Source organism: Gorilla gorilla, chromosome 8, assembly GCF_029281585.2.
Source record: "Gorilla gorilla gorilla isolate KB3781 chromosome 8, NHGRI_mGorGor1-v2.1_pri, whole genome shotgun sequence".
Lineage (NCBI taxonomy): Eukaryota > Metazoa > Chordata > Mammalia > Primates > Hominidae > Gorilla > Gorilla gorilla.
In genome coordinates, this window is record NC_073232.2 from 68,429,430 (window position 1) to 68,572,629 (window position 143,200).

Genomic DNA, 143,200 nt, shown 5'->3' on the forward strand with positions numbered 1-143,200 from the left:
CCAAACAGCCACACCACCTCTCCAGCAAGGGGTCTGAACCAGTCTGAGATGACTGAAATGACAGAAATAGAATTCAGAATATGGATAGGAATGAAGATCATCAAGATGCAGGAGTATGTTGAAGGCCAATCTAAGGAAGCTGAGAATCATGATAAAACAATGCAGGAGCCAACAGACAAAATAGCCAGTGCAAAAAAGAATGTAGCCAACTTGATAGAGCTAAAAAACACACTACAAGAATTTCATTAATAGCAGAATAGACCAAGTGGAAGAAAGTATCTCAGGGGTTGAAGACTGGCTTTCTGAAAGAAGACAGGCAGACAAGAATGAAGAGAAAAAAAACAAGGAACAAAACCTCTGAGAAATAAAGGATTATGTAAAGAGACCAGACCTATGACTTATTGGTGTCCCTGAAAGAGATGAAGAGAGTATAAGCAACTTGGGAAATATATTCCAGGATATCATTTATGAGAACTTCCCTGACCTAGCTAGAGAGACCGACATTCAAGTTCAGGAAATGCAGAGAACCCTAGTAAGATATTTCACAAGAAGATCATCCCCAAGACACACACTCATTAGATTCTCCAAGGTCAAAATGAAAAAAAAAATGTTAAAAGCAGCTAGAGAGAAAGGTCAGGTCACTTACAAAAGGAACCCCATCAGGCTAACAGTAGACCTCTCAGTAGAACCCCTACAAGCCAGGAGAGATTGGCGGCCTATCTTCAACATTCTTAATAAAAAGAAATTCCAACTGAGAATTTCACTTCCGGCCAAATTAAGCTCCATAAGTGAAAGAGGAATAAGATCCTTTTCAGAGAAGCAAATGCTGGGAGAAGTTGTTACAACAAGACCTGCCTTACAAAAGCTCTGAAGGAAGCACTAAATGTGAAAGGGAAAGACCATACCAGCCACTACAAAAACATCCTGAAGTATGCAGAGCAGTGATAGCATAAAGCAACCACACAAACAAGACTGCATAATAACCAGCTAACATCAGGATGACAAGATCAAATCCACACATATCAATACTAATCTTGAATGTGCCACACAAACAAGACTGTGTAATAACCAGCTAACATCAGGATGACAAGATCAAATCCACACATATCAATACTAACCTTGAATGTAAATGGGCTAAATGCCCCAATTAAAAGGCACACCATGGCAATCTGGATAAAGAATTAAGACTCATTGGCCGGGTGTGGTGGCTCACGCCTGTAATCCCAGCACTTTGGGAGGCCGAGGTGGGTGGATCATGAGGTCAGGAGATCAAGACCATGTTGAAACCCCGTCTCTAATAAAAATACAAAAAAAAAATTAGCTGGGCGCGGTGGTGGGCACCTGTAGTCCCAGCTACTCAGGAGGCTGAGGCAGGAGAATGGCGTGAACCCGGGAGGCGGAGCTTGCAGTGAGCCGAGATCATGCCACTGCACTCCAGCCTGGGCGACAGAGCAAGACTCCATCTCAAAAAAAAAAAAAAAAAAAAAAGACTCATTGGTATGCTATCTTTAAGAGACTCTTCTCACATGTAATGACACCCATTGGATCAAAATAAAGGGATGGAGAAAAATCTGCCAAGCAAATGGAAAATGGAAAAAAATCAGGGGTTGCAATCCTAATTTCAGACAAACCAAACTTTATAAACCAACAAAGATCAAAGAACACAAAGAAGGGCATTACGTAATGGTAAAGTGTTGAATTGAACAAGAAAACTGAACTGTTCTAAATATTAGTATTTATGCATCCAAAACACGAGCACCCAGATTCATAAAGCAAGTTCTTAGAGACCTTCAAAGAGACTTAGACTCCCACACAATAGCAGTGGGAAATTTTAACATCTCACTGACAATAAAAGATACATCATTGGGGCAGAAAATTAACAATGATATTCAAGACTTCAACTCAGCACTGGATCAAATGGACTTGATAGACATCTACAGAACTCTCCTCACAAAAATAACAGAATATATATTCTCATCATCACATGGCACATACTCCAAAATCGGTCACAGAATCGTACAGAAAACACTCCTCAGCAAATGCAAAAGAGTGGAAACCATAACAACCAACCTCTCAGCACATAGTGCAATCAAATTAGAAATCAAGACTAAGAAATTCACTCAAAATCATACAATTACATGGAAATTGAATAACCTGCTCCTAAATGACTTTTGGGTAAATGATGAACTTAAGGCCAAAATTAAGAAGTTCTTTGAAACTAATGAGAAAAAAAGATATAACATACTAGAATCTCTGGGACACAACCAAGGCGGTGTTAAGATGGAAATTTACAGCACTAAATACCCACATCAAAAAGTTAGAAATATCTAAATTTAACAACCTGACATCACAACTAAAATAATAAAAGAACCAAGAGAAAACCAGCCCCAAAGCCAGCAGAAGATGATAAATAACCAAAATCAGAACTGAACTGAAGGAGATTGAAACACGAAAGTATTTAGAAGATCAATGAATCCAGGAGTTGATTTTTTTTGAAAAAAAATGAATAAAATAGAAAGACTGCTAGCTAGAGTAATAAGAGAGAAAATCCATATACACACAATAAGGAACAATGGAGAAGATATTAGCACTGACTCCAAAGAAATACAAATAACCATCAGAGAATATTATGAATACCTCTATGCACACACAAGAAAATCTAGAAGAAATGGGTAAATTCCTGGACACATACACCCTCCCAAGACAGCCAGGAAAAAACTGAATCCCTGAACAGACCAATAATGAATGAGCTCTGAAATTTAATTAGTAACAAATAGCCTACCAAGACCAGACAGATTCACAGCTGAATTCTACCAGATGTACAAAGAAGAGCTAGTACCATTCCTGCTGAAACTATTCCAGAAAATTGAGGAGGAGGGACTCCTTCTCCTTCATAACTCATTCTGTGAGGCCAGCATCATCTTGATATCAAAACCTGGCAGAGACACAACAAAAAAAAGAAACTTCAGGCAAATATCCTTGGTGAACATCAATGCCAAAATTCTCAACAAAACTCAGCAAACTGAATCCAGCAGCACATCAAAAAGCTTACCCATCACAGTTAAGTAGGCTTTATCCCTGGGACGCAAGGTTGGTTCAACATACACAAATCAATACATGTGATTTGTCACATAAAGAGAACTAAAGACAAAAACCACATGATTATCTCAATAGATGCAGAAAAGGCTTTTGATAAAAGTCAACATCCATTCACCTTAAAAATTCTCAATAAACTAGGTATTGAAGGAACATACCTCAAAATAACAAGAGCTGTGTATGACAAACCCACAGCCAACATCATACTGAATGGGCAAAAGCTGGAAGCATTCCCATTGAAAATTGGCACAAGACAAGCATGCCCTATCTCACCAATTCTATTCAACAAAATATTGGAAGTCCTAGCCAGAGAAATCAAGCAAGGGCAAGAAAGAAAGGGCATAAAAATCAAGAGAGAGGAAGTCAAACTATTCCTGCTGGCAGATCATCCTATATCTAGAAAACCCCATAGTCTCGGCCCAAAAGCTCTTTACACTGATACGTTCAGCAGGCTCAGGATACAAAATCAATGTACAAAAATCACTAACATTCCTATACACCAACAACAGTGAAGCCAAGACCCAAATCAGGAATGCAATCCCATTCCACTTGCCACAAAAAGAATAAAATACCTGGGAATACTGTTAACCAGGTAAGTGAAAGATCTCTACAATGAGAGCTACAAAACACTGCTCATAGAAATCAGAGATGACACAAACAAATGGAAAAAATTTCATGCTCAAGGATAGGAAAAGTCAACATTGTTAAAATGGTCATACTGCCCAAAGTAATTATAGCTTTGATGCTATTCCTATTAAACTACCAATGACATTCTTCACAGAACCAGAAAAAAATTATCTTAAAATTCACATGGAACAAAAAAAAGAGCTTGAATAGACAAGGCAATCCTAAGCAAAAACAACAAAGCTGGAGGTATTATGCTACCCTACTTCAAACTATACTACAGGACTCCAGTACCTAAAACAGTACGGTACTGGTATAAAAACAGACACCAATGGAACAGAATAGAGAGCCCAGAAATAAGGCCACATACCTACAACTATCTGATCTTTGACAAAGCTGACAAAAACATGCAATGGAGAAAGAACTCCCTATTCAATAAATGGTGCTGGGATAACTGGCTACCCATATGCAGGAGATTGAAAGCTGAACCCTTTCTTTTCACCATATACAAAAAATAACTCAAGATGTATTAAAGACTTGGCCTGATGTGGTGGCTCATGCCTGTAATCCTAGCACTTTGGGAGGCCCAAGCAGGCAGATCACCTGAAGTCAGGAGTTCAAGACCAGCCTGGGAAACATGGTGAAACCCCAGTATCTACTAAAAATACAAAAATTAGCTAGGCATGGTGGTGCACACCTGTAGTCCCAGCTACTCGGGAGGCTTAGGCAGGAGAAACAGTTGAACCTAGGAGGCAGAGGTGGCAGTGAGCCAAGATCAAGCCACCACTCTCCAGCCTGGGTGACAGAGTGAGACTCCATCACAAAAAAAAAAAAAAAAAAAAAAGAAAGAAAAAAGAGAAAAGAAAAAGGGATGGATTAAAGACTTAAATGTAAAAATTCAGGAAGATGGCTGGGGATGGTGCCTCATGCCTATAATCCCAGCACTTTGGGAGGCCGAGGTGGGTGGATGACCTGAGGTCAGGAGTTCAAGACCAGCCTGGCCAACATGGTGAAACCCCGTCTCTACTAAAAATACAAAAAATTAGCCAGGCGTGGTGGCGGGGGCCTGTAATCCCATCTACTCAGGAGGCTGGGGCAGGAGAATCACTTGAACCCAGGAGGCGGAAGTTGTAGTGAGCCCAGATCACGCCACTGCACTCCAGCCTGTGCGACACAAAAAAAATTCTGTCTCAAAACAAACAGACAAACAAACAAACCCTGGAAGACAAACTAGGCAATACCACTCTGGACATAGGAACAGGCCAAGATTTTATGACAAAGACACCAAAAGCAATTGCAACAAAAGCAAAAATTGACAAATGAGATCTAATTAAACTAAGTTTCTGCACGTTGAAAGAAACTATCAACAGAATAAACAGACAACAACAGAACAGGAGAAAATTTTTGCAAATTATCCATCTAACAAAGGTCTAATATCTAGCATCTATAAGGAATGTACACAAATTTACAAGAAAAAATATCCCATTAAAAAGTAAACAAACGATATGAACAGACACTTTTCAGAAGAAGACATCTGTGATGGTTAATATTCAGTGTCAACTTCATTGGATTGAAGGATGCAAAGTATTTTTCCTGGGCGTGTCTGTGAGAATGTTGCCAAAGGAGATTAACATTTGAGTCAGTGGACTGGGAGAGGCAGACCCACCCGCAATCTGGGTAGGCACCATCTAAATAGCTGCCAGCGTGGCAAGAATAAAACAGGCAGAAGAACGTGGAAGGACTTGACTTTCTGAGTCTTCCAGCCTTCATGTGTCTCCCATACTAGATGCTCTCTGCCCTCGAACATCAGACTCCAAGTTCTTCAGCTTTTGGACTCTTGGACTTACACTAGTGTTATGCCAGGGTCTCTTGGGCCTTTGGCCACTGCAGACTGAGGGCTGCACTGTGAGCTTCCCTACTTTTGTGGTTTTGGGACTCGGACTGATTCACTGCTGCCTTCCTTGCTCCTCAACTTGCAGACAGCCTATTGTGGGACTTCACCTTGTGATCGTGTGAGTCACTTCTCCTAATAACCTCTCTTTCATATATACATATATCCTATTAGTTCTGTCCCTCTAGAGAACCCTAATACAACATACATGTGGCCAACAAGCATATAACAAAAGGGTCAATATCATTGATCATTAGAGAAATGCAAATCAAAACCACAATGAGATACAATCTCACACCAGTCAGAATGGCTATTATGAAAAATAACAGATGAACAAAAAATAACAGATCCTGGTGAGGTTGTGGAGAGAAATGAACACTCATGCACTGTTTTTTTTTGTTTGTTTGTTTGCTTGTTTTTTGTTTGTTTGTTTTGTTTTTCCAGATGCAGTCTTGCTCTGTCACTCAGGCTGGAGTGTAGTGGCGCAATCTTGGCTCACTGCAACCTCTGCCTCCCATGTTCAAGCAATTCTCCTGCCTCAGCCTCCCGAGTAGCTGGGATTACAGGTGTATGCCACCATGGTCAGCTAATTTTTGTGTTTTTAGTAGAGACCAGGCTTCACCACATTGGCCAGGCTGGTCTTGATCTCGGTGACTACTGACCTCAGTGATCTGCCTGCTCCAGCCTCCCAAAGTACCGGGATTACAGGTGTGAACCACTGCGCCTGGCCGGGAAAACTTAATACACTGTTGGTGGGAGTGTAAATTAGTTCATCCCAAACTTTTTGGCACTAGGGACCGGTTTCATGGAAGACAATGTTTTCACGGACCAGGGGTGTAGGAGAGATGGTTTTGGAATGATTCAAGCACATTACATTTATTTATTTGTTTATATTATTATTATTTTTTGAGACAAAATCTTGCTCTAGTCACCCAGGCTGGAGTGCAGTGGTGTGATCTAGGCTCACTGCAATCTCCACCTCCTGGATTCAAGCAATTCTCCTGCCTCAGCCTCCCAAGTAACTGGGATTACAGGCACCTGCCACCACACCTGGATAAGTTTTGTATTTTTAGTAGAGATGGGGTTTCACCATGTTGGACAGGCTGGTCTCAAACTCCTGACCTCAGGTGATCCACCTGCCTCGGCTTCCCAAAGTGCTGGGATTACGAGCGTGAGCAACCGTGCCCAGCACAGGCACATTACATTTATTGTGCACTTTATTTCTATTATTATTACATTGTAATATATAATAATTATACACCTCACCATAATGTAGAATCAGTAGGAACCCTGAGCTTGTTTTCCTGCAACTAGATGGTTCCATCTGGGGATGATGAGAGACAGTGACAGATGCACACACTGCAGGGGAAGTGCATTAGATCATCAGGCATCAAATTCTCATAAGGAGTGTGCAGCCTAGACCCTTCACATGTTCCGTTCACATTAAGGTTGGTGCTCCTATGAGAATCTAATACCACCATTGATCTGACAGCAGGCAAAGCTCAGGCAGTAATGCGAGTGATGGGGAATAGCTGTAAACACAGATGAAGCTTTGCTTGCTTGCTCACTGCTCCTACTGCTGTGTGGCCTAGTTCCTCACCAGGCCACGGACCTAGTCCATGGCCCACAGGGTTGGGGACCCCGATCTACTGTGACAACTCTGGAAATCAGATTCTATACCCCCTATTTGTTGTTGCTATTGTTGCTGCTGTTATTGTTGTTGAGTGTCTAATGAGCTTTCTGAAATAATTTTGTAGTCTGGGGCTACTCTTCAACACTCAGCCAGGCAGTTTACATCTCTGCCTTAGCCTTCACTTCCTGCTTGCCCAGAGCCTCAAGGTCAGTCAGAGGTGAGAGCTTTGAGCCTTCCCAGGTCTTTACTGAACATGTACGCAGGCCTACACTAGGGAGTAGCCTCATAGATTCCCAGGAATCATTCTGTTGGAATTTTCAAAGCCCTTATGGACATCCAATTCTCCTGTTTTTCTTTTAAAGCTTTTTGGTTAGCCCATTGTCTGCCCAAAATGTTATCTACAACCTCATACAGGCACCAACTTGAATAACGGCCTTTAAATGTTTTTGGCAAATGCCCTCAAGGAAAAGGCTTTTGCATTAAGTGAGCTCTTAGGACAAATAAAGACATCCTGGCAGTGGGAAGTTTCTGAAAACCACCAGCCAAGTCAAATGACAGTTCTCTGGGAATGAGGCTTTGAAGGAAATCCAGCCCCATTCTGTCTTTCCAGTGGCTGCCAGGCTATTGGTCTTCACTGTAATCATGGGCTGTTAATTTTCAAGGCTGCAGTGGAGCCAGCGAGGAGGGGATGAGAATAGAATAGGGCAAGTTAAAAATACCATACTGCTTGCTGTTCTTAATGAGATTTTTCATTTTGTTTGTTTGTGTATACATATGTGTATATATATATACATATATACATATACATACACACACACACACACAAATATAGTGAATGGAAAATAAATCTTGGGGCCCCAAAATCACTAGGCTGAAGGGAAAAGTCAAGCTGGAAACGGCTTAGGGGAAACCTGCCTCCCATTCTATTCAAAGTTATCCCTCTGTTCACTGAGATAAATGCATATCTGATTGCCTCCTTTGGAAAGGCTAATCAGAAACTCAGAAGAATGCAACCATTTGTCTCTCACCTACCTGTGACCTGGAAGCCTTCTTGCCGCTTGAGCTGTCCCACCTTTCTTGACAGAACCAATGTATATCTTCCATATATTGATTGATGTCTCATGTCTCCCTAAAATGTATAAAACCAAGCTGTGCCCTGACTACCTTGGGCACGTGTCATCAGGACCTCCTGAGGCTGTGTCACAGGTGTGCATCCTCAACCTTGGCAAAATAAACTTCCTAAATTAACTGAGACCCTTCTCAGATATTCAAGGCTCACATTTTGGCAACCATGAAGGCATTCTGAGTGGAGGCAATCTCCTCACCAATCTCCTATTGGTGCTTGGTATCAGCTTGAACTATCTTTATGGCTCAAGCCAATAGGACAATTTGCTGAGGCCTGGAAGCACCCCCTCCAGAGAATCACTGATCTTTCAAAATTTGGTCAAGATCTAAAGTTTATTTTGCTCTACAACTTTTTTTGGAGTTTTACTAGCTTCCAACACAAGAAAGGCAAGTTTTTCCTGCTTTGATGACGATGAAATGCAGGTAACTCCTTCATGGAGTTTGAGCTTGCTTCCAACGGGGAAGACAAATTTGAGTTTTTTCCTGCTTCTAGGATGGTAAAGAGCAGTCAGCTTGAGACCCATCCCTTACCTAAGGATGGGTAACCGAATTGGGATTTGTCTTCCCTAAAGTTAAGATTAACAACCAGCTGGTTGTAATTTCTCTTTACCATTAGAGCACTCAGTAGTTGGATAAGTTGTGCCATCTTTGTTTTGCTTAATTGTTTTTGTTGTTGTTGTTTGTTTGTTTCTGTTTTTGTTGTTGTTTCGGTCTTTTTCCCATTGGGATTGATCAACTCTATCCGACTTGATCAAATCGAAAGGAAACTTCCAAATTATGGGGAACAAGACCTCTGAAGTGGCTAAATTCCCACACTGTGGTGGGGGAGAAAAACGGCCAAAAAAGGGGAAAAAAGAAACAGGGAAGATTTTTTATTTTGACTACTTAAGGGGCTTTATTTACATAACGAGGCCACCTTTTTGCTAGCCAGGCCAAACTGAAAGAGCAACGGCTGTCACTCCACACTGCAGTTCCATCGCTAAGGGCTCTGGCTTCTTTTTTTCCACCACGACAGCTTGGGTGTGGTTCCTGAATCAAGCCATTTTTGGTTTGATACTTGGTACTTCTGAAATAGCAGCAATTTGTTCTAGCTGAATTATGGTAATGAGATTTTAAAAGATTTTTTGAAGGAGCTCAATGATTAAAAGTCAGCTTAACTAAAAGCTAACATCCAAGATGTGTGCATGTGTGTGTGTTTGTGTATGTGTGTGTGTGTGTGTGTATGTGTGTGTGTTTGTATTGAAAAGGCCTTCACATTTTTTTTTCCTCCTAGGACCTTGTCTCTCTCTCTCTCTCTTTTTTTTAGCTAAAGATTTTTTTTCTCAGTTGACTGAATTCTGTTGTTTTTTTTTTTTTCATTTACTTCTGCTGTGTCTCCTTTCTCTTGCACCCTCTGCCACATGAGGGACCTAAAATATTATGGTTTGTAATAGCCTGGCTTTCCTTCAAGAAAGCAGAGAAGGTGCCAGACTCCCTTTTGGGGAGAAACCTGTTTTTCCTTATGACATCCCGAGAGTGTAAGCAGATAAGTTCATCTCAGCTCTTAAACTGCTTGCTTTTGTATTGTGTTACCTGACTTATTGACTAAAAGAGTTATTGCACCAAAGGCTACTCTGGTTTTTAAGGAAGAGTGTAGTTTAGACATTAGAAATGTCTTCATTTAAAAAAAAATTTTAAGTGCACTGTAAAAGCATCACATGGTCTAGCCTCATAATAATTCTCCCTTTTTGGAGACCCAGGATTCAGTGTGGGCTCTGCCCACAGCTCAGAGATCTAGTCAAAAGATAGGTAGTTCCCATATAAATAAAATTGGTCTCCTCGTATAATCCTATGATAGATTTCTCTCTTTTTTTTTTTTTCTGAGACAGAGTTTTTGCTCTTGTTGCCCAGGCTGGAGTGCAGTGGCACGATCTCGGCTCACTGCAACCTCTGCCTCCCGGGTTCAAGTGATTCTCCTGCCTTAGTCTCCTGAGCAGCTGGGACTGCAGGCACCCACCACCATGCCCAGCTGCTTTTTGTATTTTTAGTAGAGATGGGGTTTCACCATATTGGGCAGGATGGTCTTGATCTCCTGACCTCATGATCCACCTGCCTCGGCCTCCCAGAGTGCTGGGATTACAGGCATGAGCCACCGTGCCCAGCTATCCTATGATAGATTTCTATAATTTTTGTTTGATTTGACATACTTTTTTTTTTTTTTTTTTGAGATGGAGACTCTCTCTGTCACTCAGCCTGGAGTGCAGTGGCACAATCTCGGCTCACTGAAACCGCTGCCTCCCAGGTTCAAGCAATTCTCTCACCTCAGCCTCCCAAGTAGCCAGAATTACAGGCATGTGCGACCACACCTGGCTAACTTTTGTATTTTTAGTAGAAATGGGTTTTCACCATGTTGGCCAGGCTGGTCTCAAACTCCTGACCTCAGGTGATCCACCCACCTCAACCTCCCAAAGTGCTGGGATTACAGGTCTGAGCCACTGCGCCTGGCATGGTACGTGGTTTTACTGCATGTGACTAGTTTATATGCAACTAGCCATGCAAGTTCAGTAACCCAAGGCGGTCTATACCCTGTTCAACAAGAACCATCTACTGATGACACTTCTGGAAGTCTGGGCAATGTCAACTTGCTGTAAGAGTTCCCAAATGCTCTCAATTATCATGTGATAACAAAGTTTTCAAACCAGTAAATTTTGAGTAGCCCTCTACTAGGAATAATCTTGAATAAGCTAGTACTGCCCTCCACAACCACAATTTTAAAAAGTCTGTATTGGTTTTCTCTTAAATTGAAGCATCATGTAAATATGAGGATTTCCCATATTCCCACAGAATCACAAAGATGATCACTGGTAATATGCGTGCTACATATATGTTACCAGGTTTTTTCTACTCTTTTTTTTGAGACAGAGTCTCACTCTGTCACCCAGTCTAAAGTCCAGTGGCATGATCTCAGCTCACTGCATCCTCTGCCCCCCGGGTTCAAGCAATTCTCCCATCTCAGCCTCCCAAGTAGCTGGAATTACAGGGGCCTGCCACCATGCCCACCCAGCTAATTTTTTTGTATTTTCAGTAGAGACGAGGTTTCACTAAGTTGACCAAGCTGGTTTCGAACTCCTGACCTCTGGTGATCCACCCACCTCTGGTGATCCACCCAAAATACTGGGTTTACAAGCATGAGCCATCATGCCTGGCCATTTTTTTGTATTCTTATACAATTATATGCTTGTTTTATAAAAATGAACTTATTCTACATATATATGTTATTACATTATTAGGACATGTTCCCAAATGACAATATAACATTTTCATCATTCTTTTTTAAAATATTTTTTCCTGAGTCAGCATCTTGCTCTGTTGCCCAGGCTGGAGTGCAGTGGCCTAATCACAGGTCACTGCAGCCTCGAGCTCCTCAGTTCAAGGGATCCTCCCATCTCGGCCTCCTGAGTAGCGCAGCTAAGTTTAAAAATTTTTTTTTGGCCTGGCGTGGCGGCTCACGCCTGCAATCTCAGCACTTTGGAAGGCCGAGGCGGGCAGGTGACTTGGGGTCAGGAGTTTGAGACTATCCTGGCCAACATGGTGAAACCCCATCTCTACTAAAAATACAAAAATTAGCTGGGCGTGGTGGCAGGTGCCTGTAATCCCAGTTACTCGAGAGGCTGAGGCAGGAGAATTGCTTGAGCCCAGGAGGTGGAGGGTGCAGTGAGTCGAGATCAAGCCACCACACTCCAGCCTGGGTGACAGAGCAAGCCTCTGTCTCAAAAATAAATAAATAAATAAATAATTTCATAATTTTATATATATATATATATATATATATATATATATATATATATATATATATGAGAGATAGGTCTTGCTATATTGCCCAGGCTGGTTTTGAACTCTTGGACTCAAGCGATTCTCCCATCTGGGCTTCCCAAAGTGCTGGGATTACAGGTGTGAGCCACCATGCCCAGACATTTTCATCATTCTTTTTTTTTGAGACGGAGTTTTGCTTTTGTTGCCCAGGCTGGAGTGCAATGTCACGATCCCGGCTCACTGCAACATCCACCTCCCAGGTTCAAGTGACTCTCCTGCCTCAGCCTCCTGAGTAGCTGAGATTACAGGCATGAGCCACCACACCCAGCTAATTTTGTATTTTTAGAAGACACAGGGTTTCTCCACTGTTTTTACTAGACCTTGATCACATCAAAAAGATTGTGTCTCTTCCATTTATTGCGCAGCTTGTACACAATTGACACAATGGGGAGCTCAGCAAAGGACGCAGAGTGACAGCATCCTCCCTTCAGTGGAATGGCCATGTCTAGACACCTCTTAATCACTCCCAAGAAGTAGGGATGGGTTCGGTGTATGAGAATAAGAAACGGAGCCTCCAGGGTTGAGACAATTTGCCCAAAACACACCTCTTGTGGGAAGTACAATTGCGATCCCCCAGGTCTCTTGGGCTTGCAGGTTCCTGCTCTCCTGTGGGCCCCCAGGAGATGTTGGCTGCCAAGAGAAGGAGGAATCCTCCTGGGAAGAGGTTAACTTTTGCCACTCTAGGATTTGCCCACCCTGGGGTCCCTGCCAGGAATGTTCCCCCAGCACCACCCTCCCCATGCCGCCTCCTAACTGGCTGTGTCCTTCCCACCATTCAGCAAACACATCCTACCTCCAGGACCAGCCCCTTCATCTCAGGAAGGCTCCCATGGGACTCCCAGAACCCCCATGGCTCCTGGAGCCCTGAGGGAATCACACCTTGGGTGGGGAGTGATTTATTTTCTCATCCAGTGCAACCTTGGAGGTAACAGACAAGAATGTCCTGTGATGCAAAGCACTCATTGTCCTGACCTCCGGTCCAGTGCCCTTCGCTCTAAGCACATAGCATCCCCAGGCTGTTCCTGGAGGTGTGGGCTGGGGTTGGTAGGGACTAGCTGGGCCAGCTGGGCCAGCTGGGCCAGGGGAGGCAGCCATGCGTGGGGCACATTGCCACTGCCCAGAGCTGCCCCCAGAGCTGGGAGCCGTCCTGCACATGGTGCTATGAGATGCCCTCCAGAGAGGAAGATGGAAGCTGTCTCCGTGCCCCGGGACTGATGAAGGGCCCATTCCAGGCCTTTGGGCACCCAGGCTCGCTACCCTTCTGGGAGCCCTGTCCTGTGGGCCAGGACAAAGGTGCCCTCACTGGTGGCATTCTCCGAAGCTCAGCCGCTCCCCACACGTGCACATAGGGGCGTGCCCACACCAAGCCACGTGTGGGTGTCTGGGGACAGTGAGTCTGGGGGAGGGGGTGGGCCCCTCCCACAAGGGTCTGGCCAAAGTCCAGTTAGGAAGGTGAGCTGAGATGGGCTCCCTCAAAGGAGCCATAGTGTGGGGAGCCCCGGGCAGAGCCCAGAGACAAATGCCAGCCCCAAGACTGAGACACGATCCAGGGAGTGCTGCCAAGAGCAGTAGACACAGCCGCTGAGGCCCACAGGGCACAGTGAGGCTGTGGGAGAGGGTGGCCCCTCTGTGGCCATTTCCCTGCCTCTGCTCACATCCCCTCCTCAGGCCTGTCTCACCAGCTCTTGCAGCCCATGACCCACATTCTGTCTGACTCTCCTTCCTCTCCTGGCTACAGGGATCCCCAGTGCCCCTCACCATTCCTTCTGGTCTCTCCTCTGCCTCCCGGAACTGTTCCCCAGGACTCTCTCCTGGGTCAGCCCTTCCTCCCACTCCACATCAGTGGTTCCAAACCCCGGATGCCTTTGGGATCAGCTGGGTGCCCTTTAAATCCTTCCAGCCCAGAGCCCTGAACCCCAAGGCTCCCCCGCCTCCTCCTGTGGCACCCCTTGGATCAGCCAACCATTTTATCATCATCCATCATGTCCCCTGTCACCAAGAGCCTCTGGCATGTTCTGTTGTCCCCACGCCCACACTGGCACCCCTCATCCACCAACCTGTGCCCACGTCCTGCCTTGAGCCTGTTTCCCCTCCTGAGTGGTGTTTCCTCACTCCAAGTGGGCACTGAGGCAGCTGGCAGACCTGGCTGTGAGCTTCTGTCCCATCCAGAAGGGTCCTCCCCTCCAGATTACCCAGTCAAGCTTGACCCCATGGTGTCACCGAGACAGACCAAAAGAGGGTATTGCAGCCACACAGTCCCCTGAGCCCCACTGAGCTGCACCAGCTTTGGAGCTGGAGACAGCCTGGGAGACTGAGCACTGAGTGCTGGGTCCCCATGGAGAAATCATTGTAACCTTCCCTTCCTCCCACTCTTGAGGGCCCTGGGGGAACACAGGGCACAAGGTGGGTGGTGGAAGAGGCACCTGCTTGGGTGCTTGGCACCTAGCCGGGGTTCATTTCTGTGGGTTCCCAATATCCCAGCCACATGTCCCACTCCTGCCTCACAAAGTGACAGGCACTCCCTGTTCTGGACCCTGAGCTGAGTGTCAGATGCTGACCATGGAGACCCTGACTTTGAGGGGAGCACAGACTATCAACACAGTCCTGTGAACACAGAGAAGAGTACAGGAGGATGCTGTTTGGAGCACAAAGGGTGTGGTGAAGTCTAGTCTGGGACCTGGGTGATGGAGGAGGCTGCTGTGAAGAAGGAACCTTCCGCTGGGCCCTGGAGAATCACAAGCATCATAGGAGTTAGCCAGGTGGAGGTTGGGGGTGGAGGCATGGGGTGGGCATGGCGGGAAGTGAAAGTGAGGTAAGGGAGAACTTGAGGGCCCTTCTGCACTGACAGGGTGAGTGCACAGGACAGGGTGAGTGTGCACTGGAATGCTGGTGGGTGCAAGGGGCAAGGCATGTGTGCACAGGAGGGAGCATGTGTGCATGAGGGTGGAGTGTGTGCACAGGGATGCTGTGTGTGTACATGAGGATGGAGTATGTGCAGAAGGATGAAGCATGTGCACGCAGGGCCAGGGCATACGTGCATGGGGTGTGTGTACGTGGGGACTGAGCATGGCGTCCAGCCTGTTCCTCCTAAGTAGTGGGCACCAGCTGATTCCTCAATGAATAAATGTCAGCCAGAAGGAGAGGAGATGTACCTACAGGCTCACAGCAGGAGAAGCATAGTGCATTGGTGAGCGTGTTTCCACAGGGGACAAGGAGGGTGGCGGGAGAGGCATGTGGGTGGGGTGCTGGGTACCTAGCCAGGCTGTGTTCTGGTGAGTGAGCCCAAAGGGTTTGAGATCAGCTGCAGGCATCCTCATCTCTGCATCTGGACCACTCAGACATCTCAGGGAGCTGTTGAGTAGGCAATTGGAGAGAAACTTCTGGAACTCAAGAGGAGGATGGGGGTGGAGCCATGGCCTCAGGCACCATCCCAGGGGTAATAGTGAAGCCACAGATGTGCCTGAGAGCTGCCCAGAGAGAAGCCAAGGCCATCCAAGGCAAAGAGCAGACACTCAGAAAACCAGGGGAGCACTCCGCTGGGAAAGACAGGGCCAGGGGTTTGCAAGACATAGCAGAGAGCAGGCTACGTCTGACCAGTGGCTGATGAGATTCACAGACAGGGGCCACTTCGGGCCACTGCAGGATGTGGAGGGTGCTGGGGGTCAGCAGGTTGCCCTGGAGGGTAGGAGGGAGGCAAACAGCTCCTGTGGGCAACAGGGGTGGGGTGGGGGCAGGGGTGGTGGCAGTACTGGAAGGGGTGAGGGCCAGAGGACAGGGAGGGAGCACTCTGGGAGTCCTGGAGAGGAGAGTGTGAAGACACAGGAGAAAGAGGGAAAGGAGATCAGGCAAGAAAGAAGAGGGAGGGGAGTGGGAGCCAGGGCCTGACTGGAGACTCGACTTCTGACTTCCGACTTCCGACCTCCAACTTCCGTTAGGAAGTGAAACAAAGGCGAAGGCCCTCTCTGTCAGGGTACTCAGAGGAAAGCTCAGGGAACCAGGGCATGTGGGAGAAGAGTGGGAGTCCTCCCACTGTTGTGGGGAAGGTGTCTGTTTAGCTGGAGGTGAGATTCTAGGTCCGGTGTGGGGGAGGTGGTGAGTGTGGAGGCGGGGAGATTAGAATTAGTCATTGTGGTGCAAAAGGGAAATTAACCTACAGAAGCTGTCCAGCGCCAGCGTGAGTATCAGTCAGAGGCTTTGAGCAACCCAGTGCTCTAGAGGAGGTAAAGTGAAGGCTTCCCTGGTCTCTGACATGAACTTGTTCTGACTCCCCTTGTAGAGGCCCAGGAATGTGTCCTGCCTTGTCCACAGGGGAAGGCCTCCACCCTGCTCAGCCTGCCTGGCAGAAATGTCCCCCAGCCCTCCTGGAGCCTTAGCCCCCTGAATGTGCCCCACAGCAGACAGCTATCAGATTCCTCCACTGGTTTTCACTCTGTGGCCGGGCAAGTCAGCCAATTTAAACCGTATATGTTTGCCTGTGTGTATATGTTTATGTGCGTGTGCTTGGGGGTGTATGTTTGCCTGTGTGTCGATGTGCGTGTGTGTGCGTAGTATGTATGTGTGTGTGTTTGCTGATGTGTGTGTGTTTGTGATTGCATATGTTTATATGTGTGCATGTGTGTGTGTGAGTGTGCATGTGTCAGCTTTGCCGTCTTTCCTTCAGCCTCTGGCTGCTGCAGATGGTGGAGTGAGCTGAAGATGCTAGAGTGAGCTGAGGCTGGTGGAGTAAGCTGAGGCTGATGGAGTGAGCTGAGGATGCTGGAGTGAGCTGAGGATGGTGGGGTGAGCTGAGGATGGTGGAGTGAGCTGAGGATGGTGGGGTGAGCTGAGGATGCTGGAGTGAGCTGAGGATGGTGGAGTGAGCTGAGGATGCTGGAGTGAGCTGAGGATGCTGGAGTGAGCTGAGGATGCTGGAGTGAGCTGAGGATGCTGGAGTGAGCTGAGGATGCTGGAGTGAGCTGAGGATGCTGGAGTGAGCTGAGGATGGTGGGGTGAGCTGAGGATGGTGGGGTGAGCTGAGGATGGTGGGGTGAGCTGAGGATGGTGGAGTGGGCTGAGGATGATGGAGTGAGCTGAGGATGCTGGAGTGAGCTGAGGATGGTGGAGTGGGCTGAGGATGGTGGAGTGGGCTGAGGATGCTGGAGTGGGCTGAGGATGCTGGAGTGAGCTGAGGATGGTGGAGTGAGCTGAGGATGTTGGAGTGAGCTGAGGATGGTGGGGTGAGCTGAGGATGGTGGAGTGAGCTGAGGATGGTGGGGTGGGCTGAGGATGGTGGAGTGGGCTGAGGATGGTGGAGTGAGCTGCCCTGCTAGACACTCCTTATCTGCTCCCAGCACACAACATCCTGTTTCTGGTTTCCATCTCGGTCAGTGGGGCTGCAGGGCAGATGCTGCTCAGATCTGTCTTTGGAGTTATTCCACTTTTTGTCTTGAACTTTCTGGTTGTGTTTCATTTTTCATTAATGCATTTTAGAACTTTGGTCCTTTTAAAACTCTGCATTTGTCATAATTAGCTGTTCTTGTCATATAGTTTTATTCCTTTATCTTTTTTGAACATTTTATACACCCTTATTTCAATGTTCCTTTTAGATCACTCTATTCTCTTTACTCTCTGGGCTTTGAATCTCCTTGTTTCTTGTATCTGCTGCCTCTCTTTGGGATACCTGGGAGTTTTTCCTCTGACCTCCTCTTCAGTAGGAAATGATTTTCCATGAGAATCCTGGTTCCCCTGGATGAGGACGGTGTCTCCTGGGGAGAATTTCCTGTTTGGTTTTGCTGGAGCCTGGCAGGTTCTCTCAGTTGCAGATGGGTATAATGTTAGCTCCTCAGCTCAGAGTTTCTGCACCAGCTCACCGCAGACTTGGGGCCCTGGTTTCCCACAGATGCCCAGGGCAGGGGGCCTTCCTCTGTGCTAGGTGCTGCTCCGTGGTATTTGTTCCATGACTCTGCAAACATTGTTTTAAAGTCAGTTTGTAACATCTGCCTAGTAAACAAAAGTAACACTTGTGTCTCCTGGAACAACGGACTGGCACACTACCCCCTTCTCATCTTCATCCCAGTCCTCAGGGAGGCCCCTGCGCCACTGATGTCTGAGGCCACCAAGGCAGGAAGACCCTGGAGGGAGGGTAAATGGGAGATGCCTCTCAGCCCCTGTGCCTGCTGTCCCCTGGGCCCCAGGTTAGAGCTTCTGCAGACTTTGTTCTTTCCCATTTTTGAGACAGCCTGAGCTGGGGCCACCCTCCCCTTCATGGAGTCCCAGCTGTCAAACAAACACCTCCAGGGCCATCTGCTCTCTGAGCAAGACTTTTCCTCCTGGGATGCCCCCACCCACCCAGAGAAGCAGGGATATAGGGAAGGAAGGACCAGGATTTCTGGTTGCAATAATTGTATCCGTGAGTTTGAGACTCCCAGGTTACATTTGGACTTATGAGCTGAACTGCTGGGCATTCTGGCCTGGATGTCCCTGGAGCCCCAGAACCTCCACAGGGATCATGAGCAGGGGGTCACTGCCCCAGAACAATGAGGGCACCCACATGGTCTACCCTGGCTCCTCACTCATCAGAGGAAATGACGAGATTCCAAGGTCCCCTCCGGTATTGCAAGCTGGCCTGAGCCATAGGGTCCTGTCCCAGCATGGCATCAAATGCCTGGAGCTCATCCTGCAGGAGCAGCCATGGCGGAGCCCCCGGGTGTGCTGGGCAGGGAGGATGTGTGGAATATCATTCACTCTGGACAGCTATGGCCCCCAAACTACCCATAACGATGCAGTCCAGCCGGAACTGGGGCCTTTTGGCTTCATAACATGTTGGAGTCTTTCCCCAGAGCCCCATTGTCTTTTAGAAATTACCACTTAGAGAGGGCAGTGCTGCTGATAAAGACAGGCATGCACTGAATTGTGTCCTCCCCAAATTTATATATTAAAGTCCCAACCCCCGGTTCCTCAGAATGCAGCTGTACTGTGGTTGGAGAGGATTTGTAAGGGTTAAATTAAACAAGGTCATTAGGGTGGGCCCTAATCCAGTACGACTGGTGTGCTTATAGGAACAGTTTAGGAAACAGACATGCACAGAGGGTAAAGCATGGGAGGACACAGGAGGAAGGTGGCTGACTCAGAGGAAACGACCCTCCCCACACCTTGACCTTGGACTTGCAGCCTGCAGAATTCTGAGAAAAAAATGTCTGTTTTTTTGTCACCCAGTGTGTGGGACTTTGTTTTGGCCACCTAGTGGACTAATACAATGGCTTTGCTGTTAACAGCCCAGACCCACGTTTCCTGCACATAAGGCATGGGACTCCCTCATCCCCTCTGCCCAGGCCCAGCCCTGGTCTCTGAGCTGAGTTCACTGGGTAGGCTGCAGGCAGCAGGCAGGAGTGGGGCCTGATGGAAGGGGTGATGCTGAGGCAGTGAGGGTGGCAGAGGGATGTTCACTTGCTCATGTGGCTCAGCTTCGTGGAAGCATCAGGAGCAGGAGTGAAGGAAGCAGGTGACAGGGGCCACTCATGGGGAGACAGATGGGCAGGCTCCTCCACATGCTGGAGACAACTTTGGAGGCACCTGCTCCACCTGTTGCCACATCCTCAAACTTCCCCATACCCTGTGCTGGATCCAGCAGCAGCCCTGATTGTATGGTATGACCTTGGTGGTCAGATCAGGCATGGACAGCTTGACCCAGACTATGGGATCAGAATCTCTCCCAAGCAACGTGGCCATGGGGTCATCTGAACAGAGGATGAGCAACTGCAGACTGCAGGGCTACTAGCAGCCAAGTACACAGAGAGGCAGAGGTGGGGAGAAGGGAGCAGGTGCAGAGGGAGGGAAGGGGCAGAGCTGAGGCCGCATGGCCCAGGGAGCAGAGAAACCTGAAGGAGACTCCAAGCAGGGGTCCTGTGGGCTTTCCAATGTCTGGTCCTGCTGAGGCCTGGCTGCCCTTGTGATCATGAGCCGGCAACCTACAGTCACTACAGCCCTGTCCTTCTGGTCTCCTCTTGGGTCCTGCCTCTGCACAGCCTGTAGCCAGGCTCAGGCTGGGATCTCCCATATGGACCCTAAGACGGGCTTTCCTATACTTCCCATGGAAATTCTCCAGCTGATAGAAGAAGTGAACACTGATAGAAGAAGAACAGCTGATAGAAGAAGCGTGGGGGTTTTCTCAAGTGGTCTGTAAAATTTTTGCAAGGTTTGTGGTTCATCTAAAAGATTCGTAATTTCGAAATGGAAGTCTTAATAGTTAGGGAAATTTTTCACATACCCCGAAGGGCTCCTCTTTCTCCAGGGTTGGGTCAAAGTCTTGTGTCCAGAAGCCCCCTGGTCGGCAGTCCTCGTGGCTTCCCCTATCACCCAGTGTCCAGCCTGCATGGGCCCTTCAGTCCCAGGGGCCATGGTGAGGCTGGGTCCCTGGGCCTGGCACCATCTAGACACCCCTTGGGGGTCCAGTGATGTGCAAGCTACATCTCTAACCCCCTGACCTCTGCCTTCTCTACCTCCCTGCCCACTCCCTCATTCAGAGACACTGAGCGTCACCTCTCAGGAGTTTCCATCTTAACACAAGATGGAAGAGAGTTTCACTTCAGGCCACTGTTTCCCACTATATCTTAGTCCATTTGGGCTGCTCTAAAGAAACTACCACAAACTGTATACTTTTCAAACAACAGGAATTTATTTTAAACAGTTCTGGAGTCTGGGAAGTCCATATCAAGGCAGATTAGCTTTCTGGTGAGAGTCAGCTCTCTGGTTCATTGTTAGCATCTTTTGGCCAACAATGTCTCCTGTGTTCTCCCACAGTGGAAGGGGTGAGGCAGCCCTCTGGGGCCTCTTTTATAAAGACACTAATTCAATCCTTGAGGCTCCACCCTGGTGACCTAATCATCTCCCCATACTCCCACTTCCTCATACCATCCCTTTGCGTTTAGGATTTCAACATATGAATCTTTAGGGGACACTAACTTTCAGGTCATAGCATTTGGACTGACACCATTGCCTCACCCCCGCCCCTCTAATTCTTGGGCCTTCGGACTCAGACTGAGTCACACCACTGACATTCTTCTTTCTCTAGCTTGCAGATAGCAAACCATGGGACTTCTCGGTCTCCATAACCACATGAACCAATTCTTAATAATAAATCTCCTCTTACATATACATATACCCATATATATCCTATTGGTTCTATTTCTCTGGCTATCCCTGGCTAATACACACTGCAAGCACCTGTGCAATACCAAGGGCCTGGCCATCTGCTTGAAATGTAAAATAGAAAACACACCCCCCCACAGAGAGAGTGAGAGAGAGAGACCCTGTCTAGAGCCACCCACCCAGTGCCTGTCCCTAGACCAAGGCCCAGTCCCCTTCACCTGTCTCCATCATAAGCGTCACCAGCCTGTCTGACAAACTGCCCAGCAAAGTTATTGACATTGGCCTGGCTGCCTGGGGATGCAAGGCCCTGAACATTGTAGAGAATGAGATGTCAGGCCTGATGCACATGTGGGAGCTGTACTCGGCCTCCAAGCCACTAGAGGGCACCCACAGTGCCAGCTGCCTGCACATGACCATGGAGACGGCCATCCACATTGGGTCCCTCATCACCCTGGGTGCCCCAGCAGCAACATCTTCCCCACCCTGGACCATGTGTTGGCTGCCATTGCCAAGGCTGGCATTCCAGTATACACCTGGAAGGACAAAAGAATGCAGAGTACCCATGGTGCATCGAGCAGTCACTGTAATTCAGGGATGGGCTCTCAACATTATTCTGGAGGATGGGGGTGACCTCGCCAACCTCTTCCACACAAAGTACTCACAGCTCTTGCTGGGCATCTGAGGCACCTCCAAGGAGACCATGACGGGTCCACAACCCACACAGGATGATGGTCAATGGGATCCTGAAGGTGCCTGCCATCAATGTCAATGACTCCCTCACCAAGAGTGAGTTCAACAAGCTCTATGGCTGCTGGGAGTCCCTCATAGATGGCATCAAGTGGGCCACAGTGGTGATGATTGCCGGCAAGGTAGCGATGGTAGCAGGCTGTGGCAATGTGGGCAAGGGCTGTGCCCAGGCCCTGTGGGGTTTCGGGGCCCACGTCATCATCACCAAGATCGACCCCATCAATGCACTGCAGGCTGCCATGGAGGGCTATGAGGTGACCACCATGGATGAAGCCTGTCAGGAGGGCAACATCTTTATCACCACCACAGGCTGTGTCAACATCATCCTTGGCCGGCACTTTGAACAGATGAAGGATGATGCCATTGTATGTAACACTGGACACTTTGAGGTGGAGGTCAATGTCAAGTGGCTCAGTGAGAACACTTGGAGAAGGTGGCCATCAAGCCCCAGGTGGCCGGGTACTGGATGAAGAATGGGCGCCACACCATCCTGCTGGCTGAGGGTCGGCTGGTCAGCCTGGGTTGTGCCATGGGCCACCCTGGCTTTGTGATGAGTGACTCCTTCATCAACCAGGTGACTGCACAGAATGAGCTGTGAACCCACCCAGAGAAGTACCCCATTGAGGTTCATGTCCTACTCAAGAAGCTGGATGAGTCAGTGGCTGAAGCCCACCTGGGCAAGCTGATCATGAAATTGACCAAGCTGACTGAGAAACAGGCCCAGTACCTGGGGCATCTCCCCTGATGGCCCCTTCAAGCCTGATCACTACCGCTACTGAGAGCCAGGCCTGCATTTCACCTTCCAGCTGCTGTTCTTGCCCAGGCCCTGCCTCTCCTTCTTAAGAGTGAATGGCACCAACTTTGTGATTGGTTTGTCAGCATCCTCCATGGACTCCCCAGGGCCGTTCACTCAGTTTTTGGCCTCTGCTGCACCCCTCATACTATTCCAAGTGTGTCAGGGGAACTGAGAGTCCCCTCCTCAAGCCTGGTCATGGTGGAGGTATGAGGGAGACAGCCACAGGGAACTGTGAGCTCAGTGGTCTTGGAACTGCTCACTAAGTCAGTCCTTCCTTAACCTGGATGTCAGCAGTGGAGTCACAAAGCCCATGTACTTTACCATCCAGGCCTTCACCTGGCCTGTGGACTTATACCCTGTGCTTGGTTTACGGTTCAGTCGTTCCTCAGCCCGTGACAGATGAGAAGCTGCTGTATTGAAGTGCAAGGAGGAACTGTTTCAATTTTCCTGAGAGCTTGGCTTAATGCTGGACCTTCTCTTAAACCTCGTAACAATGAGATTGGTACTTTCAGTCCCTTTCACAGGGATTAGAATACACTCTTAAGGGACAACTGAGAAAGAACAGAGAAGTGACAGCCAGAGGTTGAGAGGGGACAGAAAAGCATAAAAGCAGGCACAGATCAGCCACCACTTTGTAACAAGAGGGTTCCTATCACAACCTTGGGTCAAAAAGAGAATAATTTGGCTTATAATGTTTATAATGTTAAAAGAAAGCAGGAAGGTAGGTAAATAAAAATCTCAATGCCATTAAAAAAAGAAGGAAAGAAAAAAGAAACAGAGAGGGAGAACACAAAATGGAATGAATGTTTCAGTAGATATCTGACCAGGTATGCAAATTACCCAGCCCAGCACAGGCAGAAGCACTAGGCAGTGCTTGAGACATGGAGTTCCCTTCTGCCCCTCTGTCTCCCTCTACATGCTGGGCCTACTCAGGGAATCCTGGTGAGAGATGGAGTTCCCTTCTGCCCCTGTCTCTCTCTACATGCTGAGCCTACTCAGGGAATTCTGGTGTTCACAGAAGGGGTCAGGGGAACTGCATGAAGACCACAGCTTTGTGTACACACACAAGCTTCAGCACAGGCGTGTAGATGTGTGGTTGTATATGTGTGCATGCAGAGGAGTTTTGCAGCCATGCCTGGTGGGAGTCTGGGGGAGGCTCCTGGCTTCAAAGAGCCCAAGCCATTAGCCCAGGCTTGGAGACTTGAGCTGAGTGATTGGAGGGAGGGGCTGAGCAGCAAGCTCAGGAATAGCCCAGGCCGGCCAGGAGGACAGTTCACCTAATCGTCAGTGGTGAGGGAGCCTCGCCCCAGCCCAGAGCTGGGTCCACTGGCCAGCCAGGTGGAGGGGTTCCTTCAGGCTCTAGTGATGACCTGGCAGGAAGCTGGGGACATGCTCTAGGCTGTGAGCCTCTGTGAGAGGCAGGTGGATACTTCCCCCATATCCCCACTCCTGGTTGCAGATTCTGCACTTGTGGACAGGAACCGAGTGCCCAGTACACCTCTGCAGACAGCTGCTCTGCATTGACTCCTGCTTCCTCCACTTAAAAGTTGTGGGATGTTAAGCAAGTTGCTATAAATTCTCACACCTGTACTTTCCTAATCTATCAAATGTGAAGAAAGCAAGCCAAGCTCACAAAATATTAATGAGTCTAAAACAATTCACCCGCGGTGATCAGCAGCACATACCCAAGGAGGATAAAAGAAAGTTGATAAAACTCCCCAGTGTTCTGATGTGACGTCCCCACCTCCTAGGACCAAGGGTCTAGCACAGAGTAGAGGCTTAGGATGCATCAAGGCCCCATTGAGCTCTGGGAGTTCTGGCTCTGCCCACTTTAATGATAAATGATCAGAGTGCTGCACTAAGGCAGCTTCACCATTAAGCAGCCATCTGGGAGGGCCTGGTGGTTCAGCTCCCAACTGCGGAAGGGGGCAACCTGGGGAAGTGCACAGGGTTCTGGACTAGAGCCAGAAGACTCGGCTGCTAAAGCCCAGCCCAGCCCTCCTACACTTTCCTACACTTCAACCCACCTGATGCCTCCTCTCATGGAGGCTCGAGCCCCTGGTGGTGGGTGTGGGGTGGGGGATCTAAGGGCTCACCTTGTCGCTAGGCAGTCCCTGTCCCAATCACCTCCATGCCTTTTTGCTGGGGCTTGTGGGTTGACAGTTGAAGTTTCAGGACCCCAGGAAAAGTGCCTTAAATAACACATTCCTGCAAACGGATAGCCATTTATTTTCCCATCGATTGGAGATGGTCGCAGTAGCACATCCTATGTGGGTCTGGTTCCTGCCGTTATTCTCTCCCTCACCATGGTGCTCCCCAGAGGACCCCCTAACAAAATAAACCTCCTACGTGTACATTTTCCTCTCCAGTCTGTTTCTAAGCCCCTGTGAGGAGTTCAGCTAATACAGGTGTGCAGACTGGGTGTGCACATCTGCCTCCAAAAGTCCCACCAGGGTCTTGCCATGAAGGGAGCCTTCCCTGGTAGGTTAGGAAAACCAGTAGGAGAGCTAAAGCTCCACGGTCCTTGCCCTCAGTGATTGGTGCCCTAGCAGGGACTGGACACTGTCCACAAATCTATCCCCAACTCCTTCTCGGATGCACAGCTACTAAATTCTAGCCTTCCCTGCAGCTCAGCGGGCTGTGTCTGAGCTCATGGCAGTGGCAGGTGCACATGCCTGTCACCCAGCCTAGCCCTGCTCCTTCTGTCTGGCTGATAAGAAGCTGATCTCAAAAGAATGCTCTTGCCTGGCAGAGCTTCCCCTGCATATTGAGGTCCCTGAATGACCAATGGAGGCCTGCAGTGCCCCTGGGGGCCTGGACCCTCTCTGTGCCATCCCAGAGGTGAGCAGTGCCCTGGCTTCTTGTGAGCTTCCATGTGGGGCTACTCCTTACCTCACCTGCTCTGGCTCATTCCAGCTCTACAGGGGTGCTTAACGTGACATCCATTGGACTCTCAGAAACGTGTGTTCTTATAGTTCTGGTCTAAAATAAGGAATAAAAGTTGCCCACCGTGTTCCCTTTTGTACACTTTGGTTTTGGGCAGCTCTGATGTGAGACTTGTTTTCTGAAATTATGCTGCTCCTCCGCCGAGGAGCGGGCAATGGAACAGTGGCAGCCAAGGAGTAGAAATGGTTAGTTGGCACCTCTCAGGCATCAAAAGAGTGAGTAAATACTAACACTTCAAACAGATCCTCTAGGAGAGCATGCTGAAATTCACCAGAGACATGATGGGAATCAGACAGCAGAGGAGAGGGAAGCCTGCCGAGCTGGGACCCCCATGGAGCAGAAAGGGGCTCCCTAACACAGGGAAGAGGTGAGCAAGTGAGAGAACCCTGAAATTTCACAACTCCACCATGGACCTTCGCAATCCTAGTCACAGGGAGCCCTCTCATTGCCCCCGGGACTCCAGATGAACACAGGGAGCCTGCTGGAGACCGTGCAGAGGCACTGCTCAATCCCACATGGATCCCACAGGCTTTTGATCCCTGATCTGCCTGGTGCAGCCACTGCTGCCTGCCATGGAGGGGAACTGGGCACTTTCGTGTGCCCCAAAGACAGATACTGCAGCTGCGGTAAGGAGGAGTGGGTAGACAAGGCTTCCCTCTGCTGCTCCTCTCTGCCAAATGGGACTTGCCTGGTTTGGTGACAGGCTGCCAGTGCCACCACCCACCCCTGACTGAGCATGACAGCCACAGCTCACTGTTCCCCTGAGAACCCAACCCCCAGAGGCTGCCCATTATCCCGTTCCACCACAGGCTTGCCTCTGCTGCCCCAGGCCAGGAAGGGAGCAGGAAGGTCAGGCACCTTCCTGAGCTCCTAACAGCAAAATCCAGCTTTGGGAGAGAAGTGCAAGTGGACCATGAGCCCAACAAATATCATTGCTCATTGCCCCAGCTGAAGGTTCCTGCCCTCCTGGGTGAACGGTGCACAGCACAGCCACCCTGCTATGCCTGAACATTGCAGCTGTGGCCTGGAGCCCTTCGGAAAGCCCAGCCCCCACAGTCCTGTGATCTGTTCTCAGGCTCCAGGGGATCAGCCCACCCCTCCCTGTCACCGCCAGTACCTGAACTCTGGGCTGACTGGATCCTGGTCCAGCCACATCAGGACTCCTACATGCCATCTAGAGGGTCATTGAGATGGGAGTTGGGGAAATACCTAGCCCAGTCCAACATCGCTGGCACCTGACTACTCCCTGGGCCTGAGTTTGGGCCCACCCAACCAGCCAACACCACCATGATGACTCCCACCCACATGGCTGACAGGCACAGCCATTCCCCATCTCCCCATGAGGCAGCGGCATTACCACATGGAGAATATTATCACACTGGCGAGCCATACAACTACCTGCATTAGGCTGAGTGAAGAAGTTCCACCCTGAAGCCACTCCTGTGGAGAGGCACACAGGACAGGTATTTTTCATGTCTCTGAGCCACACTGTGGCCTGGAGATAGACCACAGTGTGTATCTGAACAGAGACACCAGCCCCAGAACAGAGGTGTGATAGGGAAGCTGATTGCATTCCTGCCTATCTAGGACATGAAGCCAGTGCAGCCCCTTCACCCCACCACAGAGACCTCTGTGCATTTCATCAGGCGCTCCCCCAGCCACCCCCATCAGGGCTGGTGCCTGTGCTTATCACTGGGCGTGTTTGTGGGAAAGCCAGGGGGTCCAGCTCTGCCCCACTGCATCCTCCCTTTCACTCCCCCCATGCATTCTGAACAGGAAGCTCAGGGCACCTGGCATTCCGCTGTCCAGCCTGTCACCTGAAACTATAGAGAGCACCTCAGTGAACAAAGATCAAGTACAAACCCATGGGCTTATGCCACAGCACGCTCTTATTTGTAAGTGCCACCTACTGGCCTACAGGTTGAACTGCACCCCCCAATAAAAGAAGTGCACAGGGCTGCAGGAGAAAAGGCAAAATCCCTACCAACATACTCTACAGTGACACCCTCAAGGGGAGGGGGGATAACAGAGAAAATATCCCACATAAATGAAAACAAATTTAAAAATCAGAAGTGTCAGCTCCTCCAGATGAGAAGGAACCAGTGTAAAAATTCTGGCACCATGAAAGATCTGAATGTTGTGACAACATCAAATAATCACACTAGCTCTCTAGCAATAAGCTCCAACTGATATGAAAACTCAAATATTACAGATAAAGAATTAAAATTATGGATTGCAGGGAAGGTCAACGAAAGCCAAGAGAAAGTTGAAAACTAACACAGAGAAACCATGAAAACAAACCAGGAAACTAAGGAAGAGATAAATACCTTAAAAAAAAAACCCCAACAGAACTTCTGGAAATAAAAAATACACTTAGAGAATTTCAAAATATAGTTAAAAGCTTTAACAATCCAAGTAGAAGAAAAAATTTTCAGATCTTGAAGACTGGTCGTTTGAATTAACACAGCCAGACAAAAATAAAGAAGCTTTTTTTTTTTAAAAAAAAAATAGGATTATGTAAAATCACCAAACGTAAAACTTATAGACATTCCTGAGAGAAAAGAAAGAGTAAGCAAACTGGAAAACATCTCGGGGAATAATTCAGGGAAATTTCCTTAATCTTGCTAGAGAGGTAGACTTCAAGATATAAGAAACTCAGAATACACCTACAAGATATTATAGAAGATGAACATCATGAAGGCATATAGTTATCAGACTATCCAAGGTCTGCAATAAGAAAAAAATCTTAAATGAAGCTAGAGAAAATGATCAAATTACCTATGAAAGAAAACCCATTAGACTAACAGCAGACTTCTCAGCAGAAACCCTAAAAGCTGGAAGAGACTGGGGGCCTATTTTTAGCCTCCTCAAGGGAAAAAATGCCAGCCAAGCATTTCATATCTCACCAAACTAAGCTTCACAAATGTAGGAGAAATAAAGTGTTTCCCAGATGAACAAGTGCTAAGAGAATTCGTCACCACTAGATTGGTCCTACAAGAAATGCTCAAAGGAATTCAAAACATGGAAATTAAAGGGCGCTATTCACCATCATGGAAGGATACATAAGTACAAAGCTCACAGATCCTATAAAGCAATTACAAATTTGAAACTCCAAAACAACTAGCTGACAACATTATAACGTGAATAACACCTCACATATCAATATTAAGCTTGAATGTAAATGGCCTAAATCAGGGGTCCCCAATCCCCAGGCCATAGACTGATACCAGTCCTTGGCCTGTTAGGAACCTGGCCACACAGCAGGAGTTGAGTCGTGGGCAAGTGAGCATTATTGCCTGAGCTCTGCCTCTGGTCAGATCAATGGCAACATCAGATTATCATAGGAGCGTGAACTCTATTGTGAACTGCACATGCAAGGAATCTAGGTTGCATGCTCCTTAGGGAATCTAATGCCTGATGATCTGAGGTCAATCAGTTTCATCCTGAAACAATTCCCTGCCACCATCTGTGAAAAAATTGTCTTCCATGAAACTGGTTCCTGATGCCAAAAAGGTTGGGGGCTGCTGGCCTTAATGATCTGCTTAAAAGATCAGAGAGGCAAATTGGATATAAAACCAAGACCCAACCATCAGCTGCATACAAGAGACCAATCTACTGGCTAAAGACAATTTCAGACTCAAAGTAAAATGGTGAAAAAGATATATCGTGCAAACGGAAAACAAAAGTAAGCAGCAGTAGCCATTCTCATATTAGATAACACAGACTTTAAACCAACAACATTAAAAAAGACAAAAATACTATTATATAATAATAAAGCATTCAATACAACAAGAAGATTTTACTAAATATATATGCACCCAACAATGGAGCATTCAGATTCATAAAACAAATAGTACTAGACCTAAGAAAACAGATTGATAGCAATATAATGATAGTGGGGGACTTCAATATCCCAATGACATCACTAGACAGACCATCGAGGTAGAAAATAACAAAGAAACTCTGGACTTAAACCGGACTACAGACCAAATGGACCTAAAAACATTTATAGAGCATTCTACCAACAACCACAGAATATACATTCTTTTCACCTGCACATGAAACATTCTCCAAAATTGACCATAACCTTGGCCATAATACAAGGCTCAATAAAATAAAATAAAAACTGAAATAATATCAAGTGTCTTCTCAAACCACTGTGAAATGAAATTAGGAATCAATACCAAGAGGAACACTCAAAACTGCACAAGTACCTGGAAACTAAACAACTTCCTCCTGAATGACTCTTGGGTAAACAATGAAATTAAGGCAGAAATAAAAAAAATTCTTTGAAATGAATGAAAACAGAGTCATAAAATACCAAGACATCTGGGAAAGAGCAAAAACAGTACTAAGAGGAAAGCTTATAGCCCTAAATGCCTACATCAAAAAGACAGAAAGATCTCAAATTAACAACATAACATCACAGTTGAAGGAACTAGAAAAAACAGAACAAACCAAACTCAAAGCTAGGAGAAGAAAGGAAATAACAAGGAACAGAACTAAATGGGATTGAGACCATAAAAAGATACAAAGGATCAATAAAACAAAAAGTTGGTTCATTGAGGGGATAAACAAAATTGACAGACTGCTAGCTAGATTAACCAAGAAAAATGAGAGAAGATTCAAATAAGCACAATCAGAAATGACAAAAGTGACATTATAAATGATGCTACAGAAATACTAAAGATCATTAGAGACTACTATGAACACCTCTATTCACACAAACTAGAAAACCCAGAGGAAATTGATAAATTCCTGGAAACACAAAATCTCCCAAGACTGAACCAGGAAGAAATAGAAATCCTGAACAGACCAATAATGGATAAGAAAATTGAATTAGTAATAAGAAACTTTCCAAAAACACACACACACAAAATTTCCCAGGACCAGATAAATTCACAGCTTTGTACATCTACCAGATGTACAAAGAAGAGCTAGTATCAATCTTACTGAAACTATTCCAAAATATTGATGAGGATCCAGTATCATCCTGATACCAAAATCAGGCAAGGACACAACAAAAAATAAAACTACAGGCCAATATCCTTTATGAAGGTACATGCAAAAATCATCAAAAAAAAATACTAGTAAAACAAATCCAGCAGTGCATCAAAAAGATAATTCATCACAGTCGAGTGGGCTTTATTCCAGGGATGCAAAGATGGTTAAAGACAGCAAATTAATAAACATGATTCACCGCATAAACAGAACTAAAACAAAAATCATATGATCATCTCAATAGATGCAGAAGAAGCATTCAATAAAATTCAACATCCTTTCATGATAAAAACCCTCAATAAACTAGACATCAAAAGAACATACCTCAAAATAATAAGAGCCGTATAAGACAAACCCATAGCCAACGTTATACTGAATGGGGAAAAGTTAAAAGCATTCTCCTTAATATCTGAAACAAGACAAGAATGCCCACTCTCGCCAGTCCTATTTGATATAATACTGGAAGTCCTGGCTAGGCCAATCAGGCAAGAGAAAGAAATAGAAGGTATCCAAATTGGAAAAGAGGAAGTCAAATTATCTCTGTTTATGATGACATGATTGTATACCTAGAAAACCCTAAAGACTCTTCCAATAGACTTCCAGACTTGATAAACAACTTTGGTAAAGTTTCATGAGATAAAAATAAATGTACAAAGCTCAGTAGCATTTGAATACACCAATAACATGGAAGCTGAGAACCAAATCAAGAACTCAATCTCATTTACAATAGCCACCTAAAAAAAAATTACCTAGGAATACATTTAACCAGGACTTGAAAGATCCCTACAAGGGTAACTATGAAACACTGATGAAAGAAACCATAGATGATGCAAATGGAAAAACATCTCATGCTCATGGATTGGAATAATCAATATTGTTAAAATGACCATATCCCTAAAGCAATCTACAGATATGACACAATTCCTGTCAAATTTTCAACATCATTATTCACAGAACCAGAAAAAAAATTCTAAAGTTTATATGAAACAAAATAAAGCCTAACTAGCCAAAGTAATTGTAAGAAAAAAAAATCCAGAGGCATCATATTGCCTGACTTCAAACTATACTGCAAGGCTATGGTAACTAAAACAGCATGGTACTAGTACAATAAATGGACATGTAGATCAATGGAACAGAATAGAGAGCCCCCAAATTAAAGCTACATACCTACAATTAATAGATGTTTGACAAAGTCAACAAAAATAGTGGGGAGAGGACAGACACCCTATTCAATAAGTGGTGGTGGAAAAATTGGCTAGCCACATGCAGAAGAATGAAACTGGACTCCCATCTCATTATAAACAAAAATTAATTCAAGATGGATTAAAGACCCAAACGAGACCTGAAACTGTAAAAATCCCAGAAAAAAAACCTAGGAAAAATGTGGATATCAGCCTAGGCGAATAATTTATGACAAAGACCCCAAAAGCAAATGCAACAAAAACAAAAATAGGCAAATGGAACTTAATTAAACTGGAAAGCTTCTGCACAGCAAAATAAATGATCAACAGAGTAAACAGACAATTTACAGAATGGGAGAAAATATTTGCAAATTATGCTTCCAACAAAGAACTAATATCCAGAATATATAAGGAAATCAACAACTCAACAGAAAAAAAACAAGCAACCTTATTAAAAATTGAGCAAAGGATATGAATAGACATTTCTCAAAAGAAGAAATATAAACAGCAAGCACATGAAAAATTCTCAACACTGCTAATTATCAGATAAATGCAAATTAGCACCACACTGAAATATCATTTCACACCAGTCAGAATGGCTATTTTTAAAAAGTCAAAAAACAATAGATGTTGTTGTGGATATAGACAAAAAGAAACGTTCATACACTGATGGTGGGAATCTAAATTGGTTCAACTTCTATGAAAATCAGCATGGAGATTTCCCAAAGAACTAAAAATAGAACTACCATATGACTCAGCAGTCCAACTACTGGGTGTCTATCCAGAGGAAAAGAAATCCTTATATAAAAAAGACACCTCTACTAGTATGTTTATCTCAGCAATATTCACAATAGCAAAGTCATGGAACCAATGGTTGACCAGATAAATAAAATGTAGTATAAATACACTATGAAATACTATGCATCCATAAAAAATGAAATCATGTTATTTGCAGCAACGTGATGGAGGTGGAGGCCATTATCCTAAATGAACTAACTCAGAAACAGAAAATCAAACACCACACATTCTCACTTACCAGTAGGAACTAAACAATGGGTACACATGGACATAAGGATGGAAATAAGAGATGCTGGAGACTCCAAAATGGGAGAGGGTGGGAGGGGGATGAAGGCTGAAAGACTACCTATGGGAAACAATGTTCAGTATCTAAGTGATGGGTACAGTAGAAGCCCAATCTCTACCAGTATACAATATACCCATGTAACGATCATGCACATGTACCCCCTGAATCTAAAATTTAAAAAGGCAGCCCACCTGCAACTGAGCCCACCTGCATGATCAAGGGCTGTGTCCCTTTTCTCCCTTCACCAGGATGATGCCAAACCTGGGGAATCAACTCAGCTGGAGAGGAGGAAGCAGGGCAGGAGTGGCCCGTGGAAGCATGGCTGGCAAAGTTCCCTCTGCCTGCCCCTGCTATCACTGTCCAACACAGAAAGCCTGTGAGGGTCCCTGTGGGTGGCCAGAGCAGCGGGGTCCTCCTCTGTGATGACTTCTGAGCTCACCTTCTTAATATATGACTTCCTCCCTTGAGGGATAAGGAAGGATGACAGGCCCTAGCTTGAGTTCATATTGGCTAAACTCCAAAGGCTCTCAATCCCCCTTAACAAACAAGTATGTTGATTTCCCCAGGATCACATAGCTCTTCATGAAATTGCACATACATTTCTTCCTATGGGGTCTCAGAGTTGCAGGGACGGGAAGCAACATCTTCATGTTTCCACATGGGTAACACAGAAGAAATAAAGTCTCTGTACACTTTCATGTTATTTCAACTCCCTTTCTGCCTAATGAAAGCTTTCCCACACTTTTCCTGGTGTCATGAATACAGTGAACATTTTTCCCTTAGTCTTGAGAGATACACAGTCCCAGGCACCTTGTAAAGTTGCCTTGGCTGCTCTGGGCACAATTGTATGTGGCTGTAGGCATTAGGCAGCTGGGCCAGACAGTCTAGAGCCAGAGGGTGCACTGTCTGGCTGGCTGTCCCTTCCACACCTGCAGGCATGCATCCTACCTCTCTGGACCCTGTCTCATTGCGCTGCACACAGGCCATGCACCTGCTCACCGGGCACCAGGTGCCCTTGTCATAAATATCTCCACCGGTCTAGCAATGAAGTGGGAACGCTCAATTCTTTGTGAAAATCTCTGTATTTACAGGACCAGAGGTGTTTTGTTTTGTGAAACAAAAACTCTCTAAAAAACAAAGCAAGACAAAAAATTGATGAAGCCAGGCCTCCCATTCCAGGAAGAACGTTGAGAAGTGAAGTGTGGAGGGGCAGCATGTTCTCGAGTACCCACAGTTGCTCAGGGAATGAGCCTCCAAATGGAGAAAAACCAAATGACTAGGTCCCGTCCACCCCCAGGGGCTCTAGCATCCTCTACCATTTCCTCAACATTGACCTGGCTCATTTCTCTGGATGCCTTGTGCAAGGCGTTGTGTGCCTGGAAAAGCCTCTCATAACCAGCTTGGGAGATAGATGTGTAGACACAGATGGGAGAGGCTGGGGAAGGGTGGGAGAGGCCGGCTTCCCATCATGGCAGCTGGCAGGACCCAGATGCAGAGTCCAGGCTGCAGCAGGACAGGAGGGTGCAAGACGGAGAAGGGGGACAAGAAAAAGTAACTCCTCAGGATGATGGCACTGAAGGTTAAAGTCATGTGACCTAGAGAAAGCCCCCAAAGCCCTACACACAGAGGCAAGACATTGCTTTGAAGCCTTAAAACAAAGAAACAAACAAACAAACATGGGGGGGGGGACAGTGTGGTTATCACTGTCAAATTAGTCAATACTGTTTAAAATCCAAATCTGGTATATTTTTAACTTGTACTTGTCTTTCAGAATTTCTGTGGAAAAGCATCAATATTGCATTCCAGTAGATGAGGGAGGTGGAGAGCCGTTTATTTACTCTCAAAGATGGATTAGGGATGACTGGACAACCTCAGCCATAGCTCCCCTCTCCTGACTTGCTCAGGAGCCCCATGTGGGGTGCCCATGGCCTGTGTGGGTGGCACCTTGGGCAGTCATGCAGCCACCATGTGCACATGGTGGGCGGTGGGACACTGCCTATTGACACTCATCTCTGTTGGGGCTGTGGTTTCTTCTATGGGGACAAATGATTAAGGAGGGAAGTTTATCTTTTCTCCTGAAATGAGGAGGATTCCCTGAAATTTGCCTGGTCTTGGGGACGGTGTGGGGTATCTGGGAAGATAATTAGCATTTCCAGAAAGGGCCTCACTGCCTTCTGGGACACATTCAGAATTTGAGTAGCCAAAAAATGGAAACCAGGGACAAGAAGATGAGTACAGGAAGTGAGATATGCAAGTATTTTTCCTTTCAAAAAGCTAAGGAGGGGCCGGGTGCTGTAGCTCACACCTGTAATCCCAACACTTTGGGAGGCCGAGGTGGGTGGATCACCTGAGGTCAGGAATTTGAGACCAGCCTGACCAACATGGTGAAACCCCATTTTTACTAAAAATACAAAAATTAGCCAGGCGTGGTGGTAGGCTTCTGTAATCCCAACTACTCAGGAGGCTGAGGCAGGAGAATCGCTTGAACCCAGGACGTGGAGGTTGCAGTGAGTTGAGATCACACCATTGCACTCAGCCTGGGCCTGGGCGACAGAGCGAGACTCTGTCTCAAACAACAACAACAACAACAACAACAACAACAACAGCAAAAAGCTAGGCAGGGATACACAGTATTTAATTCATATTTCAAACACTTTTTGAGCTTTTTAAATGGAGAATTTGCCCTAAGACCTCATGTGTCCCAGCCCTTGATGACAGATGAATTCGGGGCTGTTGGGAGTGGAATGCATCCATGCCTGGCATCCCGACAGCACCAGGGCACTGTGTCGTGGCAGGTGCAGTATAAATCCAGCTCACTCAAAAGACAAGCTCCCTGGTGTCAAACACCATCAACTTTGGTTGATCAGCAAGAATTCAACTCCTTTGACCGCAAGAAAAGACTCAATGTATATGTCCAGTTCAGCAACAAAAGCCTGTTAATCTTGGGTGTTTGGTGTCTTAGAAGTTGGGCTCTGAGGGGGGGAGTGACAAACGGGGTTCTGCAGTGTGCCTGAGCAGTGGGGACAGCAGCGGCAGCATCCTGGAGGGAGGCCTCAAGCACCTAGCAGGGGGGAGGCGGCACCTGGAGGAGCAGGTGAGGGGGAGGCACTCCCGGCTGGGTTGAAGGCAGCTCTTTGGGTTGCACAGAGTCTGTGCTTGGGAAAAGTACTCCAGGCTGTGTCTCAGGCAGATCCTTGGGCTGCAGGGAGTCTGTTTGCGGGCAAGGCACTCCCTGCTGTGTTGGCTGTGTCTCAGGCAGATCTTCGGGCTGCAGCGAGCCTGTTTGAGGGCGAGGCACTCCCGGCTGTGTGTCAGGCACATCCTTGGGCTGCAGGGAGCCTGTGGTAGGGAAGGGCACTCCTGGCTGTGTGGAAAGCAGATCCTTGGGCAGCAGAGAGCCTGTGCATATTGGGACTGTGCAAGGGCTAAGCTGAGGTACCTCCCCTGTAGGGAAGAGAAGAGAGAGAAGGTCACCGTGATGGCATTGGAATTGGGCTCAGAAGGCTGCAGTTGCCTGGCTCAAGGGATGGGGCCGGGACCCATCGGGACCCACAGGGTGGGCCTTGCTGTGCTCCTCCTCTCTCCCCTTGGTGCTGCCTCCAGCCTGGACTCCTCCTTCCAGACTCAGCTGTAGCATTAAAAGTCCCCTCTTCCTCTCCAGGCAGCCTTGGGTCTCTGACTCTGGACTCCCTCAGCCCTCCAGTCGAAATTGTTTGCTTCCCCCTGGTAGCTAGGAGGGGGCCCCAATTACCTCTATGCCCCAGCATGGCACAGAAGGCTCTAGTGAGCATGTGGAAGGGATGAGTGCTCACCACAGCCCTCAAGGCTGGCTCCAGGGACCCTTGGGTGGGTGATGAGCTGAGAAGGCAGCAGCTCCACGGTTCCCTTGGTTTGGGAAGAGGATGATCCAGACCCGTAGGAAGAGCAAACTGTTTTGCAGAAGCAGCTGCTTTGCGTTCATCTTGGGCACACACTAGTGTAGCCAACTCACCACCCACACAGCTGCAAGCCACACAGAGATTGTCTTTGTGTTCATCTGTGATGCCTTTCTCTCTGCTGGCTTCTTATGCTCATGATCGGGGCAACCCTGTCTGAAGACTTGATCAGGGCCTTTTAAAAAGGCCCTCAGGGTCACTCTAAGTAAGGTCAAAGGGACTGGGGTTCAATCTAGCCTCTGACCTCAGGCAAGTCACTCAACCTCTTGGGAATGACTTTCCCATCTCTCAAATGGGCCCAGCAATACCAAACATGGATTGGTCACCCCAAGTCCATTCTTCCTGTCTTCCTTACTAACGAAGCCTGCTTTTGTTAAGAAAGGCAATGTGGTGCAACAAATCACCATGGCACATATTTACCGATGTAACAAACCTGCACATCCTGCATATGTATCCCGGAACTTAAAATTAAAAAAAAAAAGAGAGGCAATGTGCTCAGTTGTAAAATGACCTTTTCCCAGTCTCCCTTGCTGAGCAACATGGCCATGTGAATGCATTCTGGCAATGGAGTATAAATAGGAATTGTTGGGCATTGCTTTAAAGAAGGCTGCTTTCCCTTTTTCCTTCTTCTTCCTGCCTGTAATATGGGTGTGATGGCTGGAGCTCCAGAAGCCATCTTATAAGCATGAAAGCAAATTGTAAGCCTGGCCTTTTCAAGGAGAATTGTTAGGTTTCCCCAAGGCTGTTCTCTTGGGGCTTAGCAGGCAGGCAATTAGATAACAATCTTTCTCAGAGCTGCTCAGCTCTCCCATTTCTCAATTTGTATAGGCTGTCCTCTGTTTCTGGAATGTTCTTCCTAACCTTGTCTGCCCAGTGAACTGCTGCTCACCTTTTCAGACTCAGCTCCAGAGTGGCCTCCTCCAGGAAGCCCCTTATCCTTGCCCCCAGCTAAATTGACCACCCTGCTTGGTCTTTCCAGTCATGTCCTGGCAGAAAGCTGAGCCCATTGTGGGAATTGCCCTGTCCTTCTAGATGTGCCTGTCCCTGCTCTGCAAGCATGAGGACTGTAACTGCATCCCCTTCGGCACCTGTGGCTGGAGGGCTGCAGCAGGATCCCAGGATGCCAGTGGGCATATGCTACTTTGCCTCGACCTCCCCGTCTGTGATGTGGTGCTGATGACGCCCACATACCACGGCAGGAGCAGCAGCCCATCAATGCTTGTGGTTTCCCTGGCGTGGGGCCTGTTCTGCTCCTTCTCTACTCAAGGCCACCCTTCCTGGCTGCCTGGAATCCCAGGGGTCCCCTGCCAGGCCAGTCTCAGCCTGATGGTCCCAAGGAAACCCTCCATTCCTCACTGGTGTTCCACAGAGCATGCAGACTTTGAGCTTGCTTGAACCTGTCATTCATGCATAAAGCCTCCCCTTGGGCATGTGAGTGACAAATGCCTCAAATGCTGGATTCCCCTACAGAGATGGTCTCTCTCTTACTGAGAGGGGCCCTTCTCCCCTCTAGGCCCCGTCCTGGGACCTGCCCTCTCCTGCCCCTGCCCTGCTAGTTCCCATCCAGGATGATGCTCACTTTCCCCTTGTGCCTCCTCAGACCCTGTCCTGAGCCACCTGTGTCTGCAGCTGCCTGTCCACCCTCCTCCATGCCCGATTGGGCTCCTGCCACCTGTTCAGGGATTCAGGCTTCCTTCTTAGTGCAATCCAAGTGTGTTAGCCTGCTCTCCCTGACTCCACCCATCCCCAAATCTAGTCCTCCCAGGACCATCTTCCCTCCCAGCTCACACCCTCCAGAGATGCTCTGCACTGCTGGCAGGATCCAGTCCCTCCACCCAGCCTGCACGCCAGGCCATCCTCTGCCAGGCTCCTGGGGTCTCCATACCCTGCCTTCAGGCAATCACAGCCCAGCTACTAGAAGAGCTGGCCATGCCCTGGCACCCTCCCTCACTCCTCTTGAGGGCTCTGCTCCTCACCTCTCCACGTTGCACGCCCAAGCCCAGCCATCCTGAGCCTCAGCTCTGGTGCTGCCTCTGACAAGCTGCCTTCCTTGAAGGGGAGCATCCTGGTCCCAAAGCCCCAGAGCACTAGAGCTGAATCTCTTTCTCTTTCTCCAGACAGCCTGTCTCTCTCCTTGCAGCACAGAGTTGGGGTCCCTTCACATAACAGCACCCTCACCCTGCTTGCCCCAGGTCACACACAAAGCTCAAGGCCGTACCCAGAGCAAGAGCGACCAGAGAGTCTATGGGCTTGGCCCAGACCTCCACCTGGAGGAACACGGATGATTTCTCCACCTTTCCTTGGGGCTCAAGAAGGTTCAGCACTGTATTCCACCCACCACTGCCCTCCTGACCACAAGCCGACTGGACCCAGAGTGCAGGTCACTCCATCAGGATGTGCTGGGCCACAGTCCAGGCCTCACAGAGGTGGCTTTGTCATGGGGGCTTGAAGCCCCACCTCACTCCTCCTGGGCACCACCCAGACTATAAGGCCCAGGCAAGATCTTGGCTTCTGGTCAGTGCTCTCCTCTGTCCACTCAGGCCTCAGCCCCCAACCTTTTTTCGTCTGAGCAATCCCTAGGGGCAGCCAAGGCCATTGTGCTCAAACCCTCTTCTGGCATGGTTAGAAGGCATGGCGGGAACCAGAAAGGATAATGCCACTCCCAGAAGGAGGTGGCCCCTCCTCCTGGCACTGCCCACCCAGCCTGGGGGATCTGTGGGGATGTTGTGAGGGGCTGCCTCTGTTCATTTTTGTGGGAGGAGGAAGAGCAAGCTGTGGGGCTCAGGGGCCTGCTGACTGCTGTCCACTCATTTCTCCCTGCCTTCCATCATCCCTAACACCAGTGCTGGGTGAGGGCAGGGGTGAGTCACCCTGCCCAGCCCCTGTTCCTTCCTTCTATCCATCTCTACTCACAGCTATTCCTCTTTTTATCCATCTCTACTCACATACTATGAGTCCACTGATATTTTTAATAAATAACCCTTTTACCATGAAGATGAAAAAAAAAAAAAAAAACAGATGCCTTACAAAGAAAGACCTTCTGATCAGCCAGGCCTTCCTGTGATAAATACCTTTACTCCATGGCCTAAAACTGAGCTTAGAGCCACTGTAAAGGACTTCCCTAACCCAAGGGTGAAGCCTCAAGGGTTTACTGAGGAATTTCGAATGGCTCCCTGACCTTAACCAATTTATTCACATAATATTGGGGCCTGGTGAAGCTAAGAAATGGATGGCAGCAGCAGAATGGGGTGGACCTGAGGAGGATATTAAAGACCCTCAAAAACCCCCGCATAAGAAGAGGTAAAAGGAGCTAGAAAAAATGCTGAACACATTTTACATTCAGTTCCTAAGATTGTTCCAGAAAAAATTGATTGGTGTATCATCCAACCCTGCAGGCCAAAGCAGAAGGAACCAGTTTCAGATTACAGAACTTGCTTAGAAACACTGTTTCTGAAATATTTTGTGCTCAAAATATAGCAAGGAGTATTTCCTTCAGAGACTGGAATGGCATTAACTGCTGTATTTACAAATGAGCTCCGTCCTGAACTTGGCAGTTCAATTAAAACCCATAAGCCAGGATGGAAAGTTACAGACATGACTGAATTGGTGGCCTTAGCTGAACATTTTGAGAAGACTCTAGAGCAAGAAAAAACCCAAAAGGCTAACAATCTTATGCCTCTCCAATTACAACAGTTACAGGGGCCATGACCAAAGGGACCTTCTCATTTTTATTTTAAATCACAAGCAAGAGGTCCAGAATAAGGAATTCCTTACCCCAAGGTAGATGCCTTCATTGCAAACACCCAGGACACTGGGAAAGGAGATTGTTGACTTTTGTCTCAGTCTACCACCAAGGCTCCTCCCTTTAGGCTGGACTGGTTCACCACTAGAGGGGACCCAAGAGATTTTAATGCTCAGAATAATAAAAATAGACAGGGCTCAGGGATTCTCTAGTAAACTGCTCCCCAAAACACCCTTAAATAAACATAGAAAAACAAGATGTAAGCTGGGAATCCTGTGCAATGCTGGTGTATACCAGGGTCGCCTTATCCAGCATAAACCCTGCTTTAAAAAGCCAACAAATCTCTTGGAGTGAAAAGATCATCTCTGTGGTGAGGGTTTCGAATCAAGTTCAAGAGGCTTCCATATCTGAACCCGCCTAATCAACTTGAGGATATTTGCAAGAAAATATACCTTTCTACTATGTAACAGTGATCCAGTAAACTTGCCAGGGTAGGACTTTCAGAGTTGAAAGGGCACATACAATTCTCCTCAGAGGGAGAAGCAATCATAGAGTTTCCTGACTCTCCTGAACCAGAATGGTTATGCTCTCTACAGACAAATCGATAAGATCAAAACTCAGGCCCATAATGAAACACCTTTCTAAAACACCTGAATATTTATGGGTCTCTTCCTCAAATGATAGAGAAAGAATTAAAAGTGTGGCGTCTATAAAGGTCCAAACTGGTTATTCTAAGTCTTTGCCTAAATTACTCCAATATACGCTAAAACCTAATGAAATTAAAGGGCTCTCAACAATTGTAGGAGATTTAACTAAACTAGGATTTAGAATTCCATGTACCAGTCCTTGTTAACACTTCCATCCTACCAGTTAAAAAACCAAATGGATGAGGTTGAAGATTTGTTCAAGATCTACAGCTAATTAATAAGATTATAATACCAAGATTTCCCATAGTCCAAAATTCAAATACTTTATTACCTAACGTACCCACTGATTTAAAGTGGTTCATGGTAATAGACCTCTGCTCAGCCTTCTTTCGCATTCCAGTTCATAAAGAGAGTCAACATTTGTTTGCTTTTACTCAGAAAAATCAGCAGTACACCCGGCCTTTTCTATTTTTCCCAGGCATTGCCTCAGTACTTAATAACCCTACAGTCTTCTGGACATTCTACTGTTACTCAGTATGTAGATTACCTGTTATGCTCTCCCACTCAACAGTGCTCTGAAATTGACTCAATTTACCTTCTATAGCAACTCACACATAAAGGTCACAAGGCCTTGATGGAAAAACTTCAATTTTCAAGAGAAATATTTCACTATTTGGGACATGACTTGACCGCTGAAGGGATTTCCCTCTCACCTGGGAGAATTCAAAACTATTCAACATTTTCCTTGGCCTGGAACCAAAAGACATTTAAGAGGTTTTCTTGGACTCACAGGATATTGAGGATCCTGGGTTGCAAATTTTCCCTTAATTGCCTCACCATTGTTTTAGCTCACTAGAAATGCAGTATGGGAATCTTTACCTTGGAAAGACAGTCCAGGCTTTTAACCATGAAACTGGCCTTATGACAGCCTCCAGCTTTAGGACTTCCAAACTACACTAAACCTTTTACCTTGGTTGTTCATGAACACAACAATCAGGTATTAGAAGTTCCTACTCAAGAACATGGGGGAAACATAGGCCCACTGCATATTCCAGTCTGCAATTAGACCCAGTAGTTAGGGAATATTCTAATCATTTAAAAGCAGTAGTAGCAGCAGCCAAGTTGGAAGCTTCATCCGAGCTTGTTCTAGGGAATGAACTCAATTCACAAGTCCAACATGCTGTGAAAAGTCTATTAAGTTTCAACCAAACACAGCATTTTTCAGCAAGCCAGCTAGCATCTTATGAAATTCTTCCCGATGTCTTCTAATCTCCATCTAAAATGCTGCAACCTACTTAACGCTGCTATTGTATTAACTCTTCCTGACTCTGGTGATGACCACAATTGTGTAAGTGCAGTATTGGAAATAGTGGCCTCTTGCGTTGATTTACGAGACAGTACATTGGCTAATCCTGAGTTATTATTTTTTTGTTCATAGGTCCTATGCCAAAAACTCAAAAGAAAATATCAGGCAGGATATGCCATTACCACCCAAAATGAGCTAATAGAGGAGGGAACTCTTCCTCAACTTAAGTCAGCTCAACCCACAGGCTTTTTGCTCTCACCCAAGTCTGTCCTATAGCTAAGGACAAGTCAGTAAATATTTACACAAATAGAAGACACACTTTTGGAGTAGTACACAATTTTGGCATTTATGGAAACAACAAAGGGTTTCTTACTTCTAGTGGGATCCTCATTAAATAAACGGACTCCAAATAGATAAACTCCTTTCTGCTACCTGGTTACCATCAGAGATGGCCATTATTAAGATTGAAGCTCATACCTGTAAAACTGAACCTGAATATAAAAGGAATGCTCTAGAAGGTATTTATGCCAAATCAGCTAGTGCTGAAACTATTAGGATATACGATTTAAATTAACTCCATAAGATTGATCCAAGTCAATTCTCTCATGATGACCTACTCAGTAAACACTGCAATGCACTTGATTTGGAAAAACAAATTTGGTATCTAAAGGATGTAAATTCAATGTTAAGCATAGACTCACAGAGGGCTCAGATGGCTGCCTGGCCCTTCCTGAGTCTTTGAAGCTTCTACTATTAAAAGCTCTGCATCCCACAACTTGTCCTGAAACAGAATCCATGTTATGAAGAAATACTGATGGGATGACTGTTTCAGAATTGCTAAAATGGTTTATAATCAATGTTTGGTTTATCAAACTCATAATCCTGGGAAAACAATAAAAACTTCAGGTAGTATATTTTCACCACTTGATGGGCAATTTCTCTTTTTTTTTTTTTTTTGAGATGGAGCCTCACTTTGTCACCCAGGCTGGAGTGCAGTGGCGCAATCTCGGCTCACTGCAACCTCTGCCTCCCAGGTTCAAGTGATTCTCCTGCCTCAGCCTCCCAAGTAGCTGGGGCTACAGGCATACTCCACCACACCTGGCTAATTTTTTATATTTTTAATGGAGATGGGGTTTCACCATATGGCCAGGCTGGTCTCGAACTCCTGACCTTGTGATCCACCTTCCTTTTGAACACTTACAGATGGACTTCCTTCAGTTGCCAACCTCAACGGGGTATCAGTATGTCCCTGTAGCAGTTTGTATGTTTTCTGGTTGAGTAAAGGCTTTCCCATGTGGGAAAGCTGATTCAATGACAATAGCCAAGAAATTATCAGAAAATGTGTTTCCTTCTGGCGACTCGCTGGAGAAATCTCCAGCAATAAGGAAACTCATTTTACTGTGCAAGTTACAAAGCACTTAAGATATTATGGACATGATGGCACTATCATTGTCCTTAGCCCTCTGTCTTCTGGAAAAGTTGAAAGAACAAATGACATCTTAAAACTCAAATTGACAAAGTTAACTGAGTCAATTGGGTTGCCTTGGCCAAAGGTACTATCATTGGCTTTGATGATAATCAGATACGCTCCTACTGGAAAACATAAGTTGATACCTTACGAAATAGTCACTGGAAGGCATATGCCCCTAGTAACAGAACCGCATGCCTCTCCCGCTCTCCTAAACTCTGATATGCTTAAACTTGGAAGGCTTTAATGCATTATGTCAAAGTGTATTCTCACCAGGTAAAGGAAGCTTTTTATGATGCACTGACTGAGGATAATCAAACCTTTCATGGTATAGAATCTGTAGCTTGGGTCTTCTGGAAATGATGTCAGAGGAAAATTGCTTTGAACCTCATTGGAAGGGACCATACCGAGTCCTTGTCACCACCCACACTGCAGTGAGGCTTCAGGGCCTTGGACCTTGGGTCTGCATTTCACAACTCAGAAAGGCCCCTTCAGACTCTTGGGACTGTATATATATTGGAGACTTTCAGGTAAACCTGATGAGAGAAATTTCTCCCCAGAAGCAGACAACATCCTAGAAATGGACAACTTTTCAAAGATCATAAATTAAGATTTCTCTGACATCATGGAAAACTTAAGTTTTTGTCTTTTCCCCTCATCTCCTGCTGTCCTAATCCTTTCCTTTTCTCTACAGGAAAATTCATGGGACCATAATCAGTGGATGGCTTTAGCTCAAGCTTCTGCTCCAGCATAAAACCCGAGCAATTGGGTTTGTGGGCTAAAACCAAAAAGATGAAGAAACAATTCCATTAATGCCAGTGTCTACGTTCCCAAAGAGAATCACCTTGAAACTCCAAAGGATGAGTGGAAAGTTGTCCTTGATACACTAAACATAATTGCTACTTTCTTTCCTGCACTTGCTAGAAACAACACTCTAACATTTCCAATTAATAACCTGATTGTTACCAAATATACAAAACCTATTCAAGTGATACCTGCAAAAGGTATATTTGGCTTCCAGGCACTAGTCTCTCAAGACCTGGGAATTGTCTACGTGGGTACAAGTAATTGCTTGTATAATGTCACCAGATTAAATTCAGTAGGGTACTTTTTAAAAACTAAATGTTGTTATATACCTTTACAACATATTATAAGGGAGGTACAAAAAAGCAAACTTCCTTTTATGCAGACTGAGGGGCAAACAATTTTTTTTTTTGAGACAAAGACTCCCTGTGTACCCCATGCTGGAGTGCAGTGGCATGATCTTGGTTCACTGCAACCTCTGCCTCCTGGGTTCAAGCAATTCACATGCCTCAGTCTCCCAAAAAGCTGGAATTACAGGCATGTGCCACCACACCCAGATAATTTTTGTATTTTTAGTAGAGATGGGGTTTTGCCACATTGGCCAGGCTGGTCTCAAACTCCTGGACTCAAGCAATATGCCCACCTAGGCCTCCCAAAGTGTTGGGATTACAGGAGTGAGTCACTGCACCCGGCCATGGGTGAACAATTTTAACAAACCCTTGCTCAAATACAACTAAATGGACACTTTTCCAGCCCCTAAGGGCCTATATTGGGTCAGTAGAGAATGTGCTTATTCCATTATGCTGAACTCCTGGGAGGTCTGTCTGGCTACAAAATTTAAGAATTTTCCCAATGTAATGATTAGCTCTAAATTTCATACAGTGGGTTCCCCACTACCAGCAAGAGTGAGCCCCCAGGAAACCAACTGAAATCTTTACTCAGTAGAAACTAGCTTCTCTTTGTGTTTCAAAGTTGGTGCTAACTTACTGAATAACTGTATTGACTGTTTTTGCTTCTGATCACAGGACCTATCATGGGAACTTTCATGGGAAGGTATTTGAAAGGAAGGAGTTAGCCATATCAAACAGCCAGATGTGAACCATGAGTAAAAGCCATACTCCAAAAGAGAGGTGATGACATATACATTCACATGGAACATCATGCAGCTTCACATCTCCTTTTTGCTACAGTTGAGGGCTTGTGTTTGGTATTGAACACAAGTGAATGTTATACCTATCTCTCCTCTGATTTTGTTACTACAGAAAGTTTAATTTAAAAGGTGGCTGGCTGGTATTACTGTTTTCTTAGACTGTGCCACCAAATACATTAAGAAAATCTCTCAAGAGAAAGGAACACATAATGTGTTTATGGGAGCAACTGACAGTTGGTTTGCAGGCATCCTAAATGGTGGATGACAAACTTGGGTTTTCTAATCTTTATATTTATTCTAGCGACTTTCCAGGCTATCATGCTTGTGTTACCAGGCTAACAACAAAGATGAATGCCTCTGCAAATCAGGCCATTTTACAGTGAATTATGGCCTGTACACCCTGAACAAAGACTATGACTAATCGACTTAAACACTGTTGAGCTGCCTATACTGCCTGAACCTTGACTTGATTGATTTGGGTCAGTTTGCTTCATAAGAAACATTGTTAAGGAGTTCACTTGGTCTTTTGATATCATCCTCTTTGTAGTCATCCTAATAGTCCCCGTGGTCCACTGAACCCTCTAAAATCTTCGATGTGTTGTATGCAACCATCCATTGAGCATAAGTGGTCTCACTTCTACTAAGTCAGCAAGAGCATACAAAAGTATTGAACTGGCATGATGTTGTGACTTGTGAATTCCATACTGAGATCAAGTAACTCATGTTTGATGGTGACAGAGAGTGGCATCAATGCCCAAAGTTTTGGTCAACCTCCCCAAATTGAGAGGCCACTCAAAAGAGTGAAATTGTTAAATAAAACTAAATTTTGGCCTCAGAAAGCCTCCATACTCACATACTTGAGTTCTCACATATGAACCACAACCTAACTCAGTACATAAACAAACTGAAAACCCAACTGCGGAGTGTGCTTCTATAACGGGAGCTGAGCCTCGGCCATTCACAGCAGCCACACTTCAGCCACTCACAGCAGCCAACTGTTGAAATGAGGAGGACACACAGAGCTGTCGCCAATTCAGCTGTTACTGTACCTCAGTTCCGTTTTCTCTATGTCATTTTCCCTTTTCTGTTCAGAAATCTTATTTGACCCTGTGGTAGCCCTGGAAACTCTGTGAGTCTGTCCTGATTCTGAGGGCTGCCCTATTTGGAATCATGTTTTGTTTTTTCTGCTCAATTAAACTCTGTTACATTTAATTTGCCTGACATTTTTCTTTTGACATATGTTAAACAGTCCTTAAACATCCATAAGTGCACTTGAGCTCACCTGCATACACACTGTCAGTACCAGGGGCTACCACCACAATTATATACTCTATTTATTCCAGGTAGTGTTTGCTCGATTTGGGGCCATTATTTTGTCAGCCTCTTGTTTTTCATTATTTTAATTTTTGGAGCTTAATGTTTAACATTGGATAAGGCAAGTCTTCTCTCACTACTTTTCTGTATTAAAAATTTCTTAATGATTCTTAACTGTCTATTTTTTCCAAGTGAACTTGTCGTTTTGATCAAATTCCCTAAAAATGTTTCATTACAATTTTCACTAAAATAACATAGCAAGCTCATGAATTCCCCTGGGAAAAGTTGACATTGTGCTCTAGATTCTTATATTTTCAAATTTCTCTTGTACCAATAAGTTAAGTTTTATAGTTTCTTTTCATCATGGGTCAGCACATTTGTGTTACACTTATATATGGGTATTTTGTTTTTTATTGCTATTGTAAAGAGAAAGGAATCTTTCATGTTTATTTCCACCTCCTTTGTTTCTACTTATTTATTGCAAAACATTCCAGTAAAAACTTACCACAATCATTCCAGACCTAGTGTTTACCCACTGCTGAGGGATCCTCCGGAGCAGGACCCGGGGCACTAACACTGAGGCCACCTCCCCTCCTCTGCCCCAGTCTATCCCAGGAGATACAGGGAGCTCTGAGGTATGGGTCTACACTTGCACTGATGAAGAGGAGCAGGGTTGGGGTGCCTCACAGTAGAGGAGACCTCCAGGTGGCTGCCCCCTGAATCTGTGGGGTAAGTGTAAGGTGGTGAGGAGGGTTCCTGGAGTTTGAGAGGGTCTCCTTCCTCACTGCCTCTCTACTGATTGCAGATATCTAAGCCAGCAACTAATTACTTCTCACATCAGCTCAACCACTCTAAGGTAAAGGGACATTTCCTGAAGTGATTGGCAAACAATCAGAAACCTTAATTGCCAGTGCTTTGGAGTTTTGGCTCAATCTTTGTATTTCCGGATTATGTTACAGAAATGTGTGTGTGTGTGTGCGTGCATGTGTGTTGGGGTTGGAGGGGTGGTGCTGAGGAGTCGAAGGGAAGCTCTCTGTAATTGCAATACCAAAGTTATGATCTGAAACTTTCCAAAAAGCACTGGCTTCAAGAACAGCTGCAAGCTGGGATTCCTGGACAGTTGGAGGCCACAGCCAGCCTGGCTTTGCCACCCCTGTCCCTTGGTCTAGTGCCCTCCACGGGCATATGGCCAGGGGGAGAACTCAGGAGCTCCATGGTCATGAATGCATCCTAAGGCCCGTCTGCATTAAGCTCCAATTGTTACCCAGAACAACTCTCCCAGCAAACATGAGTACGAATTTAGAAGGAGGTCTGCAAGTGACAGTGTGAAAGCAAGATATTAATATTCACAAATGTATCATGTGTAAATTTCAGTAAATTCTCATTAGAAGCTGTCGATAGTTTCTTGGAAATCATGACTTCCAGTGAAACAGTGTACAAGAAAACAGACTGGATCATAGATTAACTGATATTAGTAATTTAAGGTTCTGTGGCATATATCTAGTCATGAAGGCATCATCAAACTTCTAAATAAAAACCAAAATGCTTCTAATATTAAACATTGAAATAAATGTGAGCTATACATACCTATAAGAAAAGTTAATAAAAGCAAATAACATAATTATTTACTCAGTTATTCCAGCTTAGGGTCGCAGGAGGCTGGAGCCTATCCCAGCAGCTCAGGGTGCAAGGTGGGAACTAACCCTGGACAGGATGTCATGTCCTTGCAGTGTGCACTCACACACCCACACACTCACACAGCGCCCATAGAGACACGCCAATCCACCTGATGTGCACATCTCTGGGATGTAAGCGGAAACTGAAGTACCCAGAAAAATTCCCTGCAGCCATAGCAACAACATGCAAACTCCACACAGACATTGGCCTCAGCTGGGAATGGATTTTTTTCTGATCAGCATCATCATTTCTCACTCGGTGTTCAGATGACGTTGAATGAAACGTTATTTGAGGACCTGCTGTGTGACATTTTGCACTGTAGAGAGATGCACTTGCAGGTGTTTCCATAGATCACTCTGACAGCAGGACATGGGGTGGAACCTGACTCAGACATGAGCCTCCCCTCAGGTCAGTTCATAGCCTGGCTCTACCACTCAACAACCCTGCCACGTTGAGCCTATCACTAAACATCAGAGCCTCGGTGTCCACAGCTCTGAAATGCAGACAGTAGTGACTACCTTGCAGGACAGAGAGGTGGCCATGCACACGGTAAGGACCTGGAGCCAGGTTGTTGGATGCTGGTCCTATTGCTTCCTGGCTGTGTGACTCTGGGTGGGTTACCTAACTTTGTAGGGCCTCTAGCTTCCTCCACACAATAGAGTTATGGCATATATTAGTTTGTGGAATGTAGTTGCAACAGTGTCTGGCCCACCTTAAGATCTATATGAATGGCAGCTATGAGCCTTCCTGGGTGTTGTGAGAATGAAATGAGATCCAGTTTCTAAAGGGCCTCCTGCTGTGGTGCTCACACGAATTAAACTCACTGGAAAGGCTGTTATATCATTGTGGGCACTATATTTGGTGACAGAGAGTAAGGTTTCACACTATTAGCCTGACTTTCCTGATGGATCGAGTAATATTGTTTCCCATTAACATAATGAGCATCCACAGGATAAGGTGAAGGAGAATCCTCAGCATGGATGGGAGGTAGAGTTTGGCTCAAGAGACTCGGAGTTGTGCTGCTTCATTTTGTATGAGTGTGTAGTGGGGATGGCCTGGAAGAGGACACTATCAAAAAATTTATTCAGGGAACTGAAGGTGATGGAGCAGGGAGACACACTCAATTTAAAACAAAAATTGAAATTAAACAAGACTGACTGCTTTTGCCACAAAAATGCTGAGGTTTTTGGTAAACTGAGCCTTGGAGAATTTCCTGCATTATTATGTGCCAAAATGCAAAAATGTTTGGATTTGCTGAAACAATAAACTAAACAAGGTTTTAAAAGGCAGCAGCTCCTCTAAATTCGACAGCACACTCCAGTCAAACAGGCTCATCAACTTCCCAAGCTTATCACACTCCCCAGGTCAGCCCACAATGCCAAGTCAGGAAGAAGAGTTTGGAAATAGCCTCCTCACAAGGCCGGGGCATGGGTGGAGAAAGAGGCATGCACTGGTTCTGTCAGGATCCCCCAACCTGCTGAGGGCCTGAGTGAATCCCTGTCTGAGGGGAGATCCTGGAAGAGGGGTGTGCAGCACACAGGTGACCTCTTCACTCTGCAGTGAAGAGACAGACAGCCTACGCCTGTCCTGGCAGGACGTCTCACTGATGCCTCCACAGCCGTGCGGTTGCAGTTGGGCTGCCTGGCTGGGGCCGAGCCACCCATCCAAGCCTGGTCTCCAGCGGGTTCTCACTGAGATGCACTCTCTCTCCTCCAGCCTCAGGGCTGCTTCTCACTCAGGGACCCCTGGCTCAGGCAGGAAGGTCACATTCCCAGTGTCTCTGAGCAGGAAGCTGCTGAGCTCACCAGCAGCCTGGCTGGTGTCTGGCTCTGTACACTCATGACTAGGCTTACAGGCCGACCCTGTGGCTCTGAAACAGGCTGAAGGTCTTAAGGGGATGCATCCTCTTTAGTGCATGATTCATGTTAGACCCTAGGGCCAGCACACCAAAGGCTTAAAGAGGAGAACCGGGAACTCCTGCCAGATTGTCTGAATTCTTGGGTATCTGACAGAAATCTTACAAGACACTCCGTCGGGTGTTCAGGACTATAGTTGGGAAGCACAAGGTCAAATTAGGTTGTGGCAGAGGAGCTAGAAAGGAGCCCAGGTCTACAAGCCACAGCTATGGGCCTCCCTGGGTTAGGGACAGATCTGGGGTTGATTTCTGATAGCCTGGAGGCAGCCACTTACTATCTGGGTGGCCTTAGGCAACTCTCTGGGCCACTCTGGGCCTCTATTTTGCCATTAGTAAAACAGGGATTGTCTCTCCTTTTCCAAGAATCGCAAGGTGGACTTCACACGATGACAGTGGCAAGGGCCTGGCAGAGCCCTGAGCAGTGGTAAGTGCCCTCTGTAATGCAATTACTCTGCCCCCCACCACCCCACCCCTAAACCTTAGCTTCAAAGAGCTGCCCCTGGGAATGAGACAATTTCAGAGACTTGCTCCATCCCCTGTCTCACCACACTGGAGAGTAAGGCCATTTCTGGCCCTTTCCCATGCCCACCTTCCCACCTCTTGCCTTTCCTCTGCTTGAGGTGCCTGTTTTCACACTCGGCCGTCAAGCTCTATCCCTCCTAAGTGTCTCACCTGTTCAGTGCATAAGGCTGGACTAGTGCCATGTGACCGGAACTGGGCTGTAGCAACGTGGAGAGGCCTTATGGGACCTCGGATGGAAAGTGGGCTTCTGTGCAAGCATGGCTGGGATTGAGAGCCCTGTGCAGAGGCACAGAGCCAGGAGCCCAGTGGCTGGAGGAGCCCTGCATGCCTGACACCAGCAGTGCCCTGCCAGGTGTCAGCACGCCTCCCAGGGGCTCCCGGCCCATTTCTTATCAGCAGCGTCCAGAGGCTTGCAGCCTGCAAGGCCTTGTCCATGCGCAGCCACCTGGCCACTGAGAACCTATGCTGGCCTGATGCAGGAGGTCTGGCCGGTGCAGGTCCCTTTATAAACCCTGGTGATGAAATCATCTTCCAGGTGCAAAGGGCTGGACTGTGGGAGGCACAGGCAGATGAGTCCCAGGCCGAGCCAGAAGCAGGGCTCTCCAGGGCCCCGGGGCCTAAGCAGAGAAGCCCCTTGGTGCTGATCCAAAAGGAGAGCAGTGCAGAGTAAGGGCAGGAGTCAGCCCAGTTCACGCCCAGCCCTATCACTCGTGGGCTTTAGGAGCAGGGACATGCCACTTAATATCTCAGAACTTTTGTCCCCTTCACCAAAGTGGGTAATAATAGCACCTACTGGTACGGTTACTGGGAGGATGAAAGCAGTGAAAGCATGGCCTAGCCTAGCAACTGGCCCATGGGAGGACTGCATACATTACTGAGGCCTCATTAATAATTATATAATTATTAGTCTTCATTCATAATAAGTTACAAAGAGAAAATCTTAACAATTTGGTCCTCCCTATGGTCCCAAGGCAATGAACCAAGGAAAGAATCCTTATTCCCTGTTAGAACCAGTCACTGTTGCCCAACAACTCTGTTAGCCATCCTAGCCAGCACTCCTGGCCCCAGGTGATGAACAAAGGAAGAGCTTGGGTGCCATTTCCAGAAACTGGCTGGGATGCCCATGGGCACCGTTTCTGTGTGTCCTGTGCCGTCCTCTTTTGCAGATGCCTGACATGGCTCTCTGAGCCCCAATCCCAGAGGACAGTGGTCAGGGGAAAAGCAGTGGCCTTTTGTCCATCAAATGTGTCCCTGTGCCCTAGCTCACCTGATCCCTGCGCTGACAACACATCCATGGCACCTGGTGGCAGCTTGGGTGAGAGAGGTCACAAAAGGTATCCAGATTGCCCTGAAAAGCAACGTGGCCATGAGGAAGACATGCAGCCTGGACACTGCCTCCAGAAGGCGTCAGGACTCCCCAGCCCCCCACAGCTCTGTCCCCAGGAACACACCCAGACAAAGCTCCCATCCCCCTCTGGGGGAGGGGCCCGGCAGCCTTGTGTGCTGGGGACATGGTCACTGTGGCCACAGAGAGTTTTGGAATCTAGAACAAAACAGTATTTTGCTGAAGGAAGAGAAAACGCCAGGGGCAGATTCAGATAAAAAGTCCAAAGACAGGAGGAGCCTGTGGTTCTGAGCAGAGGTCCTGAAGGGGAGCATGAGTTAGGCCTGGGGGCCCAGCATGGGGGCCTGGGCAGGAGCTCATGGCAGGGAGAAGGAGCCTTGCTGCTGGGGCACACAAGGGGAAGGCAGGTGAGAGGACCATGCCCTGCTCAGGGAGTAGGTACCTGACACCAGGGAAGAGAGAAGAGGAAGGCAGAGAAAAACAGGCCAGAAAGCAGCCCAGGACCCACGGCCGGCAGCCCCTTGGCCACTCGGCGCTGCAGTCAGGCCTTTCTGGGCTCCGGTGGGGATGGGATGAGGGCCGTGTGTTGCAAGGCAGTGCAGGCCGCTGGCAGGTGACTTCCTCCCCCTGGAGACATGTGCCCCACACTCTGAGGAGAGACAGGCCTGGCTTCCCCAGATGCCCACTGAGGCTGCAGAGGAGCCTGACCCTCCCAGGAGGAAGCAAGAGATCCGACCACAGACAGAGCCAGGACCAAGGGGGAGACGGGCAGAGCCAGGCAGGAACTCTGGGGTCCTTCTCCCTCAACATCAGCCACCCAGGCGCCCTCTCTACCCCTGTGCAGGGCCCCCTGCTGCTGCCTGGCTGGGTTCCCCTCAGCAAGATGGGCCCTGGACCCGCCCATGAAGGAGGTTTCCTCAGGGAGAGTGGCTGTTGTGTTGGCTCCGGGGCTCAAGCTCCTGCACAGGTGTCTTGTGAGGGTGCTTTCAGGCCTCCACCTCCTCCCCTCCCTGCAGCACCTGTCAGCCCATCACAGCAGGCGACAAGCCCACTCAGTGACAGCTTTTCCTCACTGCCTGAAGATTCTGCTGCCCGGGCTGGCAGGTGCCCCTGGCATCCTTGCAGTGTTCGTGGTGGTGAGAACATGTGTCAGGACTGGTCATTTCTATTTTTTTTTTCTGATCTGCATGACCTTTTGTGACTCAGGTTGCTTGACTCATGCACCTGCAGGCAGGTGGTCTAAAGCCCAGGGCCATTGCCAGAGCTGAGGCACCCCTGTGGGAACCAGGGACTGGTCAGACATCAAAAGCTGCCACTGTACAGAAACATGGATCCTTCTAGAGAGGGAGTTCAATGTGTGGGGACAGACCTGGTGGTGCAGGGGACAGGAGCCCTCATATATGCCTGCCACTTGGGCACGAGGGTGAGGTGGGCATCTGGTTGCTCTTGGCATCAAGTGTCCAAAGTCCAGCCCCTGTAGAGCCTGCCTTCCTCCAGGGCCCAGGCCTCTGCAGTGGGACCCATCTGCCCCCTCCTCCCACAGTCCCATGCTGGGGTCACAGCCCCTCTCCACTGTGCCTTTCTCACCTCTATCCTTCTCATCCCGCCCACTCCTTGGCATCCACAGCAACAAATAATCACAGTGGGCCAGGTGTTTACAGGAGCTGGGGGCGGAGGCGGGAGTGGAGGTGGTGGAGGCGGAGGCGGTGGTGGTGGTGATGGTGGTTTTTCCTGCTCTGGCTCCTAAAAAAAGAAAAACAACGGTCTGCTGACAGTGCTGGCAGGGCACAGTGCTGGCCACTCCCAGATGTGTGTCTGGGGAATGAAAGGACCAGAAAGAAACCCACACCACAGTGGAGGGTCCTTCATGTGAAAAACACGCAAACTTCTAGTTGGCAGACATGGCTCTTCTCGTAAATGCCAACGACTTTGTCTCTGTCCCCTTGGTTCTCCCGTGGCTGCCCTTGTTGAAAGAGGCCTGCTCTGGGGGTTGTGCAATGGTCCCAGCATTTGCAGGTGACTGTCCATATCCACCTGATTGCAGATGCAGCCTCCCCGAGTCCACTCTGCAGCACTGCAGAGGTCACCCTTGGCCAGGGGTGCCTGTTCCCACCCCATCCCAGGCCCAGAGCTTCCTGCCTCAGCTACTCACCACTGCCCATGGCCCCTGGGATGGGTCCCCCACCCAGGTGAGCCACAACTTGTTCCCGGACTCCTGGCCCCTGTGCTCACTGGGCTGGTGTCCCTCCCGGCTCGGTGCCCACCAGGACTCCCCCATCCCTCAGCCCTGCAGTCCCGAGAGGCTAACCCCAGCCAGCCCCTTGTCCCTGCCAGGAGACATGGATCCAGAGAGGCCAAATGGAGCCACACCTGCCTCTAGAGCCTGGGGACAGGGCCAGGTCCCTGAAACACGGGGCTCCTTTTCCAGAGCGCCTCTGTCCTTAGCATCTTACAAAAGGTCCTTGACAGACAGCCCCATTTATTCAGGACAGATCATCACAGTTGCTGAAACTGGCCACCCCAGGCTGTGAACTGGTGACAAGGCTTATGTTAAGGGGTGCAGGGAGCGGGAAGGGCATGCTGGGGACATCACTGTGAGTCCCCCATCTTCTCAGGCTCCATTCTGCCCCTCTGTCAACTTCTCTGCTCAAGCAGATGGAGATCATGGGGCGCAGGCTTCATGGCACTCTTGGTGAAGGTCAGTGGGCTCCTTGGGATGTGACAATATCGGGACCAGAACTGCAACTTACCTTTTCTGGCTTCTGCACAGGTGGTGGCTCCTTGACAGTCTAGAATGTTCAAAAGAGACAAATGCAGGCTGGATGGGGGTGGGCGGGCTCTGCCTTGGCCCTGCACACAGCTGGGACCCTGGCCTGGAGCACCAGGACAGAGCACTGCCTTTGGGGTGTCACTCTGGCCACCCTGAGCCTGTGAAGTTGTACTGGCAGGCTCCTCCTCCCGGGCCTCAGCCTCCAACCTTACCAAAGGGGAACCCCTGTACCGCTGCTGTGGGGTTCCTAGGGGTCAGCCAGACCAGGGACCAGGTCCCTAGTGAGGCCCAGCCCCTGCAAGTGTCCTTCTCTGCCCACAGTCACATGGAGAAGACAGCGTTTGCCCCACTTCCCTTCCTTAGGGAGAGTCTGTCTGTCTCCAGGAGCCCTCCCTGACCTCCCAGCCTCATGGCTGAGTCCCGGGCTTCCTCCCCTTGCAGATCCCTATGCAGACATGAGCCCTGTGTGTTCCCTGGGCTGAGCTCTGCCCTCTCCTCCTTCTGCTCTGTCCTCTGTCTGCAGCTCTCTGAGCTGGGCCCGTCCACCCCCGCTCCCAGCACCCCTTCCATCTTCCCTGCCCCGGGCTCCATCTCTGCTTTTGGGTCCTGCTCTGCCATACAGGGAGCCCTTCCCACTCCTGTGGGGTGGACATTTCACCCTCAGCCATGACAGGACAGGACTGTGAGCTGCCTGTGGGGAATGGTAGCCACCATTTCTGTCCCTGCCCAGCCCAGCATGGGGCCCAGGGGAAGCTGGAGCTCAGTAAAGACAGATGAAGGAATGGGGAAGGAACTAGACATGTGCCGAGATCCACACTGGTTCCTCAAGGTACAGACAGCTTGGGGTTACAGCGTCCTCCATTTGGGCCAGCAGGGCCTCATGGGGGCCCCTCTCTTCCTCCCTCCACACAGAGGCCACCTCCTGGCCCTTGTCCATATGAGGCTTCCAGAAGTCTGGATTGTTGAGGCAGCCCTGGTTTCAGGGGTTCTGGGGTCACTTCTCTCTAGGAGCCAGGGCAGGCCTCAACCCCATGTCCAGGGCGTTCCAGGCCAGCTCTCTGTGGCCAGCCCGGGGCAGGAGGCCCTGCAGAAGCCCAGGCTTGCTAGGCTCTGGGAACGTGTGGACAGGTCTGCGACTCCCTGGGCTCACGTGATGAGCTGGGAGCTGAGGGAAACTTCCCACAGGCGGGATCACGGGGCAGTCACATGTTAGAGTCCCTCAGAGGGTGGGCCTGTGCCTGGGACCCAGGGCTGGGCGGGCAGGGAGCACTTGCCTTCTTGCGGCACAGCCGCCAGACACAACACAGCAGCAGTGGCACAAGCAGCAGGAGCGGCACAAAATAGAGCCAGTTGCGGAAAATGCCCTGGTGGAGAAAGAAAGCACCATGGGAGGGCCTCGGTGGCCTCTTCCCCGTGCCCACCACTTGGTGGCCCATCTGCCCACTCCTCACTCTCCCTAGCTGGCCCCGCATCCGGGTACCACAGTGGGGCCAGCAGCCAGGGCTGGGCCCCAGAGAGCTATAGACCCTTTCTCTGGCCCTGCTGAAAGTCTCTGCCCCAGAGCCCTGCCAAGAAAGTCCTGGAAGCTTCCGTGGTCTGATGATCCCACCCTCACTGCACACCTCGCCTGCAGCACAGGGCTTCTGTGAGGACCACAAAATCTACCGGTACAAAAACAGGTGAGGGTGGAGGTGCAGGCACAGGAGCAGGGGCAGGAGACCCGGGTCCATCCCCCACAGCCTCTCTCCCCACTTCCAGGCTCTGCACCGTGGGCACATCCACGCACTGCTCTGAGCCTCAGCCTCCACACCTGTGCAAAGGGAATGAGCCGCCCTCCCTGGGGGCACTTGTGAGGTTTAGAGAGCTCCAAGTCCTGGCTCAGAACCAGGGCCACATGGGGTATAAGCAACGGGAACAGTTCTCTGGGTGTTCTTCGCAATAAAGGAATCCTGGGCGGCATCCGTGGGAAGGCAGGCTGCTCAGGCCTTCCTCATGTCCAGAGCTCTACTTAAGAGAAGGCTGGAGAGGGGAGGGGAGGGGAGGGGAGGGGAGCGGAGGGGAGGGAAGGGGCGGGGGCCTGTGCTGGGAACCCGGCTGGCTGAAGGAGAGGAACCACTGAGGCTGAGCATGAAGGCCGCTGGCGAGGTGGGAGCCCCATGGCTGCTCCTGATGTGCCTGTCACAGTTGGGCCGTCAGTGGGTAGATTCCTGATGGGGAATGCGTGCATTCAGCCTGCAGATCTATGTGTGGATGTGCAGGGACAGGCAAGGGTAGACCCAGAGGGAAGACTCTCAACACTGGTGTGTCCTCACAAGTGAGACTGGGTACAAGGCAGTGGAGTGGGCTCAGGCCTCCCGCCCGTCCCTCCAGCACATCCTCCTGCCTATGCGGCCCTGGGCCAAACTGCCCAAAGACATGGAGCTCTGAAGAGCAGGCACCTGGGGCACAGCACCTCCATTCCCAGGGGCCTCTTGGAGCTGAGCTCGGGTCCGAGTGCCTGAGAGCCTCCCCTTCAGCAGCAGGAGGGGACATACTGCAGGGCTTGGCGAGGGAGCAGAGAGGGACATCTCAGGGGCCTGAGCAAGGAGGAGAGGCAGAAAGGGGGCTGAAGGCATCTGGGAAATGACAGCAAGTGACCACCAGGCAGCCTCGGGGGCCAGGGTCATGAGCAGGTTCAGGACCAGATCAGCAGCTGGGGCACCAGTTCAGCAGCACACACGTACCCTGACGGCAGTGTGTGGAATCCTCCAGAGCTCCTGGGCCTGAGGTCTTGGCCTAGAGGTGCTGGACTCTGGCTCCTGGCAGACAGCCTCCCAGACTCACCCACCTGCACCATCCAGAAGCCGGGTTGGACCAGCCTCAGGTGCCTGCTGCACACGCTACTTTCTGGGACTGCCTGAGAACTGTCTGCCTTTTCTGTGCTTCTTCTAGTGCAGAGGCTCTGGACAGTCCTCATACGTGTTTGCAGCCCCATGCTGGTACTCACACATATGGTGCTGGTGATGCTGACATTGCTCTTGAAGAATGTTTTGCCTTTGTTCAAGCTGACTTCAATAGAGTACTCCCTAAAGCATAGAAAATGCAGATGGTGAGAGCCAGTCCAGAGAGATGCAGTTCTTGCCCTTGGACAGCATGGGTAATGAGAGGTCATTCCCCAAACACTTGCAGGTGAACTTAGCAATGATGACCAAAGGGTAAGTGGGTCAGGCAGTGAGGGGCCCTGCATGGGGTCTCATGCCATTGTGACCGTGTCCTAAATGACCAGGGATTGCTGCTTGTTGTCACCATCCCAGCTCTTCTGTATTTACAGAGTCTGTTGGCTTAACTCTGAGAGGCAACCTGGAGCAAAGGCACCATTCCTTGGGCAAGCATCTCCTGCATCCTGCCTTCCTCACAGACCCTAGGATGCTGCAGATCCCTGAATACCTTGGGAGTCACTAACAAGGGATGTGGGGAGGAGGGTGCTCTTTGCACAGCCACAGATATGTGCTGTCCCAGCAGGGGGTGGGGGGGCATCCACATTTCGTACACCTCAAGGTGCCCAACCCTGACTCCCTGGTCTCTTGCCCTCTAGCCTCCTGCCAGGAGCACTTACTCTCCAGGTTTTTCTAGTTTTGGCCCAGGGCAATTCATGGAATTATTGTCGATACTGGTTGGCTTTTCATCTAAAAGAAAATGACATGAGAAGAATGTCAGTGCACCTGTCTGTCCACTGTTCCTCCCCATGTCTGTCCTCAGCATGCAGGGCTGACCCTGTGGCCCAGGACTGGCATGTGGGCTCTGCCTTCCTATTGCACAGACCCCTGCAAGCACCCGCCACACCCAGGCCCTGTGCAGCACTCTGTTGTGTAACAGGAACAGGCAGGCAGAGTCCCTGCTCTCAAGGACTCACCTTTAGGGATTGCACGGGACACAGAAAACAAAATAAAAAACAGGACAAAACAGATGACAGAGAGTGCAATGTGCTGTGATGTCCATGACCAGAGGAGGTGAGGGAACCAGAGAGGAAGGGACAGCCGCTTCATTATGCATGACTTCTCCTATCTTGTAGAGCCACAATTTCTGGTCTAGAGGAACATGAAATAATGCAAGGCCAGGGATTTGCTTCAAAATACTCTGCGGTAAGGGTTCCAAGGAAAGCAGGTGGGGGCAGGTTGAGAATTATTGAAAGTAGGTGATGGCTTCTTTAAGTTCATTGCACAATTCTTGTTATTTTGTATAGTGTTGTAAACTTCCATGAATAATAAATTATCTCTGAAGAGGTGACATTCCAGCTGAGATTAAAAAGATGAGGAGCCAGCCAGGCAAAGATCCCAGGTAAAGGTGCTTGGGGCTGAGACAGTGGCATGTGCCAATGCTCTGGGCAGTGACTCGCTGACCTTGTCAAGGAGGGAAAGAGGTGACCCAGGACAGGGGGCAGGGCCTTGTGGGCCCTGGAAAGGGGTTGGGGTTTTATTTATTGTGCAGTGAATCTGTCCAGGTTGGGCAGATCCAGGATGTGTTTTGCACATGGAGGCAACAGGACTTGCTGGTGGGATGGATGTGAAGAGGAAGCTCAGAGGAGTCAAAGATGACATTTAAGTGTTTGACCAGAACAACTGGGTGGACAGCGACACCGTTTACCAAGATGAGGAAGCCTGAGGAGGGGACTGGGTTTTTTTTTTCAAGTCTGTAATTTTGTTTTCCAATTTTTGTTTATTTATGTATCTATTTGCTCATTTTTGTGGGAGCGTGGTGGGCTCAGGAGAGTTCGGTAATGTGTAGACATGGAACATTCTCACTCCTGAGCCCACACCCTTTTCACACCTCCTGAAGTGTGGGGGAGGGCGTGGGCCCTGCTGCATCTGCCTGCTGGCCTGGCTCCAGCTCTCTACCCACTGGGCTCGGCTGCCAGGACCCCGGCTTCCCAGGGCCCATCAACTGCATAGCCAACCTAGGACTGGCAGAACCCGTGGTATTGGCTTTTTTTTGCCAAGGATAATTTCAAAACAATGATGGCATCCTCCTCATTTTCCTTTAAAAGGCTTTCTCTGCTTTTCTTTTCCACCTCCCTAAATATGCACATAGTTTACTCTGGCATGTGTTTTCCATTGCAATGTCCTGTTCCTGAATAAATAGCATTTCTGTTTAGAGACACTCTCTCTGTTTGTTATTTCAGTTGTCAAAAATTGCATCCAGGCACTTCCGGAAGCCAGAATCAGGCTCTTCCCCTGCTGCCCTACAGGGACAGATGCAGGACAGAGATCCCTGACCTGCACCTCCAGGCTGGCATCAGCCGCCAGGGAAGGCACGCTGCCATCTAGTTGGGGGTGCAGGGGAGGCATGTTCAGTGGTGGCCATCACTCCAGGGACATTTTCCAGGGATCTCTTCCTAATAGTGAAAATAGGTTTAAAGGTTGTTCTCAATTATTTTAAAAAATAAGTTTCTTTTTACTCTTGGACCAGCCATCAACCAGGAGCAGAATGGCCATCTACGCAGGTGCTCACAGCTGTGGCATGGGCTCCCCACTGTGAGACGTCGGTGCTGGCCTGCGTATGGAGATGTAGATGGTAACCTCCAGGGTGGGAAGCCAGTACACCCACAGGCCCACAGAGGAGGCAGTTGAATTCCCCTCACGGAAGTAGGCTGGGTACCCCCTTTCCCAGGAGCTACCACCACAGGGAGGCAGAAGGCAGATCGCCTGGGTCTGCTTTCCTGCCCTGCAACATGAACTGTATGGCCCTGGGCAGGCTCTTCCATCATGCTTCTCTCTAGCTCTCCATCCATACGGGAAAGTTGTCAGAACTAAAATGGAGTCATTTGTGTTAAAAAATAAAATACAATCCATGACAAATAGGGCTAAGAAAGGCTACAAAAAGAGGGTTTTATGCCTATATGCCTGATAACAAAAATATCACAAAAGACTTTGCAAAAACCACAACCTTGCACAAAAGCCATTGCAGACTTAACACAAAAAAATACTTCTACAGGAACATGTGCCCAAGAACTGCCTGCCCAGCCTTGGACTAGTGTCACCCTTGTAACTGATCTTTTTAGGCAAGAGTAATGGTCTCAAAACAATTCCCTAATCTTCATTTCTCCTTTAAAAGCCTTTGTCTTCTTTACCTCCCTGATTATGCATGTTACTATGGCACACACATTCCCAGTGCCGGGCACTGTTCCTGAATAAATACTGTTTTCTTTTAGAGAGAAACTCTCTGTTGTTCCGATTGACACATACAAAGACTTTCTGTAAGGCTGCTTTGAGGATTCAGGGAGATAGTGTGCATAAGGCACTTGGCACGATATCTGATATAAGTGCTCAGTAAGCATTAGCTTTCCTTAGAAAGGGGCTGCTCAGTCCCTAAGACAGTTCCAAGAAAGTATAACCCAATGAAAACCGAATTCCCTGAGACCATCCACACAATGCTGATGAGTTGGAATGTGGGGATGACAGGCTCAGCCCCTTCCTATGTACTCATGGAAAGGAGGAAAAAGGTCAAGAAGCCTCTTGGGGGAAGAGAAGTCATCCTGGGATTACCACATGGCCCTGGAATTAGATGTCAGTGAACATACTATCATCAGATCAAATGAATGTATCAACGGGCCACCTGGGAAGATCAAGGAGGGTGCAAAACTCCAACTGCACTCCAGGCTTTCAGTGGGGAAGAGCACACCCCACCCCCAGCACCCAGGGCACAGTGTCTGCCTGGACTATGCGCTTCCTCAGGCCATTCCACCATCACAGAGGTCCCCTGATGCCTAACTATTGCCAAATAATAGGAGATTTTAAAAAAATACTATAGCCCTTCCATGAACCAACTGCTCTACTCATGTGATTTTGCTTATTTAGGTGTAACTGTGGCTGACCATCTATAACATGAAAATCCACACCCAAAATGCTTCAAAATCTGACATTTCTTGAGCACCAACATGATGTTCGAAAGAAATGCTCATTAGAGAATTTCAGATTTCAAATTTGCGGTTTGGGATGCTGAAACATCAGTATACTGCACACGTTCCAAAACCTGAAAAAATCTGAAAACTAAAATATTTGTGGTCCCAAGCATTTCAGTTAAAGGATACATAGCCAGCACCATATTGCCTCCATGTCAAATTGAGAAAATAGAGGCTCAGAGTAGAACACTCATCTGGTCAAGGTGACACAGGCAATGTGTGCCTGAGCCAGGATTCCAGGGCCCAGGCCTACAGGCTGGCATCCTCCCTCAGTGCAAAGTAAACATACCCCTCTGGGCAAGCTACTGGTGCACCTGGCCAGCCAGGCTCAGACCTCCGGGGCTGCCACCATTTCCTAGAAGTAGCCTTGTGGGCTTTGGGTCCTGGGCTCTCAAGGGAAGGGGAAACTGAGGCTAAGGTGGGCAGATGCAGCTGTGATCGCAGACCCAGTCCTAAACCCAGCCTCACTGAGCGGGAAGCCCTGATGTAAGATGCTCTTGAGGCACAGGTGGATTTGTTACTTCCCCACTTGGCAGATGAAGGGAGGGTTGGCCGGCCTCCCCATTGCCTCCTTCCACTTGTCTTCATGGCCTCTAACCCCACAGGGTCCACAGGGAATGGTTGGCAAGGGCTGGGAGGCTTGGCTGGCTGTGGGGAAAGGCAGCATTGTGTGGGAAATACGTGACTCAGAGGCACCGAGGAGACAACTTACCAATGATAGTGCTTTCATTGAAGATAAATCTGCAAATAACTTCATCCCGTTTCTTTAGATTCTGAAAGCCATTTCCATGAATAACCACATGGTAGGATTCTGCAAGGACAACATTCAAAAGGCTGAGTGAGGAAGAGTAGGGGGCTGCCTCCCCTCTGACCTCCCTATTCCTGGAGATCCACCCCCAAAACCGAATTCGCAGAGGCTCCTGTAAGGAAAGAGCTGTGTCTGAACCAACATCTATGTGTCCACTAGGTCAAATCTTCATCTGGTGTCACTGAGGGTCCAGGAGGAAGCATCTCGGCCTTGAACACTCAAGGGCCCTCTCCCTACCATTCCTGAACCAACATGCTCAGGAAAGGCCTTGGTCCTTACACAGGACAGGCTCAGAGTGGTATTCCTGCCCTGAAATCTGTGGTGCTCCCTCGGCCCCAGGTGTGCAGGCCGTGCACTCAGCCAGGCCCTCCCTGATGTCAGGTGTAAGCGGAGCCATAATGCTGCCTGAAGACACCATGTCTCATGCCTCAGCTGGGCACCCAGGCCTGGTTGCCTCCTTCAGGGCTGCTGAACATTCGAGGTCTCTCCTCCGTGTCTTTCTGTGTGTCTGTGGCAGGCAGGACACCCACAGCATCAGGGCCAGGACTCAGGTGGGGCAGGCGAGCCACCTAGGACCCTGCTCAAGGGAATCCATCACAGAAGCCCTGTTTTAGCTGTGATTCCAGAGACCTACAGGTGATTTCTCATATTCTGCTCTTCCTGAACCAGCAAGGACCACAGGGCACCCATCCTGAGGCTCAAGGAGTGTGTCCTTCCATCATTGTGGCTCCTGCCCTGACCCAAAGACCACAGGGGACACATGCAGGTGACGGCTGGACCCAGGAGCCAGCCAGGGTTCCCGCAGGTCTGCAGCTGCCAAGGGCATTGGCCTCCACCCCTGCCTCCTGGCCCAGGCCCCACGCATTCCAATCCCTGCTGATGCTTGGGGTGCCCCCAGTCCATGCACCCAAGGAAAGCTTCCTGTGAACCCTGCTTCCTGCCTTTCTGCAGTGTCACACCTTCAAGGCGGGCTGTGGGTGAAGTTGGCCTGCCGACATGCTTTCTGAGGCTTTCAAAATGGGAGCCTGCAGTTAAAAGCCTGAACATTAACCACAAATATCTAGATTTCCAGCTTTCTTGGAAAATGGGAAATGCAGGCCTTAGTGGGTTTGTGTTTCTCCATGTCAGCTCCTGGCTGGGACCTAGGGAACCATGCTCCTCAGATGAGGAGCTCCGAGGCCCACCTCACTCCAAGGCCCTCAACGCTGACTGCTGACATCAGCCAGCTGGGCCTGGCCTGCTCTTCCTGCTCAAGGTGCCAGCCTGGCTCTCGTAGTCACCCACTTGATGGATACTATGCTGCCCTTGGAAGAGCCCGGGCCTGGTGGGGGCACTGAGGCTGTGAGAGACAGCAGGAAATGCCAACTTGGTGCCCTGTTCTGAGCAACTAGACATGGGCCCCTCAGGGCAAGCCTGGGGTCCTCTCCCACAGCTAAGGCTGACAGCAGCTGCTTCCAAATCTGATGCTGCCAGGCAACTTCTTCCCCACTCAGGCTTCCAAAAAGCCCTGGCCAGCCAGACACTAGGCTCAGCGTGCGCCCGGGAGGGAGCAACTGGGCCTGTGGCCTGTGCCCCTTGGTCAGCCCAACTTGGCCACTCTAAGCAGGGCTGAGTGCTGCCCCAAAGCTCCATGGACAGGGTAATTGCAAATTACATTCTGGGCTGTGTTAGGACTATGTATTGCAAGCAAGCATTTTTTTTTTTTTTCAAGGTGTATGGATGAAGAGAGAGAGAGAGAGAGAGAGGGGGGAGAGATAAAGGAACATGGCCAAACATTCATTGTAAAATCCCAGTGGTGGATAGAGGTGTGTTTGTGTTCATTGTACAATCCTTTCCACTCACCTACAGGTTTGAAAATTTCAACAATAAAAGAGTGGAAGAAAACCAAAGAACTAAATAAGAAAATTATGCTTAGACATAGACAACCAGAAGTCATGATACATCCTGGGTGACAAGTGACTGATGAGAGGGACAGACCAAGCCCTTGGGCTGCAGGGAGTCAGAGGGGCTGGTCATCAGGGAAGGCTTCCGGGATGAGGTGCCCTTTGAACAGGGCTGTGAAGGACAGGCGGGCTCGGCCCTTCAAGGTGAGGCAAGGCTTGCAGAGTGCCTATGCTCCACCTGGTCCCACCTCTGTACAGGGCACCCAGAACAGGGAGTGGACCCTGGAGGGCCTGGGGGTCCTGCTAAGAGCCTCAGACTCCTGCCAGGCTGGAGAGGGAGATGCCTGTCAAAACCCTCCAGCCATGTGTGGGGGATGGCCTCAGGATGGGCCTGGAGCGGTGAGGCCACCAGAGGCCTCCCAGGCTGGATAGGAGGCCCAGGGCTAAACATGGGGAGTCTGGGCTGCATGCCTCCCTCCCTGGCCTCCTTCCTGGGCTCCCTGGAGACCTCCTGGCTTCTCAGTGGCTGCCTGCTGAGAGGGCTCATTCTGTTGCATTTGGGTTTCAGGCTCCTGCCTTGCCCTTTCCCTCCTGTGACTGTCACCCTCCATGTGGGGCAGCTTTGCACAACTCAGCCGACAGCTGACAGATCAGGGCTGTGACTGCCGGGCCACGTGAGCAGAGGCAGAAGGCCGAGCTGGTGGGCAGAGGGCACCTGCCACCTCGACTCAGCTGCCTCCAGGGAGGAGTGAAGACTCACATCCTCACCTGGGGTTGACAGGGCTGCTCAGATGCCACAGGCTGTGCGTGTCCAGGGGGCATCATCAGAGGAGCACAGCTGTCACACTGGCTGCACGGCTGAGTGGCTTTAAATCAGGAGGAACAGAAAGAGACCCCGAGGGGGAGGGGAGCCCTCTCTACTCCACCCCTACCCTCAGCTCTCCATGGGGGAGAGGCGGGGTCGGGGACAGAGCCCAGGACCAATCATGGAAGTGTCAGCGCAGCTCCTGTTTCAGGGACCTGCCAGCTCCCAGCCCTGTGCCAGTCCCTGCACAGCCCAGTGCCTTTGGACTCACGAGAGGCCTGACAGCGTCTTTTCTGTTCATGGGAGGCACTTATGGAGCTCACTGACATTGGACAATTTGCTCCTGGTCGTGTGCCCATGGAGAGCAGAGCTCAGACATGTACGGTGTGTCTGTCCCCACAGCCTACTGCCAGGGCACCCTGCAGTGAGGAACAGGGAGGCCAGAGCCCAGCTGCTGGACGCCTCGTGGTCTTGCTAAGGGCCTCGTAATGTCCTCTCGTGATGAAGGGAGGACACCCAGGGCTCCCTTCATCTCCAGCAGCCGCAGTTGTGCAACTGCCAGCCATGCAGACCCCCAGCCTACACAGAAAGAGCTCAGGACAGACAGAGGCATCAGAGGCCCACACAGGACTGTCACAACCCATACTGGGACCCCAGCTGACAAGAGGGCATCCTCGCTATGTCTCAGACAGCATGGACAGGCACTGGGATTGATCCTGTGGGATTGAGGTGAGCTGAGGGTGTTTGTGTGGACGCCTTTGTCGGGCTATGGAAGTTTCCTTCTGCTCATAGGGTGCTGTGGGATGTTGACGCCCCCACTTGTTCTTCATCCCCTGAGATAACCGCTTGGTTCCTGTTTCCTATTTTGTTGATGTGGTAAATTACACAGACATTTCAGCTCCTGCACCTGCCTGGCCTTCCTGGGAGGAGCCCTGGCTGCTCCTGCCCTGTGGTCTGGGTTAGCTGCTGCTCCATGCCATTTGCTGGTGTTTCCCTGAGAGCTTCTCACACATGTCTTTTCTTGCTTTAGAGTTAAACTTACCATTGTGAGGTTACAACACACTAATTGTACACAGGTACTCACACCACCACCCCCGCATATTGCCCCCACACCAATAGACACATTCACATCCATGTGGGCCACATGTCCACTCCCACCGACCCATGCACATTGGACTACAAACACACTCAACCCACCCCATACCACACACATCACACCACACACCACACACCCGAAGTACACACACCCACACACCACACACACACATAAATAGCAAACACACATACACCAAAAATACCAAAGACCACACATCCCATACACACACCACACACATCAGCAACACACCCCCAACTCCCCATACGACACAAACACACACTGGACACCACATACCTGCACACCAGACACCCTTCCCACACACCAGCAGCCTTCCACACACCAGGCAACCTTCCCACACACTCCCACAAGACCCCCACTCATGCCACACACACACAGTGCACATACACTACACACACACACGCATATATGCTCCCTACGTACACTCACACCCCCACATACATATTACACAGCACCTCAGCTCCCACACAACATACACCCCACAATACAACACACACAGATGCATCACTCATGCATACCCCATGCACACCACATTGACAGCACATATACACACCCCACACAATCACACACACATTTCCACAGCACACAGACCACATATTACCCTCTCCCGCAGACTTCACACACATCAAGCCTCCCACAGCACAACTTCCCAGACATACTACACATACTGCACCCACGCAAACTACATACACACATACCACACACACCAAACACATACACACCACATACACACACCACACTCACACACTCCCCACACACATCCTCCCTCACACATACCAAACAAATGCACACACTCCATACACACATGCACTAGTGCACACCACCCTTTGGCAACCGCAGGGCCTCCGCAGCTCTCACCTCCTACACACTCAGAGGAAGGCTCCACCGATGTCACATCAAGACAGACCTTTGACGTGAGCTGGAACACAGGAGGGGTGGGGCGGGACAGGGAGAGTGAGCTTCCTGCCAAAGGATCCAGGTCCCCAGCCCCTCACCTCTGCCCACTCACGGCATCAATGGTGCTTCTCAGGGCCTTGAAGCCATTCTCCACTGCAAACACGTGGCCAGGGCTGTCTGCAATTGCTGTTATCTACAGAGAGCAGAGCTGGCTTGGACTCCCCACCAGGAGGTGAGGATGCAGCAGACCCCCGGCCCAGGAGATAGTGTCTTGCCCTCATGCTTTGGAGGCAGCAGAATGTCAGGCTCTGAATGTCGCAGACTTCTCCAGCCAGCAGCCCACTCTTAGGGAGCGGGGAGCTCTTCCACCCTCCCCTTTGGCATGGTGGGATTTATACAACACGCTGTCAATCACTTCTGCAGTGGCCATGAGTTGGCCCCACTCACTTGGGGCAGCTTAGACAACCGTCCTCGGGGTGGCCCGGGACAGTTGGCTCGAAAGTGGCCACTAGGCTCGAAAGTGGCACCTGGTTACCTGTTTGGAATTACCTGGTCCAGATTATAATCAGCCACACCCAGGGTGTAAACGTTGGCCCCCAGTTTCCGAGCCTTTTGAGCCTAAGGGAAAGAAGGCATTGCATATTGGTCATCAAAATACATGGAGCAAAATGCTGGTAAGTATGAACTGGACTCACTTCTCTGAGAGTGTCCTGAAATGCATGTGCCACCAGTTCTCCATCAGTCATAGCAATAATCATGCTGGGAACCTTGTCTGTAGAAGAAGCAAAGAGTGGCCTGCTCAGCAAAGGCACCAGGAGTGACCTCTAGAAGCTCCAGAACCCCTGCAGATGGCTGGGCCCACAGTGCTGCCCACTCCAGGGCATGGCCAGGTGCCCCCACCTCATCCTCCAGAGGAGAGGCTGCCAAGACCCAAGCACCTGCCACCCAGAGACCCCCTAGAGTGAGGGAGGTCTCAGCCCAGCACCCATTTTACAGAGGAGGGGCTGAGAGGGGCAGGGTCTTTCCCACCGGGCTGCCTGAACCCTCACCCACTAGCGACCTGCACCACCTCTGCCTGAGGGCAGCTCCAGCCAGGACTCCACAACCACAGGCCTGTCCCACGGGCAGAGGGAGGAGCTGCTGGGCCCTCCTGTAACAGACAGGCTCAGGGAGGCTCCCAGGGGGCCGGGTCTTGCTGTAAGCAGAGCCTGCAGGAAGCCCTGCTGGCATCTCTGGGCCCAGGAGTTCAGGACTCCAGGTCAGTGGCACCTGGCCAGGGGACCCCACAGCCACCTCAACGCCTTTCCTCTCCAGCCCTGCCTTTTCCTGACAAGAGCTGCAGCGACACAGTGGGGAGGGAAATTGGGGGCCCTGGACAGCCTTCTGTACCATATGAGACAGGGTCAGGGGATGCAAGTCACTCGGAGGGGAGACATGCAAGGGAGGAGGAAGGCTAAGGTGTGTGAAAGGGGGCAAACCCCTTGGCTCTTCCCTTGTCCTTTTCACACAGCCCAGCTGGAGGGCAAGCACCTCAGGGTTATGAGCACCAGAACTGCACATGCAGGATCCCACACAGTTCTCAGAACTCCATGGGGTGAGGGCTTACTATGCTCATTGCACCAGGGAGGGACCTGGAGCTCAGAGCAGGTGAGCAACTTGCTCCAAGAGGCAGGGCAGGTGTGGCCTTGCAGCGTCTGCACACAGAGCTCTCTGAGGCTCATGCCCAGCTCTGTTCCTCCTACAGGACCACCATGGGGACGGCAGGTGCTTACTTCCAGAGTTGAAACTTTCGATCTGTTGAATTGCCTGCAAGAAAATGAAGAAATATTGAGCCTGGACAGTGAGATGCTCCCACTGATGCTCTAAGATTTTGTAGGTTAGGGTTAGGGTTAGGGTTAGGGTTAGGGTTAGGGTTAGGGTTAGGGTTAGGAGATCAAGGGGTCTATACCTTTCTAAATCCTGCCTGCATGAATGTGTGTCCGTCAGGCACAATTTTCTGAAGTTGGTCAAGACCATTTTTTATTCTATTCCTGAAAAAAATTTAAAAAGGTGGTTGACCTGGAAAGACATTGACTGTTAAAAATCAGCTCCCAAGCTCTCCGGGAGCCACTGTTCTTTGCGCAAGTCCTCCTGGATGAAGGAGGGGGGCCAGGCAAGGGCTTTGTCCTCCTCATTCCTCATTGTGATTTTGACCAGAGATTTCAAGCTCTTCTGAGCTCATCCGAGTTACAGAGAATGCAGGCCTGGGGAACTTCACCAGGGCCCTGCTTGGACCATCTCTGGTGACAGTAGGAGTTTCCCATGGATGAGCAACTGTGAGTCAGGAACTGCAATGGGGCTGACATTCCTAACCCTAACCCTAACCCTGAACCAGGGATGGGCAACTGAGAGTCAGCCACTGACAATGGGGTTGACATTCTTAACTCCTCTAACTCTAACTCTAACTCTAACTCTAACTCTAACTCTAACTCTAACTCTAACTCTAACTCTAACTCTAACTAACTCTAACTCTAACTCTAACCCAAACCCTAACCTTAACCCTGAACCAGGGATGGGCAACTGAGAGTCTGCCACTGTCAATGGGGTTGACATTCCTAACTCTAACTCTAACTCTAATCCAAATTCTAACCCTAACAAGGACGCTCTTGTGTTGGGCACTCCGTCCTTTAACAGGTAGGGCTGCATTTGGGAAAAGTCATCCTGCTAAGCCACCAGCCCTGCATCCAGCCCGACGGCCCCAGACCCCTGACCCTGACTCAGTTTCCTGCTCTATCTTTACCCTGATACAGGAAGTAGCAAATCTGCTTAGAGTGTCTTGCCTCCTTGACTTTCTGTGCCTCTGAAACAAAAAGACCAAAGGCTGGAGAGGCAGCCCCGACAGCTGTGCATGCAGGGGCTGAACACTGATCTGCGGACTGGCCGGGGCATGAGGCCTGTCAGTTGCTGTTAAAGCAGACAGAATGGGCTGGGGCAGTCAGGACTGGCTCTGGTGGCAGGACTGGGACAGGCTGGGAACTTAGGGTCAGGCTAATTCAATGTGACAGGCTGAGCCTGCACAGCAAGGCTGGGCAGAGCATGGACCCTGAAGGATGGCTTCCCCCTGTGGGCAAAGAGTCCCTGCCATGGCCGGAGCTCTGAGAGCCCTGCCCTGCCCAGCCCAGGAGGGGAGGAGGCCAGACCCATCCATACCCAGAAGAGGCCATGGCCTGGTCTTTCTCTGGCCATGCCCAAACCCCGATCCCTGTCTGGGTCACCCGCCACAGTCCTCCCCCATAGACTTGCTTTTTACCACCTCACACCCACCTAGTCTCTCTGACAAACCCACAATGCAGGACACACATACTCAAGCTCCCCTACTCTGTATTCCCTCGAAACTGCAAGTGGGGCCCAGTCCCCCATCCAGTCCTCAGTGTCCTCACCTCTCTTCTGTGCTTCATCTCCTCTGGGCCCAGTTCCAGGCATGTGCATTGGAAGTGCCCTCACCTCCGGCCAAACAGGAACTCTGCTGTGCTCCCTGCTGGGCCTGGGCTCCAGCCTCCTGAGCTTGTTCCTCCTGCCTCCCTCCACTTTCCCAGCCTGCCCTGGAGCTCAGAACCCCACCCAGGGGCTCCCCAGTCTGGGCCTGCCAGCATCCCTGCACTAAAGCCCCACTACTCCCACCACCAGCTTTGACCCTGTCTCCCTCCCACATTGGTCAGGGCAGGGGGAACAGGCACAGAGCAGCAGCCAGCACAGGGGTGTGTTCACAGGACACACACCCCCGCCCTGCCAGCCCCTGCACCCTGGGAATCCTCACAGCCACCTTTCAGGGAAGGAGGCAGAGCAGAGAGAGGGCAGGGGAGCGTGAAGTGGGGGAGGCTGAGAACTTCTGGAGCACAGGGGCCTGCAGGTAACCTTGCAGCCATGGGTAGGAGGATGCAGGGGAGCCGGGGCTAAGGTCAGGTGGGTACTGTGAGTTGCCCTGACCGGCCTGCCCTGTGTGCTGTCAGGCTCCCAACCAAGGTCTCCGGGAGACCCTCAGCTCCCTGGAGTTCCCTCTGGCCAAGCTCATCAGGCCTCCCTTTGGGGCTCAAAGCAGCACTCACTTGTCTGAGGTGAGTGGCAAGACAGTCTGGCCGTCTGTGGAGTAGGTGATGAAGCACATCCGAATATTTGGGCTGTGAAGGAATCATGTGCTGGTGAGAAGCCAGTGGCACAGGCTCAGAAGCCAGGGTGGTGAGGCCAATTCCCCACCTCCCACCCCAACTCTTCCGCTTTGGAGCCCCTTGCTGGACACAAGGAGGTGAGATAAATGTAGTGAAGGACTCTGAGGCCTGTGGAGACAAGGGCTCCATAGAAGGGAGAGTCAGGATGGCAACTCACTGCATCCCCACACTCCCAACACCCCAAAGACACTTGCACACACACACACGCACACACACAGGCACACACTCACACACATATGCACACACAGGCACACACATGCACACACACAGGCGCACACACACCACACAAACACCCACACACATGCATACACACACACACACACACGCACCCATACACATGCACCCATACATGCACACACCCACACACAGGCACACACTCACACAGGCACACACACACAGGCACACTCACATGCACACACATGCACACACACGCACACACACACAGGCACACACGCACACACTCTCACACACACACAGACACAGGCATACACACACCCCCACACACATGCATACACACTCACACACGCACACAGTCACACACATATGCACCCACACACATGCACCCGAACATGCACACACTCATATGAACACACACACACGGCACTCACACTCAGGCACCTGCACACACACACACAGACACACATACCTTATAATGAACAGGCAGGGAGATGCACACACAGCCCTCCCAGCTGGCCTCCCTTCTACTGGAAAATTCTTTGCCTCTTCACCCCATTCCCTCCTCCCTCTCCTCTCCCTCATTCCTCCTTCATCTCAGACAAGTGACTCTCCCTATTGGCAGCCATGCACACAGCCTCCCCTTCCTCTCCCTGACCCTCCTTCCTGCCGGCTGACCCTCAGTGGCCCTCAGCGACAGTGCTGCCATACATCCCCAGCGGAGCTCCCCATGGCTCCTGCCCTTGTTGCCCATTCATTTTACCCACAGTCATCAGACTTTTCTTCCTTAAGTGCCATCTTGATCATGCCACTCCCCTGCTCAAGAGCCTTCTCTGGCTCTCTATGGCTCACAGCAGGAAATCCCAGCTCCTTGGCCTGGCATAACGAGCCCCTGTGGCTTTGGCCTCAAGCTGACCTGCCCAGCCCTCTCCCAGCCCTCCCTGAGCTAACCTCATTCCCAGCCAAGTCAGACCACTCACGCCACCACAGGTCCCCTGCCTTTTCCATCCTGCAAGACCCAGTTCAAAGACCCACATCCTTGGAAGCCATCCTTGACTTTGTCCTTAGGAGTTCCTGTTTTTTCCTTTAACGTTCCATGTGAGTTCTTTGTCCCCTACTTGAACCCTCAGCAACCCGGAGTTCCAGGACTGAGTCATCGGTGTCCCTGCCTATTGTCCCTTCCCAGCGTGTGATGTCCCCAAGGGCAAACTGCCTCCCCTGCAATATGTCTGGGCTCACAGGCAGGAGCCAGCCAAGGCCGCTGAGACCCCATGGAACCAGTGAGTGCTGGCCTCATTCCTGCTTCAGAATGCCACCTTGTGCTCTGTGTCCCCCACTGAAGGACTCCCACGCCCACCCCATCTGATGGGATGTGCCCTCTGCCTGCCTTCCAGAGGAAAAGCTCTCTGCAGCTCAGGGGAGGCTGCCATGCGGAGATCTGTACCTTTGGAACCTCGCCACTGTTTCCTCCACCCACATATAAAGGTCAATCCAGTTATTGTTCACGCTGCCAGACCTAAAACAAAAGGAGATGTGGGTCAGGGAGATGAGTGCATCTCTCCGATGGGCAAGTGTCTGCCTGCCCCCAGCCTCCCAGCAGGCTCTTAACAAGCTCTCCTGACCCCAGCACAGCTGAGGCTAGGGTACACCCCCAGTGGCCACTGGATCATCCGAGGTCATGAGTTTCACCAGTTTAGTGGTCAGCATAAGGTGACCACCCAGCCCCATCTGCCTGGGACGAGGAGCTTCCTGGGATGTGGGGCTTTTGTTGCCATCCAGGTGGCTGATCAGGTTAGGTGGGGCACTGTGTAGAGTGGAAATGGGAGAGAATGTATTGGTTGGAAAAGCCCCCAGTGAACAATCCAAATATAGAAAATCAACCAAAAAAGTTTCATTTATGATAGCATCAAACAGAACAAAATACTTAAGAATAAATTTAAACAAGGAAGCTAAAGAAATGTGTACTGAAAACTATAAAACATTGCTGAAAGAATTTAAAGACACAATAAATGGAAAGATATTGCATGCTTATGAATCAGAAGGCACAATAATAATATTGTTAAGATAACACTGTAATCTGTATCAAAATCTCTACAGCATTTTTTTGCAGAAATAAAAAAATTTGCACTAAATTTCATATGGAATTTCAAGGGACATTAGTCATACAGCAAAAAAAAATCTGAAAAAGAAGAACAAGATTGAGGATACACATTTCCTGATTTCAGAATTTATTACAAAGCTACAGTAATCAAACTATTATGGCACTGACGTAAGGACTGACATGTAGAGCAATGAACAGAACAGAGAGCTCAGAAATAACCTGTCATGTCTGTGGTCAAACGATTTCCAACCAGTGTGCTAAGAACACGCAATGTGGGAAAGAACAGTAGTTTCAAGAAATGGTGCAGGGAAAATTAGATGTCTATGTGCAAAAGAATGAAGTTGGACCCTTCTGTAAACCATTACAGAAATTCACTCAAAATGGGTCAAAGACCTAAATGTAAAGGCTAAAACTTTTAAACTCTTAGTAGAAAACATAACTTTTATGACATTAGATTTGGGGATTTTTTTGGATATGGCACCAAAAATACAGGCAGCAAAATTAAAAATAGAAAAGTTGAGACTGTATCCAGATTAAAAACTTTTGTGCATCAAAGGACACTACCAAGGGAGTGAAAAGACAACCTGCAGAATGGGAGGAAATATTTACAACTCATATACCTGATAAGGGATTAATATCCAGAATATACAAAGAACTCCTACAACAACAACGAAAAAGAAACAACAAAAAAATGCAACAAAAAAAAATGGGCAAAGGATTTGAATAGACATTTCCTCAAAGAAGATATGCAAATGGCCAATAAGCACATGAAAAGATGCTCCACATCACTGGTCACTAGGGAAATGCCAATGAAAGCCGCAAGGAGATACAACTTCACACCCATTGGGGTGACTATTATCAAAAACCAGAAAATAACAAATGTTGGGCTTTTGTTGGTGGGAATGCAAAATGATGCAATCACTGTGGGAAACAGCTTGACATTCCTCAGAAAGCTAAACATAGGATCACCATAGGATCCATCAATTCCACTCCCAGGTATATACCAAAAAGAAGTGAGAGCAGGGACTCCAAGAGATACATGTACACCAGCGTTCATAGCAGCATTATTCACGATAGCCAAATGGCAGAAGCAACCCAAGTGTCCATCAACAGATGAAAAGACAAACAGGCCGGGCGTGGTGGCTCATGCTTGGAATCCCAGCGCTTTGGAAGGCCAAGGCCAGGGAATCACGAGGTCAGGAGTTCAAGACCAGCCTGTCCAATATGGTGAAACCCTGTCTGTACTAAAAAATACAAAAATTAGCCTGGCGTGGTGGCATGCCCCTGTAGTCCCAGCTACTCAGGAGGCTGAGGCAGGGAGAATCGCTTGAAACTGGGAGGCAGATGTTGCAGTGAGCCGAGATCGCACCACTGAACTCCAGCCTGGCGGCACAATGAGACTCCAACTCAAAAAAAAAAAAAAAAAAGATAAACAAAATGTGGTACATATACATACAGAGAAATATTATTCAGCCATAAAAGGGATGAAATTCTGATGGATGCTACAACATGGGATAACCTTGAAAACATTATGCTAAGTGAAAAAGGTCAGACAGAAAAGGCCAAATATTATATGTTTGTATGATTACATTGTGTGACTCCCCTTACATGAAGTACCTACAATAGGCAAACTCATAGATAGAGAAAATACACTAAAAGTCACTAGGGCTTGGGGAAGGGAGGAATGGGGAGTTATTGTTTAATGGAAATAGAGGTTTTTTGGGTTTTGATGGGGATGGGGTTTGAGACAGGGTCTCACTCTGTCACCCAGGCTGGAGTGCAGTGGTGTAATCTTGACACACTGCAGTCTTGACCTCCCAGGCTCAAGCGATCCTCCTACCTCAGCTCAGGCTGAGTAGCTGGGAGTGGAGGCACACATCACCATGCCTGGCTAATTTTTGTATGTTTTGTATGGACAGGATTTTGCATGTTTCCCAGATTGATCTTGAACTCCTAGACTCAAGCGATCCTCTTGCCTTGGCTCCCAAATTGCTGGGATTACAGGAGGGAGCTACTGCTCCCGGCCGAGAATAGAGTTTCAATATGCAATGATGAAACATTTCTGGAGATGGATGGTGGTGATTGCACAACACTGTGAATGTACTTAATGCCACTGAATTGTACACTTAAAAATGGTAAATTTTTGTTATGTATGTTTTCCCACAATTAAAAAATTACTCAGAAAATACAAGGGGTCATTCCCACTTAGAGCCCTGAAATGTCACCTGGCCAAGAATAGGAGCGCATGGGAGGCTGATTCATTTTCTTCCAGCTCAATCCAATGAATGAACAAATGAATAATGAGTCTCATGAATAAGCTGGACATGAATGACCAAAGAGCCTGCCTGCAGGCAGTAGATGTTGTTTCTGCCTGGAGGACTACCACAAGATTCTCAGGGTCCCGCCCAGCTGTGTGGTCTTTGGATGGGCTTTGGAGTCACAAAATCCAGAGTTTCAATTCAGCGCCATGGTCTATCTGGAGGCTCTGGTGGGTCATTCCCTGGCCATGACCTGGCTCATTGCCTACTCCTTAGAATGGGGCAATACCCTTTACCCCCAGCCTTGTTAGGAAGACTCATTAAGGTTGCTTTTGTCTGCTCCCTTTACATCCACTCTAGGCACTCCCTCTGCATTCCTCCTCATCTGGTCTGTCTGGGATTGCATCAGGGCCTCTGCAGTTCCTGTGAGTTTCTAGCCTGTGGCTCTGCCTTGCCTGGCAGGTCCCTTCATCCCCATCCTCTGTCATCGCCTCTGACCTGCAAATTCTCCCTTCATCCTCATCACACTTGGCAAGGTGAAAATGAAGATACCCTTTTTACAGATGGGGGACACGAAGGCACAGAATGATGAAGCAACTTGCCCATGACTATGTGGCTAGTGAGTGGAGTCTGCCTGTCTCCAGAACTGAGTTGCTCCTTCCCCAAGAGTAGCAGAGCAGTCAGAAACCATGGGAATTGGTGGGCTGGGGTACACATCCCCTAACCATTAGTATCCAGGGGGAATGAGAAAAATCAGAGGAATTTCAACCTGCGATGCTGGAAAGAGTGCAGCACAGGAAGCCGGAGTCTTGTCACACCAGCCGTCTCTGGATGCTTCCCCAACCTCCAGGAGCCACCCTTGTCCAGAAACCAGATAGAAAAATACCTGCACTACGCACAGTCCAGGATTGTGGTGAGGTGCCAGGAGTGCAGGGGAAGGGCTTTGGAGGCCAGAAAGTGCTGCAACATTCTCCTGAAGATTGCACCACTGCTGCTACTGAATAAGCACAGAGAGTATTACCACCCAGCAGGAGGAGCAGGAAAGGGAACCAAGGCAATCTCTCCAAAGCTGAACATTTGCCTCTTTTCTTTCCTGGTGAGCCAGAAGGTGCCTAATACGTAGCCCAGCTTCCCCAGGGCTACCCTGAAACAGACCAAACTGTTCTGAAAGTGAAGGAACTATCACGTGGCTCTCCAAGTTGTAGAAGAGGCACTTAGAAGCAGCCAACCAAAGGCCTTCTCTAAGCAGTGACATTAGAATGCCCAACACAGGCAACAAAGCAATCTCTCTGGGACCCAGTAAAATAGAAGTTATTTGCGTGAAAAAACAAACAAGCAAAACAACACAGAAACCCCAAACATCCGCAGTGAGCTTCTGAGAACTGCTGAGAGGCAGGTCCGAGCAATCATCTGTTGCAGCAGCGTGAGGATGAGGATGCTGACCCAGCTGATGGAGGGGTAGGGAATCGTCCAGAACCCCTTTGGTGGCTTTTTTCCTCATCCAGGAGATGAAGCACCAGGGAAAAGACAGCCGGGGCATTCTTTCTGCCTCAGAAAAACAGGAGGCCTAGGTCTGGTCTGACCAGAGTTTGGCCATGCTTCTGTGACGGAAGCTTGTATCTCCTTGAGTGGCGTCCTGTCCCTAGTGAAAAAGAGATAGTGGCTCCTGAGGGTGACCCAGGGCCAGAGCTAGAAGGGACACTCACTTGTCCAAGATGAAGTAGAGGTCAAATGAGCCCTGGCATCTGTGACCTGCTTGCCCCTGGCGCCAGTGCTGCCTCCATCCTGGGCCATGGTGGTGGTGGGCTCTCCTGGAGCCCAGGGCCAGGCGGTGAAAGCTTCTCCAGTCAGGTCCATGGTACCGAAGGCTTCCCGCTCTAAAAAGCGGTGGAGGAAGCAGCAGCAGCAGCAGGAAGACCAGGAAGTAGGGCCCCAGGGACTCATGGCTCCCCATTATCTGGCTGTCCCTGTGACCCCACCTCACTCTTGGGTGCCTGTGCCAGGGCCCAGAGAGGCTGAGCACAGGCCCCTTCTTTGCCGCCTCCCCTTATGCCCGGGGCCACACCCCTCCTCCTGCCCTTTCACCAGTGCACACTATGGCCCTCCACCAGGTACCTCCCCAGATCGCAGGGACTAGGGTCAGCAGCTGGCTCTGGGAGACTTGCGTCCAGCTACCTGCCTGGCCCTTCCCCCACCCTGGGGACAGAATTCTGTTATGGTTGACAGGAAGGTTGACATGGTGACTTTGTGACCTGCAGCTCTTCCCAATGTCCTGCATGTTGACAACACCAGGGGGAGGCACAGGACCTTCGGAGGGGCTACAAGAGGAAGCCTCCATTTCCCTTATAACAGCCCTCACAGTGTCCCTTAAAACCACTAGACCCTGCTGTTTGTTCATTGGAAGAGTTAGCCCAGGTGACTTAGGTGAGGACATTGCTGTGGGTGAGGAGGTCAAGGACTGGGAGGCCAGAGTGTTGGCAATGGGAGGTTATTTGTGTGACACTCAAGTCCCCCAGGAGATGGCAGTTCGGGAAGGAGATGGAAACTGCAGTGTTGCCAGAGTCTTTGTGAATGAGGGACATTCCGGTTCTCTACTGCTGTGTAACAGACCACCTACATTTAGGGACACAGAACAGGCCCATTTTATTATGCTCACAGGTTCTGAGGATCAGGCACTCAGGGCGGAGTTAGGAGGGCTCCTCATGTCTGGGGCCCCATAACTTGAAGGATTGGGCACTGGAATTATATGGAGGCTGCTCCACTCACAAGTGTGGCTCCTAGGCAGGAGGGCCCAAAACCTGGGCTCAGCTGGGACTGTGAATGGAGACCCTGCATGTAGCCTCCCCATGTGACCTGGGCTTCCTCCCAGCATGGCAGCTTCAGGGTGCTTGGGCTTTTACAGGTGGCCCAGAGGTCCAAGAGTGAGTATTTTCAGTGAGCACGGCAGAAATTGTAGAGCTTTTTATGACATCACCTTGGAAGTCACACAGTGTCACTTCCACTGTGCTCTATTGGTCCAAGCAGTCACAGCTGCCAAGAGTCAATGGGCAGGAACACAGGCCCCCTCTCTAGGGAAAGAATGTGGACAGGTTCACATCCCAGCGTCAAAACTGCTGTATGACCAACGCTTTGAATAGCAGAGAGGTTACAGTGTGTGGAAAAACGTAGGCACCGATGAGTGAGACTCAAACAGGACTCAGAAAAGTCAGACTGTGACTGTTAGAAACACCTTAATCAATTTTGTTTTATTTTGTATGCACAAGAGTGATATCCAATTAAAAATCGTTCTCTAATAAGTCTAAAATATATCTTTCAATATGTGTAATATACAAATTACAAGTGATAAAAGTATTGGGTTAGTTTTTTTTTCTTTGATTTCTTTTGTTTTGGAACTGTATTTAATATAATGGAGTATCTTAAATAAGGGGTATTTCAGAATGAATGAAGCCCAGTATATTTCCTTCAAAAGCATATTTGAGCTATCTTGCTTCATTCTTCTTGACACTTGGTATTAGCATACTTTAATATTTTTGCCTGGTGGTAAGTCATCTCCTTGTGGTTTACTTTTTTCTTATTTTATTTATTTATTTATTTTTTTGTAGAGACAGGGTCTTGCTATGTTTCCCAGGCTAGACTCCACCTCCTGGCCTCAAGGGATCCTCTGGCCCTGGACTCCCAAGCGCTGAGGTTAGAGGTGTGAGCCACCCTCACTGCCCTCTTTGTGGTCTTAATTTGCTATTTCCTAATTATTAATGGGAACTGGTCACCTACTCACTTGATTTTGGTCGTTCATGGTTCCTCTTTGAAGTGCCTATTTAATGCCGGCGTCCATTCTTTGCTTTAGGTGTTTTTCTCTTTCACATTGACTCAATAACAGTCTTTATATATCCTGGATACTAATCCTTTATCACTTGCTGTAAGTATCTTCTTTTACTCTGTGGCTTGTTTTTTTCACTTCATTTATTGTTTTTTTAAACAAAGCCTAAGTTCTTAATTTTAACGTACTTGAACTGACATTTTCTACCCTGGCCCCCTCCCACCCTTAGTTCCCAGACACCTCTTATGATCTGGGGTCGAGGAGCCCGCCTTCCTGGCGGTCTCAGCTGGGGCCTGGGGAGCGAAGGCGGCGGGCGCTCCCGGGAGGAGCTGCGCGATTCGGGTGCTGGGGAGGTGAAGCTCGCGGGGCCGCCAGGCCGCCGGGGTAAGGAAGGCCGGGAGGCCGCGGGAGTCCACGGCGCGGAGGGAGCCGCAGGCACCGGGCACAGCCCTCGCCCATCGCCGAGACCCGGCAGGCCCAGGAGCCAGAGGGCGGCGGCGTGAGAGGGCACCGCCTCCAAAGGACGCCCTCACCCTCCCGCAGGCATAGTCGCAGGCGCCAGTCCGGGTCCGAGCCAGCTAGGGGTGGCTCCGGGGAGCTGAGCCGGGGGAGGGCCGGGCCGCCCAACGGATCAATAGGGGGCTTTCTCCCAGGTTGCCTTTTCTCTGGCCCGCGACGCCCTACCCGCCGGAGCCGCCCAACCGCAAGCCCCGCCCCGAAGGCGGGTGCAGCCAGGAAGGCGGGGCCTGGTGGCCTCTGGGCGCTGGCGCCAACTTCAGAGCCGCGCCCTGGGCTGGGCGGTGGCGGTCGCGTCTGCATCTCTTATTTGCGCGCCGCTGGAGAGCCCGGGAGAGACGCACCCTCAGGTCGGCCAAGACCAAGAACAAGCGGGCACGGGCAGCGGAGCCCATCTCACTTGCACGAAAGGCAGCGTTCTTGAGTCCTGCCTTTGACGGCGGGGGGGTTCTTCCCTTCCCTCTGTCAGCTTCCGCCAGCTCTCTCCCATGTCCTTTCCGAGTCCCATTGCTGTACCTGTCCCTTGCCTCTCTTCTTCTTGTCTCCTTGTCCTCTCCTGTTTCTCTCTCATCTCACCCTTTTCCTCGTGTCTGCCTTGTTGGCTATTTCTCTGTCCTCTTTTGTCCTTTTTCCTTCTCTCTCTTTCGGCCTCTCCCCTCACTCTCCCTATAGGCTTCCTTCTCTTTTGCAAGCAAGAATTCTTTTTATGTTTTTCCCCTAAGGTGACTTCTTGGCCATAATCGTTTGCATCCACCCCTCCCCGCCCCAGCCATCCCTCTCTCTGTTCATCTTGTAGTGCCCCATTATTCTCATCCAGGGCTTGTGCTAGGAGCTGGCGTCTTCAGCCCAGATCCTTTCTCCAACAGATTATATCCAAAGATCTGCACATGTAACTCGTTCAGTGCCTTTCCTGGGAAAAAGTACATAGATGATCAAATTATAAATCTCTGAATTTTCAGGGTCACCTGAAAGAAAATACCTGGTTTTAGATACAAGACAATTGAATCCTTTTCTTGACATTTTGCCTTTACTCATAGAGGCACAGACAGCACAGCAGGAAGCTAAGCCTTGCAGAAGCTTTTAGGGGACACTGCCACCCACACCTTCTGTGCAATGCCAGGTGCAGGGGAGGAAAGGGACAGGATACAGACCTGGGTTGTGGGAAGACAGTGGGAGGCCAGGGCTTTGCACTTGCAACATTTGGGTGAGACTGACTGGAAATAAGAAATTAACAGTAAATTTCTAAAATATGTAGTTGCTTTGCCTCCTCAGAAATAATGGAACCTGATGTTGTGGTATATTGTGATCTTTAATGATATTCCAGCTTTTGACCAGCTTCTGTGGAACATCTCTACCCTGCCCTGCAGACTACCCTGTGACTCCTGGAAGTCCAGGTCCTTTGTTGCATGGAGAGGATGCAAACCACGTGCTGCAGCTCCCAATGCCTTTTCTGAGCAGATTCCTCAGAGGGGGTGCCTGACATCAGAGATTAATTTCAGCCAATGCCTTCCAAAGAGGCAGATGCAGAAACCTCACTCCTCTCAGTAACCCTGAGCAAAGCACTCAACCTCTCTGAGCCTCGGGTTTCCATCTGTGAAATGGGCTCAGGCTAAGTTGTCTCTCCAGTCCATCCCAGGCCTACCCGTGTACGACTAATTGGATGAAGCCAATTCTCCCCTTCTCCAAGAAAAACTGATCTGCTTGAAGCCCCATTGCTGAGCTTCCATGAGCTCCCACAGGGAGACATACACACTCACACACACACTCACACATACAGTCACATACACAGACACACACACAGTGACACACATGCACTCACACATGTATACATATACTCAGACACACACACACACAAACTTACACACATATACATATACATTCACATACACATGCAATCACACATACACAAACACACACATGCACACCCTTACACAGGCTTGCAAACTCATGCTCACTGTTTTTCACACACACACACTTCTCCCCAGTATAGCTAGTATTGCTCCTAGGTACAGCAGCTTGCTTGTGTCATCTTTCTGGTTCTGCTGCACCCAGCACCACCTCTGCAGGTGCCCCCCTGGGCTGCCTTCATGGCTGAGACAAAGTTTGCCAACCACAGCCATGTGGCCCTGAACAGGAGAACTGTCCAGCGTGCCCTGAGTTAGGATGTGGCAACCTCTTCTCAGCATTAAAAACGGGGACACAAGGTCTCACAGCAGGACAGAACATTTGCTATCAGGATGCTTCATGGCATAAGATTAAGACTTATCATTTATTGACTACATAAGTGTCTGCATGACAGATGCTCCTACACCTTATTTTATTTGATTTTCACAACAACCACATGAGGTCTTGATCCAAGTGAATTTGTCTTCAATCTGCCAAATGTCATCCTGATAAACTCAGGGCAGCATCTCAGCTTTTAGAGACCATCGTGGATTTGGACACTGCCAGCTGCTGACTTAGTTACCCCACCCAGCTTCACACTCCAATGCTAACATCCAGACCTTAATAAGAATGAGGAGGAGGAGGAGGGAGCAAAGGAGAAGATGAATACATAATGATGAGAAAGAGAGGGAAGAGGAAAAAAGGAGGGGGAGACATAATAATAGCAACGAGGAAGAAAAGGAGGAGAGAAAATTAGGAACTATCTGGGGACCTTTCATCCCACCCGGGACCCCTGAGGGTTACTGCTGTTGCATGCATCAGCACTGCATGGAGTAAGGACAGAGATGTCCTCCAGAACCCCAACAGAACAAGGGCCAGACTGAAGCTCCTCAAGGTGGAAAATGACATGAGTCTGGCTTCGCTTCTCCACAGGGAGCCCCCGCCAGCTCCTCGTCCCCATCTCTCCCTTGCCTGCAGACTCACAGCCTTCCGCTTACTTTAGGATCATTCCCAGGGTGAACATCAGATTTGAGTCTCATCCACCTCCAGGCTTCATCCCTAATGCCTCTCCCACAGCACCTCAGATGGGGGATCTCATTCCAGGTCGTGCCATGCCCTGGCCAGGGTGTTCTCTGGGTCAGGGCCCTGAGCACACACACAGCAGCCCAGCGCTGCCTGGCTCCTGCTTTCCTCGGGGGACCCACCTGCGGTCTTTGCACCTGCAGATCCTACTCTGTCCAGACTGCTGTGGGGACAGCGCAGTTGCACCTTCCTCCCCTTCACAGACACCAGCTGCCCTAGACGGCGATGGATCTATGAAGCCCTTGTTCTCCTTGCTCCGAACATGATATGAAAAGTTGCTTTGTGGTCGTCAGCTCTCCTCAGTAGGCTCAGTTCATGCCCGGGCTCTCGCCCCCTGACACTCTTTACTGGCCCTCGTCACTCTGTCATTATGAGTGTCCTGGGAAGGGCTCCTCTTGGCTCTCGTCCCTCTGACCTCAGCAAGACCTCCCTCTGAACCACACAGACATCTCTCATTATCACCCCACATCCTTCCTACTTGGAAGAACCAGATTTAGTTCCAGGACTCCCCCACTGCTTTCAGAGCCCCCAGATCACAGGAAATCAAGTGATGGTCTTTGAAACTTTCTGAAACTGAGCTCCCCAAGTCTACAGGGGATCTAACCATGCCTGGCCTTCCCCACCAACACAGAGCACATCTCCCCAAGGCTCCCAACCCACATGGGCCACAAATCAGGGTCCGCTATTACCCAACTCAGCAGGTGTTGCAGCCTGGGAGATGAAGCCTCACCAACCCCACCATGTTAAAAGCTCGTGGTTCTTGGTTTATCACCCATCCCCTGGGCCCTGACTGCACACTGATCATTCACTCATCTGGGAACCACTGGCCACATTCTCCCACATTATCTGTCTCTCTATACCTTACCCAGGTTGTCCCAGGTAACCGAGACTCCAATCCAGCTCTGCTGTATCCAACCTGTGACCTTGGGCAAAGTGTGGATCATCTCCATGCCTCTGCTTTCTCACCTGTAAAGAGGGTCACCTTGGATCTCTCTTCACTGGATTGTTGGAAAGATTAGATTGATTAGTACAGTCAAAGTGCTAAGGAGCCTGGCTCAGTAAATGTTAGGGGGATCAGTTCTTATCACACTGAGTGCAAAGGGATAGAGTCCACTCCATGGAGATCTTCCCATCACTCCTGAGCTCTCAGGGACCAGCGACCAACACTGTTTAAAGAATGACCAAACAGCTTGGGCATTTTTCTCCTTCCCGCTCCAAGTACAGAAGAAAGAACTCTTGGCAAACAGCTGGATAACCTCTTTTTCCTGAGATGTCTGAAGGCACCTGCCCCAAGCCAACTGGCCAGCCTCCTGCTGTTCTGAGCTGCAGGTCAGGCACCAGATCTTATTCAGAGACACCATGTACCCCTGACCCTCCACGCCGTGCTTTGCTGCTCTACCTTTCTCTTCAGCTAAAACATACAAGAGCAGAAAATATCTCCTGTCTTCCAATCCTTTGGTGTCCCTAGTCTCTGGAGAAGCTTCCCAGACTCTTTTGGAAGATTCCAGAGGACAATCATCTATGGGCCTCTTCTGCCTATGGATTGTAATGTCCTGGGGTTTCCTAAGAAAGGGAATACACCTGTTATCCTACTGGCTCTGGCATACTGAGGAAATTAAACACTGAAGATGATCCAGGCTTTCCCAGAGGCTGGCTGGTGGTGCTGGAGAGATGAGCACTTCCTGGCCAGTCCCTGTAGGCTCCGTGGCCAGCTATGCCTGGACCCCTCTAGCAGCAATGCCTGCTGTATTCCAGCAAAGCCAAGAGCAGGAGTCCCAGGATAAGGCAGCCCCCAGTTCTGCAGTGAGGGCGGCCGTAGTACAACACAACTTGGTCACGAGGACCCTCATAGGGGTGGATGCGATCCCATCACCCACTCAGATGCCTGAGACTGTGCAGAAGCAGGGCCAGTGAAAGCAGAGGGCAGATCCAGTGCTTCAAGGGGCCCTGCTGTGCGGATTGAGGGTCTGCCATGGACGTGGCTGAAGAGTTTGGATTAGAGTTAGAGTTAGAGTTAGAGTTGGAGTTAGAGTTAGAGTGTTAGAGTGTTAGAGTTAGAGTTAGAGTTAGAGTTAGAGTTAGAGTTAGAGAGTTAGGAATGTCAACCCCATTGTCAGTGACTGACTCTCAGTTGCCCATCCCCGGTTCAGGGTTAGGGTTAGGGTTAGGAATATCGGCCCCATTGCAGTTCCTGACTCACAGTTGCTCATCCATGGGAAGCTCCCACTGTCACCAGAGATGGTCTAAGTGGGGCCCTGGTGAGATTCCCCAGGCCTACATTCTCTGGAACTAGGATGAGATCAGAAGGCCTGTAATCTATGGTCAACGTCACAGTAAGGAATGAGCAGGACACAGCCCTTGCTTGGCCCCCTCCTCCATCCACGAGGCCTTGCACAGTGAACAGTGGCTCCCAGAGAGCTTGAGAGGTAATTTTTAACAGTCCACGTCTTTCCACGTCAACCACTTTTTTGGAGTTTTTTCAGGAAGAAAATAAAAGAGGGTCTCGACAAGCTTCAGAAAATGGTGCCTGAAGGACACATATTCATGCAGGCAGGGTTTAGAAATGTATACACCCCTTGAGCTCCAAGAATCGATTCTAGTTGACAAGGTCTTAGAGCATCAGTGGGAACATTTCACTGTCCAGGCTCAATATTTCTTCATTTTCTTGCAGGCAATTCGGCAGATGGAAAATTTCAACTCCAGGTTTAAGCACCTGCCGCCCCCATGGTGGTCCCATAGGTGGAACAGAGCTGGGCGTGAGCCTCAGAGAGCTCTGTGTGCAGACTCTGCAAGGCCACACCTGCCCTGCCTCTTGGAGCAAGTTGCTCACCTGCTCTGAGCTCCAGGTCCCTCCCTGGTGCAATGAGCATAGTAAGCCCTCACCCCATGGAGTTCTGAGAACTGTGTGGGATCCTGCGTGTGCAGTTCTGGTGCTCATAACCCTGAGGTGCTTGCCCTCCAGCTGGGCTGTGTGAAAAGGAAAAGAGAAGAGCCAAGGGGTTTGCCCCCTTATACACACCTTAGTCTTCCTCCTCCCTTCCTCGTTTCCCCTCTGAGTGACTTGCATCCCCTGACTGTGTCTCAGATGATGCAGAAGGCTGTCCACAGCCGCCGACCCCCTCCCCACTGTGTGCCTGCAACTCTTGTCAGGAAAAGGCATGGTTGGTGGGGAAAGGCATTGTGGTGGCTGTGGGGTCCCCTGCCCAGGTACCACTTACCTGGAATCCCGTACTCCTGGGCCCAGAGATGCCGGAAGGGCTGCCCGCAGGCTCTGCCCACAGGAGAGCCCAGCTGCTCCTCCCCCTACCCATGGGACAGGCCTGTGCTTGTGGAGTCCTGGCTGGAGCTGCCCTCAGGCAGAGGTGGTGCAGGCTGCTAGTGGGTGAGGGTTCAGGCAGCCTGGTGAGAAGGGGCCTGCCCCTCTCAGCTCCTCCTTTGTAAAATGGGTGCTGGGCTGAGACCTCCCTCACTCTAGGGGTCTCTGTGTAGCAGGTGCTTGGCTCTTGGCAGCCTCTCCCCTGGAGGATGAGATGGGGGCACCTGGACATGCCCTGGAGTGATCAGTGCTGGGGGCCCGGCAGCCCGCAGGGGTCCTGGAGTGTTGGGCTAATCAGACCCAACACCATATTGTGGGAGTGATGAAGTCTGGTGGAGTCAAAGGAATGAGAAAAAGACAGTTTGAGAGAGAAAGTGGGACCAGTGGGCCATCACAAGTGTGGAAGCTGCAAAGGCCCTGAGCTCTGGGAGCCCATGCTGTTTATTGGTGCTCAAACAAAAAACAGGTGGTGAGGATGTGGGGGTTGAAAGGAAACAGTGTATCAAGTGAATGAGAAACATACAGCTGCTTGAGATAACCGAAGTGCTAGAAGCAAGGAGCCAGCAAGTCTAGCAGACGTGCAAGCCCTGCCTCAGCTTCTCTCCCAACACTCAGCTTTTCTCCCAATACAGGAGCTTTTGGAGGTCACTTCTGGGGCCTTTGCTGAGCAGGCCACTCCTTGCTTCTCCTGCAGATGACAAGGTTTCCAGCATGATTATTGCTATGACCGATGGAACAATGATGAAACATCCATCTTTGGACACTCTCAAAGAAGTGAGTTCAGTTCGTATTTATCAGCATTTTGCTCCATGTATTTTGGTAATTAATACTCAATGCCTTCTTTCCCTTAAGCTGAAAGGGCTCGGAGCCTGGGGGCCACCATTTATACCCTGGGTGTGGCTGATTATAGGAAAGACCCAGTAATTCCAAACAGGTTAACCAGGCACCAATATAGAGCCTTGTGGTCAGGTTAGGGTTAGAGTACGGAAGGGTGTCCCAGACAGCTTTCCTAGGGCCGCCCCAAGAAGGGTCATCTAATCTGCCTCAAGTGAGTTGGGCCACCCTATGACTACTGCAGAAATGACAGCATGTCATATAAATCCTACTAAACCAGAGGGGAGGGTGGAAGAGCTCCCCACTCCCTGAGAGTGGGCTGCTGGCTGGAGAAGGCTGTGGCCCTCAGAGCCTGGTATTCTGCTGCCTCCAAAGCATGGGGGCAGGACGCTCTCCCCTGGGCCGGGGATCTGCTGCATGCTCACCCCTGGGCTGGGGGTCCAAACCAGCTCTGCTCTCTGTAGATAACAGCAATGGCAGGCGGTCCGGACCATGTGTTTGCAGTGGAGGACGGCTTCAAGGCCCTGAGAAGTACTGTTGATGCTGTGAGTGAGTGGAGGTGAGGGGCTGGGGGTCTGGCTCCTGTGGCCAGAAGCTCACTCTCCCTGCCCTGCCCCGCCCCTCCTGTGTTCCACCTCATGTCAAAGACCTGTCTTGAAGTGACGTCGGTGGAGCCTTCCTCTGAGTGTGTAGGAGGTGAGAGCTGCGGAGGCCCTGCGGTTGCCAAAAGGTGGTGTGCACTAGTGCATGTGTGTATGGAGTGTGTGCATTTGTTTGGTATGTGTGGGGGAGGATGTGTGTGGGGAGTGTGTGAGTGTGGTGTATGTATGTGGTGTGTATGTGTTTGGTGTGTGTGGTATGTGTGTATGTAGTTTGTGTGGGTGCAGTATGTATAGTATGTGTGGGAAGTTGTGCTGTGGGAGGCTTGATGTGTGTGAAGTCTGCAGGGGAGGGTAATATGTGGTCTGTGTGTTGTGTAAACGTGTGTGTGATCTGTATGTGGGGTGTGTATATGTGCTGTGAGTGTGGTGTGTGGGGTGTGCATGAGTGATGCATCTGTGTGTGTTGTGTTGTGGGTGTATGTGGTGTGGGAGCTGAGGAGAGTATGTATTGTATGTGTGTGGGGGTGTGAGTGTGTGTAGCGGGCATATATGCATGTGTGTGTGGTATGTGTGGGGTATGCACAGAGTGTGTGGCATAAGCTGGGGTGCTGTGGAAGTGCGTGGGAAGGGTACCTGGTGCGTGGTGTCTAGTGTGTGAGTTTGTTGTGTGGAGGAGTTGGGAGTGTACTACTTGTGTGTGTGGTGTGTGTGTATGGGATGTGTGGTGTGTGTTTGCTGTTTGTGGAGTATGTGTGTTTACTATTTATGTGTGTCTGTGTTGTGTGTGTGTACAGTGGGACTAGAGTGTTTGGACGTGTTGTGTGTGTCATTTGTGGGTGTCTACATGGGGATATCTTGTGCATGTGGCATGTAGGGAAGGAAATGGTGTGATGGCATGTATGTATATTTTGTGTGTGCATTCAGTGGGTGGTGGGTGTGTGTGCCATGGCTGTGTGTGTATGGTGTATGTATACGTGTTTGCTGTTTATGTTGTTTGTGTGGGGTGTGCTGGGTGTGTGTTGGGGGAGTGGGGAGTGTGTGGTGCATGTGTGATGTGTGTGGTGTGTGTGTGGGATGTGTGGTATGTCTTTGATATTTTTGGTGTATGTGTGTTTGCTATTTATGTATGTGTGTGGTGTGTGGGTGTGTGTGCTTCGGGTGTGTGGTGTGTGGTGTGATGTGTGTGGTATAGGGTGGGTTAAACGTGTTTGTGGTGCAGTGTGCATGGGTGAGTGGGTGTGGATGTGTGGCCCACATGGGTGTGAATGTGAGTGTCTATTGGTGTGGGGGGAATATGCAGGGGTGATGGTGTGAGTACCTGTGTACAATTAGTGTGTTGTTACCTCACAACAATAAGTTTAACCCTAAAGCAAGAAAAGACATGTGTGAGAAGTTCTCAGGTAAACACCAGCAAATGGCATGGAACAGCAGCTAACCCAGACCACAGGGCAGGAGCAGCCAGGGCTCCTCCCAGGAAGGCCAGGCAGGTGCAGAAGGTGAAATATCTGTATAATTTACCACATCAACAAAACGGGAAACAGGGACCAAGCGGTTATCTCAGGGGATGAAGAACAAGAAGTGGGGGCATCAACATCCCACAGCACCCTGTGAGCAGAAGGAAACCTCCATAGCCCAACAAAGGCATCCGCACAAACACCTTCAGCTCACCTCAATCCCACAGGATCAATCCCAGCATCTGTCCCTACTGTCTGGAATGTGGCAAGGGTGACTTCTTGCCATCTGGGGTTCCGGCATGGGTGGTGACATTGTGTGGTCCTCTGTGATGACCCGTCTGTCCTGACCTCCGCCTGCACGCGCTGGGACTCCGCATGGCCGGCATTTACGCAACTACGGCTGCTGGAGAGGAAGAGAGCCTTGGGTGACTCTCTTCCATGGGGACAGCACGAGGCTGGGTGCCGCTGGCCCCAGAGCAGCAGCTGGGCTCTGGCTTCCCGGTTCCTCACTGCAGGGTGCCCTGGCAGTAGGCTGTGGGGACCGACACACGGTCCATGTCTGAGCTCTGCTCTCCATGGGCACACGACCGGAGCAAATAGTCCAATGTCAGCGAGCTCCAGAGGTGTCTCCCATGAACAGAAAGGACGCTGTCAGGCCTGTCGTGAGTCCCTAGGCACTGGGCTGTGCAGGGACTGGCACAGGCTGGGAGCTGGTAGGACCCAGGAACAGGAGCTGTGCTGACACTTCCACGATTGGTCCTGGGCTCTGTCCCCGACACCGCCTCTCCCCGATGCAGAGCTGAGGGTGGGGATTGAGTAGAGAGCTCCCCTCCCCCTCGGGGTCTCTTTCTGCTGCTCCTGGTTTAAAGCTGCTCAGCCATGCAGCCAGTGTGACAGCTGTGCTCTGATGATGTCCCCTGGACATGCACAGGCTGTGGCGTCTGAGCAGCCCTGTCAACCTGTCAACCCCAGGTGGGGATGTGAGTTGTAACTCCTCCCTGGAGGCAGCTGAGTCAAGGTGACAGGTGCCCTCTGCCCACCAGCTCGGCCCTCTGCCTCTGCCCATGTGGCCCGCAGTCACAGCCCTGACCTGTCAGCTGTTGGCTGAGTTGTGCAAAGCTGCCCCACATGGAGGGTGACAGTCACAGGAGGGAAAGGCCAAGGCAGGAGCCTAGAACTCAAATGCAACAGAATGAGCCCTTTCAGCAGGCTGCCACTGAGAAGCCAGGAGGTCTCCAGGGAGCCCAGGAAGGAGGCCAGGGAGGGAGGCACACAGCCCAGACTCCCCCATTCAGTCCTGGGCCTCCTATCCAGCCTGGGAGAGGCCTCTGGTGGCCTCACTGCTCCAGGCCCATCCTGAGGCCATCCCCCACACATGGCTGGAGGGTTTTGACAGGCATCTCCCTCTCCAGCCTGGCAGGAGTCTGAGGCTCTTAGCAGGACCCCCAGGCCCTCCAGGGGCCGCTCCCTGTTCTGGGCACCTTGTGCAGAGGTGGGACCAGATGGAGCATAGGCACTCTGCAAGCCTTGCCTCACCTCGAAGGGCCGAGCCCACCTGTCCTTCACAGCCCTGTTCATAGGGCACCTCGTCCTGGAAGCCTTTCCTGATGACCAGCCCCTCTGACTCCCTGCAGCCCAAGGGCTTGGTCTGTCCCTCTCATCAGTCACTTGTCACCCAGGATGTATCATGATTTCCGGTTGTCTATGTCCAAGTATAATTTTCTTCTTTAGTTCTTTGGTTTTCTTCCACCCTTTATTGTTGAAATTTTCAAACCTATAGGTGAGTGGAAAGGATTGTGCAATGAACACAAACACACCTCTATCCACCACTGGGATTTTACAATGAATGTTTGCCCATACTCCTTTGTCTCTCCTTCTCGCTCTCTTTTCATCCATCCACCTTGCAAAAAAAAAAAAACAACAATGTTTGCAATACATAGAATATGTAGTCCTAACACAGCCTATAATGTAATTTGCAACCACCCTGATTGTGAAGCTTTGGGGCAGCCCTCAGTCCTGCTCAGGGTGGCCGAGTTGGGCTGACCAAGGGGCGCAGGCCACAGGCCCAGTTGCTCCCTCCCGAGCACACTGAGCTCAGGTCCGACTGGCCAGGGCCCTTTGGACACCTGAGCAAGGAAGACGTTGAGAATGCTGCCTGATAGCATCAGATTTGGAAGCAGCTGTTGTCGGCCTTAGCGGTAGGAGAGCACCCGATGCTTACCCTGAGTGGGGCCAGGTCTGGTTGCTCAGCACAGGGCACCAAGCTGGCCTTTCCTGCTCTCTCACAGCCTCAGTGCCCCCACCAGGACCAGGGTTTTCTGAGGACAGCACAGTATCCATCAAGTGGGTGCCCACGAGGGCTGGGCTGGCACCTTGAGCAGGAGGAGCAGGCCAGGCCCAGCTGGCTGATGTCAGCAGTGTGTGGGGCCTTGAAGTGAGGCAGGCCTGGGAGCTCCTCATCTGAGGAGCATTGTTCCCTAGGTCCCAGCCAGGAGCTGACACGGAGTAACACAAACCCACTGAGGCCTGCATTTCCCATTTCCCAAGAAAGCTATAAATCAGGATATTTAGGGGAAATGTTCAGGCTTTTAACTGTGAGCCCCCATTTTTGAAAATACTTGAAAGCCTCAGAAAGTATGTCAGCAGGCCAGCTTCACCCACAGCCTGCCTTGAAGGTGTGACGCTGCAGGAAAGCAGGAAGCAGGGTTCAGAGGAAGCTTTCCTCGGGTGCATGGACTGGGGGCACCCCAGGCATCAGCAGGGATTGGAATGCGCGGGGCCTGGGCCAGGAGGCAGGGGTGGAGGCTAATGCCCTTGGCAGCTGCAGACCTGCGGGAACCCTGGCTGACTCCTGGGGCCAGCCCCACCTGCCCTGTTTCCCCTGTGGTGTTTGTCTCAGGGCAGGAGCCACAATGGTGGAAGGACACACTCCCTGAGCCTCAGGGTGGGTGCCCGGTGGTCCTTGCTGGATCAGGAAGAGCAGGAGATGGGGAATCACCTGTAGGTCTCTGGAATCGCAGCTAAAACAGGACTTCTGTGATGGATTGCCCTGAGCAGGGTCGTAGGTGCCTCACCTGTCCTACCCGAGTCCTGGCCCTGCCCCTGCCCCTGTAGGTGTCCTGCCTGCCACAGGCACACAGAAAGACACGGAGGAGAGACCCCAAGTGTTCAGCAGCCCTGAAGGAGGCATCAAAGCCTGGGTGCCCAGCTGAGGCATGAGACATGGTGTCTTCAGGCAGCCTTGTGGCTCCACTTACACCTTACATCAGGGAGGGCCTGGCTGAGTGCACGGCCTGTACCCCTGGGGCCTGAGGGAGCACCACAGATTTCAGGGCAGGAATAGTACTCTGAGCCTGCCCTGTGCAAGGACCAAGGCATTTCCTGAGCATGTTGGTTCAGGGATGGTAGGGAGAGGGTCCTTGAGTGTGCTCAAGGCCCACCTGCCTCCCCCTGGACTCTCAGTGACACCAGATGAAGATTTGACCCAGTGGACACATAGATGTTGGTCAGACACTGCTCCTTCCTTACAGGAGTCTCTGCAAATTGAGTTTTGGGGGAGGATCTCCAGGAACAGGGAGGACAGAGGAGAGGCAGCCCTCCACTCTTCCACATTCAACCTTTTGAATGCTGTCCTTGCAGAATCCTACCATGTGGTTATTCATGGAAATGGCTTTCAGAATCTAAAGAAACAGGATGAAGTTATTTGCAGATTTATCTTCAGTGAAAGCACTATCATTGATAAGTTGTCTCCTCGGTGCCTCTGAGTCACGTATTTCCCACACAATGCTGCCTTTCCCCACAGCCAGCCAAGCCTCTCAGCCCTTGCCAACCATTCCTTGTGGACCCTGTGGGGTTAGAGGCCATGAAGACAAGTGGAAGGAGGCACTGGGGAGGCCGGCCACCCCTCCCTTCATCTGCCAAGTGGGGAAGTAACAAATCCACCTGTGCCTTAAGAGCATCTTAGACGAGGGCTTCCCCCTCAGTGAGGCTGGATTTAGGACTGGGTCTGCGATCACAGCTGCATCTGCCCACCTTAGCCTCAGTTTCCCCTTCCCTTGAGCGCCCAGGACCCAAAGCCCACAAGGCTGCTCCTGGGAAATGGTGGCAACCCCGAAGGTCTGAGCCTGGCTGGCCAGGTGCACCAGTAGCTTGCCCAGAGGGGTGTGTTTACCTTGCACTGAGGGAGGATGCCAGCCTGTAGGCCTGGGCCCTGGAATCCTGGCTCAGGCACACATTGCCTGTGTCACCTTGACCAGATGAGCGTTCTACTCTGAGCCTCTATTTTCTCAATTTAACATGGAGCTAATATGGTGCTGGTTGTGTATTCTGTAACTGAAATGCTTGGGACCACAAATATTTTAGTTTTTAGATTTTTTTCAGGTTTTGGAATGTATGCATTATGCTTATGTTTCAGCATCCCTAATCCTAAAATTTGAAATCTGAAATTCTCTAATGAGCATTTCTTTCTAACATCATGTTGGTGCTCAAGAAATATCAGATTTTGAAGCATTTTGGGTGTGGATTTTCATATTGTAGATGGTCAGCCACAGTTGTACCTAACTAAGCAAAATCACATGTGTAGAGCAGTTGGTTCATGGAAAGGCTATAGCATTTTTTTGAAAGTCTCCTATTATTTGGCAATAATTAGGCATCAGGGGACCTCTGTGATGGTGGAATGGCCTGAGGAAGCGCATAGTCCAGGCAGACACTATGCCCTGGGTGCTGGGGGTAGGGTGTGCTCTTCCCCACTGAGGGCCTGGGGTGCAGTTGGATTTTTGCATCCTCCTTGATCTTCCCAGGTGGCCCCTTGATACATTCATTTGATCTGATGATAGTATGTTCACTGACATCTAATTCCAGGGCCATGTGGTAATCCCAGGATGACTTCTCTTCCTCCAAGAGGCTTCTTGGCCATTTTCCTCCTTTCTGTGGGTACATAGGAAGGGGCTGAGCCTGTCATCCCCACATTCCAACTCATCAGCATTGTGTGGATGGTCTCAGGGAATTTGGTTTTCATTGGGTTATACTTTCTTGGGAGTGTCTTAGGGACTGAGCAGCCCCTTTCTAAGGAAAGCTAATGCTTATTGAGCACTTATATCAGATTTTGTGCCAAGTGCCTTATGCACACTATCTCCCTGAATCCTCAAAGCAGCCTTACAGAAATTCCTTTGTATGTGTCAACCTAAATAACAAACAGACAAGGGCTCTTTACAAGAAAATGATGTTCATCTGAGAATAGGGCATCACAGTGGGAATACGCATGCCATAGTAAACTACATGCATATTCAGGAAGGTTAGATTTTACAGGAGATGTGAGAAGGATTACATAATTGTTTGAGTTAGTTCTTGGCTACTAAGATCAATAATAATAGAGGTGACCCCAATGTGAGGTTGCATGGGCAATTGCGGGTCAGATGTCCTTGCAGAAGTATTTTTGAGTAAGGTTGCAGTGGTCTTTGCACAAGGTTGTAGTTTGGTAGAGATTTGTGATAGTTTTTGTTATCAGGTATACAAGCATGTGAATCTTCTCTTCATAAACTTCCCCAATTCAGCTTGCCAGGATTTTTTTGTTGTTTTTTTAACATGTTAACTCCATGTTGATTCTGAGAACTTTCACAATTTCTCCCTTTTGATCAAGATCTTTCTGCAAACACCTCACTAATCAATCATTCTGTAATTAGGTTTTGACTGTCCCTGGATAATGGGATGGGCCTGTCCTGGTTGCAGGTCTTGGTCCATTTTGGAGGGGGCAATTGGCAACTAGGAGTAAGTGTCAAACCCTTTTAGTCACAGTTGACCTTTAAAGGATGTTTGAAAGGAGTGACTCTCGGGCTAAGTCTGTCTTGAGTCCATTATTAAGTTCAATTTTGTGAGTTCCATAGTCTTGCTGTTATCGCAAAGTGATGGGCTAGCATTATGGTTACAAGTTGTACTTCTGCAAAAATTTAACAAGTAACATATAAAAAGTTTAAAAATGGAAAATACAGTTTGCATAATAGTTTTGATCCATGAACCTAGGCTTAAAGGCAACTGTATTAGTTTGTTCTCATGCTGCTAATAAAGACATACTTGAGACTGGGTAAGTTATAAAGGAAGGAGGTTTACTTGACTCATAGTTCCGCTTGGCCGGGGAGGCCTCACAATCATGCTGGAAGAGCAAGAGACATCTTACATGGTGGTAGGCAAGAGAGAATGAGAGCCAAGCCAAAGGAGAAACCCCATATAAAACCATCAGATCTCCTAAGACTTATTCACTACCACCAGAGCAGCATGGAGGAATCCGCCCCCATGATTCAATTATCCCCCACCGGGTCCATCCTATAACAAGTGGGAATTATGGGAGCTACAATTCAAAATGAGATTTGGGTAGGGACACAGCCAAACCACATCAGTAACCCACTGAATAAATCAAATGATCATAAGGAATTAAGCGAGATCTGTTTTAACCATGTGGCCTGTTTTCTTACTTTGTGTATATTGGTATTGACTTTCCAAGAGGAATTTATCTAGGTATGGCATGCAGTATTAGCAATAGTACAGACATTTTCTTATTTAATCAATGTATACCAAAGGATCTCTTAGGTCAGATTCTGTCAACTTACAAGCAGAAGGTAGTAATTGTGAAATTTCAATTACTCCATTATCTTGCCAAGTTAGAAAGGTAACCTTAAGGAGTGTAGGAGTCTCATTATACTATGGAGTCTTTTCCAATGTTTTGAAAAAAGCTGTCTATAGTGTGCAAAGGTCAACTTCTCATCCTGATTTGCAGTTTGTCTCTGGTCATGGCATCAAATGGTTTGGTAAACTTTATTTTTTATTTTATTTTATTTTATTTTTTTGAGACAGAGTCTAGCTCTGTCGCCCAGGCCGGAGTGCAGTGGCACGACCAGGTTCACGCCATTCTCCTGCCTCAGACTCCTGAGTAGCTGGGACTACAGGTGCGTGCCACCACACCTGGCTAATTTTTTTGTATTTTTTAGTAGAGACAGGGTTTCACCATGTTAGCCAGGATGGTCTTGATCTTCTGACCTCGTGATCCACCCACCTTGGCCTCCCAAAGTGCTGGGATTACAGGCGTGAGCCACCGTAAACTTTTTATGTGGCCCATACATCAGGCACAAGGCTGGTTTCTTAAAATTCATCTAGTTTCAGCTTATAGGGCTTTTGGAACAGAACAGTTTTCCATTTATAGTAATTCCATGGAAGAAGGCTGGATTGGTGGAACATAGAAGAATTCGGGATGTGGTCTACTCTATAGACAGATAACAAGAACTTGTACAACAACTGACTACAAATGCTTTTTGAGTAGAATCCAAAAACTTAGAATAGCCATGGTTAAAAATCTGATAAAAGTTCACAATCGACAAGAAAATTTAGTTGTTTCCATTACCTGCAGGAATTTAAGATATTAACCATAATCATGACTGACAGCATCATATCACAAGTATCAGACTTATAAATTTCATATAATCTTTAGAATACTCACATCAATAACATAGCCAAATAAATACAACTTTAAAGAAGTTTTAACATAACAACCAAAATTATGACTTATAATATATTAGATTTTGTTATATAATTTTTAGAACATTCCTATCAATAACCTACCCATAAATGTGACTAAAAGAAGATGTAGCCTCACTTCTCATTTGACAATGCTTGTCATATAATTTACCAAATAAGCCTAATCATTTAATACCTCTATAAATTAAAATATATCTTCCTGGACATTCTCCAAGGGCCCAAATGGAAAATCTCAAAATTAATTGTAGTTCAAAAGGACTTAATTTAGAATTTTGATCCAGGAGAAGCCCACCAAAAATATCAAGAGATTCAAAGCCATAGATCAAAATAGAATCACAGGTCACTGTTAAATAATAGTCATTCATTTAACTTGAGCGATTATCAGGAAACTTCAAAAGCAATACAGAAAGTTACAAATATTTTAAAACCTTAACCTGTTCAAAGCTCAGTTTTCTTAAGTAATCAAAAATTTGATAAAGACAACACAGAAAATTATCTTGGTAAAATATAAATATATAAATTGTTTGTCTTTTAGGTCAGTTACCAAAAGGTAAAAAAAAATCTCCTTCAATGTAATTGCTTCTTCTCATGGGAAGCCTGTTCAGTCTTGGAATTGAACCTGATGAAAGGGTCCTTAAATTCAATTAGAGATAAAAGAACATATCCAAGTGTTATGAATGTACACTCATATTATAGAAGAGTATAAACAAGAAGACTAGTACCTTGAGCAGAGGAATGTAGAGCTCTTAGATAAAGTAAAACCACGTGAAGTTTCTTGGTAACATGGAACAATTCAGACATACCAAGAAAAGCCAAGAGTACATAATCTAGTTATATTGGCGGAAAACATTGCTTTTCTTGGCCTTCAAGATAAACATTATAGTGCCAGGCCATAAAAGCCAAGTTAGAACTGGAGGAAAAAAGTTGGAGCAGCTGATGAAAAAGTTGGAGAAGAGAGTTATCACCTCAGCCAACCAAAAAGCTGTAACTTTTCGGAGGGATGGAGTAGGAGCACTACAGGCTATGGTGTATGGCCTGCAGACCATGTGCAGTGGGATGCAGCAGAAATTGAACTTCTGAAATAAGAATCTGAGGAAGATAAATACCTTATTAAATAAATACCATTTATTTATTTACCTTATGATAAATAAAATTACCTTTTAATTTAATAAATAAATAAATTTTATACCTTAATGAATAAGATTACCATTCTTCATGAAAAAGATTGCATTCCTTATCTGAAACTGGGGAAATTAAATGGATCTCAGGAAAAAATGTGCCAGGAATAGAAACTGCCTGCAGTTTAGAAGATGGCTGTTAAAGAAAACAGAAGTCAGAATTAAAAATCAAAACCTCTTGCAATTTTACTAATAGCAAATCAATATTTCAAGAAAACTTTGGTGTTCTAATATAGGAGACCAATTTTTTAGTTTAGTATTACTGTATTTTTAATATCAGAGCTCAATCTTTATGAAGACTTGTAATTTTATTCTGATTATTACCAAGTCAATTACATGCAAAATTTTTTTCATCAATTTACCCCCCCACAAATATTTTTGTTTTTGTTGCATTTGCTTTTGGGTTCTTGGTCATGAAGTCTTTGCCTAAGCCAATGTCTAGAAGAGTTTTTCTTATGTTATCTTCTAGAATTTTTATAGTTTCAGGTCTTAGATTTAAGTCTTTGATTCATCTTGAATTGATTTTTGTATAAGTTGAGAGATGAGGAACCAGTTTTATTCTTCTACATGGTGGCTTGCCAATTATCCCAGCACCATTTGTTGAATAGGGTGTCCTTTCCCTACTTTATGCTTTCATTTGCTTTGTCAAAGATCAGTTGGCTGTAAGTATTTGTGTTTATTTCTGGATTCTCTATTCTGTTCCATTGGTCTATGTGCCTGTTTTTATAACAGTACCATGCTATTTTGGTGACTATAGCCATGTGAATAGCTTGAAGTTGGGTAATGTGATGCCTCCAGATTTGTTCTTTTTGCTTAGTCTTGCTTTGGCCATGTGGGCTTTTTTGGTTCCATATGACTTACAGACACATGGAACCAAACCAATATCATTGTTCACAGATATTTTAACCCAGGTATACAGATCAAACAAATATTTAATTAGGCATGCAGAACTAAAAGTGAATTTGCCAGAAAAGACATGCCTCACAAACAAATGTAAATTATGTAGAAACTAGGGTGCTCAAATCAGAAAAACATTTGTCATTATACCAGAAAGAATTTACTGGAAAAGACAAAAAATTGTTATCATTTCAGGAGGGATGTAAGGTCTTTGGCTTACGGTGGCCTTATCCAAATCAGATGCTGAATGAAGTCAAGAGCTTCCACCCAAAAGTAGGAGGCTCAGTCTGAGAGAAGACTCTCCAGGGCAGAAAAAGCAAGTCACAGAAACAGGGAGCTCCAAGGGCTCAAGTGAGGACTGCACACCAATTCCAAGAGTGGCTGATTTCTTCAAGTAGTGGTCCTACTCCAGGTCCTACTTCTGGACACCATTTATGTCAACCTGAACAACAGACAGTTTCTCTCTAAAAGAAAACAGTATTTATTCAGGAACGGTGCCCGGCACTGGGAATATGTGTGCCATAGTAATGTGCATAATCAGGGAGGTAAAGAAGACAAAGGCTTTTAAAGGAGAAATGAAGATTAGGGAATTGTTTTGAGACCATTACTCTTGCCTAAAAAGATCAGTTACAAGGGTGACACTAGTCCAAGGCTGGACAGGCAGTTCTTGGGCACATGTTCCTGTGGAAGTATTTTTTTGTGTTAAGTCTGCAATGGATTTTGTGCAAGGTTGTGGTTTTTGCAAAGTCTTTTGTGATATTTTTGTTATCAGGCATATAGGCATAAAAGCCTCTCTTTGTAGCCTTTCTTAGCCCTAATTGTCATGGACTTTATTTTATTTTTTTAACACAAATGACTCCATTTTAGTTCTGACAACTTTCCCGTATGGATGGAGAACTAGAGAGAAGCATGATGGAAGAGCCTGCCCAGGGCCATACAGTTCATGTTGCAGGGCAGGAAAGCAGACCCAGGCGATCTGCCTGCCCTACCAGGGCCTTCTGCCTCCCTGTGGTGGTAGCTCCTGGGAAAGGGGGTACCCAGCCTACCTCCGTGAAGGGTATTCAGCTGCTTCCTCCGTGGGCCTGTGGGTGTACTGGCTTCCCACCCTGGAGGTTACCATCTACCTCTCCATACACAGGCCAGCACCGACGTCTCACAGCGGGGAGCCCATGCCACAGCTGTGAGCACCTGCGTAGATGGCCATTCTGCTCCTGGTTGATGGCTTATCCAGGAGTAAAAGGAAGCTTATTTTTTAAAATAATTGAGAACAACCTTTAAACCTATTTTCACTATTAGGAAGATATCCCCGGAACATGTCCCTGGAGTGTTGGCCACCACTGAACACGTCTCCCCTGCACCCCCCACTAGATGGCAGCGTGCCTTTCCTGGTGGCTGCTGCCAGCCAGGAGGTGCAGGTCAGGGAGAGACTTCCCTCTGTCCTGCATATGTCCCTACGGGGAAGCAGGGGCAGAGCCTTGTCCTGGCTTCTGGGAAGTGCCTGGATACGATTTTTATCAACCAAAATAACAGAGACAGAAGTGCTATTTATTCAGGAATAAGGCATGGAAAACACATGCCAGAGTAAACTATGTGCATATTTAGGGAGGTGAAAAAAAAACAGAGAAAGGTTTTCAAAGGAAAATGAGGAAGATGCCATAATTGTTTTGAAATCATCCTTGGCAAAAACGTCGATACCACGGGTTCTGGCAGTCCTAGGTTGGCCAGGCAGTTGCTGGCCCTGGGAAGCTGGGGTCCTGGCAGCCAAGCCCAGTGGGTAGAGAGCAGGACCCAGGCCAGCAGGCAGATGCAGCAGGGCCCACGCCCTCCCCAACACTTCAGGAGGCATGAAAAGGATGTGGGCTCAGGATGAGAAGGTTCTATGTCTACATGTTACAGAACTCTCCTGAGCCCACCACACACCCACGAAAAATAAATAAATATATATATAAAGAAATAAAAATTGGGAAACAAAATTACAGACTTAAAACAAACAAACCCAGTTACCTCCTCAGGCTTCCCCCTTTTGGTAAATGGTGTCACTGTCCACCCGGTTGTTCTGGTCAAACACTCAAATGTCATCTTTGGCTCCTCCGATCTTCCTCTTCACATCCATCCCACCAGCAAGTCCTGTTGCCTCCATGTGCAAAATACATCCTGGATCTGCCCAACCTGGACAGATTCACTGCACAAGAAATAAAACCCCAACCCCTTTCCAGGGCCCATGAGGCCCTGCCCCCTGTTCTGGGTCACCTCTTTCCCTCCTTGACAAGGTCAGCGAGTCACTGCCCAGTGCCCAGGGCATTGGCACATGATCTTTGCCTGGCTGGCTCCTCATCTTTTTAATCTCAGCTGAAATGTCACCTTTTCAGAGAGAATTTATTATTCATGAAAGTTTTCAACAGTATACAAAATAACAAGAATTGTGCCATAAACCTACTTTCAGTAATTCTCAACCTGCCCCCATCTGCTTTCCTTGGAACCCTTACCACAGAGTATTTTGAAGCAAATCCCTGTCCTTGCATTATTTCATGTTCCTCTAGACCAGAAATTGTGGCTCTACAAGATAGGAGAAGTCACACATAATGAAGTGGCTGTCCCTGCCCCTCTGGTCCCCTCACCTCCTCTGGTCATGGACACCACAGCACATTGCACTCTCTGTCATCTGTTCTGTCCTGGTTTTTTTTTTTTTTTTTAATTTTGTTTTCTGTGTCCCATGCAATCTCTAAATGTGAGTCCCTTGAGAGCAGGGACTCTGCCTGCCTGTTCCTGTTACACAGCAGAGTGCTGCACAGGGCCTGGGTATGGTGGGTGCTCACAGGGGTCTCTGTAAGAGGAAGGCAGAGTCCAGATGCTGGTCCTGGGCCTCAGGGTCAGCTCTGCATGCTGAAGACAGACATGGGGAGAGACACTGGTCAGACATGTGCATCGACATTCTTCCCATGTCATTTCATTTTAGATGAACATCCTATCAGTATGGACAAGACTTCCAAAACTTGCCCTGGACCAAAGATAGAAAAACCTGGCAGGAGGCCCTATAGGTTAGGAGGCCAGGGGGTCAGGGTTGGGCACTGTGAGCTGTACAGAATGTGGATGCCACCCCCCCTGCTGGGGTGGCACGTGTCTGCCACTGGGCTAAGGGCACCCTCTCCACCTTCTATTGTTGGTGGCCCCCAAGGTATTCAGGGATCTGCAGCATCCTAGGGTCTGTGAGGAGGGCAGGATGCAGGAGATGATTGCCTGAGGAATGGTACCTTTGCTCCAGGTTGCTTCTCAGAGTTAAGCCAACAGACTCTGTAAATACAGAAGAGCTGGGATGGTGACACCAAGCAGTGGTCCCTGGTCATTTAGGACACGGTCACAATGGCATGAGACCCCATGCAGGGCCCCTCGCTGCCTGACCCACTTACCCTTTGGTCATCATTGCTGAGTTTACCTGCAAGCGTTTGGGGAATGGCCTCTCATTACCCACGCTGTCCACTGGCCAAGGTCAAGAACTGCATCTCTCTGGGCTGGCTCTCACCATCTGTGTTTTCTGTGCTTTAGGGAGTACTTCACTGAAGTCAGCTTGAACAACGGCAAAACATTCAAGAGCAATGTCAGTATCACCAGCACCACATGTGTGAGTACCAGCATGGGGCTGCAAACACGTATGAGGACTGTCCAGAGCCTCTGCACTAGAAGGAGATACACCCTGGGGAGCACAGAAAGGGCAGACAGTTTCCAGGCAGTCCCAGAAAGTAGCGTGTGCAGCAGGCACCTGAGGCTGCTCCAACCCGGCTTCCAGCTGGCACAGGTGGTTGAAGCTGGGAGGCTGTCTGCCAGGAGCTAGAGTCCAGTACCTCTTGGGTGTCCACCTTCTCCACGTGGACCTCCCAGGCCCAGGAGCTCTGGAGGATTCCACACACGGCCATCAGGGTGCGTGTGCCACTGAACTGGTGCCCCAGCTGCTGATCTGGTCCTGAACCTGCTCATGACCCTGGCCCCTGAGCCTGCCTGGTTGTAACCTGCTGTCATTGCCCAGATGCCTTGAACCTCCTTTCTGCCTCTCCTCCTTGCTCGGGCCCCTGAGATGTCCCTCTCTGCTCCCTCACCAGGTCCTGCATTTCGTCCCCTCCTGCTGCTGAAGGAGAGGCTCTGGGCACTGGGACCCGGGCTCAGCTCCAAGCGGCCCCTGAGAATGGAGGTGCTGTGCCCCCGGTGCTGCTTTTCAGAGCTCCACATCTTTGGGCAGCTTGGCCCAGGGCCGCATAGGGAGGAGGATGTGCTGGAGGGACAGGCGGGAGGCCTGAGCCCACTCCACCGCCTTGTGTCCTGTCTTACTTGTGAGGACGCACCAGTGTTGACAGTCCTCCCTCTGGGTCTACCCCTGCCTGTCCCTGCATATCCATGCATGGATTAGCAGGCTGAACGCACACATTCCCCATCAGGAATCCACGCACTAATGGCTCCACAGTGACAGGCACATCAGGAGCAGCCCTGGGGCTCCAGCCTCACCGGCGGCCTTCATGCTCAGCCTCGGTGGTTCCTCTCCTTCAGCCAGCCAGGTTCTCAGCACAGGCCCCCTCCCCTCCTCTCCCCTCCTTTCTTCTCCCCTCCCATCCCCTCCCCTCCCTTCCCTTCCCTTCCCCTCTCCTGCCTTCCCTTCCCCTCCCCTCCCCTCCCTGCCCTCCCCTGCCCTCCCCTGCCCTCCCCATCTTTCTCTCTAAACAACTCTGGATTTGGGGAAGGCCTGGGCAGCTGTATTCCCACGGATGCTGCCCAAGTTCCCTTTACTGTGAAGAACACCCAGAGAAGAGTTCCCGTTGCTTACACCCCATGTGGCCCTGGTTCTGAGCCAGGTCTTTCTCTGAGCTCTCTAAACCTCACAAGTGCCCCCAGGGAGGGAGGCCCGTTCTCTTTGCAGAGGTGTGGAGGCTGAGGCTCAGAGCTGTGTGTGGATGTGCCCACGGTGCAGAGCCTGGAATTGGGGATAGAGGCTGTGGGGGATGGACCCGGGTCTCCTGTCCTTGCTCCTGCGCCTGCACCTCTCTTGGCTGCAGCACCCCCACCCTTGCCCATCATTGTACCTGGAGATTTTGTGGTGGGTTTGTCAGACAGTGGAAGCTTCCGGGACTTTCTTGGCAGGGCTCTTGGGCAGAGACTTTCAGCGGGGCCAGAGGAGGGGTTTGTAGTTCCCTTGGGAGCATCCCTTACCCCCGGCCCCACTGTTGTGCCTTGAGGTGGGACCACCTGTAGAGAAGGGAGAATGGGCAGATGGGCCTCCAAGTGGTAGGCACCAGGATGAGGCTACCTAGGCCCTCCCAGGCCTGGCATTCCTCTGTCCCTTAGGCGTGGTTCATATTGCTGTCTTTCTCAGCCAGGGCATTTTTCGCAACTGGCTCTATTTTGTGCTGCCCCTGCTGCTTGTGCCACTGCTGCTGTGTTGTGTCTGGCGGCTGTGCCGCAGGAAGGCAAGTGATTTTTGCCCACCCAGCCCTGGGGCCCAGGCACAGGCCTACCCTCTGAGGGACTCTAACATGTGACTGCCCCGTGATCCCGCCTGTAGGAAGTTTCCCTCAGCTCCCAGCTCATCACATGAGCCCAGGGAGTTGCAGACCTGTCCACACGTTCCCAGAGGCTAGCAAGCCTGGGCTTCTGCAGGGCCTTCTGCCCCGGGCTGGCCACAGAGAGCTGGCCTGGGATGTCCTGGACATGGGGCTGAAGCCTGCCCTGGCTCCTAGAGAGAAGTGACCCCAGAACCCCTGAAACCAGGGCTGCCTCAACAATCCAGACTTCTGGAAGCCTCATATGGACAAGGGCCAGGAGGTGGCCTCTGTGTGGAGGGAGGAAGAGAGGGGCCCCCATGAGGTCCTGATGGCCCAAATGGAGGACAGTGCTGTAACCCCCAGCTGTCTGTGCCTTGAGGAACCAGCATGGATCTCGGCACATGTCTGGTGCCTTCCCCATTCCTTCATCTGTCTTTACTGAGCTCCAGCTTCCCCTGGGCCCCATGCTGGGCTGGTGAGGGACAGAAATGAAGCTCCCCACAGGCAGCTCACATTCCTGGCTTGTCGGGGCTGAGGCTGAAATGTCCACCCCACAGAAGTGGGAAGAGCCCCCTGTAAGGCAGAGCAGGAGCCAAAAGCAGAGATGGAGGCTGGGGCAGGGAGAGTGTCAGGGGTGATGGAAGCTGGGGTGGAAGAAGCCAGCCCAGAGAGCTGCAGACAGAGGACAGAGCAGAGGGAGGAGAGGACAGAGCTTAGCCCCATCCCCAGGCTCCGGATGCGGGTGTGGCTCCATTTGGCCTCTCTGGATTCCTGTTTCCTGGCAGGGACGAGGGTCTGACTGGGGTTAGCTTCTAGGGACTGCAGGGCTGAGGGGTGAAGGAGGCCTGGCGAGCACCCAGCTGGGAGGGACACCAGCCCAGTGAACACAGGGGCCAGGAGTCGGGGAGCAGGCTGTGGCTCACCTGGGCTGGGGACCCACACCAGGGGCCATAGGCAGTGGTGAGTAGCTGAGGCAGGAGGCCCTGAGCCTGGGATGGGGTGGGAACAGGCCTCCCTGGCCAAGGGTGGCCTCTGCGGTGCTGCAGAGTGGGCCCAGGGAGGCTGCATCTGCAACCAGGTGGATGCGGACAGTCACCTGCAAATGCTGGGACCATTGCACAGCCCCCAGGGCAGGCCTCCTCCAACAAGGCTGGCCTTGGGAGAACCAAGGCGACCGGGATGAAGTTGTTAGCATTTAGGGGAAGAGCCATGTCTGCAAACCAGGAGGAGTTTGCGTTTTTCTCACGTGAAGGATGGTCCCCTGTGGTGTGGGCTTCTCACTGGTCCTTTCATTCCCCAGACACACATCTGGGAGTGGCCGGCACTGTGCCCGGTGCTGGCTGAGGCAATGACACCATACCCTTGCTCTTAAGAGTTGTCTGAAAAGTCAGCAGACCATTGTTTTTTAGGAGCTAGAGCAGGAGATACCATCATCTCCACCACCACAACCTCCGCCTCCACTGCCTCTGCCCCCGGCTCCTGTAAACACCTGCCCCACTGTGATTGTTTGTTGCCGTAGATGTCAAGGAGTGTTCTGGATGAGAAGGATAGAGGTGAGAAGCACAGTGGAGAGGGGCTGCGACCCCCAGGCTGGGACTGTGGGAGGAGGGGGCAGATGGGTCCCACTGCAGAGGCCTGGGCCCTGGAGGAAGGCCGGCTCTACAGGGGCTGGACTTTGGACACTTGATGCCAAGAGCAACCAGATGCCCACCTCACCCTCGTGCCCCAGTGGCAGGCATATATGAGGGCTCTTGTCCCCTGCACCACCAGGTCTGTCCCCACACATTGAACTCCCTCTCTAGAAGGATCCATGTTTCTGTACAGTGGCAGCTTTTGATGTCTGACCAGTCCCTGGTTTCCACAGGGGTGCCTCAGCTCTGGCAATGGCCCTGGGCTTTAGACCACCTGCCTGCAGGTGCATGGGTCAGGCAACCTGAGTCACAAAAGGTCATGCAGATCAGAAAAAAAAAAAAAAAATAGAAATGACCAGTCCGGACACACGTTCTCACCACCATGAACACTGCAAGGATGCCAGGGGCACCTGCCAGCCCGGGCAGCAGAATCTTCAGGCAGTGAGGAAAAGCTGTCACTGAGTGGGCTTGTCGCCTGCTGTGATGGGCTGACAGGTGCTGCAGGGAGGGGAGGAGGTGGAGGCCTGAAAGCGCCCTCACAAGACACCTGTGCAGGAGCTTGAGCCCTGGAGCCAACACAACAGCCACTCTCCCTGAGGAAACCTCCTTCATGGGCAGGTCCAGGGCCCATCTTGCTGAGGGGAACCCAGCCAGGCAGCAGCAGGGGGCCCTGCACAGGGGTAGAGAGGGCGCCTGGGTGGTTGATGTTGAGGGAGAAGGACCCCAGAGTTCCTGCCTGGCTCTGCCCCTCTCCCCCTTGGTCCTGGCTCTGTCTGTGGTCGGATCTCTTGCTTCCTCCTGGGAGGGTCAGGCTCCTCTGCAGCCTCAGTGGGCATCTGGGGAAGCCAGGCCTGTCTCTCCTCAGAGTGTGGGGCACATGTCTCCAGGGGAAGGAAGTCACCTGCCAGCGGCCTGCACTGCCTTGCAACAGACAGCCCTCATCCCATCCCCACCGGAGCCCAGAAAGGCCTGACTGCAGCACCGAGTGGCCAAGGGGCTGCCCGCCGTGGGTCCTGGGCTGCTTTCTGGCCTGTTTTTCTCTGCCTTCCTCTTCTCTCTTCCCTGGTGTCAGGTACCTACTCCCTGAGCAGGGCATGGTCCTCTCACCTGCCTTCCCCTTGTGTGCCCCAGCAGCAAGGCTCCTTCTCCCTGCCATGAGCTCCTGCCCAGGCCCCCATGCTGGGCCCCCAGGCCTAACTCATGCTCCCCTTCAGGACCTCTGCTTGGAACCACAGGCTCCTCCCGCCTTTGGACTTTTTGTATGAATCTGCCCCTGGCTTTTCTTCTTCCTACAACCAAAATACTTTTTTGTCCAGATTCCAAAACTTTCTGTGGCCACAGTGACCATGTCTCCAACATGCAACCCTGCCAGGCCCCTCCCCCAGGGGGAAATGGGAGCTTTGTCTGGGTGTGTTCCTTGGGACAGAGCCATGGGGGGCTGGGGGGTCCTGGGAAGGCATCCAGGCTGCATGGCTTCATCATGGCCACGTTGCTTTTCAGGGCAATCTGGATATCTTCCGTGACCTCTCTCACCCAAGCTGCTGCCAGGTGCCATGGATGTGGTGTCAGCACAGGGGCCAGGTGAGCTGGGGCACAGGGACACACTTGATGGAGAGAAGGCCACTGCTTTTTCCCTGACTGCTGTCCTCTGGGATTGTGGCTCAGAGAGCCATGTCAAGCGTCTGCCAAAGAGGACGGCACAAGACACACAGAAACGGTGCCCATGGGCCTCCCAGCCCGTTTCTGGACTTGGGACCATGCACTTCCTTTGCTGGTCCCCTGGGGTCAGAAGTGCTGGTTGGGATGGCTGACAGCGTTGTCGGGGCAACATTGGTTCTAACAGGGAATAAGGATTCCTTCCTGTATCATTGCCTTGGGACCATGGGGAGGACGAAATTGTTAAGATTTTCTCTTTGTAACTTATTATGAATGAGGACTAATAATTATTAACGAGGCCTCAGTAGTATACAGAGTCCTCTGTGAGCCAGTTGCTAGCCTAGGCCATGCTTTCACTGTTTTCATCCTCCCAGTAACTGTACCTACGTGCTATTATTATCCAGTTTACTGAAGGGGCCTGAAGCACTGAGATATTAAGTGGCATGTCCTTGCTCCTAAAGCCCGCGAGTGATAGGGCTGGATGTGCCCTGGGCCTGGCTTCTGCCCTTACTCTGCACTGCTCTCCTTTCGGATCAGCACCAAGGGGCTTCTCTGCTCAGGCCCTGGGTCCCTGGAGAGCCCTGCTACTGGCTGGGCCTGGGGCTCATCTGCCTGTGCCTCCCACAGTCCAGCCTTTTACACCTGGAAGACGATCTCATCCCCAGGGTTTATAGAGGGACCTGCACTGGCCAGACCTCCTGCATCAGGTCAGCATGCGCTCTCAGTGGCCAGGTGGCTGCGCACTGAGAAGGCCTTGCAGGCTGCAAGCCTCTGGGCGCTGCTGATAAGAAACGGGCCGGGAGCTCCTGGGAGGCGTGCTGACACCTGGCAGGGCATTGCTGGTGTCAGAGGCATGCAGGGCTCCTCCGGCCGCTGGGCTCCTGGCTCTGTGCCTCTGCACAGGGCTCTCAATCCCAGCCACGCTTGCACAGAAGCCCACTTTCCATCTGAGGTCCCATAAGGCCTCTCCACGTTGCTACAGCCCGGTTCCAGTCACACAGTACTAGTCCAGCCTTATGCACTGAACAGCGAGAGGCTCAGGCAGAAGGGACAGAGCTCCACTGTGGGGTGTGAAAACGGGCACCTCAAGCAGAGGGAAGGCAAGAGACGGGAGGGTGGGCATGGGAAAGGGACAGAAATGGCCTTACTGCCCAGTGTGGTGAGATAGGGGATGGAGCAAGTCTCTGAAATTGTCCCATTCCCAAAAGCAGCTAAAGTTTGGGGGAGGGTGGCAGAGTAATTGCATTAAGGAGGGCAATTACCACTGCCCAGGGCTCTGCCAGGCCCTTTCCGCTGTTGTTGTGTGAAGTTCATCCTGAAATTCTCCAGCAGGAGAGACAATCTGTATTTTACTAATGGCAAAATAGAGGCCCAGAGTGGCCCAGAAAGTTGCCCAAGGCCACAAGTGGCTGTCTCCAGGGCTATCAGAAATCAACCCCAGATCTGTCCCTAACCCAGGGAGGCCCATAGCTGTGGCTTGTAGACCTGGGCTCCCTTCTAGCTCCTCTGCCACAACCTAATTTGACCTTGTCCTTCCCAACTGTAGTCATGAACACCCGACTGAGTGTCTTGTAGGATTTCTGTCAGGTACCCAAGAATTCAGACAGGCTGACAAGAGTTCCTGTTCTCCTCTTTAAGCCTTCAGTGTGCTGGCCCCAGGGTCTAACGTGAATCATGCACTAAAGAGGACGCGTCCCCCTGAGACCTTCAGCCCATTTCAGAGCCACAGGGTCAGACTGTAAGCCTAGTCATGAGTGTACAGAGCCAGACACCAGCCAGGCTGCTGGTGAGCTCAGCAGCTTTCTGCTTGGAGACACTGGGAATGTGACCTTCCTGCCTGAGCCAGGGGGTCCCTGAGTGAGAAGGAGCCCTGAGGCTGGAGGAGAGAGAGTGCATCTCAGTGAGAACCCACTGGAGACCAGGTTTGGATGGGTGGCTCGGCCCCAGCCAGGCAGCCCAACTGCAACCGCACGGCTGTGGAGGCATCAGTGAGACGTCCTGCCAGGACAGGCATAGGCTGTCTGTCTCTTCACTGCAGAGTGAAGAGGCCACCTGTGTGCTGCACACACCTCTTCCAGGATCTCCCCTCAGACAGGGATTCACTCAGGACCTCAGCAGGTTGGGGGATCCTGACAGAACCAGTGCATGCCTCTTTCTCCATCCATGCCCGGCCTTGTGGGGAGGCTATTTCCAAACTCCTCTTCCTGACTTGGCATTGTGGGCTGACCTGGGGGTGCGATAAGCTTGGGAAGTTGATGAGCCTGTTCGACTGGAGTGTGCTGTCGAATTTAGAGGAGCTGCTGCCTTTTAAAACCTTGTTTAGTTTATTGTTTCAGCAAATCCAAACATTTTTGCATTTCAGCGCATAATAATGCAGGAAATTCTCCAAGGCTCAGTTTACCAAAAACCTCAGCATTTTTGTGGCAAAAGCAGTCAGTCTTGTTTAATTTCAATTTTTTTTTGTTATAAATTGAGTGTGTCTCCCTGCTCCATCACCTTCAGTTCCCTGAATAAATTTTTTGATAGTGTCCTCTTCCAGGCCATCCCCACTACACACTCATACAAAATGAAGCAGCACAACTCCGAGTCTCTTGAGCCAAACTCTACCTCCCATCCATGCTGAGGATTCTCCTTCACCTTATCCTGTGGATGCTCATTATGTTAATGGGAAACAATATTACTCGATCCATCAGGAAAGTCAGGCTAATAGTGTGAAACCTTACTCTCTGTCACCAAATATAGTGCCCACAATGATATAACAGCCTTTCCGGTGAGTTTAATTCGTGTGAGCACCACAGCAGGAGGCCCTTTAGAAACTGGATCTCATTTCATTCTCACAACACCCAGGAAGGCTCATAGCTGCCATTCATATAGATCTTAAGGTGGGCCAGACACTGTTGCAACTACATTCCACAAACTAATATATGCCATAACTCTATTGTGTGGAGGAAGCTAGAGGCCCTACGAAGTTAGGTAACCTGCCTAGGGTCACACAGCCAGGAAGCAATAGGACCAGCATCCAACAGCCTGGCTCCAGGTCCTTACTGTGTGCATGGCCACCTCTCTGTCCTGCAAGGTAGTCACTACTGTCTGCATTTCGCAGCTGTGGATACCGAGGCTCTGATGTTTAGTGATAGGCTCAACGTGGCAGGGTTGTTGAGTGGTAGAGCCGGGCTGTGAACTGACCTGAGGGGAGGCTCATGTCTGAGTCAGGTTCCACCCCATGTCCTGCTGTCAGAGTGATCTATGGAAACACCTGCAAGTGCATCTCTCTACAGTGCAAAATGTCACATGGCAGGTCCTTGAATAACGTCATTTCATTCAACGTCATCTGAACACTGAGTGAGAAATGATGATGCTGATCAGAAAAAAATCCATTCCCGGCTGAGGTCACTGTCTGTGTGGAGTTGGTGTGTGAAAAATGGCATTGGTATTTTTTTTTAGTAATTGCATCGAATCTGCAGATGGCTTTGGGTAGTACGATCACTTTAGCAATATTAACTCAGGGCTCACACAAACTCAGTTTGTGTAAATGGGATGTCTTTCCATTTGTTTGTGTCCTCTTCAATTTCTTTCATCAGTGTTTTATAGTTTTCCTTGTTGAGATCTTTCACCTCCTTGGATAAATTTATTTCTAGGTATTTCTTTTGTAGTTATTGTTAATGGGATTGCCTTCTTGATTTCTTTTCCAGCTCTGTTATTATTGGTGCTACTGAATTTTGTATGTTGATTTAACAATTTTTAAAAATTATAATAGAGATGAGCATCTCACTATGTTGTCCAGGCTGGTCTCGAAATCCTGGGCTCAAGCAATCCTTCCACCAAAATGCTGGGATTACATATGTGAGCCACTGCACCCAGACTTTATGTTGATTTTGTATCCTGCAACTTTACTGAATTTGTTTGTCAGATCTAGAAGTTTTTTGGTGGAGTCTTTAGGTTTTTCTAAGTATAAAATCATGTCATTTGCCAAGAGGGAAAATTTGACTTCCTCTCTTCCAGTTTGGATGCCTTTTATTTCTTTTACTTGCCTGATTGCTCTGGCTACGATATCCAGTACTATTTTGAATAGGAGTGGTGAAAGTGGGCATCCCTGCCTTGTTCCACTTCTTAGAGGGAAAGCTTTCAGCTTTTCCCCATTTCATATGATGTTAGCTGTGAGTTTGTCGTATGAGGCCGTTATTATGTTGAGGTATATTCCTTCTATGCCTAATTTGTCACGAGTTTTTGTCAAAAAGCTTTTTTTTTTATTTTATCAAATGCTTTTTCTGCATCTGTTGAGATGATCATATGGTTTTTGTCCTTCATTCTGTTGCTGTGATATATCATGTTTTTTGATTTGTGTACGTTAAATCATCCTTGCATCCCCAGAGTAAATCCCACTTGATCATGGCGGGATTATCTTTTTGATGTGCTGTTTCACTCAATTTGCTAGTATTTTGTTGAGGATATTTTGTGTCTATGTTCATCAGGGTTATTGGCTTGTAGTTTTCCTTTTTTGGTGCGTTCTTGTTTGGTTTTGGTATCAGAATAATGCTGGCCTCATAGAATGAGGCCTCTTCTATTTTTTAGAATAACTTGAGGAGAATTTGCATTAGTTCTTCTTCATAAGTTTGGTAGAATTTGGCAGTGAAGCCATACAGTCCTGGGCTTTTCTTTGTTGGTAAATTTTCACATTACTGATTCAATCTTGTACTCATTATTGGTCTGTTCACGTTTTCTGATTCTTCTTGTTTCAATCTTGGTAGGTTGTAAGTGTCCAGGAATTTATCCATTTTCTATAGGTTTTCCACTTTTTTGGTAAATAGTTGTTCACAATAGTTTTTGATGTGTTTTGTATTTCTGTAGTATTAGTTACTATGTCTCCTTTTTCATTTCTGATTTTGTTTATTTGGGTCTTATCTCTTTTTTTCTTGGGTAGCCTATCTAGCAGTTTATCCATTTTATCTTTGCAAAAAACCAACTTTGCTTTTCATTGATTCTTTGTATTTTTAGACAATTTCATTTAGTTTTACTCTGATCTGATCTTCATTGTTTCTTTCCTTACACTAATTTTGGGTTTGGTTTGCTCTTGCTTTTCTAATTCCTTGAGGTACGTCATTAGATTGCTTACTTGAAATGTTTCTACTTCTTTGATGTAGGTCTTTATTGCTACAAACTTCTCTCTTAGGCATTGCTTTTGCTGTATACCATATGTTTGGGTATGTTGTGTTTCCATTTTCATTTGCTTCAACAAATGTTTTGATTTCCTTTTTAATTTCCTCATTGACACAATGGTTGTTCAGAATCACATTGATTAATTTCCATGTACTTGTACATTTTCCAAGTTCCTCTTGTTATTCATTTCTAGCTTTATTCCATGATGATCTGAGAAGGTATTTGGTATGATTTTGATATTTTAAAAATTTGTTGAGATTTGTTTTGTGACCTGACATATGGTCTGTCTTGGATAATGTTCTATTTGCTGATTAGAAGAAAATGTATTCTGCAGTTGTTGGATGAAATATTCTGTAGATGTCTCCTAGGTCCATTTGTTCTAAGCTGTAGGTTGAATTTATTTTTTCCTTGTTGGTTTTCTTTGTAGATGACATGTCTAATGGTGAGAGTGAACTGTTGAAGTCCCCAACAATTACTGTATTGAAGTCTATTAGATTTAATAATATTTGCATTATGTATATGGGGGCTCTGGTGTTGGGTGCATATATCTTTAGAATTGTTGTATTTTCTTGCTGAATTGATCCCTTTATCATTATATAATATGACCTTCTTTGTCACTTTTTAATGCTTTTGTCTTAAAGTCTGTTTTATCTGATATAAGTGTAGCTACTTCTACTCACTTTTGGTTTCTATTTGTGTGATATATCTTTTTTCATTCCTTTCCTTTTAGTCTACATGTGTTTACATGTGAAGTGAGTTTCTTGTATGCAGCATATAGTTGGGGCATTTTCAAAATTCATTCAGCCAGATTTTATCTTTTAAGTGGAAAATTTAATCCATTTACATTCAAGGTTATTATTGATATATGAAGACTTATTTCTGTCATTTTGTTAAATGTTTTCTGATTGTTTTGTATATTTTTCCTTTCTTTCTTGTAGTTTATCATTGTGGTGTGCTGGTTTTCTATAGTGGTAACATTTGAGTTCTTTTTCTTATTTCTGTGTTTACTGTACCAGCAAGTTTTAAACTTTTGTATGTTTTCATGATGGTAGCTATCATTCATTCACTTCCAGGCATAGGACTTCCTTAAGTATTTCTTCTAAGGCTGGTCTAGTGATGATGAATTCCCTCAGGTTTTGCTTGTGTGGAAAAAACTTTATTTCACATTTTTTAAAAATAAAGAATAATGTTGTTAGGTATAGTATTATTGGCTGACAGGTTTTTTGCCCCCTTTTTAGGGGGGAAATATATTATCCCATTCTCTCCTGTATTATTCCATTCTCTCCTGGCCTATAAGGTTACTGCTGAGAAATTAACTGTTCGTCTGATCGGGCTTCCTATATATGTGACCAGAGCTTTTTCCTTTCTCTTACTCTTTTTAGAATTCTCTGTTTGACTTTTGACAGTTTACTATAATGTGCTGTGAAAAAGACCTTTCGAGGTTTTAATTACCTGTGAATTTCTAAACTTCTTGTATCTGAATGTTAAATCTCTTACTAAATTTGGGAAGTTTTCACCTATTATTTTGTTAATCAGGTTTTCTATACCTTGGGTCTCTTCACCATTTGGAACACCCCAAATTTCTGTTTTTGGTTGCTTTATAGTGTCCCGTATGTTATGTAGGTTTAGTTCATTGTTTTTTATTCTTTTGTGTGAGTAGGGCATGGGGACGGGGGCTCTGGCTGGGTTATTTCAAAAGGTCTGCCTTCAAGTTCTGAGATGCTTTCTTCTTTTTGCTCCACTCTACTGTGGAAGCTCTTGGATAAATTTTTATTTTGTTCATTGAATTCTTCACTTTCAGAATTTCTGTTTGATTCTTTTTTCTATTATATCTGTTTCTCTGGTGAATTTTTCATTCATATCCTCAGTTGATTTCTAACTTTTTGTATTGTTTATGTCCTCTTGTATCTTACTGAACTTTTATAATATCATTTTTAAAAATTATTTTTCCCACGTTTCATAAATTTTTTTTCCAGTGAAATCTGTTGCTAAAGAATTATTGTAATATTTTGGAAGTGTCATATTTCCTTGTTTAGTCATGTTTCTTGTGTTTTACATTGATATCTGCACATCTTTTGTAACAGTTGCTTCTTCATACATTTTGGATTGGCTTTTTCCTGAAGATATATCCATGGTTTTTATTGGGTAGGACACTTTAGCTTTGCTTCTAAGTGTATGAAGTAATGTAGTCTCTCTATGATTTCTTCACCTATAAGCAGTATCAGTGGTGTGTGATTTCCCTAGTGGCTTAGGCTGTGGTTGTTAGTGGAGGATATGATGATGTTTTGCTGGGGTTGGGGATGTTAGGTGGGTGTGCCCTCAAACCCTGATGGTGGCAGTGGCAGGGTAAGTGTACCTCTCCTTGTGACCCCAGGCAGTGTACACAGGCACTAGTGTCAGCAGGTACAAATGGGCCAGTTCTTAGGCCTCCATGTGGCTGGCTTGGGTGCTGGCAGTCATAGTGGTAGGCCTGGCCAGTGGGCAGGTCCTTTCCTTGGCAGCATGTGTGGAGTGAGTGTTGACAATAGCAACAACACAGCAACTCTAAGGCTCTGAAGCAACACACATCAGTGTTAGTGATGGCTGGGTAGGCCAGTTCCCTAAACCCAAAGTGGTACATGCAAATGGATGCTGGCTGTGGTGGTAGTGGTAGACTGAGTGGGTCCATCATCAGGCCCCTAGGAGGAGTACATAGAGGCCAGCAATGGTGAACAGAGTGGGGATAATCCCTAGGCCCCCAGGCAGTGTGCTTGGGCACTGAGGTAAGCAGTGTCAGGGTGGGTGGGTGTATCCTCAGGCCCCTCAATGGAACACTCAGGTGACGGCTGTGGTTGGCAAAATGGAGGGGTCCCCAGGCCCTGCTGGCAGAGTGCTCAAGTGGCTGTGGCAGTGGCAGCAGTGGGCCAGGGGAAACTGTCCTCAGGGTATGTGCAAATGGCTGGGCCATAGGCAGGTTGCTTACAGTGGCTCCAGCCATAGGCAGGAGTTCTCAGGATCTGGGAAGTGTGAGATTCAGCTGCTAGCTGTTGAGGGGTGGCAGCAGCAGTGGTAGCAGCAGCAACAGGGAAAACCAGTAGTAAAGGGGATGAAAGTATGCAGTGGCTCTGCTGCTGAAAAGGGCAAAGTCACTGTCAAGTGGCATGTGCTTTGGCCCCAGTGACAACAACAACAGATGCAGTGAGCAGTAGCAGACCCTGCCCTCAAGGCATGTGCATGGCAGCCTTACTGCTGGGGTGGGAACAGGGTTGCTGTCCATGATAACTGCCCCAGGTAGACAGTTTTCAAGTTCTAAGAAACCCACACTTTGGCTCCTTTTTCTCTGAGGGCAGCCTCTCAGCACACTGGGGAGGCAGCCTCCCTATTGTGCTGCACTGTCCATTCCCCAAGATGCAGGACACTGTGTGTGCTAGAGTGCTAGGGAGGCTCTGCTGGGTCCAACTGGCATTGCACTACTGAAGCCCTACACGTGAACACAGGGAGATGTCAGTGGGACTCTAGGGATGTGGAAATGCAGGGGCTGTTGGTTTCCAGTGCAGGATGCAGTCTGGTGGTGGCTGGGCTCTCCAAATGGCAGAGAGCTACAGCTGCCTAAGACCTGGGGACTGGGACCCACATGAGCTCCCTCTGAAGCAATGCTGTTACATGGTCTCTAGGCACCTTCCTATGCTAGTCTCAGGGCCTATGAGGGTTGAGGGGTTTCCCTTTGGCTATGGTTATAAAATCCATGGTCAGAATGTCAACCGCTGTGGATCTCTCACTTACCTTTTTCTTGCACTAGGGAGCCACTCTGGGTTCCCAGCCAATCCCAGCCAAGCTTGCTGCCTCACTTTCTTCCATTTTCATGCCTCAGTTATTTCCCATCATTTATCTATTGAATTCTAGCATTCGCTCTTAGATGTTCTTCTTGAAGTGTGATTACTTGCTATTTTTATTTTTCTTTGTGGAGGAGGTGAGTTCTTGATGCCTGTAGTCAGCCATCTTGAAGCCTCTCCAGCCTTTTGCAGTTTTACTTATCTTCTGACACCAAATCTGTCAAAAGAAAAATTTAAACAAATTAAATGTAACAGAGTTTAACTGATCAAGAAAAAAATGTGTCTCAGACAACATCAGAATCAGAACAGATTCAGAGAGAGTCTGTGGCTACCATATGGTCAGATATGATGTATGGTCAGAAAAAGAAATGACATACAGAAAATGAAAGTGAAGTACAAACATCTGGATTAGCTACACCTTGGCATTTGCCTTATTTGAACATGGTTTGAACAATTGGCTCCTTATGAGTGGTTGAAGCATGGCTGCTGTGATTGGCTAAGACTCAGCTATTGTTACAGAAGCAGACTTCTCATTTAGGGTTTCAGTTTGTTAGGTTGCAGTTCATGTGTGAGAACTCAAGTATGCAATTACAGAGGTTTTCTTAGGTCATATTTAGTTTGATTTAACACAAATGTTTTTGTAAACTTTGGCAAGCTATTGGGGAAAAGCTCAAATAAAAGCCTGATTTCATAATACACTAAAATATATACAAAATAATTTAAATATATATGAGATTATATATATACACATATATAATTACTAATAATAACTAGAATAAATACAAGTTTGATTTCATTATCCATGAATCCTTATTCTAGAGGTCTAGATAAGCATAAAAGCAGTGGAAAATTTTTTATTTTTTCCTTAATTTCAAGACCAGCTTTGTCACAAGGAAAAATGTTCAAAGGAAAATATTCACAGATTTATTCATATTCATTAATTCTGCAAAAATGTATTCCACATCAGGTGCTGGGATGACAAAATGAACCAGATGAAGAATGTCTCACTTTCATGGCAGGTTTACATTTTCTTAGGGAGAGTCAGATGGTGACAGATACTGTCCAAAGGATTAAAAGTTATTAATGTGTCAACAAATGCCTGGTTGGCCAGAGAAGACTCTTTTGGGAGAAAAGGAGAGGAAGAGGGAGGGAGTGACAGTTAAACTGAGAAAAAATGATAAGAAGTCAGTGGAGTAAAAATCTGGGGGATTCCTTTCAAGCAGAAGATACAGCCAGTGTGAATATTTTGGGGCAGCTTGGAGTTGGTGAACCAAAGGTAGGAAATCATATATTGTCCTTGTCAATCTGTTCATGATGATAGTCAGTGTCACACGGACGCAGGGTGTGGAAGACAGGCACACACCAGCCCTGCAGGTCAGTGTTGACAGGAGTATGTTTTCCACAAGTAGTTGTTGTCTTGCATCTGGGTTCACAGATACAGGGCTTTCTGTTGAATGAATGAATGAGTATTTCTAGTGAGACACGGTCCTTTGAATATACTTTTGGTTGTTTTTCTGCTTCACAAGGAAACATTTCAGATATGACATGTGTGAACAGGAATCTGTTTTGGGCATAACTGTGGAGAAGTGAGAAACCCCTTTGGCATTTCCAAGGGTAATCATAGAAGAACATGGCTCAGAGTGGTTTAGCTTCTCCAACTTTCATCTTTCTTGTCTCAAAAATAAGGATAAAATGAAATGGAGACATAAAGAATGCTAGGCTATGCTATGGCAAGGCTAAGGGAATGGCAAGGTGAGCCTGTATAGCCAGATCCAATCTAGGCCTGTCTGCCAGTGGTCTGCACCTGGTGGCAGGTGCATCAGGATGGATGTGGACAGTTCTGGCTCATCAGCTGTCCGGGACACCAGGAGAGCACCAGCACATCTAAGAACCTCCTGTGCAAATGCATGCCAGACTCCTCTTAGTGCTTGACAGGGAGAATACTGAGAGGGGAACCTACCCTTTATCTCTCACCCTGTTGTGAAGAGGAGGTGGCCTGCTGTGTCCCCACCTTGCCTCACCCTCTCTCCTCACACCTGGAAAGATGACCATCTTAGCCCCCAACCCAGGAAAAGCATTGATCACCCATTATTTGTGTCTCAGTGTTTCTGCAGGGCTTTACTCTGAGAAGTAAAGAAGAATAGGTGTATAAAGTGCCTAGCATAGAAAAAGAAAGAGGAGCTCTGGAAATAAAGAAAGACAAACATTAGGAGAAGAAAGGAAGACAATACAGGGTCTGAAGTTGGAATGTCCCTGGTAGGACTTCAGCACTGGTGTCAAAATTGATATACGGCAGGGAGAAATGAGTGGTCGGCAGTCAGCAGGCCCCCGGCACCCTGGAACCCCATAGCCGGCACCTCCCCTCCCACAAAAACTAGCACAGGCAGCCCCTCACAATATCAGCACAGATCCCCCAGGCTGGGTTGGCAGTGCCAGGAGGAGGGGCCATCTCCTTCTGGGAGTGGCATTATCCTTTCTGGTTCCCACTATGCCTCCTAACCACGCCAGAAGAAGGTTTGAACACAATGGCCTCACTGCACACAGGGATTGCTCAGAGGCAAGAGGGTTGAAGCTGAGGCCTGGGTGGACAGAAGAGAGCACTGAACAGCAGGTGAGATCTTGTCTGGGCCTTATAGTCTGGGTGGTGCCAGGAAGAGTGAGGTGGGGCTTTGAGCCCCCCTGACAGAGCCACCTCTGTGAGGCCGGGACTGTGGCCCAGACATCCTCATGAAGTGTCCTGTGTTCTGGGTCCGGTTGGCCTGTGGTCAGGGGGCAGTGGCGGATGGAATATGGTGCTGAGACTTCTTGGGCTCAAAGGAGAAGTGGAGAGAAATTGTCCCTGTGCCTCCAGGCTGAGGTCTGGGCCAAGCCCATGGACTCTCTGGTTGCTTTTGCTCTGTGCTCAGCCTTGAACTTGGTGTGTGACCTGGGGCAGGGAAGTTGAGGGTTTCATGATGTGAAGGAGTCCCCAACTCTGCTGCAAGGAGAGAGAGAGGCTGTCTGGAGAAAGAGAAAGAGGCTCAGCTCTAGTGCTCTGGGGCTTTGGGACCAGGGTGCTCCCCTTCAGGGAAGTCAGCTTGTCAGAGGCAGCATCAGAGCTGAGGCTGAGGCACAGGATGGCTGGGCTTGGATGTGCAACATGGAGAGTTGAGGAGCAGAGCCCTTAAGGCAGAGGAACAGAGCCCTCAAGGCAGAGGAGCGAGGGAAGGTGCCAGGGCATGGCCAGTTCTTCTTGTAGCTGGGCTGTGATTGCCTGAAGGCAGGGTGTGGAGACCCCAGGAGCCTGGCAGGGATGGCCTGACGTGCAGGCTGGGTGGAGGGACTGGATTCTGCCAGCAGTGCAGAGCTTCTCTGGAGGGTGTGAGCTGGGAGGGAAGATGGTCCTGGGAGGACTAGATTTGGGGATGGGCGGAGCCAGGGAGAGCAGGCTGACACACTTGGGTTGTACTAAGAAGGAAGCCTGAATCCCTGAAAAGGTGGCAGGAGCCCAATCAGGCATGGAGGAGGGTGGACAGGCAGCTGCAGACACAGGTGGCTCAGGACAGGGTCTGAGGGGACACGAGGGGAAAGTGAGCATCATCCTGGATGGGGACTAGCAGGGCAGGGGCAGGAGAGGGCAGGTCCCAGGACGGGGCCTAGAGGGGAGAAGGGCCCCTCTCACTAAGAGAGAGACCGTCTCCATAAGGGAATCCAGCATTTGAGGCATTTGCCACTCACATGCCCAAGGGGAGGCTTTATGCATGAATGACAGGTTCAAGCAAGCTCAAAGTCTGCACGCTCTGTGGAACACCTGTGAGGAATGGAGGGTTTCCTTGGGACCATCAGGCTGAGACTGGCCTGGCAGGGGACCCCTGGGATTCCAGGCAGCCTGGGAAGGGTGGCCTCGAGTAGAGAAGGAGCTGAACAGGCCCCATGCCAGGGAAACCAAAAGCATTGATGGGCTGCTGCCTCTGCTGTGGTCTGTGGGCATCATCAGCGCCACATCACAGATGGGGAGGTCGAGGCAAAGTGGCATATGCCCACTGGCATCCTGGGATCCTGCTGCAGCCCTCCAGCCACAGGTGCTGAAGGGGATGCAGTTACAGTCCTCATGCTTGCAGAGCAGGGACAGGCACATCTACAAGGACATGGCATTTCCCACAACCGGCTCAGCCTTCAGCCAGGAGATGACCAGAAAGACCAAGAAGGGTGGTACTTTAGCTGGGAGCAAGGATAAGGGGCTTCCTGGAGGAGGCCACTCTGGAGCTGAGTCTGAAAAGGTGAGCAGCAGTTCACTGGGCAGACAAGGTTAGGAAGAGCATTCCAGAAACAGAGGACAGCTTAGGCAAATTAAGAAATGGAAAGCTGAGGGGCTCTGAGAAAGACTGTTATCTAATTCGCTGCCTGCTAAGCCCCCAAGAGAACAGCCTTGGGGAAACCTAAAAATTCTCCTTGAAAAGGCCAGGCTTTCAACTTGCTTTCATGCTTACAAGATGGCTTCTGGAGCTCCAGCCATCACACTCATACTCCAGGCAGAAAGAAGAAGGAAAAAGGGAAAGCAGCCTTCTTTAAAGCAATGCCCAACAATTCCTATTTATACTCCACTGCCAGAGTGCATTCACATGGCTATGCTGCTCAGCAAGGGAGACCAGGAAAAGGTCATTTTACAGCTGAGTACATTTCCTCTCTTAACAAAAGCAGGCTTCGTTAGTAAGGAAGACAGGAAGAATGGACTTGGGGTGACCAATCCGTGTTTAGTATTGCTGGACCCATTTGAGAGATGGAAAAGCCATTCCCAAGAGGCTGAGTGACTTGCCTGTGATTAGAGGCAGGAATGAACCCCAGTCTCTTTGACCTTACTTAGAGTGACCCTGAGGGCCTTTTTGAAAGGCCCTATCAAGTCTTCAGACAGGGTTGCCCCAATCATGAGCATAAGAAGCCAGCAGAGAGAAAGGCATCGCAGATGAACACAAAGACAATCTCTGTGTGGCTTGCAGCTGTGTGGGTGGTGGATTGGCTACACCAGTGTGTGCCCAGGATGAAAGCAAAGCAACTGCTTTTGCAAGACAGAATTAGATGTTCCTACGGGTCTGGATCATCCTCTTCCCAAACCAAGGGAACTGTGGAGCTGCTGCCTTCTCAGCTCATCACGCGCCCGAGGGTCCCTGGAGCCAGCCTTGAGGGCTGTGGTGAGTGCTCATCCCTTCCACATGCTCACTAGAGCCTTCCAGGCCATGCTGGGTTACAGAGGTAACTGGGGGCTCCTCCTGGCTACCAGGGAGAAGAAGACAAGTTCAACCCCAAGTGAGGGAGTCCAGAGTCAGAGACCCAGGGCTGCCTGGAGAGGCAGGGGAGACATTTGACACTTGAGCTAGGTCTGGAAGGAGGAGTCTAGGCTGGAGGCAGCACCCAGGGGAGAGAGGAGGAGCACAGCAAGGCCCACACTGTGGGTCCCGATGGGTCCTGGCCCCACCCCTTGAGCCAGGCAACTGCAGCCTTCTGAGCCCAATTCCAATGCCATCACAGTGACCTTCTCTCTCTTCTCTTCCCTATGGAGAAGGTACCTCAGCTTAGCCCTTGCACAGTCCCAACGCACACAGGGTCCCTGCTGCCCAAGGATCTGCTTTCTACACAGCCAGGAGTGCCTTTCCCTACCACAGGCTCCCTGCAGCCCAAGGATGTGCCTGAGACACAGCTGGGAGTACTTTTCCCAAGCACAGTTTCTGCAACGCAAAGAGCTGCCTTCAACCCAGCTGAGAGTGCCTCCCCGTCACCTGCTCCCCCAGGTGCCACCTCCTCCCCGCTAGGTGCCCGAGGCCTCCCTCCAGGATGTTGCCACTGCTCCCTGCTCTTCTCGGGCACACTGCAGAACCCCCTTTGTCACTGCCTCCCCTAGAACCCAACTTCTAAGGCACCATACACCCAAGATTAACAGGCCTTTGTTGCTGAACTGGACATATACATTGAGTCTTTGTTTATGGTCAAAGGAGTTGAATTCTTGCTGATCAACCAAAGAGTTTGTCACCAGGGAGCTTGTCCTCTGAATGAGCTGGATTTATACTGCACCTGCCAGAACACAGCACCCTGGTGCCATGGGGATGCCAGACATGGATTCATTCCACTCCTAACAGCCCCAACTTCATCTATCACCAAAGGGTGGGACCATTAGGTCTTAGGCCAAATTCCTCTCTAAAAAAAGGCCCCCAAAGTCTTTGAAATATGAATTCAATGCTGTATCTCCCTCCCTAGCTTTTTTTGCAATGAAAAATACTTGTGTATTTTATTTCCTATACTCCTCACACCCTTGTCCCTGCTTTCCATTTTTTTGGCTACTCAAATTCTGAATGTATCCCAGAAGGCAATGAGTGTCTTTCTGAAAATGTGAATTCTCTTTCTAGATACCCCACACTGTCCCCAAAACCAAGCAAACTTCAGCAAATTTTCCTCATTTCATTAGAGAAGATAAACTTCCCCTCTTAGTCATTTGTCCCCAAAGAAAGAAGCACAGCCCCAACAGAGATGAGTGTCAACAGGCAGGATCCTACCATCCAGCGTGTGCAGACAGTGGCTACAGGACAGCCCGAGGTGCCACCCACACAGGCCAAGGGCACCTCACATGGGGCCCCTGAGCGCATGAGGAGGGGACCCCCTGGGGGGCTGTGGCTGAGGTTGTCCAGTCATACCTCATCTATCTTGAGAGTAAATCAACTGCTCTCCACCTCCCCCATCTACTAGAATGCAATATTTATGCTTTTCCATAGAATTTTTGAAAGGTAAGTACAAGTTAAAAATATACCAGGTTTAGGTTTTAAACAGTATTGACTAATTTGGATGGCAATGTCCCTGCTCCATGTTTTTTTTTTTGTTTGTTTTTTGTTTTTTGTTTTTTTTTTTTAGGCTTCAACACAATGGCTTGCCTATATGTGTAGGGCTTTGGGGACTTTCTCTAGGTTGCATGACTTTGACCTTCAATGCTGTCATCCCAAGGAGTTGCTCTTTCTTGTCCCCTTTCTCCGTCTTGCACCCTCCTGTCCTGCCACAGCCTGGACTCTGCATCTGGGTCCTGCCAGCTGCGATGTTGGGAAACGGGCCTCTCCCACCCTTCCCCAGCCTCTCCCGTCTGTGTCTGCACATCTATCTCCCAAGCTGGTTATGAGAGGCTTTTCCAGGCACACAACGCCCTGCACAAGGCGTCCAGAGAAATAAGCCAGGTCAATGTTGAGGAAATGGAAGAGAGCACTGGAGCCCTGGGGGTGGATGGGACTCAGTCATTTGGTTTTTCTCCATTTTGAGGCTCATTCCCTGAGCAACCGTCGGTGCTAAAGAGAACATGCCACCCCTCCACACTTCACTTCTCAACATTCTTCCTGCAATGGGAGGCCTGGCTTCATCAATTTTTTGTCTTGCTTTGTTTTTTAGAGAGTTTTTGTTTCACAAAATACACACACTTCTGGTACTGTAAATACCGAGATTTTCACAAAGAATTGAGTGTTCCCACCTCATTGCTGGACAGGTGGAGATATTTATGACAAGGGTGCCTGGTGCCTGGCCAGCAGGTGCATGGCCTGTGTGCGGCCCCATAGGCAGGGTCCAGAGAGGTGGATCACATGTCTGTGCAGGTGTGGGAATGGATGGACAGCCAGACAGTGCACCCTCTGGCTCTAGACTGCCTGGCCCAGCTGCCTAATGCCTACAGCCATATACAAATGTGCCAGAGCAGCCAACGCAACTTTACAATGTGCCTGGAACTGTGTGTCTCTCAAGGCTCAGGGACAAAATGTTCATTATACTCATGACACCAGGAAAAGTGTAGGGAAGCTTTCATTAGGCAGAAAGGGAAGTCAGGCATGGTGGCTTATGGAAGGCCTTTGGGAGGCCAAGGCAGGCAGATTGCTTGAGTCCAGGAGTTCAAGACCAACTTGGACAACATAGCAAAACCCCGTCTCTACCCAAAATATGAAAATTAGCCAGGCATGATGGCCTGCCTGTGGTCCCAGCTACTCAGGAGGCTGAGGTGGGAGGATTGATTGAGCCCAGTAGGTGGAGGTTGCAGCTAGCCTCTGCACTCCAGACTGGGCAACAGAGTGAGACCCTATCTCAGAATAAATAAATAAATAAATAAATAAAAAGATATATAGATAGATAGGAAAAAGAAAGGGAATTAAAATAACCTAAAAGTGTAGAGAGATTTTATCTCTTCCTCAGATTGGGTTGTCTCTAATTAATGACAACTATATTTCTGCCCTGGGAGGTTCAAGCCCACTTCTGTGCAGCTGGTCTGTGCTCCTGTGTTAACCCATGTGTAAACATGAAGATGCTGCTTTCCATCTCTGTGGCTCTGTGACCCCATAAGGAGAAATGCATGTGCAATTTCATGAAGAGTTGTATGTGATCCTGGTGAAATCAACATATGTTTGTTAAGGGGGATTGAGAGCCTTTGGAGTTTAGCCAATGTGAACTCAAGTTAGGGCCTGTCATCCTTCCTCATCCCTCAAGGGAGGAAGTCATAGATTAAGAAGGCGAGCTTAGAGGACATCAGAGGGGAGAACCCCTCCACCCTGGCCACCCACAGGGACCCTCCCAGGCTTTCTGTGTTGAACAGTGACAGTAGGAGCAGGCAGAGGGAACTTTGCCAGCCACCCTTCTGTGGGCCACTCCAGCCCTGCCTCCTCCACTCCAGCTGAGTTGATCTCCCGGGTTTGGCATCAGTCAGAAGCTCCTCACCCTAGTGAAGGGAGAAAAGTGGGCACAACCCTTGGTCATGCAGGTGGACTGAGTTGCAGGTGGGCTGCCTTTTTAAATTTTAGATTCAGGGGGCACATGTGCATGTTTGTTTCAAGGATATATTGTGTACTGGTGGAGATTGGGCTTCTAGTGTAGCCATCACCCAGATACTGAAAATTGTTTCCAATAGGCAGTCTTTCAGCCCTCATCCCCCTCCCACCCTCTTATTTCCCACCTTATTTCCATCCTTATGTCAATGTATACGTATTGTTTAGTTCCCACTTATAAGCGAGAACATGTAGTATTTGATTTTTTGTTTCTGAGTTAGTTCACTTCGGATAATGGCCTCCACCTCCATCATGTTGCTGCAAAGAACATAATTTCCTTTTTATGGCTGCATAATATTCCATAGTGTATATATACCACATTTTATTTATCTGGTCAACCAATCATGGATACTTAGATTGGTTCCATGACTTTGCTATTGTGAATAGTGCTGAGTTAAATGTACGAGTACAGATGTCTTTTTTTATATAATGATTTCTTTTCCTTTGGATAGATACCCAGTAGTTGGATTACTGAGTAACATGGTAGTTCTATTTTTAGTTCTTTGAAAAATCTCCAAGCTGATTTCCATAGATATTTAATTAATTTACATTCCCGCCATCAGTGTATGAATGTTTCATTTTCTCTACATCCACACCAACATCTGTTGTTTTTTAACTTTTTAAAAATAGCCATTCTGACTGGTATAAGATGATATTTCAGTGTGGTGTTAATTTGCCTTTCTCTAATAACTGGTGATGTTGAGAATTTTTTCATGTGTTTGCTGCTTATATTTCTTCTTTTGAGAAATGAGTGTTCATATCCTTTGCACAGTTTTAAATGAAGTTCTTTGGTTTTTTCTGTTTGGTTGTTTGACTTCCTTATATATTCTGGATATTAGTCCTTTGTTGGAAGCATAATTTGCAAATATTTTCTCCCATTCTGTAAATTATAGGTGTATTCTGAATTTCTTATATTTTGAAGTCTACCTCTCTAGAAAGATTAAGAAAATTTTCCTGAATTATTCCCCCAGATATGTTTTCCAGTTTGCTTACTTTTTCTTATTCTCTCTCAGGAATGTCTATAAGTTATAGGTTTGGTGAAAATCCCATCTTTCTTTGTTCTTTTTTAAAATTCATTTTTCTATATTTTTGTCTGACTATGTTAACAAAATACCAGTCTTCAAGATCTGAAAATTTTTTCTTCTGCTTGGATCATTAAAGCTTTTAACTGTATTTTGAAATTCTTTAAGTGTATTTTTTATTTCCGGAAGTTCTGTTGTTGTTTTAAAGGTGTTTATCTCTTCCTTCATTTCCTGGTTTGCTTTCATGGTTTCTTTGTGTTAGTTTTCAACTTTCTCTTGGCTCTCATTTACCTTCCCTGCAATCCATACATTTAATTCTTTATCTGTAATTTTGGGGTTTTCATTTTTGTTGGGGCTCATTGCTAGAGAGCTAGTGTGATTATTTGATGTTGTCACAACATTCAGATCTTTCATGGTGCTAGAATTTTTACACTGGTTCCTTCTCATCTGGAGGAGCTGACACTTCTTATGTTCAAATTTATTTTCATTTATGTGGGATATTTTCTCTGTTATCTCTCCCTCCCCCCGCCTTGAGGGTGTCACTGTAGAGGTTATGGCCTTTCTCCTGCAGCCCTGTGCACTTCTGTTTTTTATTGGGCTGTGCAGTTCAACCTGCAGGCCAGTAGGTGGCACTTCGGTGTTAGGGAACCTCTTTTTGCTCCATGGGGGTCCCAGCTCTGCAGGCTTTACTCTCCTCTGCTGTCTGTGATTCCTGTCATGTCTCTGGTGAATTTCAGCATGCTCTCTTAAAGGATCTATTTGAAGTGTTAGTATTTACTCACTGTTTTGATGCCTGAGAGATGCTCACTAACTACTGGCTGTGGCATAAGCGCGTGGGTGTATATTTGACCTTTGCTCACTGAGGTGCTCTCTATTGTTTCAGGTGATGGACTGGACAGCAGAATGCCAGGTTCCCTGAGCTTCCTGCTCAGAGTAGGTTGGGAGGGTGGAAGAGAGGTTGCAGCTGGGCAGATCTGGAACCCTGGCTTTCCCACAAATACCCCAAATGATAAGCATAGGCACCAGCCATGATAGGGGTGGCTGGGGGAGCTCCTGATGAAATGCACAGAGGTCTCTGTGGTGGGATGAGGGGGCTGCACTGGCTCCACGTCTAGATAGGCAGGAATGCAATCTGCTTCCCTATCACACCCCTGTTCTGGGGCTGGTGTCTCAGTTCAGATGCACACTGTGGTCTATCTGCAGGCCACAGTGTGGCTGAGAGACGTGGAAAATGCCTGTCCTGTGCCTCTCCGCAGGAGTGGCTTCAGGGTGGAAATTCTTCACTCAGCCCAATGCAGGCTGTTGTATGGCTCGCCTGTTCTCCAATGTGGTAATGCCGCCGCCCCATGGAGAGAGGGAGAATGGCTCTGCCTGTCAGCCATGTGGGTGGGAGTCATGGCTAGTGTTGGCTGCTTGGGTGGGCCCAAACTCAGGACCAGAGGGTAGTCAGGTGCCAGCGATGTTGGACTGGGCTAGGTAATTCCCCAACTCCCACACCTCTCAGTGACCCACTCGATGGCATGTAGGAGTCCTGATGTGGCTGGACCAGGATCCAGTCAGCCCAGAGTTCAGGTGCTGGCTGTGATAGGGAGGGGTGGGCTGATCCCCTGGAGCCTGAGAACAGATCACAGGACTGTGGGGGCTGGGCTTTCCGAAGGGCTCCAGGCCACAGATGCAATGTTCAGGCATAGCAGGGTGGCTGTGCTGTGCACCATTCACCCAGGAGGGCAGGAACCTTCAGCTGGGGCAATGAGCAATGATAGTTGTTGGGCTCATGGTCCACTTGCACTTCTCTCTCAAAGCTGGATTTTGCTGTTAGGAGCTCAGGAAGGTGCCTGACCTTCCTGCTCCTTTCCTGGCCTAGGGCAGCAGAGGCAAGCCTGTGGTGGAACGGGATAATGGGCAGCCTCTGGGGGTTGGGTTCTCAGGGGAACAGTGAGCTGTGGCTGTCATGCTCAGTCAGGGGTGGGTGGTGGCACTGGCAGCCTGTCACCAAACCAGGCAAGTCCCATTTGGCAGAGAGGAGCAGCAGAGGGAAGCCTTGTCTACCCACTCCTCCTTACCACAGCTGCAGTATCTGTCTTTGGGGCACACGAAAGTGCCCAGTTCCCCTCCATGGCAGGCAGCAGTGGCTGCACCAGGCAGATCAGGGATCAAAAACCTGTGGGATCCATGTGGGATTGAGCAGTGCCTCTGCACGGTCTCCAGCAGGCTCCCTGTGTTCATCTGGAGGCCCGGGGTCAATGAGAGGGCTCCCTGTGACTAGGATTGCGAAGGTCCATGGTGGAGTTGTGAAATTTCAGGGTTCTCTCACTTGCTCACCTCTTCCCTGTGTTAGGGAGCCCCTTTCCGCTCCATGGGGGTCCCAGCTCGGCAGGCTTCCCTCTCCTCTGCTGTCTGATTCCCATTATGTCTCTGGTGAATTTCAGCGTGCTCTCCTAGAGGATCTGTTTGAAGTGTTAGTATTTACTCACTCTTTTGATGCCTGAGAGGTGCCAACTAACTATTTCTACTCCTTGGCTGCCACTGTTCCATTGCCCCCTCCTCGGGGGAGGAGCAGCATAATTTCAGAAAACAAGTCTCACATCAGAGCTGCCCAAAACCAAAGTGTACAAAAGAGAACACGGTGGGCAATTTTTATTCCTTATTTTAGACCAGAACTATAAGAACACACGTTTCTGAGAGTCCAATGGATGTCACGTTAAGCACCCCTGTAGAGCTGGAATGAGCCAGAGCAGGTGAGGTAAGGAGTAGCCCCACATGGAAGCTCACAAGAAGCCAGGGCACTGCTCACCTCTGGGATGGCACAGAGAGGGTCCAGGCCCCCAGGGGCACTGCAGGCCTCCATTGGTCATTCAGGGACCTCAATATGCAGGGGAAGCTCTGCCAGGCAAGAGCATTCTTTTGAGATCAGCTTCTTATCAGCCAGACAGAAGGAGCAGGGCTAGGCTGGGTGACAGGCATGTGCACCTGCCACTGCCATGAGCTCAGACACAGCCCGCTGAGCTGCAGGGAAGGCTAGAATTTAGTAGCTGTGCATCCGAGAAGGAGTTGGGGATAGATTTGTGGACAGTGTCCAGTCCCTGCTAGGGCACCAATCACTGAGGGCAAGGACCGTGGAGCTTTAGCTCTCCTACTGGTTTTCCTAACCTACCAGGGAAGGCTCCCTTCATGGCAAGACCCTGGTGGGACTTTTGGAGGCAGATGTGCACACCCAGTCTGCACACCTGTATTAGCTGAACTCCTCACAGGGGCTTAGAAACAGACTGGAGAGGAAAATGTACACGTAGGAGGTTTATTTTGTTAGGGGGTCCTCTGGGGAGCACCATGGTGAGGGAGAGAATAACGGCAGGAACCAGACCCACATAGGATGTGCTACTGCGACCATCTCCAATCGATGGGAAAATAAATGGCTATCCGTTTGCAGGAATGTGTTATTTAAGGCACTTTTCCTGGGGTCCTGAAACTTCAACTGTCAACCCACAAGCCCCAGCAAAAAGGCATGGAGGTGATTGGGACAGGGACTGCCTAGCGACAAGGTGAGCCCTTAGATCCCCCACCCCACACCCACCACCAGGGGCTCGAGCCTCCATGAGAGGAGGCATCAGGTGGGTTGAAGTGTAGGAAAGTGTAGGAGGGCTGGGCTGGGCTTTAGCAGCCGAGTCTTCTGGCTCTAGTCCAGAACCCTGTGCACTTCCCCAGGTTGCCCCCTTCCGCAGTTGGGAGCTGAACCACCAGGCCCTCCCAGATGGCTGCTTAATGGTGAAGCTGCCTTAGTGCAGCACTCTGATCATTTATCATTAAAGTGGGCAGAGCCAGAACTCCCAGAGCTCAATGGGGCCTTGATGCATCCTAAGCCTCTACTCTGTGCTAGACCCTTGGTCCTAGGAGGTGGGGACGTCACATCAGAACACTGGGGAGTTTTATCAACTTTCTTTTATCCTCCTTGGGTATGTGCTGCTGATCACCGCGGGTGAATTGTTGTAGACTCATTAATATTTTGTGAGCTTGGCTTGCTTTCTTCACATTTGATAGATTAGGAAAGTACAGGTGTGAGAATTTATAGCAACTTGCTTAACATCCCACAACTTTTAAGTGGAGGAAGCAGGAGTCAATGCAGAGCAGCTGTCTGCAGAGGTGTACTGGGCACTCGGTTCCTGTCCACAAGTGCAGAATCTGCAACCAGGAGTGGGGATATGGGGGAAGTATCCACCTGCCTCTCACAGAGGCTCACAGCCTAGAGCATGTCCCCAGCTTCCTGCCAGGTCATCACTAGAGCCTGAAGGAACCCCTCCACCTGGCTGGCCAGTGGACCCAGCTCTGGGCTGGGGCGAGGCTCCCTCACCACTGACGGTTAGGTGAACTGTCCTCCTGGCCGGCCTGGGCTATTCCTGAGCTTGCTGCTCAGCCCCTCCCTCCAATCACTCAGCTCAAGTCTCCAAGCCTGGGCTAATGGCTTGGGCTCTTTGAAGCCAGGAGCCTCCCCCAGACTCCCACCAGGCATGGCTGCAAAACTCCTGTGCATGCACACATATACAACCACACATCTACACGCCTGTGTTGAAGCTTGTGTGTGTACACAAAGCTGTGGTCTTCATGCAGTTCCCCTGACCCCTTCTGTGAACACCAGAATTCCCTGAGTAGGCTCAGCATGTAGAGAGAGACAGGGGCAGAAGGGAACTCCATCTCTCACCAGGATTCCCTGAGTAGGCCCAGCATGTAGAGGGAGACAGAGGGGCAGAAGGGAACTCCATGTCTCAAGCACTGCCTAGTGCTTCTGCCTGTGCTGGGCTGGGTAATTTGCATACCTGGTCAGATATCTACTGAAACATTCATTCCATTTTGTGTTCTCCCTCTCTGTTTCTTTTTTCTTTCCTTCTTTTTTTAATGGCATTGAGATTTTTATTTTCCTACCTTCCTGCTTTCTTTTAACATTAAAAACATTATAAGCCAAATTATTCTCTTTTTGACCCAAGGTTGTGATAGGAACCCTCTTGTTACAAAGTGGTGGCTGAGCTGTGCCTGCTTTTATGCTTTTCTGGCCCCTCTCAACCTCTGGCTGTCACTTCTCTGTTCTTTCTCAGTTGTCCCTTAAGAGTGTATTCTAATCCCTGTGAAACAGGGACTGAAAGTACCAATCTCATTGTTACGAGGTTTAAGAGAAGGTCCAGCATTAAGCCAAGCTCTCAGGAAAATTGAAACAGTTCCTCCTTGCACTTCAATACAGCAGCTTCTCATCTGTCACGGGCTGAGGAACGACTGAACCGTAAACCAAGCATAGGGTATAAGTCCACAGGCCAGGTGAAGGCCTGGATGGTAAAGTACATGGGCTTTGTGACTCCACTGCTGACATCCAGGTTAAGGAAGGACTGACTTAGTGAGCAGTTCCAAGACCACTGAGCTCACAGTTCCCTGTGGCTGTCTCCCTCATACCTCCACCATGACCAGGCTTGAGGAGGGGACTCTCAGTTCCCCTGACACACTTGGAATAGTATGAGGGGTGCAGCAGAGGCCAAAAACTGAGTGAACGGCCCTGGGGAGTCCATGGAGGATGCTGACAAACCAATCACAAAGTTGGTGCCATTCGCTCTTAAGAAGGAGAGGCAGGGCCTGGGCAAGAACAGCAGCTGGAAGGTGAAATGCAGGCCTGGCTCTCAGTAGCGGTAGTGATCAGGCTTGAAGGGGCCATCAGGGGAGATGCCCCAGGTACTGGGCCTGTTTCTCAGTCAGCTTGGTCAATTTCATGATCAGCTTGCCCAGGTGGGCTTCAGCCACTGCCTCATCCAGCTTCTTGGGTAGGACATGAACCTCAATGGGGTACTTCTCTGGGTGGGTTCACAGCTCATTCTGTGCAGTCACCTGGTTGATGAAGGAGTCACTCATCACAAAGCCAGGGTGGCCCATGGCACAACCCAGGCTGACCAGCCGACCCTCAGCCAGCAGGATGGTGTGGTGCCCATTCTTCATCCAGTACCCGGCCACCTGGGGCTTGATGGCCACCTTCTCCAAGTGTTCTCACTGAGCCACTTGACATTGACCTCCACCTCAAAGTGTCCAGTGTTACATACAATGGCATCATCCTTCATCTGTTCAAAGTGCCGGCCAAGGATGATGTTGACACAGCCTGTGGTGGTGATAAAGATGTTGCCCTCCTGACAGGCTTCATCCATGGTGGTCACCTCATAGCCCTCCATGGCAGCCTGCAGTGCATTGATGGGGTCGATCTTGGTGATGATGACATGGGCCCCGAAACCCCACAGGACCTGGGCACAGCCCTTGCCCACATTGCCACAGCCTGCTACCATCGCTACCTTGCCAGCAATCATCACCACTGTGGCCCACTTGATGCCATCTATGAGGGACTCCCAGCAGCCATAGAGCTTGTTGAACTCACTCTTGGTGAGGGAGTCATTGACATTGATGGCAGGCACCTTCAGGATCCCATTGACCATCATCCTGTGTGGGTTGTGGACCCGTCATGGTCTCCTTGGAGGTGCCTCAGATGCCCAGCAAGAGCTGTGAGTACTTTGTGTGGAAGAGGTTGGCGAGGTCACCCCCATCCTCCAGAATAATGTTGAGAGCCCATCCCTGAATTACAGTGACTGCTCGATGCACCATGGGTACTCTGCATTCTTTTGTCCTTCCAGGTGTATACTGGAATGCCAGCCTTGGCAATGGCAGCCAACACATGGTCCAGGGTGAGGAAGATGTTGCTGCTGGGGCACCCAGGGTGATGAGGGACCCAATGTGGATGGCCGTCTCCATGGTCATGTGCAGGCAGCTGGCACTGTGGGTGCCCTCTAGTGGCTTGGAGGCCGAGTACAGCTCCCACATGTGCATCAGGCCTGACATCTCATTCTCTACAATGTTCAGGGCCTTGCGTCCCCAGGCGGCCAGGCCAATGTCAATAACTTTGCTGGGCAGTTTGTCAGACAGGCTGGTGACGCTTATGATGGAGACAGGTGAAGGGGACTGGGCCTTGGTCTAGGGACAGGCACTGGGTGGGTGGCTCTAGACAGGGTCTCTCTCTCTCTCTCTCTCTGTGTGGGGGGGGGGGGTGTGTTTTCTATTTTACATTTCAAGCAGATGGCCAGGCCCTTGGTATTGCACAGGTGCTTGCAGTGTGTATTAGCCAGGGATAGCCAGAGAAATAGAACCAATAGGATATATATGGGTATATGTATATGTAAGAGGAGATTTATTATTAAGAATTGGCTCATGTGGTTATGGAGACCGAGAAGTCCCATGGTTTGCTATCTGCAAGCTAGAGAAAGAAGAATGTCAGTGGTGTGACTCAGTCTGAGTCCGAAGGCCCAAGAATTAGAGGGGCGGGGGTGAGGCAATGGTGTCAGTCCAAATGCTATGACCTGAAAGTTAGTGTCCCCTAAAGATTCATATGTTGAAATCCTAAACCCAAAGGGATGGTATGAGGAAGTGGGAGTATGGGGAGATGATTAGGTCACCAGGGTGGAGCCTCAAGGATTGAATTAGTGTCTTTATAAAAGAGGCCCCAGAGGGCTGCCTCACCCCTTCCACTGTGGGAGAACACAGGAGACATTGTTGGCCAAAAGATGCTAACAATGAACCAGAGAGCTGACTCTCACCAGAAAGCTAATCTGCCTTGATATGGACTTCCCAGACTCCAGAACTGTTTAAAATAAATTCCTGTTGTTTGAAAAGTATACAGTTTGTGGTAGTTTCTTTAGAGCAGCCCAAATGGACTAAGATACAGTGGGAAACAGTGGCCTGAAGTGAAACTCTCTTCCATCTTGTGTTAAGATGGAAACTCCTGAGAGGTGACGCTCAGTGTCTCTGAATGAGAGAGTGGGCAGGGAGGTAGAGAAGGCAGAGGTCAGGGGGTTAGAGATGTAGCTTGCACCTCACTGGACCCCCAAGGGGTGTCTAGATGGTGCCAGGCCCAGGGACCCAGCCTCACCATGGCCCCTGGGACTGAAGGGCCCATGCAGGCTGGACACTGGGTGATAGGGGAAGCCACGAGGACTGCCGACCAGGGGGCTTCTGGACACAAGACTTTGACCCAACCCTGGAGAAAGAGGAGCCCTTCGGGGTATGTGAAAAATTTCCCTAACTATTAAGACTTCCATTTCGAAATTACGAATCTTTTAGATGAACCACAAACCTTGCAAAAATTTTACAGACCACTTGAGAAAACCCCCACGCTTCTTCTATCAGCTGTTCTTCTTCTATCAGTGTTCACTTCTTCTATCAGCTGGAGAATTTCCATGGGAAGTATAGGAAAGCCCGTCTTAGGGTCCATATGGGAGATCCCAGCCTGAGCCTGGCTACAGGCTGTGCAGAGGCAGGACCCAAGAGGAGACCAGAAGGACAGGGCTGTAGTGACTGTAGGTTGCCGGCTCATGATCACAAGGGCAGCCAGGCCTCAGCAGGACCAGACATTGGAAAGCCCACAGGACCCCTGCTTGGAGTCTCCTTCAGGTTTCCCTGCTCCCTGGGCCATGCGGCCTCAGCTCTGCCCCTTCCCTCCCTCTGCACCTGCTCCCTTCTCCCCACCTCTGCCTCTCTGTGTACTTGGCTGCTAGTAGCCCTGCAGTCTGCAGTTGCTCATCCTCTGTTCAGATGACCCCATGGCCACGTTGCTGGGGAGAGATTCTGATCCCATAGTCTGGGTCAAGCTGTCCATGCCTGATCTGACCACCAAGGTCATACCATACAATCAGGGCTGCTGCTGGATCCAGCACAGGGTATGGGGAAGTTTGAGGATGTGGCAACAGGTGGAGCAGGTGCCCCCAAAGTTGTCTCCAGCATGTGGAGGAGCCTGCCCATCTGTCTCCCCATGAGTGGCCCCTGTCACCTGCTTCCTTCACTCCTGCTCCTGATGCTTCCACGAAGCTGAGCCACATGAGCAAGTGAACATCCCTCTGCCACCCTCACTGCCTCAGCATCACCCCTTCCATCAGGCCCCACTCCTGCCTGCTGCCTGCAGCCTACCCAGTGAACTCAGCTCAGAGACCAGGGCTGGGCCTGGGCAGAGGGGATGAGGGAGTCCCATGCCTTATGTGCAGGAAACGTGGGTCTGGGCTGTTAACAGCAAAGCCATTGTATTAGTCCACTAGGTGGCCAAAACAAAGTCCCACACACTGGGTGACAAAAAAACAGACATTTTTTTCTCAGAATTCTGCAGGCTGCAAGTCCAAGGTCAAGGTGTGGGGAGGGTCGTTTCCTCTGAGTCAGCCACCTTCCTCCTGTGTCCTCCCATGCTTTACCCTCTGTGCATGTCTGTTTCCTAAACTGTTCCTATAAGCACACCAGTCGTACTGGATTAGGGCCCACCCTAATGACCTTGTTTAATTTAACCCTTACAAATCCTCTCCAACCACAGTACAGCTGCATTCTGAGGAACCGGGGGTTGGGACTTTAATATATAAATTTGGGGAGGACACAATTCAGTGCATGCCTGTCTTTATCAGCAGCACTGCCCTCTCTAAGTGGTAATTTCTAAAAGACAATGGGGCTCTGGGGAAAGACTCCAACATGTTATGAAGCCAAAAGGCCCCAGTTCCGGCTGGACTGCATCGTTATGGGTAGTTTGGGGGCCATAGCTGTCCAGAGTGAATGATATTCCACACATCCTCCCTGCCCAGCACACCCGGGGGCTCCGCCATGGCTGCTCCTGCAGGATGAGCTCCAGGCATTTGATGCCATGCTGGGACAGGACCCTATGGCTCAGGCCAGCTTGCAATACCGGAGGGGACCTTGGAATCTCGTCATTTCCTCTGATGAGTGAGGAGCCAGGGTAGACCATGTGGGTGCCCTCATTGTTCTGGGGCAGTGACCCCCTGCTCATGATCCCTGTGGAGGTTCTGGGGCTCCAGGGACATCCAGGCCAGAATGCCCAGCAGTTCAGCTCATAAGTCCAAATGTAACCTGGGAGTCTCAAACTCACGGATACAATTATTGCAACCAGAAATCCTGGTCCTTCCTTCCCTATATCCCTGCTTCTCTGGGTGGGTGGGGGCATCCCAGGAGGAAAAGTCTTGCTCAGAGAGCAGATGGCCCTGGAGGTGTTTGTTTGACAGCTGGGACTCCATGAAGGGGAGGGTGGCCCCAGCTCAGGCTGTCTCAAAAATGGGAAAGAACAAAGTCTGCAGAAGCTCTAACCTGGGGCCCAGGGGACAGCAGGCACAGGGGCTGAGAGGCATCTCCCATTTACCCTCCCTCCAGGGTCTTCCTGCCTTGGTGGCCTCAGACATCAGTGGCGCAGGGGCCTCCCTGAGGACTGGGATGAAGATGAGAAGGGGGTAGTGTGCCAGTCCGCTGTTCCAGGAGACACAAGTGTTACTTTTGTTTACTAGGCAGATGTTACAAACTGACTTTAAAACAATGTTTGCAGAGTCATGGAACAAATACCACGGAGCAGCACCGAGCACAGAGGAAGGCCCCCTGCCCTGGGCATCTGTGGGAAACCAGGGCCCCAAGTCTGCGGTGAGCTGGTGCAGAAACTCTGAGCTGAGGAGCTAACATTATACCCATCTGCAACTGAGAGAACCTGCCAGGCTCCAGCAAAACCAAACAGGAAATTCTCCCCAGGAGACACTGTCCTCATCCAGGGGAACCAGGATTCTCATGGAAAATCATTTCCTACTGAAGAGGAGGTCAGAGGAAAAACTCCCAGGTATCCCAAAGAGAGGCAACAAATACAAGAAACAAGGAGATTCAAAGCCCAGAGAGTAAAGAGAATAGAGTGATCTAAAAGGAACATTGAAATAAAGGTGTATAAAATGTTCAAAAAAAGATAAAGGAATAAAACTATATGACAAGAACAGCTAATTATGACAAATGCAGAGTTTTAAAAGGACCAAAGTTCTAAAATGCATTAATGAAAAATGAAACACAACCAGAAAGTTCAAGACAAAAAGTGGAATAACTCCAAAGACAGATCTGAGCAGCATCTGCCCTGCAGCCCCACTGACTGAGATGGAAACCAGAAACAGGATGTTGTGTGCTGGGAGCAGATAAGGAGTGTCTAGCAGGGCAGCTCACTCCACCATCCTCAGCCCACTCCACCATCCTCAGCCCACCCCACCATCCTCAGCTCACTCCACCATCCTCAGCTCACCCCACCATCCTCAGCTCACTCCACCATCCTCAGCCCACCCCACCATGCTCAGCTCACCCCACCATCCTCAGCCCACTCCACCATCCTCAGCCGACTCCAGCATCCTCAGCTCACTCCACCATCCTCAGCCCACTCCACCATCCTCAGCTCACCCCACCATCCTCAGCTCACCCCACCATCCTCAGCTCACCCCACCATCCTCAGCTCACTCCAGCATCCTCAGCTCACTCCAGCATCCTCAGCTCACTCCAGCATCCTCAGCTCACTCCAGCATCCTCAGCTCACTCCAGCATCCTCAGCTCATTCCACCATCCTCAGCTCACTCCAGCATCCTCAGCTCACCCCACCATCCTGAGCTCACTCCACCATCCTCAGCTCACCCCACCATCCTCAGCTCACCCCACCATCCTCAGCCCACCCCACCATCCTCAGCTCACCCCACCATCCTCAGCCCACCCCACCATCCTCAGCTCACCCCACCATCCTCAGCTCACCCCACCATCCTCAGCTCACCCCACCATCCTCAGCTCACTCCAGCATCCTCAGCTCACTCCAGCATCCTCAGCTCACTCCAGCATCCTCAGCTCACTCCAGCATCCTCAGCTCACTCCAGCATCCTCAGCTCACCCCACCATCCTGAGCTCACTCCACCATCCTGAGCTCACCCCACCATCCTCAGCTCACTCCAGCATCCTCAGCTCAATCCATCAGCCTCAGCTTACTCCATCAGCCTCAGCTTACTCCACCAGCCTCAGCTCACTCTAGCATCTTCAGCTCACTCCACCATCTGCAGCAGCCAGAGGCTGAAGGAAAGACGGCAAAGCTGACACATGCACACTCACACACACACATGCACACATATAAACATACGCAATCACAAACACACACACATCAGCAAACACACACACATACATACTACGCACACACACGCACATCGACACACAGGCAAACATACACCCCCAAGCACACGCACATAAACATATACACACAGGCAAACATATACGGTTTAAATTGGCTGACTTGCCCGGCCACAGAGTGAAAACCAGTGGAGGAATCTGATAGCTGTCTGCTGTGGGGCACATTCAGGGGGCTAAGGCTCCAGGAGGGCTGGGGGACATTTCTGCCAGGCAGGCTGAGCAGGGTGGAGGCCTTCCCCTGTGGACAAGGCAGGACACATTCCTGGGCCTCTACAAGGGGAGTCAGAACAAGTTCATGTCAGAGACCAGGGAAGCCTTCACTTTACCTCCTCTAGAGCACTGGGTTGCTCAAAGCCTCTGACTGATACTCACGCTGGCGCTGGACAGCTTCTGTAGGTTAATTTCCCTTTTGCACCACAATGACTAATTCTAATCTCCCCGCCTCCACCCTCACCACCTCCCCCACACCGGACCTAGAATCTCACCTCCAGCTAAACAGACACCTTCCCCACAACAGTGGGAGAACTCCCACTCTTCTCCCACATGCCCTGGTTCCCTGAGCTTTCCTCTGAGTACCCTGACAGAGAGGGCCTTCGCCTTTGTTTCACTTCCTAACGGAAGTTGGAGGTCGGAAGTCGGAAGTCAGAAGTCGAGTCTCCAGTCAGGCCCTGGCTCCCACTCCCCTCCCTCTTCTTTCTTGCCTGATCTCCTTTCCCTCTTTCTCCTGTGTCTTCACACTCTCCTCTCCAGGACTCCCAGAGTGCTCCCTCCCTGTCCTCTGGCCCTCACCCCTTCCAGTACTGCCACCACCCCTGCCCCCACCCCACCCCTGTTGCCCACAGGAGCTGTTTGCCTCCCTCCTACCCTCCAGGGCAACCTGCTGACCCCCAGCACCCTCCACATCCTGCAGTGGCCCGAAGTGGCCCCTGTCTGTGAATCTCATCAGCCACTGGTCAGACGTAGCCTGCTCTCTGCTGTGTCTTACAAACCCCTGGCCCTGTCTTTCCCAGCGGAGTGCTCCCCTGGTTTTCTGAGTGTCTGCTCTTTGCCTTGGATGGCCTTGGCTTCTCTCTGGGCAGCTCTCAGGCACATCTGTGGCTTCACTATTACCCCTGGGATGGTGCCTGAGGCCATGGCTCCACCCCCATCCTCCTCTTGAGTTCCAGAAGTTTCTCTCCAATTGCCTACTCAACAGCTCCCTGAGATGTCTGAGTGGTCCAGATGCAGAGATGAGGATGCCTGCAGCTGATCTCAAACCCTTTGGGCTCACTCACCAGAACACAGCCTGGCTAGGTACCCAGCACCCCACCCACATGCCTCTCCCGCCACCCTCCTTGTCCCCTGTGGAAACACGCTCACCAATGCACTATGCTTCTCCTGCTGTGAGCCTGTAGGTACATCTCCTCTCCTTCTGGCTGACATTTATTCATTGAGGAATCAGCTGGTGCCCACTACTGTGTGTTCCTCACAGGCTGGACGCCATGCTCAGTCCCCAGGTACACACACCCCATGCACGTATGCCCTGGCCCTGCGTGCACATGCTTCATCCTTCTGCACATACTCCATCCTCATGTACACACACAGCATCCCTGTGCACACACTCCACCCTCATGCACACATGCTCCCTCCTGTGCACACATGCCTTGCCCCTTGCACCCACCAGCATTCCAGTGCACACTCACCCTGTCCTGTGCACTCACCCTGTCAGTGCAGAAGGGCCCTCAAGTTCTCCCTTACCTCACTTTCACTTCCCGCCATGCCCACCCCATGCCTCCACCCCCAACCTCCACCTGGCTAACTCCTATGATGCTTGTGATTCTCCAGGGCCCAGCGGAAGGTTCCTTCTTCACAGCAGCCTCCTCCATCACCCAGGTCCCAGACTAGACTTCACCACACCCTTTGTGCTCCAAACAGCATCCTCCTGTACTCTTCTCTGTGTTCACAGGACTGTGTTGATAGTCTGTGCTCCCCTCAAAGTCAGGGTCTCCATGGTCAGCATCTGACACTCAGCTCAGGGTCCAGAACAGGGAGTGCCTGTCACTTTGTGAGGCAGGAGTGGGACATGTGGCTGGGATATTGGGAACCCACAGAAATGAACCCCGGCTAGGTGCCAAGCACCCAAGCAGGTGCCTCTTCCACCACCCACCTTGTGCCCTGTGTTCCCCCAGGGCCCTCAAGAGTGGGAGGAAGGGAAGGTTACGATGCTTTCTCCCTCAAGAGTGGGAGGAAGGGAAGGTTACAATGATTTCTCCATGGGGACCCAGCACTCAGTGCTCAGTCTCCCAGGCTGTCTCCAGCTCCAAAGCTGGTGCAGCTCAGTGGGGCTCAGGGGACTGTGTGGCTGCAATACCCTCTTTTGGTCTGTCTCGGTGACACCATGGGGTCAAGCTTGACTGGGTAATCTGGAGGGGAGGATCCTTCTGGATGGGACAGAAGCTCACAGCCAGGTCTGCCAGCTGCCTCAGTGCCCACTTGGAGTGAGGAAACACCACTCAGGAGGGGAAACAGGCTCAAGGCAGGACGTGGGCACAGGTTGGTGGATGAGGGGTGCCAGTGTGGGCGTGGGGACAACAGAACATGCCAGAGGCTCTTGGTGACAGGGGACATGATGGATGATGATAAAATGGTTGGCTGATCCAAGGGGTGCCACAGGAGGAGGCGGGGGAGCCTTGGGGTTCAGGGCTCTGGGCTGGAAGGATTTAAAGGGCACCCAGCTGATCCCAAAGGCATCCGGGGTTTGGAACCACTGATGTGGAGTGGGAGGAAGGGCTGACCCAGGAGAGAGTCCTGGGGAACAGTTCCGGGAGGCAGAGGAGAGACAGACCAGAAGGAATGGTGAGGGGCACTGGGGATCCCTGTAGCCAGGAGAGGAAGGAGAGTCAGACAGAATGTGGGTCATGGGCTGCAAGAGCTGGTGAGACAGGCCTGAGGAGGGGATGTGAGCAGAGGCAGGGAAATGGCCACAGAGGGGCCACCCTCTCCCACAGCCTCACTGTGCCCTGTGGGCCTCAGCGGCTGTGTCTACTGCTCTTGGCAGCACTCCCTGGATCGTGTCTCAGTCTTGGGGCTGGCATTTGTCTCTGGGCTCTGCCCGGGGCTCCCCACACTATGGCTCCTTTGAGGGAGCCCATCTCAGCTCACCTTCCTAACTGGACTTTGGCCAGACCCTTGTGGGAGGGACCCACCCCCTCCCCCAGACTCACTGTCCCCAGACACCCACACGTGGCTTGGTGTGGGCACGCCCCTATGTGCACGTGTGGGGAGCGGCTGAGCTTCGGAGAATGCCACCAGTGAGGGCACCTTTGTCCTGGCCCACAGGACAGGGCTCCCAGAAGGGTAGCGAGCCTGGGTGCCCAAAGGCCTGGAATGGGCCCTTCATCAGTCCCGGGGCACGGAGACAGCTTCCATCTTCCTCTCTGGAGGGCATCTCATAGCACCATGTGCAGGACGGCTCCCAGCTCTGGGGGCAGCTCTGGGCAGTGGCAATGTGCCCCACGCATGGCTGCCTCCCCTGGCCCAGCTGGCCCAGCTAGTCCCTACCAACCCCAGCCCACACCTCCAGGAACAGCCTGGGGATGCTATGTGCTT

At 49.4% G+C, this 143,200-nt stretch overlaps 2 protein-coding genes and 3 pseudogenes across 6 annotated transcripts; 2 read left to right on the forward strand and 3 right to left on the reverse strand.

Moving 5' to 3' along the window:
• The first annotated feature begins 21,570 nt into the window (after positions 1-21,570).
• Positions 21,571-22,873, forward strand: LOC115932706 (adenosylhomocysteinase-like; annotated as a pseudogene).
• Positions 22,874-36,015: 13,142 nt separating this feature from the next.
• ANTXRL (ANTXR like) lies at positions 36,016-79,097 on the reverse strand. 5 transcript variants are annotated; one of them, XM_031006253.3, is made up of 17 exons: positions 78,586-79,097; positions 73,965-74,036; positions 72,227-72,298; positions 70,090-70,171; positions 69,914-69,947; positions 68,837-68,913; positions 68,691-68,759; positions 68,254-68,334; positions 68,103-68,163; positions 63,347-63,445; positions 59,293-59,362; positions 58,684-58,762; positions 56,972-57,061; positions 55,678-55,716; positions 54,515-54,670; positions 52,850-52,930; positions 36,016-36,546 (listed from the first exon to the last, which is right to left on the reverse strand). In XM_031006253.3, exons 1-17 carry the CDS (start codon positions 78,831-78,833, stop codon positions 36,061-36,063), a joined length of 1,896 nt encoding a protein of 631 aa, XP_030862113.3. In that variant the 5' UTR covers positions 78,834-79,097; the 3' UTR covers positions 36,016-36,060. The 5 variants fall into 5 exon arrangements, with proteins under 5 accessions (XP_030862113.3, XP_055209040.2, XP_055209041.2 ...); XM_055353065.2 differs by lacking the exon at positions 68,254-68,334 and having other exon boundaries at positions 78,586-79,076; XM_055353066.2 differs by lacking the exon at positions 56,972-57,061 and having other exon boundaries at positions 78,586-79,076.
• Positions 79,098-80,096: 999 nt separating this feature from the next.
• LOC129525004 (basic proline-rich protein-like) lies at positions 80,097-82,137 on the reverse strand. Its single transcript, XM_055353084.2, has one exon. It carries the CDS (start codon positions 81,513-81,515, stop codon positions 80,979-80,981), a length of 537 nt encoding a protein of 178 aa, XP_055209059.2. The 5' UTR covers positions 81,516-82,137; the 3' UTR covers positions 80,097-80,978.
• A 22,598-nt stretch (positions 82,138-104,735) lies between these two features.
• LOC115932704 (anthrax toxin receptor-like) lies at positions 104,736-123,654 on the forward strand (annotated as a pseudogene).
• A 9,597-nt stretch (positions 123,655-133,251) lies between these two features.
• On the reverse strand, positions 133,252-134,554 carry LOC101144621 (adenosylhomocysteinase-like; annotated as a pseudogene).
• Between the last annotated feature and the right edge of the window lie 8,646 nt (positions 134,555-143,200).

What these genes read in the sequence shown, in the direction of transcription:
- ANTXRL (XM_031006253.3), bottom strand. Translation starts at nt 78,833, where the DNA reads ATGGGGAGCCATGAGTCCCTGGGGCCCTACTTCCTGGTCTTCCTGCTG. An exon ending in ACAGTGGCGAGGTTCCAAAG is followed by an intron (nt 72,299 to 73,964) that starts GTACAGATCTCC and finishes ATTCCTTCACAG; the next exon opens with CCCAAATATTCGGATGTGCT. An exon ending in GCGGGATGAGAAGGATAGAG is followed by an intron (nt 52,931 to 54,514) that starts GTGAGAAAGGCA and finishes GTTGCTTTTCAG; the next exon opens with GGCAATCTGGATACCTTTTG.
- LOC129525004 (XM_055353084.2), bottom strand. Translation starts at nt 81,515, where the DNA reads ATGCAGACGCGACCGCCACCGCCCAGCCCAGGGCGCGGCTCTGAAGTT.